At 36.6% G+C, this 134,901-nt stretch overlaps 4 protein-coding genes across 9 annotated transcripts in view; all 4 read left to right on the top strand.

Moving 5' to 3' along the window:
* The first annotated feature begins 13,397 nt into the window (after positions 1-13,397).
* On the top strand, positions 13,398-27,139 carry tfr1b (transferrin receptor 1b). Its single transcript, XM_051881736.1, has 18 exons — positions 13,398-13,514; positions 17,183-17,232; positions 17,328-17,556; positions 18,903-19,098; positions 19,244-19,381; positions 20,757-20,844; positions 20,992-21,120; positions 21,251-21,346; positions 21,760-21,899; positions 21,990-22,150; positions 22,230-22,346; positions 22,432-22,517; positions 22,625-22,688; positions 22,897-23,026; positions 23,145-23,235; positions 24,290-24,526; positions 24,635-24,784; positions 24,885-27,139. Exons 2-18 carry the CDS (start codon positions 17,188-17,190, stop codon positions 25,125-25,127), a joined length of 2,340 nt encoding a protein of 779 aa, XP_051737696.1. The 5' UTR covers positions 13,398-13,514; positions 17,183-17,187; the 3' UTR covers positions 25,128-27,139.
* Positions 27,140-28,857: 1,718 nt separating this feature from the next.
* tnk2a (tyrosine kinase, non-receptor, 2a) lies at positions 28,858-42,704 on the top strand. Of its 5 annotated transcripts, XM_051881734.1 has the most exons (17): positions 28,858-29,022; positions 30,312-30,457; positions 34,293-34,470; positions 34,980-35,050; positions 35,739-35,966; positions 36,052-36,204; positions 36,590-36,867; positions 36,944-37,070; positions 37,147-37,293; positions 37,440-37,534; positions 37,808-38,002; positions 38,627-38,718; positions 38,838-38,882; positions 38,963-40,335; positions 40,423-40,518; positions 40,618-40,745; positions 41,028-42,704. In XM_051881734.1, exons 3-17 carry the CDS (start codon positions 34,308-34,310, stop codon positions 41,032-41,034), a joined length of 3,198 nt encoding a protein of 1,065 aa, XP_051737694.1. In that variant the 5' UTR covers positions 28,858-29,022; positions 30,312-30,457; positions 34,293-34,307; the 3' UTR covers positions 41,035-42,704. The 5 variants fall into 5 exon arrangements, with proteins under 5 accessions (XP_051737694.1, XP_051737695.1, XP_051737692.1 ...); XM_051881732.1 differs by lacking the exons at positions 28,858-29,022; positions 30,312-30,457 and adding an exon at positions 33,489-34,113 and having other exon boundaries at positions 35,760-35,966; XM_051881731.1 differs by lacking the exons at positions 28,858-29,022; positions 30,312-30,457 and adding an exon at positions 33,489-34,113.
* A 22,397-nt stretch (positions 42,705-65,101) lies between these two features.
* On the top strand, positions 65,102-103,756 carry tmtopsb (teleost multiple tissue opsin b). Of its 2 annotated transcripts, XM_051882921.1 has the most exons (5): positions 65,102-65,763; positions 72,768-73,096; positions 90,072-90,305; positions 100,356-100,390; positions 100,489-100,746. In XM_051882921.1, exons 1-5 carry the CDS (start codon positions 65,400-65,402, stop codon positions 100,610-100,612), a joined length of 1,086 nt encoding a protein of 361 aa, XP_051738881.1. In that variant the 5' UTR covers positions 65,102-65,399; the 3' UTR covers positions 100,613-100,746. The 2 variants fall into 2 exon arrangements, with proteins under 2 accessions (XP_051738881.1, XP_051738880.1); XM_051882920.1 differs by lacking the exon at positions 100,356-100,390 and having other exon boundaries at positions 65,104-65,763; positions 100,489-103,756.
* A 30,136-nt stretch (positions 103,757-133,892) lies between these two features.
* The window catches only part of adipoqa (adiponectin, C1Q and collagen domain containing, a), a 2,595-nt gene continuing 1,586 nt past the window's right edge, over positions 133,893-134,901 (top strand). The window contains exons 1-2 of the mRNA XM_051882512.1: positions 133,893-134,328; positions 134,423-134,657. Coding sequence (XP_051738472.1) covers positions 134,432-134,657 — 226 coding nt within the window. The 5' untranslated portion in view covers positions 133,893-134,328; positions 134,423-134,431. The remainder of the gene's footprint in view (positions 134,329-134,422; positions 134,658-134,901) is intronic.

The raw sequence follows: 134,901 nt of genomic DNA, 5'->3' as shown, positions 1-134,901 counted from the left end.
ACAGGCAGACAGGATAATAAACGCTCTGAATTGTAACAACAGTTAACAAGACTTCGCAAAGAGGTGGTGTGTGAGTGAGTCTTAAATAGTCCAGATAATAGGCTACAGGTGTATGTGGCAAATGATGATTGGTGTGGAGTGTGCATGTGACAGGCAGGGAGGATTATGGGAAGTGTAGTCCAGGAACTGACAGGAATCGTGACATAAACAGAGCTGTGTTACCTCATACTTATGACCAGAAAGACATTATATTATTATATTATTTATAGACATTTAAAGGGTTGTTGTGTCAACCTTGATTTATTGCAATATTGAGGTGTTCAGTTTTATTTTGATTTTAGAAAATAAACTTGATTTCTCATCTTGCAAATCAATTTCTTATTTTCACCGGCATATCTCTCAGGTTTTGAGGACCAGTGCATCTCTGAGCCTACATTCAGCATGAGTAAAATACTTAAGTACTGTTAAAATCAGATACTTTAAGACTTTACTCAAGTAGAATTGGAATTGGTTACTTGTAACTTGTAGTGGAGTCATTTAAGGTATCTGTACTTTTACTCAAGTATGGTTTTCAGGTACTCTTTACACCACTGATCACATCTCATGATTTTAAAACATATTTACTTAAAATTAAAAATTAAGTAAATTTAGAAAACAGCAACATTACAAAAACAAATATTGAAAAACATGAAATTCACAGCAATATCACTGCTACATCAAATATTTCATCTATATTTCATATATTATTATTGTTATTTCATAAATATATATATATATATTATATATATATTTCATATATATTCATCTATATTTCCCTCTCACCGCCGGAAAAACTCGAATCACGAACGTATATAAGCAGCAGGTTTACTATGAAAAAATATAAACGTTAAAAAAAAAAATAATAATAAAAATTAGGAGAATCAATGAATTGTGAACAACTTACTGCCATTGTGTAAATAATAGGCTATGTAATCATGTAATCCATAAAAAAAGTAACTGTAGTCTGATTACGAGTATTTTAAAAAGTAGTATACTCTAATTACAAGTACTTGATTTTTGGAATCTGATTACGTAATCAAGATTACATGTAATCAGTTACTACCCAGCTCTGGCTATGACCGCTTCACCCAACGGTTCTGTGTATCACTACACAACACCCTTAGCAACCACTCTTAGCAACGTAAACTGTTTGTTCTGTATTATGTAGAAGAGTATTGTGAGAAAAAGATTGAGTGAGCGAGTTAATTACCTGCATTCAGGTTTGGCATTTTCCTTCAGGTCAGGCCTATGTTCATAATAAAAATAAATGTCTGATTGATTACATATTTTTGGCTTTAATATTTGTATTGTGTGGTAACTGTTTCATAAAAGCAATAAGGTACATAGACAGCATCTAAAACGTAAATCATATACACATGAACTTTACAGGTGTAAAAATGTTCTTTATTTATGAATCTTTGAATCTTAAAATGAATCTTTATTTCTGTGAATATTTAATTTGTTCATGGAATCAGTCGGTTGATTCTATTTATGATCACAGGTATCCATCAAAATTATAAAATATTAGACTTGTTTCAAAGGCTTTGAACAAGCAAAATTTGAACAAAATGTTAAAAAGCTTTTTACATCTTTTACAGAAAAGGTTAAATGAATCAATTTATCGGTAAATTAGCTTTTAAATTAGTCAAATGTGTATTTCCAAGCATAATTTAATGCATGTCCTTCAGGTTGTTCACCAGTCCATCAATCAGAGGAATGTGGTTATAAAAGCAGGAAGTAATATGCTGCGGCCCAGGCAGGTTTTTGAGCCCGTAAGTCACGACTTCAAACCACGACTCACGACTTTGTAGCGTTCCAGGCAATTGATTGGCGTGACGCCAAACTGCCTGAGTGTAAACAAACCAGCATGGCGGACCGTACGGGGCTTATGCTCATTTACAATAATTTCTATAGCCAAAGGTGTTTACTCCTTGCTTATTTGGTATAACAGCTTATTTGGTATAACAGGGAAACGGAGGAGGAAAAACGGCGCATAAGGCAAGAGAAGCTGTTATACCTTTTCTCTTAAGTTATTTTACCGTGCACTTGCATAAACACCGCATGTGACGTCAGAGCGCGGAACTGGGAGTACATCCAAAGCCACTGGAAGGCAAGCCTGCAACCTTTAGCCAAACGGCTAATGCTAACGCTCCGCCTCTGGCGGTAGGAGACCAGAGGCTGTTTTTTGAATGGGTGTCAATGGATGAGAGGCTTCACTATGCTGATTAAACATCTTTTGTGGAAAATAGCTAATCATTTAATTAATCGAGAGCCTGTTTGCTAATCTTCAGCATGTTTTACACTAAACAATACTTTCGTTGGGAACTATATGTAGATTTTAGCTTGATAAAAAATTATTTTTTTAAGAGAAGGCAGACTAGGGAATATTGCGACTGATGTCACTGCCATTACAGATAGGCTGAGAGGTGCCGCACGTGATTAAGTTAGCCGTTACGCTTTCTTCAGTGGTAAGAGATACAGACCCTCTCATCTCCCCTATAATATACAATCTCTGGTACATCGATCTAGTGCGAGGTCACGGGTTTGACTGCCGGTGTTGTGTAATATTCGGTTCCTGTGAAAAACTGTTCCAGTGGTTGGAGTATACGTGAATATTCATGATATTTCCCCTGTTGTGGGCGTGGCCTTGAGACAACGCGCAGACGAAAGGAACCGAAAATATTAGTGCTCAAATCGAACTCGTTTAATGGACTCTTTCGAAACGGTAATGAAGATTCAATGTTAAGCATTAACTGCAACAGTTGACATTTTCAAAACAATGAATATATTGTGTAATATGATAAATCGTATGTGCTGTTTTGCCTGATTGATTACAGACATTCGGATTTCGGTATAAGGACACAGCAGAGCAAACAATGAGCGAATAAACTATTCTCATCTGGGATAGTACAGTTTATTACTTGTGCCCTATTAAAATGTTTATAAGCTAGCCTGTTGTGAGTCATCCTTAATTTCTTGTTTATTTCGCATATAGCCAGTGTTTCTGTTAACTACATAAACTAGCCTACATACCTGAGAATGTTTTATTAATCTTGCAGTCATCATAAACATTGCAATTTGTACTTTATTATATAATACAGTTCATAAACCTTTAAAGCATTGTTCTGATGGCCCAGTCTTTCTTATATAGGCCAGCAGTTACCTCAAGAATATTATTATATTGTTTTTCGGAAGCTTCATTTTGCTTTTGTGATGCATTTCATCATCATGTAAAGTTACTGATTAGATGTGAGTGCTGAAGTCACTGTGTGTGTGATTTGGACATACATGGAGGCTGTTCTCATTGAGTGCCAAGGCCCTGATTTAATCATCTCAGACAGCAGACATTCACTTAATTTTGCTTTGTTGGAGTTGATGAAAAGCACACAACTGTAAAAACAATCCAAATAAAACACTAAAAAAAGATGACATGTTTAATTTGTTTACATGTAGGCCTACGTCAAATTAACCAACATCAGAGAACAGTAAACATGAAAGTGTGTTGTTGAATTGAAATATTATCTTTATTAATCTCAGGGGGACTTCAAGTAAATATTTTAGGTCAACAGGAGTTTGGCTGACAAAAACGTTTGGGAATCCCTGCCCTACAATGTTGAAGATCAGAAATGGTATAATTGTATGTATTGTAAAATGAGAAGAAATACTTTTAAATAATATTTTCAAATCTTAAACACAATTAACACAACATTATGGATTATTATATTTTGGATGATTTCACTTACCATTATAAAACACATGACATGAAAGTAGAGGTTGTTTTTCAGTGCAACATATGGTCAAAGAACAGACACAGTGTATACTTTATATAAATATATATATAAGTGTGTGTGTGTGTGTGTAAGAAATATTTAGTAATATAATATTTATTAGTAGTTATTTCTCTAAACGGTATTTAACTCTTAACTAAATACAACCTGTTTTTGTTAATGAAAACAGGATGTACTCTTTTGTTCATTAAAAATAAAAATTCTGATGCCCTCATCTTATTTCAAAGTTGTATGACAAATTTTTTGTGGGAAATATTGTGAAAAACATATCAGTGTATTTTTCATACAATGGAAGTCAATGGGCACCAAAACTAGTTCTGCTGGTTCCCAATGTTCTTCAGAATATCTTCTTTACAGAAGAAAACATACTGGTTTCGAACAGGTGCGTAAATTATGACAAAATTCATTTTTGGATGGACTATATCTTTAGTCTATTATAATCGATTAGTACTTGGAGAGGGATTCCCAAATAGGTGTGGAATGATTTTGATGTTGCTTTGTTAAAGCTTTAAAAAATAAAATACAAATTTGTGACAGATACAAGTAAATTGCAATCATGTTACTTTAATTACAATTTTACATAATATCCAGTATAATATGAGAAAACAGGAAAAATGTATAGTTTGGTGTTGATAAAGGAAGTTTGAGACTTACTGACATGGCTGTGGAGGCTGGGAAACACTAGCTATAAAATAAATTAAGAATTACACAAATACTCACACCAGGCTAGCTTATATACGTTTTATTAGGGCACAGATGTTTATTTCAGGCATTGGTGTTAACGCTCTGCTGTCACCCAATGGCAAAAAGGTATACAGGCTACAAACCAAAATATTCAAATTAAATCGAAAACCTCACAAATAAAATAAAAAATAAATAAATAAAAGATAAAGACATCGAATAGTAATAATCTGTACTAGACGAGCATGGGTTATTCGCTGATTGTTTGCTGTGTCTGTAATCAATCAGGCAAAACAGCACAGACGATTTATCATATTACACAATACATTTATTGTTTTGAAAATGTCAACTGTTGCAGTTAATTCTTAACACTGAAACTTAATTACCATTTCGAAATAATCCATTAAACGAGTTCGATTTGAGCACTAATATTTTCGGTTCCATTCATCTTCGTGTTCTCAAGGCCACGCCCACAACAGGGGAAATGTCATGAATATTCATGTCTACTCCAACCACTGGAACAGTTTTTCACAGGAACCGAATATTACACAACACCGGTGTTACGGATCAACTGGGGATAGGGACTGTGTCCGAAATCGCCCCCTATACCCTTAAATAGGGCACTATTTGAGGGGACAGCCATTTGTCGTGGTGTCCGAAACCATAGTGGACGATGTTGAGTGCACTCATTCAATTCCACAATGCACCGCAATAACGAGTGTACAACCGATGCACGCTCAACCAGAGATTGTATATTATAGGGGAGATGAGAGGGTCTGTATCTCTTACCATTGGAGAAAGCGCAACGGCTAACTTAATCACGTGCGGCACCTCTCAGCCTATCGTGTAATGGCAGTGACATCAGACGCAACGTTCCCTAGTCTGCCTTCTCTTAAAAAAAATACATTTTTAATCAAGCTAAAATCTACATATAGTTCCCAACGAAAGTATTGTTTAGTGTAAACATACGTGTAAAACATTCCAGTAGCTTTGCGCTCAACGGCTAGAGAATACCCATAATGCACTGTGAAGAGTCGCGCGCTGAATGAATTCCCGCGTCTCGCCAGGAGATGGCGCCCGCAGCTGAATCAATCATCCATTCATTTTCCAAACCGCGCTGGTCCAGCATTATCATACAGGTATAAATTCCTTTTAAATTGATCATTAAATCGTTTAAAAGTTTTGAACATGCTAGTACAACATAAATATTCAATACTACTGGAGCTGCCAGTTTGCTACATTTCAAAAGATTATTAAACAACAGCACTATGCGAAATCGAGAAGAAGTCTGCCGCGGAGCTCGCAAAAGTGCGCATCGAGGGCTCATATCGGCCGCAAAGGGGGCGCTCGCGAGCACCCTTCTGAAGCCTAAAATTGTCAAATGGGAGACCCAACGGTCTCGTGGACTTAACGGACACGCGCACGCGGCAGCCATTGTAAGTCCACAAGACCGAAAGTGCATAGAAGTGTGCTATTTGGGACAGGGCTACTCGTTTCATTCACTCCTTCTAGTGGAACTATATTAGTGGAGTAGGGAATAGTGAATGAGGGTGTAGGGGGCGATTTCGAACACAGCACATGCGCGTGCACGCAGATAGTTTTACCTGACTTTCCAGCAGATGTTGGACAGCGCCAGATTCGTCACAGGGAATTTTCCACGGAGCAGATTTAAAGGCTTTCCACATTATTTGTGAATGTCTGTGTTATTGGACTTTTTTTTGTTTACCCTGTCGCTGTCGAATGTGTCAGACGCCGTTTAAGGGAAATTTTAATGCGTTTTCATGTCGCGTCTCACAGACCACGCCCAGATTATTTTGTTTACATTCGTTTCAATGGAATTCGTTTCTGACGACAATTTTGTAGCTATTTAAGTTTCTTTAAAGCGCTTGTGTAAATGTTTAAAAAAAAAAATTAAAAAAAAAAAAAAAAAGTATTGCTTAATTTGCCTCTTAATTTGAGCAGCAATATTTCTGTGGTTTAAAAAGGACGTCAAGCATTTAAAATAAATAAATATATAAATAATTGTTGAAGCAAAATCACAAAAAGCCCTTTTAACTATAGGCCTAGCTTCAAAGCAGCGTTACATAAAATGCATTACTATAAAGAGAAATCTGTTATGTCACAAATGACTGTAAATGTAATATTCATATGACAAAAAAATGTATGGTTCTTTGATATGGTTCTGTTTAGTTAACAGCATTCAGTTAAGCAGAAACATATTAAGGCAATGATTACATATTGTGGCCATAATGATTATAATATAAGGATAATTTTGCATGTTGATTCAGAGTTGGTGTCATCTGAAGTCCTTGCAGGGGTTGTTGTCATTTCTTCACAGGTGTTGGGGTCATTGAAAAGATTCACAAAGGCTGAATCCAAATGTTAGTGAGGTCGGTACCAGTCAAATAAAGATAACTGGCATAATTCAAAGTTATATTACATATAAAGAGGCCCACACTTATTAAATTTATTAAAACTTAAGTCTGCAAAAAAGTAAACAAAAAGCTTTTCCTATTCTAATTGTTTGGGAGAGAGGCATTGTATTTGTGTGAGGTGCCAAATGATTATGAGGTTAGTGATGTATACTGTCCGTGGAATATCGCATGTGACGAATCTGTCGCCGTCTAACAACTGCTGGAAATCCAGGTAAAACTATCTGCGTGCTCGCGCGCGTCCCCAGTTAACATGATCCCCAGTTGATCCGTAACATCTGTTGAATTTCAAAGGGGAGTAAACAAATTCCAAAGGTGGGGGAAAACCCAAAAACAAGGGCTTTTAAAGAGTGATCTCAGTCAAGTCCAACAAAAGCTCTTCAGAAGTTTCTCTGTGTGTATTACCGCTCTCTTAACAATACTTTAACCCTTTATGAGACACTGGACAATTTCCAAAGTTAAAAGATGGTAATAAAAATATGTATTTTGGCCTTGGTTACACTCCTCCTTTTTCACTGCTTTTAAAGAATATGCAATAGATCTTTTAAAACGTTGTTATGTTGAATGAATGTGTTAATAATCCGCCAGCATGCTGTTATTCGACAGCCTGTAGATGTGTGAATACCTGAATAACTCTTTCCCTTTTGTTTCACAGTGGCCTGCTGCCAAAGTTACACTAAATACCCCAGACGCTGTTCAGTTCTGAAAGGCTATGATATCCAGGGTATAACTGGCGGCTGTGATCTTGCAGCTATTATGTAAGTATTTTTATTCTCTATACATGTTTGATGCATGTTATGTAAGTTAGAAATTTAGAAAGTTATAAAAACGTGGCAAGTACAACTTTCATTTATATATGAATATAACTTCAGGGCGATGGAGACACTTAAAGTGTCTCAACCACCCAGAATTAATGCTATTCAATTCATTTCATACAAAGCTGAATATATATACAATTTTACAAAAAAAAAAAAATTTAATAGTTTTGTCACCAAATGTCAAAAATAGTAGTAATACAGAATAAGTGTGTGTATTCGCTATCTTGTAATGTGTGAATCTATGAATAAAAATAAAAGAAAAACATTTAATGACATCTCTGATTATTTGACTGTACATTCCCAAGCTTTCTAAATATTATTATTGAGTTTTAATATAAAGCATTGTCAGTTGCGTTTATAACTGATTTTTAAAGTTATCAACATTTCTTTCTTTGTATATTTTTGTGGGTTGAATTTGCAATGTCACATGAATAATGTGTTGACCTTGATTTGATAAGGCAACTGATAATATTGTCTCTGATGCTAGAGTTCATGGTATTTTATGTCATTGCAGCTTCCACACCGAAAAAGGAAGATCAGTCTGCGCTGACCCAGCGCAAGCTTGGACACAAAAAAGAGTCGAGTGCCTAAAGTATGAGAAAGTGACTTATCAATCACTAACATGAAAGAATGCAGTCTTACCGCATATTGTGTGCTAAAAAAATAATTAACGGAAAACATTTTTCTGTCCCCTGTAGGATGAAAGCAGCAAGAATTGGCTTTGAGGGTGAAATCTGAAGTAATTACATTTGCTATATATATATATATATATATATATATATATATATATACATATATATATTTTAAAAAGCAAAATACTTTTTGTATTGATAACTACTAAAAGTTCTAATTCAGTTCACTTTTTTTTTTTTTTTTTTTTTAACATTCTAATAGCAATAACATGTTTTCTATAAAGACATTATATATTTAAAGGAATTATATATTTGATACCTGTAAATCATTCATAAATGGTCTCCTGAACCTGTATTTTAATCATTATTTTGTGGAATGGTGCCTTTGGTTACTCAGTGCTGCCCTCTTCTGTTCAAGTCATGCCAGTATAACAAAGTATACATTTTTTTTTTTTTTCGTCTATATAAACTCTATATAAAATTAAAAAAACATTGTATGCAATTGTATATTTCACTTATTTTTTCACTTATATTTTTTACTGTATTTTTTTAATAAAGGGCTTTAATTTCACTCTGCATTTCTGTGATGAACTACAGTAGCACTACAATGAAAATTGTGGAAACTATGGATTTTTTTTTTTGCCCCTCCCCCCTTTTTTGCCAGCAGACTCTGTTCTGGTTTTTTTTTTTTGTTATTCTGTTCTGATTCCCCAGAGTCAAACTTTCTTACTCGTTGTAACAACTAACCTATGCCACTTCCACACCATTAGCCGGAGCAACTTTTCAATATTTACGGATATGACGAGACACGCACGGGCGAGTGACGCATGTACACAATTTCCCAGAAAAACCATCAGGTCTAAAATATAAACGCTTATAACAGGATTACCATAGTGAATCAGGGTAAAACAAAAACATGTTTTGGAAGAAGGATTGATGTATTGAGTCATTTAAATTGTTAATTTCAAACAAACAAAAGTTACATAGTGTATCTTTATATTCAAAGCTGAGGAAACGGTCTTTGAAAATGTTTAGATGTCGTGGGAGTGAAAACACTGAAATGGATAACTAAATAATTTGACTCAATATAATATGGCTTTAACACACCATGTGTAATACAAACCTGTCACAATTACAGAAGAGGATGATACAGTGAAAATGACAAAACCGCCAAGCACGTCATCAAGTTAAAATGAGAGTACAGTCCTGTAAAAGACTGGACAGTCTATATGTGAAAGGATTTTGTCTAATATAATTCTTTACCTGCACATTTTGCAAAAGTTAAAATAGTTGTTTAAAAAAAGCCTTGTTCATGTACATTTGGATGGTTTGGATCTAGACCGGCCCAGCCGGAATGCTAACCTTTTCAAGCCAGTTTACTACAGATGGTGTCGGATTGCTGAAATTCTGCAGGTCTTCTCTTATTTAAGCCACAATGAGCAGCTTTACACTATTGAAACCGCCTGTTAGTCACTTCTCTCACAATTATCAGTTGCTCAATGTAGTTTAGTAATAGCACATCCTTGTTGAGTTGTTGTTACAGTGGGTTGCATGACAGCAAAACTCTTTTGATCTGCTGTTTTCATTAAGACACAAAATCTGTGGTCTTTATTGTGTACTTAAGGATCTAAATACAAGTGCATCTAATGCACTAAATGAGTAAAGAAAACAGACAAAATAAAATGGGTTTTATTCACCACTCCACCGCCAGTTTTAGTAATCAACCATTTTTTCCCCCAGTGGATTTCATAAAAGCTAAACTTCACTCAACTAAATTTCTTAAGACACAAAATCTGTGCTCTTTATTTAGGATATAACACAAGTGCATCTAATGTAATGGTGAAATCATCAATTCTCAGCAAAGTGATTCAAGATTTTTTAACAGTTTGCAAGATCATTCTGAAGAAATCTTAAAGGGTTAGTTCACCCAAAAATGAAAATAATGTCATTAATTACTCACCCTCATGTCGTTCTACACCTGTAAGACCTACGTTCATCTTCAGAACACAAATTAAGATATTGTTGATGAAATCTGATGGCTCAGTGAGGCCTGCATTCAAAGCAATGACATTTCCTCTCTCAAGATCCATAAAGGTACTAAAAACATATTTGAAACAGTTCATGTGAGTTCAGTGGTTCTATCTTAATATTGTAAAGCGACAACAATACTTTTTGTGCGCCCAAAATAACGACTTTTCAGCAATATCTAGTGATGGGCCGATTTCAAAACACTGCTTTATGAAGCTTCTGAGCTTTATGAATCTTTTGTTTCGAATTAGTGATTCGGATCTCGTATCAAACGGCTAAACTGCTGAAATCACGTGACTTTGGCGCTCTGATCCATGATTCGATTCGTAAAGCTCCGAAGCAGTGTTTTGAAATCGGCCCATCACTATATTGTTGAAAAGTCGTTATTTTTTTTTATTTTTTTTTTTGGCGTACAAAAAGTATTCTTGTCGCTTTATAATATTAAAGTAGAACCACATGAACTGTTTTAAATATGTTTTTAGAACCTTTATGGATCTTGAGAGTTTCAATGGCTTTGTTCTCAATAGAGGCCTCACTGAGCCATCGGATTTCATCAACAATATCTTAATTTGTGTTCCGAAGATGAACGAAGGTCTTACGGGTGTAGAACAACATGAAGGTGAGTAATAAATGACATTATTTTCATTTTTGGGTGAACTAACCCTTTAAATTCTTACTGCATAAAGAATATATTTTGCTAATACTCAAACATGCCCATGCAGAACAATTGGAAATGGTTGCACGTGTTTGCACATGACTACGGAAAATTGAAAGAAAAAGAATACAAGGGAATTTTTATTCACCACTTCCTTCTCCTACACCAGTTTTGTCACTCAGCCAAAAGTTTTTCATTTCAGATTGCGCCAAAATGGACAACAAGGTAAGCTTATCACACATATCTGTTTGAAGTATGCTGTGGAATGTATGCTGTGTAGTACAAACTGATTACAAGATTACAAGGGCACAAAAATGTATTATTATTATTATTATTATTATTTAAATTATTTATTTTTTATTATTCAGAATAATTATAAATGTATTCTAACGTAGTATAAAATACATTATTTAACACACTAAACAATATAGACTGAAAAATAAAAAATAAAACCACATGAAAAGAAGAAAAAGACAAAAGAAAAAGTATTCTTTTCTGTTTTCACAAATTCATGATCCGTTATATTTGTGGATGTAGCCTCAGGGCGTTACTGTAAAGTACTTCTCCAAAAAATGTAGAATTTGTTTAATAATAAGCATTAAGGGCTTTTAGTGATTTTTAATAAAATAACTACACTACCAGTCAAAAGTTTGGAAACATTACTATTTTTAATGTTTTTGAACGAAGTCTCTTATGCTCATTAAGGCTGCATTTATTTCATAATAAATACAGAAAAAACAATAATATTGTGACATATTATTACAATTTGAAATTATGGTTTTCTATTTTAATATACTTTAAAATATAATTTATTTCTGTGATCAAGTGTCACATGATCCTTCAGAAATCATTGTAATATGCTGATTTATTATCAATGTTGGAAACAGTTGTGCTGCTTAATATTATTTTATAACCTGCGATACTTTTTCACGATTCTTTGATGAATAACAAGTAAAAAAATATCAGCATTTATTTAAAATAGAAATCTTTTGTAACAATATACGCTACCGTTCAAAAGTTTGGGGTCAGTAATTTTTTTTCTTTCTTTTTTTTTTTTTGAAAGAAATTAATACTTTTATTCAGCATGGATGTGTTAAATTGATAAAAAGTGATAGTAAAGATTTATATTGTTAGAAAAGATTTATATTTTGAATAAATGCTCTTCTTTTTAACTTTTTATTCATCAATGAATCCTGAAAAAGTATCACAGGTTCCAAAAAAAAAATATTAAGCAACACAACTGTTTTCAACATTGATAATAACTGAGTACCAAATCAGCATATTAGAATGATTTCTGACGGATCATGTGACACTGAAGACTGGAGTAATGATGCTGAAAATTCAGCTTTGCATCACAGAAATAAATTATATTTTAAAGTATATTAAAATAGAAAACCTTAATTTTAAATTGTAATAATATTTCACAATATTACTGTTTTTTCTGTATTTATTATGAAATAAATGCAGCCTTAATGAGCATAAGAGACTTTGTTAAAAAACATTAAAAATAGTAATGTTTCCAAACATTTGACTGGTATATATACATTTTGCACATTTTTGTCTGTACGTACCTGTGATAGTTACTTCCATGGGTAAATTTTCTGAAGTTTACATCTTGTATTATTTTTATTGCATAATTATAATTCAGTATAAAAATAGACAATACAGAACAAAGAACAAGAACATGTGGGGGATACAGAAGAGAAAAAAATATTACAATTTACACAAAAAAATTTTTTATAATATCCTGTGTTTTCAAAGATTTTTATTGGAGGAGATTTTTTTGAAATGATGCCTAAATGTAAATCATAAGCAAATACTTTGCAGTTATGTTTGAAATTAAGGCATTTTGCTTTGTGAATATGGTATTTACCCATTATACACATAAAGTTTAAGACATCATCAGAGTGAAAAAGACCTTACTGACAGAAATATTACACAGCTGCTGAAACACAAGAAGTAAGGAAGCTGAAATTCGAAGCCGAAAACGTTTAGTATAACAGAAGTAGAATAGGTGTGAAAGAGATTCTTCCTCTTCTTTGCAAAAAGAGCAGAGTGGGGAAACATTTCGGTTAATTTAGCCTACTTAAATATTCATTGCAAGGGTAGCCTAATAATGATGAATAATTTTTAAATGGACTTCTTTAATTTGTTATTTAAAAAAATGTTTGGCACTGTCCATGTGAAGTGCTGAATTCGGAACCGAATACTAGTATACTACTAGTACTCCCTTTATCATATCTTTCTATGACAGAAATAGTAAGAGCAGTAGGCGGTTCCGAACTCAGCACGCATCTTTTACTGGCTGATGTAAAAGCCTATTAGGAACTAGTAGGAAGTGACGTTGAGATCTGCGTGCGGATGTACGTGCAGTGAGTGGACCGGGTATTGGCGACCTAGCGCGTGGTTCGCATTCAGGACATTCAAAATCGCATTTATAAGTAAGTACTGACATCTAAACAACACGCATTAGAAGAAACACTTATTTACAGGGCCAGTTTTCTGTTTAAGACTTTTGCGCATCAATAAGCCTTCGCTCCATTTTTTTTATAAATTAGCAGAATGGCCTGCAATATGACAGCTCGATGAGAATGCACTGTCAGTGAACTTCATGCCATGCTTTGGGTGAATAAATAAGTTGACTGTTGTTTAATACGGTTTGCGCTATTGTTAAAATGTTGAACATGCACATTACATGTGTGTAGAAAGATCCATAGACGGTCACCTTGGTGATTATTAAGCAGGCGGAAATAGAGACTTTACCTAAAATTTAATTGTAAATGGGTATTATTAATAATATAAAGGTCTAGCTTAGCATATAATGAGCTGAATTTAATATTTATTTGTGCTTAGGTTTGTTTTCTATTAATTATTTCTCTATATAACGTAAAGTAAGGATGAATTTCTGCGCCACGAGCACATGGACAGGAAGTGCTAAACATCTTTGACCTTCAAGTGTTCCGTAAAGATTAATAAACATATTTGCCCTTTATTCTTATATGAACGTATAAAATACTTTACAGACAATGAAAATAAGTAATTATATTGATATTCGTCCTTGCAGCATGTGTTTATATGGAACTTCCTTGTAACCTTGTATTGTAGAGATGAGAATAACATTAAAACAGATATTTTTAATTTTAATTAATGATTAATAATTAATAATTTTAATTATTGATTATTTTTGTTAGTTCTCAGTGCTCTGCAAGAAGTGGTTTATAACCTGAATTACAAAGGAAATCCTTATGAACCAGCCTCCATATCAATGTCTGATGATGGTTGTGACTCTCACATGTCTTGAAGGATAATATCTTCATGCTTCCATGTCTAATTGAGCTTAAACTGCATTTATACTAGCAGGGATCTGCAGTAAGGTGTTTTTTCCCCTACTCATTGTGCTGACATATCACACATCCAGCAAAGTGCTTTCTGGTTTATCTCAGTATCTTCCCTGTTGTTGGACAGAATGGACACCTTTGCAGGAAGAATAAAAGAATCACTTTGAATACAGAGTAGATTGTAATTTCAGGGTTTTTTTATTATTTGATTATCAAACTTTATACTTTTTACAATTGTTTTCCTGTTCAAGGTTGTTGAAACGTGATAAATGCTGTTTTGTGCTCAAGAACCTTGACTTATCATTGCAAATAGTCTCAAGGGCACATTCTAAACGAAGGCAAAGGTTGGGTTTGATTGGGTTGGGCTTAATTTATTTAGGAATGTCCTGACTCGTTTATTGACCCTCTAGCATTTTTGTTTTCAGTGAATCTAAAACTCTGTACAATGAAACTACGTGCGGTTATGGTGTTGTGCAACTAAAAAGTGGCGCCAATTGTTTCTGTGGTTGTTAAATTTGTAGGAAGTTTTCTTAACCTCACGCAACCTCTTCCTCTAATGCAACAACATTTTTTTTTTTTTTTTTGGGTCATTCAAACAATTGTAGATTCAGTTGAATGCAGGAAAAAAGGATATAATGGGCCTAAACCTCACAACAACAGACATGGGGAAGTATGTCCAGGTGTAATTTTTTTCTCTATTTGTAAAGCTACAGTTCTTAACTAGTTTTTACAAAGATTTTTGGGCATTTTGGGTTATAACCTGTGGCTCTACTGAGGTTTTTCTGTCATTGCTTGTTTATCTGGACTGGATTGCTGTTTATTATACAAGTTTAAACCTTAAAGGGTTAGTTTGCCCAAAAATGATATTTCTGTCATTAATCACTCACCCTCATGTCGTTCCACACCCATAAGACCTTCGTTCATCTTCGTAACACAAATTAAGATATTTTTGATGAAATCCGAGAGGTTTTTATTCTCCATAGAAAGCAATGAAATAATCCACATGACTACAGTGGTTCAACCTTAATGTTAAGAAGCGATGAGAATACTTTTTGTGCGCACAAACAAAACAAAAATAACGACTTTATTCAACAAACGCAAATAGTGTACGAGAATGACAGGGAAGAGATGAATTTGTTGAAAAAAGGTTATTTTTCACTCTGACGATGTCTTAAACTTTTTGTATAATGGGTAAATATCAATATCACTAAGCAAAATACCTTAAATTCAAACCTAACTGCAAAGTATTTGCTTATGATTTACATTTACTATTGTCGTCATTTAAAAAAAAATCTCCAATAAAAACCTTTGAAAACACCCCATATTATAAAACAATATTTCATGTAAATTGTAATATATTTTTTTCTCCTCTGTATCCCCCACATGTTCTTCCATGTTGTTCTTTGTTCTGTATTATTTATTTATTTTATACTAAATTATAATTATGCAATAAAAAAAATCTAAACTTCAGAAAATGTACCCATGGAAGTAACTATCACAGGTAATGGACACTGGAGTATGATGTAAGTATGTTGTTTTGCATAACATCATGCAGACAAATCACTAAAAAGCCCTTAATGCTTATTATTAAAAAATAACTGCCACATTTTATGGAGAAGTACTTTACAGTAATGCCCTGAGGCTACATCCCCACATATACTGGCGAGAATACTTTTTGTGCTCAAAAACAAAACAAAAATAACGATTTTATTCAACAAAATCGTCTCTTCCCTGTCATTCTTCTACGCTATTAGCGTTGCAGCGCTTCCAGGTTCTACGTCAGAACGGCGACTCAGTATTGGCCGACGCTGTTCACATGAGCACCACGACACATGCGTGTGATGCTGACGCAGGAGCCGGCCAATAATGAGTCGCGTTCTGACGTAGAACCTGGAAGCGCTGCAGTGTAACTAGTGTAGGAGAATGACAGGGGAGAGATGAATTTGTTGAATAAAGTTATTTTTGTTTTGTTTTTGAGCACAGAAATTCACCTCATAACATTAAGTTTGAACCACTGTAGTCACGTTGACTATTTTAATGATGTTTTTATTACTTTTCTGGACCTTGAATGTGGTAATTTTGTTGCTTTCTATGGAGGATAAAAAACCTCTCGGATTTCATCAAAAATATCTTAATTTTTGTTCTGAAGATGAACGAAGATCTTACGGGTGTGGAACAACATGAGGGTGAGTACTTAATGGCAGAAATTTCATTTTTGGGTGAACTAACCCTTTAAACCAATGCGCGCACACAAAGCACAAGCTGTACAAGAAACCTTGCATTGTATACTATAAATATTGTTGCTTTGTGGCGAATTGTTTATGTTGCTCTATTGTAAGTAGCTTTGGTTAAAAGCATCTGCTAAATGCGTAAATGTAAAAGTACTTTTTTGTATTTTTGCCTTTGTATTTATTTCACTAGCTTCCTTTGGTTAGTGTAAATAGGTTAGTGGACCACTAGGTTTAAACTGAACTACGTCGTATTTCACAATTAGTAAATGTTTGTGGTGCACGTCACATTATCAACATTATATAATCGCCATATCGATTCCTATCACTGCATTAACTAGCTCTGGAGCCACTGTAGAGGGCGGCTCTGTGTTTTGGATGCAGTTCAACGAATCAAAAGACTTGTCCTTTATTCAGTAGATAAAACATTTTTGGACTTTGAACAAGGAGGGCTGTGTTTATGAATTCAGAGACTTTAAAAAGAGCTCCTTGTCTGATATTGTGAGAAACATTGTTGCTAAAGATATATCTCTTCTGTTTCAGATTCCATGGCAGGAACAATTGATCAAGCCAAAATGAAGTTTTCGAAAATAGTAAGTTCTGTTTTGGACAAACTTGTCTTCTTTAAATATTAACTTTATGTATTTCTCTGGAGTTTAGAGCCTAATTATTTCCCCCCTGTTAACAGGTAAACAGCCGCTCATACACCCGGTTCAATCAGTCTCAGAATCCTGATGGAGAGAGCAGCCGTGTGGAGGTGAAGCTCTCTGTGGAAGGTGAGGAGGAGGAGGAAATGGATGGAACAGAACAAGGACACGTTCAGCGTGATGCGTACATGAGATCCAGTAATTCTCGGCCATTGAACAAATGGAGGTCTCTGGTTTGCGTGGGTGTTGTGCTGGCTGTCTTCTGTGTGGGTGAGTGTTTTTGTAGTTTATCCAGTTCTTTAGTATATCCAAATATCATTTTCATTCAGTTATTATCAAAGAATAATAAACTAGGGCCCTATGAAATCCATTAAAATTTTTCCCAAATTCTGGAAATATTCCATTTAAATATTTCTGGTTTCTGATTTGAATGGTTTCATTAAATTATAATAATCAAAAAGGATGTCTAATCAATTGAATTCATAAAACTTAAATGTATTATGTTTAACAATAATTGTGCCCTATAAATGATGATGATTTTTTTTTTTTTTTTTAGAAATTTTGTTGTCCGTTTTATTTTTCTGCGTTCTGTGCTTTGTTTTAATACAAATTTATTATATAAAAAACATTGGTAAATCAAATAAATTCATAAAACTTTGATCAGTCATTTTGTGGTTTAACCCTTTCACATGCAAGTACATGTATTTTGTCATTTGAACACCTTTATAATAATCATGTTAGTTGATCTACAATGGATGATGGATGCCGACATTTTAATTTGCACTCCGATGCTGAGAATCAGAGCTATCACAATTACAACATCTAAATTCATCCACTTCTTAAATAAGTGGTCGGTGAACTGGGAGAAGAATAGAGTAAACTTTGTAGTTACCTAATTTGACCGTCTTTTGCTGCAAAACCAGTCCATGTGTGATGTTTTTGCAAAAAACCTCTAAGTCCAGCTCTTTAGACAACAAGACATAGTAAAACGTCAGTTTCTGTCAGTTTTACAGCAGCAAAACAAACACTGTTGTGTTTACTCGCTACTCACGAAATCCTGTCATTGCCACTGTAACAATGGACAAAACATGATGATAACTTTCAGCTCGGCAATTAAAAGCCGGCTCATACGCCCAGTGTCATTCATCTTGATATCATATGATTTGATTCGCATCTTCTGATTGGTTCTTCTGTGGGAAGTGGCATTTAGCGGTTTCTGCCAGTGAACCGGTATTTCTGAATGGGCTGACGCTGGGATTTAGTGGATTTGAAGCGAAAGTATTTGATGAACGTATACTAGGAGAGATGTATACGGAGAGAATTCGCTCAATATCATTCTCATTTTTGATGGAGATGGCATTTAGCGGTTTTTGCATCTGAACTCTTCAAATATTAATTTGATTACTTTAAGAGATATAAATTAGTTTGCCATGGACAATGGTCAGTTAAGCGTTCAATACAAAAATACTTGACCCCATAATGCTGTGAATGACCTAACAAAATTAAGTGTTTTAGAGAGCCATGTAATAAGTTATTATTAGGAGATGTTCTCAGTTTTTCCCTAGGACTCATATGTGAAACCAAGCTCTTTGTTTTTTTTGTTTTTTTTGTGACAGGTTTACTCATTGGATACTCTGTCCACCGTAAGTCTGAGTCTCCTTCCTGCTCTTCACCAGACAATGATCAGAGCTCTGAAAAAGCTCAAGATGTTCCACCGATTTATGACGTTTCTGGACCCTCTATGGATTGGAGTGATCTTGTTAAACGTCTGAATGATAAACTGTCATCTAAAGCCATCGAAGATAAATTAAGGTATCTGTAAATCATTTGATATTATTGGTCATTGTTAGCATTGTCAGTTTAAACATTAACACAATTGTGAATAAGTAAAAGTACAGCCTTTTTTAAATGTACGTATCTGTTATTGTTACTGATTTTCTGTTGTTCTTCCATCAAGCGTGTATTCCCAGAGGGATCGTAATGCAGGATCATCTGTAGATAACAAGTTAGGTGACAATATCCATGATATTTTCACAAAACTGAATATGGAGCCCTGGGTTGATGAGCACTATGTGAAGCTACAGTATCCTAACAGGTCAGTAGGCACTCCAGAAACGCTGTCCGAAAATAAGTAACCACTCTGCAACCACAAAGAATACCCTGGCAACTGTGTAGCAACACACTAAGTAAACTTTTAAAACTTCAGCAACCACATTACAGCAAACTAAAACCATTCAAAAACCACTCAAATACCCTAGCAACTGCATAACAGCACACTAACAAGCACATAACACTAACAAATCTTTCTGAACAGTAAAAACCACATAACATGCATAAAAATACATGCTAAAAACCTGTTAGAACACAAAAAAAAACACATAAGCATATAACACGAGTTGGACGTATGATGGAGTATTTCTGTGCCAAATACACTACTTCCGGTTACGGAGAGTTTTTTTTTTTTTTTTTGAGTATGGCCCTTTATCACGTAATAAAGGGCGGAATTCCTTGTATGGGCACTTCTCCCTGATAAGCGTGCACACATACATCACCCAGAGCAAGAGCACGCCCATCAACGCGCTTCGTTCGGGTTACGGAAGCCGAGAGATTTTTCAACAGTAGCTGTGTACCAATTCAGGGGCTGCACCCTTCGAAGGCCGCATTTGAAGGCTGCGTACATCAATGTAGTCTCATTTAAGAAAAATAACCGTTAGATTGCAAAGTAAGAAAGAAGTTACAGTATTTTACACCTCACAATAATTATCAGTAAATTTTTATTACGGTTACTTTTCTTAAATAAGGCAATTATGACGTATGCAGCCTTCAAATGCGACCTCTGGAGGACAGAGGTCCTGTCACCAAAGGAGTGTTTTTGGTTGTGAGGGAAAGATTACTTTTTTTAGCTTCCCAAAGAACCCAGCGTTAAGGGAACAGTGGATGAAGTTTGTTTTTCCGGTACAGCAATGGAATTGTGCGTGTATGTTTGTTTGTTCCTGGTATTTTGGTGATGAATGCTTGTAAACAAGTCCCAGTTCGTAGCTGGATTTGCTGATCGCGGGCGGTGAGTAACTGCATCAGATGTCTGTGTTTTGTTGACAATCGGCACGCAAGTGCATAAAATGTAAACAACGCAAACGTTTTTGTTCCCTTTTTATTTATAATGATGTCGCAGCTTGCAGACGATCTCTACTCAAAAGCTGCGCGTGCTCGTGACTCTTTAGCTCTGCCCACAGCAGGTACGCCTCCAGGAGCTCGACACATAGCAATACGTTAACATGCGCACAAACTAAAACCACTTCTTAACACAATAAAAACTATATACGCTGACAAGTGCCCAACATGCTAAACAGTAAAATCCACATAGCAACATGGTAAAAACCACTCAGAACACCTTAGTAACTGCAGTTATAGTTTTTCCATCTTTCTTTGGTTGCACTATTTGTAATCTGGACTGTTTTTAACCCTAAAAGCACCAAACCAAATAAAGTGCGGTTTGGTTCAGAGGAGATCGGAAGTCCGAGGGGGTTCCTGGCTTACAGTGAAACAGGAGAAAAAGAGGTGAGCCTTTCTCTTCCTCTGCCGGAAACACTTTTTTTTTTTTTTTTTTTTTTTTTTTTTGCTTGCTTGGCTTTGTCAGTCAGCTATGTCATTAGTTGTCCCATGATTTGCATTCTCAGTCATTTTCTTAAACAATTATATTCACAGGGCAGAGTGGTGTACGCCAACTATGGTGAGCTTGCTGACCTGCAGACCTTGCAGAATGAAGAATACAAAGTGAATCTAAATGGGTCTGTCGTACTGATGAGAGCTGGAAAAATCAGCATGGCACAGAAGGTGACTCATGAAAAGCAGACCAATAAGTTCATTTTCTTTTTGAACTGTTAGTGTTTTACTAGAAACAGTTTATTAATAGTATCATACTTTTTTGCTAGTGCTGATCAAAATATGTTTGTCACCATATTAGGTTATGAATGTAGCTAAGATGGGTGCAGTAGCAGCTCTGATCTACCCAGACCCAGCTGACTATAGAACGTCTGAGGATATTGAGCTCTATGGTCATGTAAGTTATGCAGAAGAATGAAATTCATGTTTGTGTTGATTTTGTTTTGCTGTTATAACTTCTAATTAAAAAAAAAAAAAAAAGTGGAAATTTTTCAAATGGAAAGACTACAGTTAATTAATTACAATTTATTTAAAAAAAAAAAAAAAAAAAATATATATATATATATATATATATATATATATATATATATATATATATATATATATATATTCATTATTTTTTAGATGATGGCAAAAGCAATCTAAATTGCTTGGTAAATGTTGACTTATACAATACATTACAAATCAGTAACAGTGATGGTTTAAACTGAATTTTAAAAATTAATTGAACAATTAAAATCCTAAATGTATTTTATTGTTTTTATTTGTTGTTGTTATTGTTTATTCATTCCTTCTGGTCATTAATTACAGGTCCACCTAGGATCAGGTGATCCTTACACCCCAGGATTCCCATCCTTTAATCACACTCAGTTTCCTCCTGCCAAGTCCTCTGGTCTTCCAGGAATACTCGCCCAGACCATTACTACTGATATGGCACGCAAAATCTTTGCGTACGTTATAGTTTTGGTTTACCTTGATCATTTTTTAAAATCTTTGTCAAGAAACATCAAGATTAATTGGTATTCTTTAATTTCTCACAGGAAAATGGGAGGAAACATTGCTCCTGATAACTTTAAGGGTGTTTTCTCCAGTTACAAGTTGGGAAGTGAAACTGACAAAGTAGCCGTATCTGTCAGTAATAACCTTGTTGACACAAAGATCCATAACGTGTTTGGAGTCATCAAAGGATATGTGGACCCTGGTGAGTTTCTACATTTTGCTTAAATAAGTCTATAGATCTGAATGTATGTGGTCTCACTGTGGTTGTCTGAATCCGTCAGATCGTTATGTTGTGATTGGAGCGCAGAGGGACTCCTTGAGCTGGGGATATGCCAAGTCTGCAGTTGGAACTACTCTTCTGTTGGAGCTTGCAAGGGTTTTTACAGAGTTGAAGAAAGGTATGCTCTTGTCTACCTGTGTTCAAAAGCAGACTGTCTGTGTATTGTTCTGGCATGTGCTCACTCCTTGTCCTCTTAACCTTAGATGGTTTCAAGCCCAAAAGAAGCATTGTGTTTGCCAGCTGGACTGCAGGGGATTTTGGGAACGTTGGAGTTACTGAATGGCTTGAGGTTTGTGTGCTCCAATATCATCTGTGCTTGGCTGCGATAATTGTATGCAGTTTGTTTTAAAACGCAGTTATGTTTTTTTAACGTGTTGTGTCTTCTTTGTTAAACAGGGATACTGGTCATCACTAGACAGGAAAGCATTTACCTACATTAGTTTGGATGGGGTTGTTACTGGTAAGTTTAATGTGTGCAAGTGATAAGTTTATTATAGGATTTTGTACACTCAATTATAATTGTTGTTTTTTTTTTAAATGACAAACCATTCGTGTATCTACTTGTGTGGTGGACAAGTTCAAGTTCCACTCATGTCATTTGTAAGCCCTTTCCCCATTCTTCTCCCTATCCTTTTAAAAAAAATTAAATGTTTCTCTTTAATCATCAGGTGTGGGTTCCTTTAGAGCTTCGGCCAGTCCTTTGTTGCACACCCTTCTACAGAACACCCTGAAAAAAGTCCAAAGCCCTGTGTCACGCTCAGACCTTCTCCAGAGTTATGGTGGTAGTTTGTCATCTCTGTAAGTAAATCTGCTTTGATTTTTGTTATAATGGGTCAAAACATCAGTATAATCATGATTGTTTCTGTGGTGACATGACGTGTACATGCTCATGAGTCCATTTTCGTTTTGTGCTCAGTTTGACACCCATGCAGATGGATGATGCTGCATATCCTTTCCTGGCCTTTTCTGGAATCCCATCTGTGTCTTTTAGTTTCATCTCTTCTCAGGTAAGCGGTTTTGTTTTGTGTTTTGTTTTGTTGGCCTGTCAATTTAATCAAAAATAAAAAAATGTGATTAAAAAATCTTCAATCAGAAGAATTATGAGTTATAATAATAAGAATTATAATAAGAGTTATATTAAAAAATATCCTTGCTCTTACAGGCTTTATAATGGTAGCAGTGAGTGGCACTTCAGATTTTGAAGTCCGGAAAATTGCATCCATCATAAAAGTAATCCACACGGCTCCAGGGGGTTAATAAAGGCCTTCTTAAGCAAAGCGATGGGTTTTTGTAAGAAAAATATCCATATTTAAAACTTCCTTAACTAAAATAATTACCGCTTGGCAGACGGTCTGTAAATTCTGAAGCGATGTATGACGTAAGATAGAGTAGCGTAATCTTAGACGCCACCTCTTATGTTGAAATCCTCTGATAGTTCACTTTAAAAATTCTCGTTTTAGACTTCTAATTTGTGACCTTTGTTTTGTTTTGCTTTGCTATGTCCTCTGTGCTTCCGCTTTCATTAATGCGTCATCCGTCAGGTCAAAGATTACTCTTTTGGCGTAAGTTGATTTGTGTAGGCCATCTGCCGGAAGCTAGTTATTTTACTTTATGAAGTTTTAAATATGGATATTTTTCTTACAAAAACCCATCACTTTGCTTCAGAAGGCCTTTATTAATCCCCTGGAGCCGTGTGGATATCTTTTATGATGGATGAATGCATTTTTTTTGAACTTCAAAATCAGGAGCGCCATTCACTATCATTATAAAGCTTGGTAGAGCCGGGATATTTTATAATATAACTCAGACTGTGTTTGTCTGAAAGAAGATAGTCATATACACCTAGGATTGCTTGAGGTTGAGTAAATCATGGGATAATTGTCATTTTTGGGTGAACTATCCCTTTAAGTTCCACAAAAAGCCTTTTCCTTACCATTCAAGCTCACCACCCATTGGTTTTAAGAGACTGATGGCCCTAAATGTTGCTCTGTTCGTAAATGTCATATACAAAGAGTCATCCAGATGTTTGCAAACTCATTTTATTAAAAACATTTTCACCAGGCCACTGCTGACTACGAGTTTTTTGGAACCGACAAGGATGATAAAAATAAACTGGATTTCGTCACCGGTGGGAAAGTGGTTGAGCTGTCCTTGCTTGCTGCTCAGGTTGCTGGGCAGATGGCCCTCCGTCTCGTTCATGACCACATCCTCAAACTGGACGTTACCAAGTATAGCAGTGTGATCAATAAGCATGTGAACGCCATCATCACTGGTGTTAACATGCTCAAAGATGACAAGGTAATGCTTTTTGTCGTTAGCATTGTTTTCGCAATGAGATACAAAAAAACTTGAACCAGTTTTTAATCTGCAAAATAACTTGCTTGTTTCTCAAAATACTTTCAACAGGTCGATAAAATTGAGTCTTTGTCCACGGAGTGGCTGAATGCAGCAAAAGGCTCCTTTGGTCGTGCTGCAGCCTCTCTAACTACTGACATCGATAACAGCGACCTGGATGACATAGAGATGTGTCGCATACTCAATAACCGCATAATGAAGGTAAAGGTATTCTCTTGGCTTTTCTAGGCGCATCTTGTATCATTGATTGATGCATATTGGCCAAGTTCTCATGTTAATGTCACTTTCTTCCTCTTTTAAGGTGGAGCATAATTTTCTGTCTCCTTACGTCTCTATGAGAGATGTCCCGTTCCGCCACATTTTCTTTGGAAATGGGTGGCAAGCCACTGAAGACCTGGAAAAGTACCTGAAGGATGTACATGAAAAAAAAGCAAGCTTCGACATAGACCAGGTCCTAAACAAGTTTGCTCTACTCACCTGGAGTATCCAGGGCTGTGCCAATGACCTGGCTGGAGATATCTGGGCCTTAGACAACGAGATATAGTGTTTTTCACCAACCTGACATTGGTTTTGTTTAAAGGTTCTACTCGATACACACATATATAATCCTGCCACTATGAAGTAGATCTGATTTGATTTGGAACCATGACTTTGACCAAGCATATCTTCAAAATTAGTGAGATGGCAGCTTTAAGCTAAATTGTGGAAGTTCTTTAAACATAAGAACTATATTGAGATAATAAATACAGATATCATTCTTATCAGTCTTATTATATCTATACATCTTAGTATATTGCATTTGGAAGATTATAATATGTATTATTGCTAAACTAAGGGTAAATAATACAAAATTAAATGATAAAGACATTGGAGCACAAGCTTAGCTCTTCTGCTAACTGATTTTAAGGTGCATTTCAGGTTCAAGTTGTTATTTTTCTTAAAGATGTTTTTCCATGTCTCATCAAGTTGCATATGGAGTAAACCTTGTTCTCGGCTGCTACTTGGGGATTTTAGTCACTTCGTGTAAAACCCCCAAACTCAGCCTTTTTGACCAACTGAGGACCATACTATATTTATTTCTTATTTATTTATCAGTGACAGTGTTCACTATAAAAGTGTCTTTTTTTTTTTTAATTATCGGAAGCAGTGCCTTCCATAATTGTGACGGTTATACTGTCAGTTCTTAAAAGCAGCATCTGCTAACAGAAATGCATGTTACCAACAGCTGGCATCAGAAATGTCTCTTGTTACAGGTGCTTGAGGAAATAAGTTAAAAAGCACCTGGTTTATTACTTACGGAGCAGTTCCTCTTCTTTAAAAAAAATTATTTTATTTTTTTTTGAAGAAAAGCCCTAATTTGGCAAAACTGAAACCAATAGAACAATTTGGGCTGTTGAGTGAAGATTTTGAAATTTGGTTTTTCAGATCTCCTTGTACTGAAGTATCTTTTTAGTTCTCGTTGGTCTGAAAAAATTTAATGAATTTGCAAGGCAACTTTTCATTTTGACAATGGCTTCGGGGGCTCAAGCATTTTAGTGACAAAAGCATTTCTCTGTAACATTTATATTTCTATTCTAAAACCATTATCGGGAGCAGTGTCTTCCATAATGTGGAGTGTTCAAAGGTAGTTTTTGCCTACCGGCGTGTATATATCGAGGGCAGTGATCCTCATATTTCACTGTAGGGTGGATCAAATTATCGGGAACAGTGTTTCCCATAGTTTATGTAAATATTTGTTTTTCATTATTATCATGTGTTTTTGTGTGGCTTTTTCCTGCTTTGTTACTATTAATAACTATATTTAATTAGGCAACTATTGAAGTAAATTGTGAGTTACATCTAGTCATGACTTGTTTTTCAGAGTCAGTTTCTTTTCAGTGTTTCATTGGGTTCTTGTTTCAGATTTCACTTTTCTGGTCTATTTTTGTTGCGATTTCAAAAAAGTGTAATTGTGTAGTTTATAAAGAAGCTCTTTCAGATTTTTGCGCATTTCTGTACCTGTAACTTTTTTTTTTTTTTTTAGGCAAGAGGATGTTCATATTGCATAATGATTAGAATATGATGTATGACTGATTAGCTTGCTGCTGATTTTACATAATGGTTTCATGTTTGAAGGCACTTCTGACAAAGTTTGGTGGACAAGTTTTGCAAGTGTGTATTGCATACTATTCTGAAACTTCGTCTTGTTCTCTTCTTTGTGGTACTTATCAGAAACAGAACTTGTTTGGTCTTTCATAGCATGTAAAAATGTGCATGAATTAAATCTAAACATCACAGATTGTGTTAAAAACAAAGCAAAGGATCTTTATGCTTCAAGCTGTATGTGGTCAATTTGTGATTAAACAGTTACTTACAAGCAGGGATGATTTACCAAATTCAAATTTATCAAAAATCAATAGCAGGGAAGTTGAAATTGATTGTTTGAATATGTCCAGATGTGTTGGGTGTTGGGGTAACAGCCATTTGTTTACTGTGAAATGTTAACTGACGCGTGTTTTCAAAATCTGTCAGCCTCGATTTACTCTGAAATAAACTCTGGCATTGCAAGTACGTTTACTGCTGTGTAAGACTTACTGTTTTCTTACCTCACAAGACATGAAACAGATCTGTAATGAAAAACATTGAACATTTTTGTTTGTCACCTGATAGTGACTAACTTGTTTGTGTTCATATTTGTTGAACTGGGAGGGCCAACTTTATGGAAAAAAAAAAAAAAAAATACAAAAGATGTTATGATAAGGGTGTATTTGTAACTGGCTTAGTTTTAAAAAATTGTTAGTCATTTGGTCCTCGCAAATAATGAATTGCAAAACTGAATGATAATTTATTGCTGGCTGCTCACTGTTCATGAGGTCTGTAACAAATACTAGAAGGATATCATTTGTCAATGTTATAGTAAATTACGTTAAAATGTGTCTCTAGTAACATTGTAGTCCCCAATGAAAACAGCTTCAATGGACACAGAAATGTTTTATTTAACATGTACAAATTCCACGTTTAGATTTAGCTTAGCCCTTTCAAGCATAGACGTCACTACAGTGGACAGCTATTCAAAAAGCCATCTCTTGCATATCAATGGGTTTTGATTGCACAGTTGCACATCAACCACTACAGTGGACTCTAGTGCATCATCCTATATTCTGCCACCAAGTTTCAAGCCGTTGTATGTTGATTTTTTTTCTTCTCCAAACCAAGATGGCCGACAGCCAGTCAGAAATGCCAAGTTGCTCTGGTTTCGGAATAAGGTAAAAAATAAATAAATAAATAAATAAATGTTGTAACATCAGGTAGCAGGAGTCATATCATTGTTAAATTTTCCAAGTATTGATTTTAGATTGGGAGGAAATTCTGATTAATCATCTGTCCACTACATTCATCACTAGCTATATTTCATCTACAATTCATACCAATATTGTGACTTGTTCTTATTCAGTAACTTTTTGGTTGTAAATAAATGTATTTGTGTTATTAGAATGTAATTTGCAATTATGTCAAAAAGTAATCTGATTACTGGTTACTTGTAATGGTTATTTACTCCTAACATCAAAAAAGTAATCTGATTATGTAATACATGTTACTAGTAATGCTTGTTACATCAAAAAAGGTCATCTGATTACTTGTAATGCGTTACTCTCAACACTGCTCATTTCAGATGAGACTGAAAAACACCCGATCGCTAGTTTTTTTTCACAGTCTGAAAACATCAATAGATCAATGTAAATTTCAGTCTGAGGTTGAGTTCATTTTGAACATCAGAATTATCAGATAATAAGAGTAAATCGACATAGACTGGAGGGAGCATGAGCGAAATTTCTACATAGTCTGAGTTGGGTTTCCACCAGATCTTTGATGGATTCACATCCTCATGTTCTGATATCAAAGACAAACGTTCAACTTGTATGAAGTTTTAATCCGTCTGATGGTCGAACAGGAACAAACTCAACAATAATTAAAGCTGTATTATGGTTTTTTTTTTTTTTTTTTTGTATATTTTATAGTTTTCACATAATTTTATATAATTGTATTCATTGTTTTATTAAATATAAACATTATTACTGTTATTAATGCATTATGTTTAATACAGTATCTCTTAAGTTAAAACCAAAAACGCATCTTGTCCACTCAAGTTGATATCTGAAAATCTCTGAAAAAATGTGTATAAAAAAAAAAAGGTTCAGATCTTGTTTTCCACGCCCTAAGAGCAATAAAAACACATAGGAAAAAATCCTGCCTGAGGTTGTCGTAAATAATGCATGAAAGGGTTATGAAGCACAGTCAATGTAAGGTTCCCATAAAGATACAAACGCCCCCGCGCGCTCGTCTGCGTAAAAAGCGCTGTCGCTTTAAGAAAGAGATGCAATCCTTGTTGTACCGAGGGTGAAGAAGGATTACGGCCGCTGAGCAGCTTATTCTCTTTCTTTAAAACGACTATTTAAGAGGTAAGTAATTCATTTGACAGTCTTGTCTGTTTTGAAATATAATTCACTCAAAACTATATGAACGTGAGCTCAGACCACTGCACTGGATGTTCGGGAATCGAAGCAGGTACCTCTGCGCTACGCTAACCATCCTGATGACTGCAGGACTGCATCAGTACAGAGCATGTGATCAGTATGGATAACACCGGCCTTTAATGCCTATTTCGTTAAACTTAACTGTCTATTTATAGGTTACTTACGCTTGTTGTGCCCGGCTTTATCTGAATATATGGAAGACAGGTGGCTGTGTCTCAAAACCTAGCGCGCTGTCTAGCTAGACCACACTAATGGGCCTGAGATGATGACTCGAAAGTCGCTTACAGCGGTAAAGTTAGTTAAACGTTTGACGTTCGAGGCATACGGTTTCATACCCATTAATCTCTATGCGCATTTCATTTTTTTTCAGCCCAAACCAACCCGGATATAAACAAATGTCCTTTGCATAGCACAAGGCTTAATTTCAAGAAATAAAATATATATTAATTAGCCCTATAAATCAATTAAACAATTTAACTATATGACATTATGATATCAAACTTATAGTAAAATGTTCAGAAAATTATCCCTTTTATAGGCTATACAATACTGAACCCATTTAAATCCATTGGCCTAAAGGCATCAATCAAACTGTAAATTACTCTGAATATTATTCCTTATGTTGCACAAGGCTTATTTTTCAGATTATTAATATGGTATTTTTTAAATACATTACTGAACTCCGATTAATAATCTGAAAAACAAGCCGTGTGCAACATGAGGAATTTAGTTTAATGGATTTATAATATTGCATACATAAAATGAAAACGATAAATATAAATCTCAGTGATACTAAAATAACTTTATATTATATTACTTTTAGTGATTCAAATCTTTTGAATCCATTCTCCAAAGAGATTAATTTATATTTGAATGCTGTTGTTACACAATGTGAGTGTTTTGTGTGTTATGAATGAAATGATTCATTGAATCATTCACTCAACAGATTTGTTAAACATAGAGTTGTTCGCAACCAAAACAAGTGTTATTATACATATTAACTTGCATGTCTATAAAAAGTCAGTCAGCGAGAACGATTTGAACATGTAAACTGGATGATGTTCACCTTACAGGGTCCACGATCATGTGCATCTATTGTGCAAATCTCTGCGTTAGTATCAAATGTTTGCAAAGACATATTGTAACAAGGTTATAAATGTTCACTATGATAACTCAAGATAACTCATCTCTGCATTTGTAAATTTGTTTTGCAGTTTGATGTTGACTAGTCAGAAGCGGCCTTGATTTGGCTCATATGTGCCTGTCATGGCCCTGTCAAACACTGGACCGCCGGAGGACCGTCCCTGACATTAGCTATTTTGGATATTTTCTGAAGACCTCAGGACTGGCCTAAAGCTTGGTAAGACCACTTCTAGATATCACTTAACCATAAATGCCTCGCTGGGTAAATAAGCAAGACTATATTTAGTTCTCTAAAACTTGGTCCTGAATAAAAGACTGAATTGTTTAAATTAGTTATAAAATATTAGAATATTGTTTCTATATGTGCTGTACCAAATTATAAGGCCAGTAGATTGTCTGTCTGTCTGTCTATCTACTTATTTCTATTTAGTTCTCTAAACTTAGAATGTCCTGAATCAAAGAATGAATTGTTTAAATTGGATATAAATATTGTTTCTCTATGTGCTGTTCCTCTATATAGGGCCAGTGTGAGTCTGTTGCATAATTATATTAACTCACAGTATCAGAGTTTCAAAGAGTGTACATTTCCACCCACCCTGCCTCCTACGACAGTGTCCTATATTGGAAATCCTCATATTTGTGCGTATAGCATCTCTAAAAGGGAAAAAGATGCCATGTGGCATTCTGTCTGCTCCTCTTAGTCATGCTCTAGTTGCCAAGGGTTAATGCGTCATTGTCACACTCAGTGGGTGATTTATGATGGTTTACGTGTTTAGTGAAAAAGTGCGAATAAATATGTTTATGGACATCTGTGGACTGTTTTAATTCAGGGTGTTTAGGCAACTCACAATCATTTTCTCTCTACACCCATTACCCCTCTCTCTCTCTGTTTCACACTGGGAGGCTGCATAATTCATCAGTAGTGAATGGGTGAACATGTCCTGATTTACTGCTCTATAAGTGGATGTACATTTCCCCAAAAGAATCAATGAAGTTTTGACACCCTTTTTGTCTCTCTCTATATATATGTTACGCAGCTCTCTGGAATACTTGATTCTGATTGGTCAGTCAGCTAAATCGGTTATGTCTGGGCATATTTATGTACAGGGTTCCCACGTGCCTTGAAAGTACTTGGATTTCAGACACATGAATTCAAGGCCTGGAAAGTTGGTCCTTGAAAGTGCTTGAATTAAATTTGAATAATTTTGTGAACATTATAACACGCCCCTCTTAGTCCTAGTATATTTGTTTTGGAATATTGTTTTACAATCAGTTTCCAAGTGTTTTCCATTGCAGTACTTCCCCTTGCTTGTTATTAGGCGGGGTTTGGACATTTAAGCTGTGACACTTGCTGTGTCCGAAATGAACATTCTTGTAGGGGTGTGCGATTTTGAAGAAATATTGTTGTATCGTGCTATAGGGTCTCAACATACTGTGTAGTAGAAAGCGACATACATTCACATCACATGTTAAAACAGTGGTAGAGTTATACTCATGGAACAGCGCAGTTATTCACAATCACAAAAGTTTATTATTTGCATGAGTTTTAAAGCCTTGCCGGTTAAACATTTTATCTGCGTGCTGGTCTGACACGTGCTTTTCTGAGCGATACACCCGAAGTGCACACACTCTTAAAAGAAAAAAGAATGACAGACTTTCAGATCAAGTGGATGAAGATAAAAATACTAATTTATGAGTTTCTTGTTAAAGCTACTGTGTTAAGGAAATAGAAAAAAAAAAAAAAAAAGGAAATTCTGTCATTATTTTCTCACTCTAAAGTTGTTCCAAACCTGTATTAATTTCTGGCTTGTGCTGAACACAAAAGAACATATTTCCAAATATTTGGTTAGTACCCATTGACATCCATAGTGTTTTCTTTCCTACTTTGGAACTTACTGGGGACCAGCAACTGTTTGTTTACCCACATTCTTCAAAAAAAAACTTGTATGTTTAACAGAAGAAATTTATTCAGGTTTTAAACAACTTCTACGGTGAGAAAATAATGACAGAATTTCCTCTTTTTTTTTTTTTTCTATTTCCTTAATACAGTAGCTTTAACAAGAAACTCATAAATTAGTATTTTTATCTTCATCCACTCGATCTGAAAGTCTGTCATTCTTTTTTCTTTTAAAATTTGTGGGCTTGTAAGGCTACTTTTTTAATATATAGGGAAATTAGTTTGACAGTACTGCTCAGTCACTGGAAAAGTAGTAAAACCAACATGAAAAAGATTTGTGATCAAATCATGAATTGTGATATTTTTGCCATATCACTCACCCCTACTTATTAATAAGAATATTATGCATACTATGTAGAGTTAGTTTTCCCCCACTCTACCCTAAATTCACAATTGTGAGTTAAAAAGTCAGAATTGCGTGATTATAAAGCCACAATTGTGTCTTATAAAGTCAGAATTGTGATATATAAATTGCAATTCTGATTTTTTTTTCTCAGAAGTGCCCATTTATATCTCTCAATTCTGACTTTCTTTTCTCAGAATTGCATGCTTATATCTATAATATATTGTATATATTCTGACTTTATAAGCCATAATTACAATCCATATAATCATTTTTTTTTTTTCACTCAATTGCAAAATGTATTTTTATTATGTTCTCTCTATATTATAATGTTTTTACTCAAGTAATGATTCATAAAAAATGAAAACCAAAACTAGTATGGAATAATTGTTAGCATTAGGGATAAGAAAGCTGCAAATGGTTTTAATATATTTCCAAAATTAATGTACAACTGATTCTGTACCTCTTCCGGGTTAAAATGGATGCAAATGCAATAGGAGGATTAAAATAATAAGTACTGTAAGAGGTCTTTCATGACGCTTCATATGCTGGGATGTGAATTTGATAGGTGCTTGATATAAAATAAACGGTGCTTTAAAAAGTCCTTGAAAGTCCTTGAATCTGGTGTTCATGAAAAAGTGGGAACCCTGTATGTAAAATCACTGGAGAAATACACTATCTATCTATCTATCTATCTATCTATCTAGTTTGTCTGTCTGTCTATACGTCCATCCGTTGTTGTTGTACATGCATGTAGTGTGGTGACACATTTGTGAGTTACCTGTGTTTGAATCCGGCTTGAGATGTTTGCTAATCCTATTTCAGTCATTTCCTGTCACTATAAAAATGGCCACAAATATTTTTACAATGATGTTGGGGGGGGGAGGTGTGGGGGAGGTTAAGCAGTGCAGTGTGGAGCACATTCAGTTTTGTACAGCAGTACTGCTTAAGGTTTGTGTTTTGAGGTCCGCCGCACTCGTACTGCATCTCGCAGTGACTCAGCAAGAGAAAGCAAAATGCTGCTTCTGGAAAAGACACTAATATGGAAATGCCTTACCGTTAACAAGCTGTGACCTTTTTATTCATCTGACTGAGACTCGAGACTTAAGAAGATGAGACAGAGGATGGATGTTGACTTGTTTGGAAGACAGGACAGAGCTGCAATTAACTGGATTTAAGGCACTGTGCGCGGTCTGCGCACTGATTCATTCACCCAAAAGGGTGGGAATAATCTTTCACATTAATTCTCAGGAGGCTGGGCAGAGGTTTTGCAACAGAATACACAGTTTCACATGAGACTGCAACTATTTTTTCAGCGAGGAATCAGATTACACACGTTATTCTTGACTTTAGCTTATAAAAGAGAGCTTTGTGTTGCTGCTGATGGGAGGAAGAAGAATCAAGCAAATATATCTTGCAGATTAGAGGAGACGCTTGACAGTTTACTGTAAAAACAGGACACACCCCGAGGGAGTGCAGTTCACTCATACACACACTTCCTGAAAGCACTGCTTTCCATGTACAAATGGCGGCAGTCTCAGAATACCAGCGGCAGTATAATGTAAAAGACGAGGTAAAAGATGTGGTTTACGCTTTTCTCTACAGAGCTAAAAAACTGTATTTTTGTCTTGTTTTCTGGGAAAAATATTGAAATATCCTTAAAATAACAGGTTTACTTGAGAAGCAGAACTGTGAAGGATAATATTGTTTATGCTTAAAACAATATAAGATGTTCTTATGTTGTGTGTGCAGCCGGACGGTGGAGACATGCAGTCTGACGAAGGCACAGAGTGGCTCATGGAGCTGCTCACCGATGTGCAGCTCCAGCAATATTTTCTGCGTATCCGTGATGACCTCAATGTCACACGTCTCTCACACTTTGACTATGTCAAAAATGAGGACCTTGAAAAGATCGGCATGGGCCGACCAGGTGAGTGGGGTTGCATGTGTTTTAAGTGTGGGAGAGGAGTTTTAAATGTTGGAAGAAATAATTAAATTATTATTTATTTGTTTATTTATTTATTTTAGGGCTGTTAAGCAATTAAAATTTTTATTCTAATTAATTACACAATGTGGTGATTAATTACTCTAATTAATGGCAAATTAATCGCACATCAAATTTGGCTGAGTAATTACCCCCAAAAGATGATTTAAAGTCATTATTGGGTTAAATGTCAAAAGCGTCAGATGGACATTAAAAAATTAGCTTTAGAAAATAAATATTTTATTTGATTCAACATAGAATTTATTACACATAAACGTTTAGACTTTAGCGGCCATGAGGGTGTGTAAATGATGACATAATTTTCATTTTCATCAACTGTATAATATAATATAATATAATATAATATAATATAAAAAAGATGAGGTGAATATTATTTTATATTATATTCATTATATTTAAACCTTCTGACTTTTTTTATCTCTCTGGCTCTGCAGGTCAGAGACGGCTGTGGGAGGCAGTAAAAAGGAGAAGGGCCATGTGCAAACGGAAGTCATGGGTGAGCAAGGTATGGTGAGGATCCTGAAATGGAAAAAATGGCAGACTTCCTGTTAATGTCTGTAATTCTGAAAGTTATCCGGCTTCATGAGAATAATATATGCAGCGAGTTTGTCGACTGAAGTTAAAACTGTTAAATCCCATCACTTTAGCCAAAAGAGGGGGCTACAGAGCTTCCCCTCCATGTCCATTTCTTACTTTTTACCTATGCCTAACGGCCGACAACTCTAATGTGTGTGCTGAATGTCATGAAATTTTAAGTATGAAAACAGCCCAAAAGACTATTAAAGTTTAATGTGTTACCATGGCAACTCTATTTAAGATATCAAGAATCCTTTTGCAATTTTACATCAGCCGTGTCTTGACCTTATTCTGACCAAGTTTGAAGTGATTCGTAAATGTAAAATGCAAGAGAATTGTTTTAAGTGATTAAGTGGGTAATTTTCATTCTGTCACCATTTACTCACCCTTATGTCATTCCAGACCTATATGACTTTCTTTGTTCTGTGAAACATTGAAGGAGATTTTTTTGTAAATACGTCGACTACTTAATAATAAGACTTTTTTTCTCATAGCTGCATTTGAGTTTCACATAGATTATCATTGATGTCTGCCAGGTTTATGAATGACACCTCTCACTGTGTGAAGAGCTATTGCATCTTTTAGTCAGAGGCAGGTGGAATCACCCTCAGCCGTAGTCTCTAATCTTGGGCCAGCAGGTGTTCACCGGGAAGCGGCCTGACTCAGATTCCCAGACCCCAGTGGTGTTCCGCAGCTCATCCCCATCATCAGCTCAACCAGAGGGTCAGCCAGCTGATCTCACCTGCCTCATCAGTGACAGAGACCTCACCCTCTACGAGAAACTGGGAGACGGCTCCTTCGGAGTGGTGAAACGCGGAGAATGGCAAGCCCCCTCTGGAAGAGTGGTTAGGAAGATAAACATCACTAGTAATGATTAGCTTTCCATATGCAAAATTAATATAATGCATAGCTTTTCTTCCTGTGCTGTAGCTGAGTGTGGCTGTGAAGTGCCTGAAGACAGACCTGTTGGACCAGGGTGAAGGTCTAGATGACTTCATAAGGGAAGTTAACGCCATGCACTCCCTGGACCACCACAATCTCATTCGTCTATATGGTGTTGTCCTCACACACCCCATGAAGATGGTAAGGAAGTACTAAAAATGGCATTCTGTGTCTTTAAAAACACAACTATGTTCCTATATGAGTCTAACTTTATGGTGACTCAAGCAAACAAACCTGAACCAAATCAAACTACATTAATACTTTTACTTAGCAAGGACACATTAAGGATACATGCTGTTCTTTTGAATGTTCTATTCATCAAAGAATCCTGAAAAAATCTCCACAAAAACATTAAGCATCATAACACTGATAACAATAAGAAATGTTTCTTGAGCACCAAATCAGCATATTAGAATGATTTCTGAAGGATCATAAAACACTTAAGACTGGAGTAATGATGCTGGTAGTGTAAATGATTTTCATTTTTGTGTGAACTATACTTTTGCCCATCTTGTTTGTGTTTCAGGTGACAGAACTTGCCCCATTGGGTGCTTTATTGGACCGCCTGAGGAAGCGTCAGGGTCATATATTGATATCAGTGCTGTGCCACTACACCGTTCAGATCGCCTGTGGCATGGCATACCTTGAGTCCCGACGATTCATTCACAGAGATCTGGCTGCACGCAACATCCTTTTAGCCTCCAACGACCTCATCAAGATCGGTGACTTTGGCCTAATGAGGGCCTTGCCTAAAAACGATGATCATTATGTGATGCAGGAGCATCACAAAGTCCCTTTTGCCTGGTGAGAAGAGTTATAGACCACCATCTACTTTTTATTCATTCCCTCAGCCCATGTTGACATGCTCTGTGCTTTGCAGGTGTGCTCCAGAGAGCCTGAAGACACGTACCTTCTCCCACGCCAGTGATACCTGGATGTTTGGAGTAACATTGTGGGAAATGTTCACCCACGGGCAGGAACCATGGGTTGGACTCAATGGTAGTCAGGTATACACACATACCTGACCTTAAACACTTCTTTCTGTAAGTAAAGTTGGTGTGACATCTGTGTCCTTTTGCATAGATTCTCCATAAAATCGACAAGGAGGGAGAGAGGCTTATCAAACCAGAGGACTGTCCGCAGGACATTTATAATGTCATGCTGCAGTGCTGGTCGCCCAAACCCGAGGATAGGCCGACATTTGTGTCCCTCAGGGACTTCCTTGTGGAGGTAAGGTCTTTGATAGTAACAGCAGAAGATGACACTGGTTAGAATGTCCTTGTATCAAAGTCTTTTTATTGTATCGCACATACACCAGAATGTCAATATAATTATTGGTTGTTTTAATTAATAAAGTCTTTCCAATTCACTTATAGACAATGCCCACTGACATGAGGGCACTGCAGGACTTTGATGAACCAGACAAACTTAAAATTCATGCCAATGACATCATCACTATCATTGAGGGCAGGTGAGGGCGAGTTTTTTGGGTCAGCCAGGTGTAGGAAACTACTGTATTATGTGGTCACTGTTAACCCACAGCCTTGGAAAGAAAAAATTTTTTTTAATTTGATCAAGACATTTAATAATCATTAAATGATTTACAAGTCTTGACAGTCCTAATTTTTCACCATTTATGCTAAGGACATGAATGTTGAACAGAACAGCCTTGCTTTCTTTAAAAAATGTTTGTGTGTATTTAGTTCTTTTAGTTTGTTTTTACAGCCTATTTTCTGTGCTGCAGAGCAGAGAACTACTGGTGGAGAGGTCAGAACAGACAGACCCTGAAGGTGGGACAGTTCCCTAGGAATGTGGTGACCTCTGTGGCTGGTCTGTCTGCCCACGACATCAGCCGACCTCTCAAGCACAGTTTCATCCATACAGGCCATGGAGACACAGACCCACACCGAAGTTGGGGTGCCCCTGACAAGATCGATGAGTAATATTCCATAACCATGCATGATTGACCTCTTGATAGCAGACAAGAGATAGTTTTCTCTCTTTCAGGGAACAGACTGCTTTACTTGTGTTCACCACTAGGGAACAGCAATATATTATTTTAAACCAGTAATTCTCAACCTTTTTGACTTAAAAGCTCCTGAAATATGCTACTTCTGGGATTTCTGCTGTAATTATAATAAAGCTGCTTGCTTTCAAACTTTTTAAACGGAAACTTTGAGTATGGATATGTTAAATTAGCAATTAGATTTGTTTTGTGATTTCAAATGTTTCAAGAACTGTGTGATTTTCAATAAAAAAAAAAAAAAGTTATTGAGGGGTAAAAAAATAAATATGTATTTATTTATTATTTTTATTATATTATTATATAGGAAATCTCGGTTTGAATTGAAATCAGTCTCATCTTGATTTTGTATTGTATTTTAAGCATTTTAATTTAATTACATTTTAATTACATATACATTTCAATTATTTTAATATATTCATAGTAATTTGTTGATTTAAGTACTGTTTAGTCATCTCTGCCCACTTATTGAAAACCACTGAATGACTGAAAATACACAGAAGTGGATTTACTTATTTACCCCATGTGCTTTGTGTTCAGTCTGTACCTTGGAAATCCCATGGATCCTCCAGATGTTCTTGGGTTGGATTCAAATACGGCCAAGCCCACTAAACTTCCAAACCGGGCTAAAAGTAAGCAATGGATTGATTTGTTGAGCTGTGCTGTTCTGATCTTCTTCAAATTCACAACTTCTCTCTTTCGCTCTGTCTTCTTTTATTTCTGATCTTTTCTTCTTCAACTTTTGTGTCAGAACAACCTCCTCCCAGACCTCCTAAACCAGCAGTTCTTCTTAAGAGTAAGAACCTTTTCTCTTCTAAGAATCACTGAATGACAAAAACAATTTTTTTTACATTTTGCCCGATATCTTGTTCCCAGAACCATTTTACGACTCTGTGCTGGACAATGATGATGATCTGATAGTGACGGGTGTGAAGAAGCTCTCGCTTAAGACTCCCAATTACCTGGGTTTACGCCTCCGGCCTTGGGAAAGCACTAGTCCGAGTGACCGTCTTAGCGAAGTCTCACTCATTGACTTTGGAGACGATAGTTTCAGCTCTACATCACCCTCACCCATTACCGAGACGCCCAACCCCAGCACAGCAAAACCACCTGTATCCTACGCTGCTTCTATCTTGGATATGGCGCCACTGCAGAGCCCCAATCGAGGCCTGCCCAACCCCATGCACCCTACTCCAGTGGTGGATTGGGACATGCGGCCCCTGCCTCCCCTTCCGGCGTACGACGAGGTGGCCGTGGAGTGCGCTGAACAGGAAGACATGGAAGTGAGCTCCATAAATTCATCTGCGGTGCAGGAAGACACTGTATCTGAACAAACACAATCAAAGGATAACATTAAAGTCGATGGTAAATGCAATGTGGAGGACAACCTCTTTCTACCACCCAAGCATGTTGAGGAATCCCACTCATTTTCACAATCAGCAGACATCTTCAAGGAGCTACAAAGGGAGGTGATGGTGAAGCTTCGGGTCCCTCCGACCGGACGTTCACTCCCTTCTTCACCCCTCCCGACTCCTTCAGCTCTCGCCCCACACCGCCAGATCATCCTGCCCTCCTCCTATGAGGACAAGCCTCAAATCCCTCCAAGAATCCCAATCCCACCCATGCGGCCTTCTAAGCGGGCAGGAATATATGGCAGCAGATTGTCGGTTTCCCTTGGAGACCATGAAGACGGGAGCCGCTGTCCACCTCAGATACCCCCAAGGGATCATGCTCTATCTCAGCCCAACTCTCGGGCGCCGAGCCCCATGGCGCCACAAGGTGGCTCCCCTCAACAGAGATCCAGCCTCTGTTGCGTCGGATCATTGGGCTCCTGCCTATCCCCGTCGTCATATTCCTCTGCGCCATCCAGCTCCTCCACCACATCATCTACATCAACAGCCACCACTGCAAGTTCTCAGTACGGATCTACTGAAGTGGGCCAGACTCCGGCTAAGAGTCCCTGCATCCTGCCTATCGTGTATGGTGGCGTGAAGGCCAGCACCACTCATTACTACTTGCTACCTGATAAACCGGCATACCTGGACAAGTATGAGAGGTTCTTGAAGGATTCAGAAGGAAACGATGAGAAAAGAACCCCAAATATGGCCACTGTGAGGCCAATGGTTCAACAGCAAGTCAACAAGCCCAATGCTTCCCCTGGCCACACCAGTAACAGCGGGACTTCCAACAGTCTGGCTTGGCCGAGCAGCACTCAAGCAGGTGCCTACAACCGTATCAAGCTACAACAAGTAAGCAATTTTTTTCCAGATACTCTCACCATTGGGTACTCAATGATGTCATGGTATTCTGAGATGGCTGATTGGTTGTTTCTGTAGGTGCAGGAGGCGGTACATGGAGTGACTGTAGAAGAGTGTCAAACGGCCCTTCAGACACACAGCTGGAATGCTCAGGAGGCCGTGAAATATCTGAAGGTATCTGTGTGCTTCATTCAGACACAAAAGTGAGAGGTGCTCATGGATGATCAAAGATCTTTGAAGCATTTACACATAGATGACTGTTTCCTGATGTAGGTGGAGCAGTTGTTCCGACTGGGTTTGAAGGCTCGGCCTGAATGCGTGGAAGCTCTGGAGAGATGCGGCTGGAATCTGGAGCAGGCCAGCACTCAAATGCTGGACTCCTATGGTCCATCTAGACATAGGTAGTATGACTATATGATTATTAAAGGAATAGTTCACCCAAAAATGAAAATTCTGTCAACATTTACTCACCCTCATGTCATGCTAAACCTGCATGACTTTCGTTCTTCTGTGAAACATGAAAGAGAAAATTTGAAAAATGTTATACATTTATGTCCATACAATGAAAATTCTTGGGGTCCAGTGTTTTGGAAATTCATTGTATGGAAAAAAAACTAATTCTTTGAAAACTAAAGTAAAAAGAATATATCATACATTCAACATACCTCTCTGATTTGTATCAGGTTCTAATGGCAGGAAAAGGAAGAACAGAGCTGATCTTCGTTCCAGTGAAGCCAATGAGAAGCCAATGGACTGTGGACCAGTTATACAATAGATATTTGCTAATAGATTATGCAGGTCATTTGAATATTCATTGCTTAACTGCTTATAATCAATGCAAGAGAAATGCAAAATTCACTTACTTGAAGTACAACAGTGCAATGTGAACAGTTAAAAATGTGTTTGTATATTTTGCTTAAGAAGTTTGCTTTTCACTGCATCAAATGTGATTTTACACTACAGCATTCAGCCTGTGAAATGTTTGTAGTTTATTTATTAAGAATATTTTATGCAGGGGTGTAGGAACAATCTGAAAAGTGGGGACATAATGTAAATCTTATCAGCACAGCTCAATATTGTAATGGTTGCTACGTCCCTTATTTTATGTAAAAACATTGCAGGGTATACTGGCCAGACACTATAAGCTTTTGAATGGATGTATAGACCATTAAGGTACAATCGCATTTACTGTTATTCAGCGAGTTTTTGCAGACAAAGTCTGTCATTTCAATAGGATTCCATGTGATCAGGAATTTCACATGAGGGTGAAAGATTTCCCCACACAGATTCCGCAAAGGGTTCAAGGTCACATGGTGAATGACTAACAGAAAGTAACTTCTGTGTAAGCTGTGCTTCATACATTGCTACATTATTGACAATAGACAATGGACTTTTTCATGTGAAATTTTATGATAATGTGACCGCACCTTTATGCAACATGTATTATGCTCATACTTCGGTTAGCTCTCATTTCATGGTGTTGCATGCAGTACATACTGTAGACCTAATTTCAGCTTATACTAGTTTTTCATTAGTTTTATTCTATTCTGTGGTGTTAAAATTAGTCAGCGCCTGAGACTGCACAGCCACAGATCACCAACATTTGGTCTTTGTTTTTGTTTTTAATTATTTTTTTTATGCCTTTTTAACTATTTTAGAATAAACCCATTTTTCATGTGCCATGATGACTGCAGACAATATACTTACACTGTAAATACACCTACCTACTATATTATTAATTCATCCATTTCTTGGTAATTTTGTTGGTCTTCATTGTCTTTATCAAGGGACCACTAAAGACATGTCTTTCATTTGTTCTCAGTTGCTGATTTAGCTATTATGAGAATATCATCTTTTTCATTTAATTTTAAGTGGAACTCTGCTTTGAACTCCATTACGCATTTTGCGATTTTGCTCAGGTTTAAATATCACAGAAACAGCAGTCTCTGTGTGAAGATTATTAGAAGTTTGTATTAATGAAACTGGAACTGAATAACAGCTTATTTATGTGCATTTTTCTTCTGTCAGAACATGTTAACCGTAATTCAATCACACACAGATGTCTTACTAAGCAAATTGAGGCTTTTGCTCTGTGCATGTGTACTCTGTAATTTTCATCAGCCTCTTGTCCAGATGCTCAGTATTCTAGTTATGTTTTACCTGCACTGGTTTTGTGTTCATGTCTTTGCAATTGTTGTTCAGTTTTTGGAATATAGCCTGTGTCAGTGCTCACCTCATGTAGGTTGCATCCCACTTTTTCTGAAGTGGATGGCAGAATGCTGGGCTTACTGTAAAAGCTTTATAAATGTGTATTGTATAATTATCTATCTGTATTTTTGTAATGAAGTATATATTTAAAACTGTTGTGAATGAGGTTTCATTATTTTATCAGCCTTATTGAGTTTGAAGAATTATGGCAGCTATTCACAGATATATTCACAGATTATACGGAACATAAGATTCTTGGACTCACTGAGCTAAGAGGCAGAGCTGCGCCACGGGGCTCACTGACCCTGGAAGTGGAGCTGCACCATGGGGCCCACTGAGCCCATGGGTAGAGAACATCTACAGAATGTCAAAAAGTGCAGGCCATGGTGGTGTCTAAATATCTAATATAAATATAATGAAATACATAAAATATTACAAATTAATGAACGTTTATTTTGCTGTTATGTTGTTTGTCAGGCATCAAAATATTTGAAATATAGATGCTGATACTTTGACGAGTTCTCCAATCCACCATTAGATGTCAGTGTTGTGCTAAAGAATTACATTGCTTTCAAAGTTACTTGTATCATATTTCATATTCCCCAGACATGAATTTACTGTCCATTACACTAATAGCGCTTCTAGAGCAAACTTGACAAACAGGTTTTATTATGACAATTGTGACATAATTATGACAATTCTGTCAAAAGCTCTTTATGGCAGATTTTGTTACTTTTTATGTCATAATTTCGATTTTTAATTCATAATTTCTATTGTTTATGTCATATGATTTACCAAAGCATGATTTTATAATTTTTTTACTAGCAATCAACCATGTTAAAACAAGTCCAGGGAGCAGTTGCATGAACTTAAGGTGTTAAAACTGTGTCTTGGTACATTTATGTAACTTTTTTTGTTGTTCAGAATTAACAAAATTTAAATAATGAGTCAATACCTCATCAATACTTCCTTGATCCACTAGTAAGCCTATTATAAGTGTTTATATTTTAGACCGGGCGAACGTTTCGCGGTAAATTGCGTTAATAGCTACCCGTGCGTGTCTCGTCATATATGTAAATACAGAAAAGTTGATGGAAGTGGTCAAAATAAGTAAGGAATAATCACCGCTCATCCAGACTACTCTGTATAAACTGACTGCTTTTCCGGGAAACCAATGATCACTCTGCGGTCTCGTGCTCGTTAATTTGCCGCCATATTGTGTCAAACGGACTTTAGGCCTATAAGTGTTTTTATAGATATCTGGAAACTTTCTATTCTAGTTAAAAAATGAAAATAAAAACATCGCTGGGACAAACAATGAACCAGTAAGAGACACAACAAGCTGGGTGGGAGAAAGTTTAAAACCGTTGGTAGGCTAACTTGGATATCTGATTTATAATAACATAAAATAATGCTGTAACATTTTAGAGTTCTAACTCAGTTGTTTTCGGCATTGTCATGGACTTATTCTTAGCAGAAGTGCTGATAAAGTATTTTATATAGGCTACATTTGTTTATTTCTAAATTAGCTTTGTAATTAGTGGGATAATGTGCTGGTCTGTTATTATAACTAAATAAACCACCACAGTGACCCATCTTTCACACCACTAAGGATATTTATGAATGTTTTTAATTTTAGCCAATGTTCAGACATTAGGACAAGTAGTAATGCAACTTAAGCCTTTCTGTACCTTTGTTTGACAGTTAATATCTGGAGAAGGTTGTTTTGTCTGTTTTTAATTTTAACATGCTCAGTGGAAATTTCTCCCTTGGGTTTTAAACTGCTGTGGTTAGGGAAATAAAGTATACAGTAGATCCTTTGACACACAGTAATTTATGACTTACAAATCTCACTTTGTAAGCATTTTTTATTTATTTATGTTTGTTCTATAGATTACGTAAAACTAAATCAAAATGATATTTTCTCCTGGTAAAAGGATAGGCTTACCATATTTTATGTATGCAAGTGAATTTGGGATATAAAGTGTGTTTATTGTAAATTGTACATTTTTGTCTAATTAATTATGTTTATTTATTTATTTATTCCTATCAGATTATATAAGAACAAAACATGGTCTTATAATAGTTAACCTATGATCATGCTTAGTGATGGAATTTATGGATTACATTTCATTCCCTAAATGTGACCCTGGACCACAAAACCAGTCATAAGTGTCATTTTTTTGAAATTGAGATTTATACATCATCTGAAAGCTTAATAAATAAGCTTTCCATTGATGTATGATAGGACAATATTTCGCTGAGATCCAACTATTTAAAAATCTGGAATCTGAGGGTGCAAAAAAATAAAAATATTGAGAAAATTGCCTTTAAAGTTGTCCAAATGAAGTCCTTAGCAATGCATATCCACTCACAAAAATAAATATTTTATATATTTACGGTAGGAAATTTACAAAATATCTTCATGGAACATGATCTTTACTATATCCTAATGATTTTTGGCATAAAGGAAAAATCAATAATTTTGACCCATACAATGTATTGTTGGCTATTGCTACAAATATACCCGTGCGACTTATGACTGGTTTTGTGGTCCAGGGTCACAAATAATAAATTACACTTATTTGTTGGTCTGCTAAATCAATACTCAGTCAATACTGAGATAGTCAAGGTGTGCAGGCTCTCAGCTTAATCAGTAATTGATTAGAGGGGCCTTATATGCAGGCGTTAGCTTTGTCTCTTGGCGTTTTCTTCTGTTTCAGGGGCTGATTGATTAATTGAATCCATAGTATTTAGATTTGTTAGATATTACTCCAAGCACAAAACCAGTTAGACTTAGATTCAGACTGGATTGGTTAGACTAGCCATCTTATTTAGTTCTACAGCTTTTGCAAACCAATGCATGTATTACTTTAAAGTGCCTCTATTATGCTATTTTAAACATTTCTAATTTTGTTATGGAAGTCTCCTACAATACGTTTACATGCATTCAAGGTAAAAAAAACATATACATTATACATTAAATATACATTGCACATCACCTTATTTCTCAGAGAGTCGGTTTGTTTGAAGATTCAGTCTCTCTAAACCCCTCCTTTCCACAAGCCTACTCTGCCCTGATTGGTCTACCACTTACAGTGCACACCAAAAAACAAAATGTCTATTACTATATCTGAAATTCAGCTCCAGAGGCTTCTTCAGCACTTGTATACACACATTGATAAGAAAATTATTTATGCTGTCATTTTTTCTGTATCAATTCCAGTGTGAGTCCTCATCTTTTGGAAGTGCATGCAAAGTGAATTCGCAGTGCTGAAAACAGCATGTTCTCGGCATGTCGACAAAATGAACCGTACTCTTCCAGACCTTAGCTACAATTACAGTGTTTGAGGGCAGGTCAAAGTAGACGTTGTTCACGGGTAGCCAATAAAGACCATAGACTGACATTATGCAAATGTTACATTGTTACCCATGTATGTAACAAGAAGTGAAACTGGAATCGCTGACGACTCGTTTCGGAAGTTCAGAATCGAATCTTTCTTTTAGGAGACAATAACTTTATTAGTCATGCACTTTGATCTTTAAAACTTTGCAGACCTTTTCCCTTCACAAACAGCTATATTACACACTACATGAAAGGTAATATTCAAAAAATCATAAAAGGAGCACTTTAAGATAAATCTTTTTTTTGCTTAAAAGTCTTCGATATGAAGATGCTAATCATGATGTGGCCAGAAAAATTTACCAAGTGTGTTTGAGAATGGGAGTGTGTGACACTGATGTCATGTGTCTCAACTAGCCTTGTGACTTTCACACTCATGCAGGTGCCAGTACAGTTCCAGAGTTTCTTAATTAGAAGGTGCCACTGACTCCTGCTTTACAGTCCTGGAGGTGTTGGTGTGAATGTGTGTGGTTGAGGTGGACAGTTTGCAAAGACATCTGTGCTGCTGAATGTGAATACACTCATGACTTCATAGATCTTATCTTCGTCCCTTTCTCTTTCGCAAAGCAAAATCATGAGAAAAAAATATATATTTTACAAGATGGCGATTTGTTTTTTTGGAAAGGTTTTTTTTTTAGAAATAAAGTAAACAAGAAGGTCCACCTCAAAGCCCTAAACTTAACCATCTGCGGAGAATAAGTAGATTGTACAAAAACGTTACTGCTCGGAGATGCAAAGGTTGAGGATCCAAATGCAGCAATTTATTTAAAGGTAGTCCAAAGACGTAATCCAAAAAGCCAGGCAAAAGGTCAAAACACATGGGTTAACAGTCCAAACATTAACAGTAAACAGGAACACAGGCAAACAGGGTAAATCCAAAAGATAGCAAGCAAGGTCAAAACCAAGGAAGAGGACACAATAGGCTTGTTCGAGATGCATCGGCGCTGCGCAGACCGATCGGCATATGACATCAAAGTACCACGAGAGTGTTTGGAGAGCATGTGACTGAACTTTTGAATCACTCTCGCGGTACTTTGATGTCATACACCGATCGGTCTGCGCAGCGCCGATGCATCTCGAACAAGCCTAAAATGAGTGCTCAGACATGCAGTAATGACGCATACAAGACTTCGCAAAGAACGACTGAGAAAACCAGGCAATGCAGGCAGAGGTAATGAGCTAATGAGCAAAAGCTGAATGCAATGAGTGCGTATAAGTGCGAACAGAGAATTATGGGAAATGTAGTTTGTGAGGGAATGCCAATAGTCTTATGTGGAGTGCCCTCTGGTGGCTATCAAGGGCACTCCAGCTGGTGATCGTGACAGTTGCATTACGTCCCTAATTGAGAACCACTGATTTAGACGAAATACTATAGAATTTTATTAGCGCCCATTTATAAATTATCAGATACAAAATGAAAATAACTATATCGCCAGAATTTTAATATTGTTGCATCCCTAGTTAACTCTGTCCTAGAAGTCTGTCTAAACTCTCCACCATTATAGCCATCAAAGTGGTGATTGTGTAACAAATCCCCTGCCTCAAGATTAGTATTAAAAATAATTATAATAAAAAAAAAAAATCATATTTTTTATATTAATTAAGATTTTAAGGAAATTTTTGTTTACATTTGCATCACAAACCATTTTGGTTTCTTTTTTGGGTCGCCACTTGATGTCCAATGTAGAGCTCTGAAGCAAAACCAATTGAGAAGCACTGATTTAGAATACTAGAAAGCATCAGAGTGAACCGTGCAATAAAATTTACATTCAGTAATTCCTTTGTTTATTAAAACCTTGTGGCGCATAAAGCTCAGACTGAAAATATTGAAATGGCCCTGATGCATATTACTGTAATAATTCAAATTGGAATTGAAAGCCTTAGGAGACCAAATACGTTTCTTTAAACTCTTATTGAAAAGCCACACTGCGTTCATGTAATATCCGATGACTCTTGTTCCTGCTGTGATTGGACATTAGAAGTGATGCTACAGGTCAGATTTGTGTCTGCTGTAATCCGGCTTCTGCAAACCACTATCACAGAAACATCTAAGACAGCTGAGATTCAGATCAATAACACTCCTGTTGTAAACAAAGCTGCTGTGCTTCCCATGGCCCATCAGTTGCCCTGGTATATCAAGGAAGCTGGTTATACTTCAAACCTTTATATATACTGTTTGTTTTTTTCATCATCCTCTAGATCTCAGGAGAAAGATGGCACAGTTGCATAAACTAAAAGGTGTGCATCTGCAAAGAGTGTGTGTTTGTTATTACCAAGAGGTCTGAAAGTGCTGTCTGCAGTGGTTGTTTGTCCATACAGGAAATGGGGACATATTCCCAGTCTTATTGTCTCGAGTTTGCTGGAGCATTAAAAGCTGTGTTGGAGACCTAAATGTTCTGTGACTCATTGCCGAACCTGAGTATATTGATCCCATCACACTCAGATGATGTCTGGCTCTTCCCCGAGCCCCAAAAAGGTTAATTCAAAGGTGTTAAACCCAAGGGCTACAAGATAGATAATGTGCTATTCAAAGGAATATTCCAAGGTAATTGCGTAAGCTGAGCATCGCACTGAAATGAAAGTTATTGGCCGAAACCAAAAACATACACTAGGCCAAAAACTAAAACTAAAAGTATTTTGTACAACCCGAATTCCGGAAATGTAGGGACGTTTTTTTAAATTTGAATAAAATGAAAACTAAAAGACTTTCAAATCACATGAGCCAATATTTTATTCACAATAGAACATAGATAACATAACAAATGTTTAAACTGAGAAATTTTACAATTTTATGCACAAAATGAGCTCATTTCAAATTTGATGCCTGCTACAGGTCTCAAAATAGTTGGGACGGGGGCATGTTTACCATGGTGTAGCATCTCCTCTTCTTTTCAAAACAGTTTGAAGACGTCTGGGCATCAAGGTTATGAGTTTCTGGAGTTTTGGTGTTGGAATTTGGTCCCATTCTTGCCTGATATAGGTTTCCAGCTGCTGAAGAGTTTGTGGTCGTCTTTGATGTATTTTTCTCTATAGGTGAAAGATCTGGACTGCAGGCAGGCCAATTCAGTACCCAGACTCTTCGACGAAGCCATGCTGTTGTAATAGCTGCAGTATGTGGTTTTGCATTGTCCTGCTGAAATACACAAGGCCTTCCCTGAAATAGATGTCATCTGGAAGGGAGCATATGTTGCTCTAAAACCTTTATATACCTTTCAGCATTCATAGTGCCTTCCAAAACATGCAAGCTGCCCATACTGTATGCAATTATGCACGCCCATACCATCAGAGATGCTGGCTTTTGAACTGAACACTGATAGCACGCTGGAAGGTCTCCCTCCTCTTTAGCCCGAAGGACACGGCGTCCGTGATTTCCAACAAGAATGTCAAATTTGGACTTGTCTGACCATAGAACACTTTTCCACTTTGAAACAGTCCATTTTGAATGTGCCTTGGCCCACAGGACATGATGGCGCTTCTGGACCATGTTCACATATGTCTTCCTTTTTGCATGATAGAGCTTTAGTTGGCATCTGCAGATGGCATGGCGGATTGTGTTTACCAACAGTGGTTTCTGGAAGTAACATTTAGTAATGTCATTGACACAATCATGCCGATGAGTGATGCAGTGTCGCCTGAGGGCCCAAAGACTACGGGCATCCAATAAAGGTCTTCGGCCTTGTCCCTTACGCACAGAGATTTCTCCAGTTTCTCTGAAACTTTTGATGATGTTATGCACTGTAGATGATGAGATTTGCAAAGCCTTTGCAATTTGACATTGAGGAACATTGTTTTTAAAGTATTCCACAATCTTTTTAAACACTCTTTCACAGATTGGAGAGCCTCTGCCCATCTTTACTTCTGAGAGACTCTGCCTCTCTAATACATCCCTTTTATTGCTAATCATGTTACAGACCTGATATCAATTAACTTAATTAGTTGTTAGATGTTCTCGCAGCTGAATCTTTTCAAAATTTCTTGCTTTTTCAGCCATTTGTTGCCCCCGTGCCAACTTTTTTGAGACCTGTAGCAGGCATCAAATTTGAAATGAGCTCATTTAGTGGATAAAAGTGTAAAATTTCTCAGTTTAAACATTTGTGATGTTATCTATATTCTATTGTGAATAAAATATTGGCTCATGATATTTGAAAGTCTTTTAGTTTTCATTTTATTCAAATTTAAAAAACGTTCCAACATTTCTGGAATTCGGGTTGTTTATAATATCATAATCAGTCGCTATTTACGTTGCAATTAAACCAGGATCATATCATATGAACGCTGCTTTTTGTCTTTGTCACTGTTTCTGTTATCATATTTTACATAAAAAAACACCTTATCTACTTAGTAAATGTATTAAACTTATTAAAGTTAAGATTTACAGAATATTAAAGTTAAGCTTTATTAATGGCATTTACATTGTGTTGATGACCAGAGAAAATAATTTTGATTTTAAAGAAAATTTTGAGCTAAACAGATAGCCCCACCCCAAACTCACACCATTGGTTGAGCCTGTTGCTATGTTAGGTTGGTCAAAATGTTCAAACAAACAGAGCAAAGTTTTGATAGTTCCACAGAGTGTTTAAACTTTTTGGAATCAACCTGCAAATGGTTTACTTAGCCTACATTTGTCTCTGAAAAAAAATATGGAATAGGGGAAATTATTTAAAAAAAAAAAAAAAAAACACATTTTACTTATTCAGATCAACAAAATGTAAAAGTTGTTGAATCCTAACATCCAGTGTACTAATGAACAGCATGAATCTAACTATTTCATTCATGACGTAATGTTTCTTCTAAAGTAAAAAATATATATATATATATTAAATTAAATATAATTATATTTTTTCTGTCTGTATTGTGAAAAATCTGAGATGTAGACAAAGAGAAAGAAGGCCTTGAGTGACATTTTCTTATGACTTTAATGTCTGATGGGCAGACTTTAGACATTACCGTGACGGGGGAGGGACAAATGTGAGGGTGCAGGTGGCTCGTCTTAAGATAAGACCATGGCTGTAGTTCAAACAGCTTAACACCTATCAATTCCCAAACTGTCATTTTAGTGACAGATAACTGCAGGTCACCAAATAAGCTTCCCACCATCATAACGCTTCCGTACCAAACCCCCCCTCCCACACACACCTTGATGAAAAGCAGACAACAAATTAATTTATGCTTTGATGACTAATAGACACAAATGCTCCCATCAAAGTTCTTGGTTATCTCTGGAATGTGTGATGTAATGCATGTTTATCATTCAGTCTCCCTCTCTCACTTAGTCTTTTTCTTTTCCTGTTTCACCTCTCATTAAGCAGAAGCCTCTGGCCCGAGCAGAGACTTTGGGTTGAACGTGTTTGTTTTCTTCATTCTGTGCTCCGTGGTGTGAAATTTTAAGTACTTTTCTTTTCACCTCTGCTCATCCTCGTCCACTGGGCTTTTTCAAAATTCATATCAGAATAATTATGCTCTGTTCCTCTAAGTGTGATTCTGTGTATCACAAGTGTGAAAAGGTTTTTATGATGTCCTGATGCATGAGCCGAAAAGAGCTCAGTATATGTTCAGTGTTCTTTTCATTGAGATCAATAAAACCATATAAGTTACATCTTTCTTTATATGCACTCAGCTCATGCTCATTCTAATGTTCTTTTTTCTTTCTAACGTCCTGCCAGTTTATCTGCTCATCCATCCACCCATACATTGTTTGTTCCATCTGTACATTGGTTGTTCCATTTGTCAATCGTTTGTCCCACCTGTCCATTGTTTCCCATCCATTGTGTGTTCCACCTGTCAATTGTTTGTTCCATATGTACATTTGTTTGTTTTTTATGAAAAACAAATTGTTTTTTACGTGTCCACTGTTTTCCACCCATTGTGTGTTCCACCTGTCCATTGTTTGTTCCATTGCTGGCTACACTGATCCATTGCTTGTTCCATGTATCCATTGTTTGTTCCATTTGTCCATTTCCCATGTGTCCATTGTTTGTTCCATTCGACAATTGTTTGTTCCCTGTGTCCATTGTTTGTTCCACCTGTCCTTTGTTTTTCCATCTGTCCACTTTGTTTTAATTTTCAGTTCATTTTAATTATAATTATAATTCCTTCCATTTAAATTCAAAATTCTGTCCTGTTTGTTACCTCAATTTAACTTTTAAGAATTTTTAGAACTTTTAAGAATTTTAGAATTGAGTGCATTTTTTATTTTAAATTCTCAGTTCTGAATGGCACTGAGGTTTCTAATCATATGCTGGTATCGATCAAAGATTATTTAATAAGCACAAAAAATAATAGCTTAATGAAAATGTAAAAATTTAGAAAGGTTTCTGTAAGGGTTACCTTAATGTAATTCTATGAAACAATAGAAGTCAATGGAAAGTCTCCTCTATGATAGAAAAAACATTGTGTGTATTGTTCTTTTCCTATGGGGATTCTCCCTCATCCTGGTCTTTAATGGAGACAGATGCCTGTAATGGGCTGTGGAAATGGACACAGATGCATTACTAAACAAAGTTGCACATCAGCGAATGAGATGGTCATGGAAAAGTGCAGAGGGACTTCTTTAAACATGAATAATGACTGCTGAGCACCCCGATCTCTTTTTCACACTGTCTTTCTGACCTCCAATTTCTTTCATACCATTGAGAACAGAGGGAATACAGTAAGTCCACCTTGTTCCCTGTCTCCCTACTTACTCATTATTAGGCATTAGAGTTCTTGAGAAGGTGACTGGGACTTTGCAGTAAGGGTGGGATGTGCATTCGTTGCTGGGGGCTTCCAGGTTTAGAATTATCTGATGATTCATGCTACAACAACTTAAACAGACCTGCCAAGGCAAAACGCCTAGCTGTTGATTTTACCGTATTACCACACTCCCTGCTTAAGTTTCACCATGCTCAGCTGCACATGAGAATGACTGATCAAAAACTCTTAATGTCTCATCAGGGAAGTAACAATGATAGGCACATTATATCTATGGATTTTCAGCCACTTACTGTAAATATGAGCTGTAAAATGAAGCTCAGTGTGTTTTTCTACATTCATTTTATTGCTTTTTTGGAGGCTACCTTCACACATTAACAGTTAGATCAAGAGTATCTCAAGAGATTCTCAAAAGGATAGTACACTCAGAAATCATTTTTTGTTTGTTTTTATAAACCAGTATGAATTTCTTTTGTGTAACACAAAATCATATGTCTTAAAGAAATGTCATTCATTTTTATTTAATAATTAAAAAAATGTAACAAATATTACAATTTGATATAATTATTTGGAGCTTGACAGCCTGTGGTTACTTATGGAAAAGAGCAATGTGAATAAGATTCAACATCTTCAATGAACATCTTTTTATTTTGTGTTCCACTGAAGAAGGAAAGTCATAAAGCTTTAAAACAACATCAGCATGAGTAAATAATCACAGAATGTTCTTTAATTTGTTTGTTTCTTCTTCTTTTTTGGGTAAACTATCCCTTAAGTTCAATTCAGCAGACTGGGAATGATTTCCACCACATTATCAGTTACGAGAAGAATTTGAAGTAGATCAAGCCTAAATGTTTTGTGACTCATACTTTGGTGAGTCTGTGTCCTCACCTTGCCTGCCTCTTTCCCGACCCTACTCATAATGGTGATTTATGTATGCACTTTCTCTTTTCTCCTACAGTAATTGACAATGTGATGAATGGCTTTAGAAAAGAAGGCAAGGCGCTCCAGCAGAACGGTAGTTTGTTCTTCTTGACTAGGAAACAGACTCCTGTGTCCTTTAAAAAGTGAGATTTGCATTCATTTGCAGATGGCTTTGTGGAATGGACAATCACCAGCTGACAGTGAGGCAGATTTCTCTTCAGTCGAGACAAATATGAAAGGCAGGCAACTTTAATCTTGTTGAATGAACCTGTCGGAGTACACAGCCCACAAACGGATGATTTACATCACGAATCTTAATTAAAAGTAAGAAGACTGTTGAGATATACTTAAGTGTTTATTACTGAAAAACTGACACGATAGACTAAAAATGCACAGTGACCCCAACAAGAAATTGAATACTTTTCTCAAAACTAATTTAACTTTTCAGAATCATTTTATTATTTCCATGAGGTTCACGTCCAAAGAAAATTAGTTATTAGTTTAATGGTGTACCCTACCTAATGCTTTTGAAAGTAACTTCTTGGTGTCTGTTGAACCACATGCGAAGTATATCTCAGTGCTATCACTTTTGATCATTATTGAATTTTCTTCAAGGCTGACTCTGGCACATTATTGGAAAATCTTTTCAGTATATTGTGTAACTTTGTATGGAGGGACAGAAAAAAAATGTATCAGTCATTTCAGATAAGTGCTCAAAGATTCAATGTCTGATATATCTGAAACACTCTCAGGGCACATTTCTCTTCACATACATCCACACACACTCCATCTGTCTTTCCAGATATGTAACAGTGTCATTAGACATAACATTTTCACTGTCATATTAGTGTCATGTTCTGTTCATATCACAGAATGGGATGGGTTGCTGTTCGATCCACTGATGTTTCTTATATGTATAATGACACTGATTCTAGCAGATATCTAAATTGCTTTCAAAATAGCAGAAAATGTATATATTTGAAGTCACTGGCATGCTAAAAATTTCTGTGGCAAATTCAATAGCAGTTGTGCTGCTTTGCATGCAGTATTTTAAAGGGTTAGTTCACCCAAAAATTACATTTCTGTCATTAATTACTCACTCTCATGTCGTTCCAAACCCGCAACACCTCGGAACACAAAATACGTTATTTTGGCTCATTATTGGCCGACGCTGTTCATGTGAGCACAATGCATGCGTGTGATGCTGATGCTGGAACTGGCCAATACAGAGTCGACGTTCTGACGTAGAACACGGAAGCTCTGCAAAGCGTTCACTGCATCAACTGCGTAGGAGACTGATAAGGAAGAGGAAAAATTGTTGAATACAGTCGTTATTTTTTGCAAACAAAAAGTATTCTCATTGCTTCATAACATTAAGGTTGAACCACTGTAGTCACGTTGACTATAGGGGCTTTCGCACCGGAGAAACCTTTGCATAGTTCCTAGAATTATTGACTGAAGTACCCGGATTTTGCTGTGTTCGCACCGCAGGAATTAGGAACGATTTTAGTTCTAGAAACACCTTTTGGGGGGACTAAATTAGCTCTTACCTCAGAGTAGGGTATAAACCAGCACTATAGGAACTATCAGTGACGTGAGTATACGTTGATTGGTCAAACTTATGTCAAAATTACATATAACATATTTACATATTTAAACACGAACATGGAAAACAGCAATAACGGCATTTACCTGTTGTCTGCAGGGTTGTGTTCTTTTCTCAGCCTCAACGATATGTAATACTGAAAGTTGTCATAGGAGATTTTGTCTCTTAGCCCCACTTTTTGCTCGTTCAGTCGCATAAATTATGCGTTTACATTCCATCTACGTTATCATGACACCCACGACACACAACAAACACAGCTCCGATCACGGCGTCTTCCATGCACCAGTGTTTGTAAATGCTGCGCTTAAAGATGCCGTTGTCAGCCGCTTCACAGTTCCTATTCCCGATGCGAATGCAACCAGGAAAGCGGCCCAGGGGATAAATTAGTTCTCTGGGAACTATCCTAGTGGCTAGTTCCTAGAACTGAGTTCCTAGAACTATTCGATGTGAAAGCCCCTTATTTTAACAATGTCTTTACTACTACTCTGGATCTTGAAGGTGGTAATTTCGTTGCTTTTTATGGGAGATAAAAAAACCCTCGTATTTCATCAAAAATGTCTTAATTTGTGTTCCAAAGATGAACGAAGGTCTTGCAGGTTTGGAATGACATGAGGCTGAGTACTTAATGACAGAAATTTCATTTTTGAGTGAACTAACCCTTCAATGTCACTAACCACCAGCAATCCAGTTTAACTATGTGTTAAATTAACTGAAATAATGTGTTCAGTTAAGCTCAATGAACAGCATTTTGTGGCATACTGTTGATTATAAAAAAAAATCTAATTAAAGTAAATAATTAAATAATAATGTCCTTAATTCTCTTAAAAACAAAAATCTAGGTTACAGTCAGGGACTTAAAATGGAAGGGAATGGGGCCAATTTTTGAGGGTTTTATTGTTTATGGCAGTTCATTATCATGGCAACAAAGTGGTAAAGTTGAATATAACATTACACAGAAAAGTTAGTAAGCATTTTTTCACACTTAAATCATATTAACTCACATTGTTTAAATCTTGTAAGCTGGTTGTGTGTTGGTAATCAGACAGTTGACTGTAGCCGTTGACTTTCATAGTAGGAAAAAAAATACTATAAAAGTCAATGGATACCATCAACTGTCTGATTAACGACATTCTTCAAAATATCTTCTTTTGTGTTCAAATGATAACAGAATTTTCATTTTTGGGTGAATTACCCTTTAAGCTGTTCTGAACCTGGAATATTCTGTTAAATTGCCATTGTTTTTTAGCACAAATTTTGTTGTAGACATCCTGGTAACCATGAGCTGAACACACTGGGGAGAACAGAGGAGTGTTTATTCATTGTTCTTAGTTAAATTGTCATGGCAGCACATGTTAAAATCCCTGACATTTCTTTCCCATGAATTAAATTGCCAACATTAATGCCAATGTGTCAATTAAAATTCCATATTCTTCACCCTGGAGATGTGTTAACCCAGCACCCATTTTACCATGCATACATACATGTAAGTTTCTTGACAAATGACACATCGAATCTGTAACACTTTGTAAAGAGAGACAGAATGTAAAACTGTGGCTGAAGTGAAGGTGTGAACTGTGGTGCTGTGATTGGTTCCCAATGGCTTCGGAGGAGAGTGGCACCTCCAGCGTAGCTGACATAACTCTGAAGAACATGATTAATTGTGGAAATGGCATCCTCTTGACCTCTCAAGCTCCTCTTTACCATTATTCCCCAAATCAAATCTCTTCCTGCCTCAGCCCATATCCCAGAGGAACCAGGGAAAGTAGGAGCAGACAACTCCTTATACACTGTGCTGTAGGTTTGGGCCTGAAAGTGATTTCCTGTTTCTGGATGGAAGCGATAAGCATGCTTTTATCTACACTCTGGCATTAGATATGTGGCCTAGGGAAAGTGAAGTTTGTCCTCGAACAGAATTCGCCGTCACTACAGAAAAGTGTCAAATCCCAAACACAAAGGTAATTTGTGTGTAGTCGTGCCTGAGAGTTCTGCACTGATTACATCAGGAATGGGAAAGTTTGGCCCTAGCACAAAATTAACTCTTTGTATGGACCAGCATTAAGCACTCAGAAGAGGAGTGACAACCATATTTAGCTCAAGTGTGTACGTGGGCTTTGTGTCACCAATGTAAAGTGGCTAGATTCTTGGCTTTCTGGATGTCACGTATGAACCTCATGGCACTGAATAAGCAAACCATTGTATGTATCCATTCACATGTTTTCAGATATAAGTAATGAGTGTTTGAATGTTTCTTTATTCAGACAGCTTTACTTTCTAGTTCTATCTGTAGATGATTGGATGTCTTTCATTATAGCCACAGACCTGTGAATAGAGCTTTTGCATCCGCTTTAACACTTGACCTTTCCATTTCTTCAATTGTATGAACTTCTAGGAAGTTTATGTTTATGTGTGAGTGTAAATACAAAGTAGAGGCGACCTGTGAAGCTGGCGTAATGCTCACGTGTCGTCTGTGCATGTGTTCGAGGGTAATGAGAGAGGGAGGAAGCTAATCAGGACTATATAAAACAAATCTCTCTCTGATCCTGAGGCCTCTTCACCTCACTCCTGTCCACCCATATGATCTAATCAGACATCGTTATTATGACCTTGGTCGGCACACTCCATGCTGAGGAAACTCAATATACTGCAGGCTTCCAGCTGATAGCACACTGGAGGGATGGATTTTATATCACGTTAGACGGAACAGTCCCGTCGTGATGAGAAAGTGAGAGGTTTTGGTTAAAATCAGACAGCGTGAGGTGGGAACATGCGCCTCTGTTTTTATTTGACATGAACAGTTAGTTTCGCTTCTCTTATACATTTCTCAAGCTTGGGGTCTGTCTCAAATAACCAAGGGGTCCAAGAAAAATTTAGGAACTGAGACCAAAAATCTCACTGCAAAACCATGACAAGCAATATGACAACAGCTTTTGTGGATTTCTTCAGGGATCTGGCTTCCAGAAGTGCCTTTGCTATTCATTTCCAAATATTGATCATTACTTCAGTCTTCAGTGATGCATGATCCTTCAAAAAACATTCTGATATCGGACGAGTGCAATGATTGGACAAACATTTTTTGGTCCAGAGACTTCCACAGAAGATATATGTACATATTTTTATATTAGGGATCACTTCTATAATTGATTGCTATCAGGATGTGAAGAGTGTTTGAACCAGTATAACAAAAAACTTTACTCACCCTCAAGCCATCCTAGGTGTATATAATTGTCTTCTTTCTGATGAACACAATTGAAGAAATATTAATAAATATCCTGATGCATTTATAATGGCAGTGAGCGATACCAATGAGTATGAGCTGAAGAAAGTGACGATGCATTTGTGTAAAAAAATATCCAAATTTAACAAGTTATGAAGTAAAATATCTAGCTTCCGCCAGACCGCCTTCCGTATTCAACGTACGAAGAAAGTGTAAAACTCTTGCAGTTCACGAAGCTTACGCTATGTCCTATGCCTTCCCTATTCAGCTTACGGAAAAAGCTTAACTGATGCGACGCCAGTTTACACTTTCTTCGTAAGTTGAACACGGAAGGCGGTCTGGCGGAAGCTAGATATTTTACTTCATAACTTGTTAAATATGGATATTTTTTATACAAACGCTTCACTTCAGAAGGACTTTATTAACCCCTTGGAGCCATGTGGAGTATGTTTATGATGGATGGATGTGGATGGATGCACTTTCTTCAGCTCATACTTGTTGGTATCGCTCACTACCATTATAAAGCTCGGCTGCGTCAGGATATTTATTAATATATCTCTGATTGTCTTCATTAGAAAGAAGAAAGTCATATACACCTAGGATGGCTTGAGGGTGAGTAAAGCTTGGGGTAATTTTCATTTGAAAGTGATCTAATCATTTAAATCAACTTGAAACACATTCATGACCCATTTTACTTCTGTAATGTCATGTATTTCTGAGTCAAACAATATAATCAACAAACAAAATGTAGGGCCAACTTTATTAATTGGGAATGGAATAGATTGTGAGTATTGGTCTCTATATGGCTTGTGGTTGGAGGGGAGGGGCAAAAAAATAAAAGGGCCTGGTGATGTCAATCCAAAAAAGCAAGTCGTTTTAGTTGATATTTAGTTGTACCAATGAATTTACAATAAGACCAATAATGTACGGTGTATTTAGAATGTAAATCACATCCATTCCATGTGTGTCTACAGAGCCTAGGTCTGAAAATACCATTATAGCTTGTAGAGTAAAGCTTCAGTGTACTGGAACCCCAGAGCTTCTGATCATTTATAGACTGTATTAAAGCCTTGTTCATGTGTTTGTTTGCAGAGCTTCTCTGACTTCACTGAACTTTATTGCTTTTGGCTGTTGTACAATCATAAATAAGTCTTTGGTGTTATCATTGCCAACACTGATGGCTTTGCTGGATTATTTTTTGCTTGATATCTAGTTGAAAGCCTAAAGTAACTAAATCCCATCTACTCCTGTTTGATTCGTTATAGGTAATATCTTCAGCTGATTTCCGTCTTCCTTTTTTTCTCCCTCCTCATGGCCTTGCTGTAGAAGGTGGCTTGCTTTCCTGAACAAAGCAGCTTTTTCTGCCCTGTTATTCTGAGCTGGTGCATGCAAAGGGACGTTTTAGTGTACTTTGTAACCCTGTCACGATTCACTGTGGGACTATTGAAAGAGACCATCTTGAGACATAAGGCAGCGTTGATGGAAATTTGTTGCGACAGTCACTATTCACACATACGATGCACTTAAAAAATGGAGACGTGGCTTGTTGGTTTGTTGCAAATACCCATGGGATGATTGGCATACTGGAACATAGTTTAGAAAGATGGTGTTTAGGCTGTATCATTGACCTTTGGCAGCAAGTCTTCTCAAGGTTGTGGACAAGCTGTACTTTGATAGAATGGAGAAACATTTAAAATGTATTGATATTAAAATTCAGGCTGATACTCATAAGCTTATATTTTCATGTATCCTTCAGAAATCATTCTAATATGCTGATTTGGTGCTCAAGAAACATTTCTTTCATTACATCAATGTTAAAAACAAATGTGCTGGTAATGTTTTTTTAATATTGGACAATAACCAATATGGTACCACTATATTGTGAATCTCTAGCAGTGCTCATCACCTTATATGTCAGTTTCAGCCTGTTTTTTCCCCTCTAAGTTCAGTTTCAAAACATCTCTCTCTGTAGGTGTTTGGATGTTATTTTATTGTTGTCTCATACTTGTATCACTCTCATTATCAGAGTTTCGATTTCTGCAAGAAAGTCTAGGACCCCTATGGTGTGATGGTGAATACAATCAAATTGAATCTATGAAGCTCATGTGGATGTGGTTGTGTTTGAATGAATGTATCTTCATGCGTGTGGTTAATGTGTGACAGAAGAAGCTAAGCAAGACTATAAAACAAATTCTTGAGGCCTCTTCACCTCACTCATGTCCACCCATATGAACTAATCAGACTTCATAATTACAACCTTGAGCGGTGCACTGCACACAGAGCAAATTCAATAAACTGCAGCCTTCCAGCTGATAACACACTGGAGGGGTGGATTTCTTTTGTAATGGTGTTGCCTTGCCATCCCAACATTATGAGAAAAAAATGTTTTGGTTAGGAGATTTGTTGTTTCTTTTCAGAGATGACAGGTATGGACAAAAGATGAAAACGTATCTGTAAAATCAATGCTTTTCACCCCTACCGTGTCATTGGTTCATTCAAACTCGCTTTGTACAGCTGATGAAGCTGATGAGCAGTGGCACTTTAGATCTTTATCAGGCTTAGATGTTTAATAGTAATGCTGATGTGTTTTGAGAGTTATTAAAGGGATAGTTCACCCAGTTCACACAATTGTATATACATAGGCATTACCGTAGTTGGTAAAAAAAACGTTTATGCTTACCAAGGCGGCATTTATTTGATTAAAAATATAGTAAGAACATAATATTGTGAAATATTATTACAGTTTGAAATAAATATGTTCTAACTGAATATATTTTAAAGTGTAATTTATTTTTGTGATGGCAAAGCTGAATTTTTGGCAGCCATTACTCCAGTCATCAGTGTCACATGATCCTTCAGAAGTCATTCTAATGCTGATTTGGTTTTCAAGAATCATTTTTTTATTATTATCAATGTTGAGACAGTTGTAGTGCTTAATATTTTTGTGGAAGTTGTGTGTGTGTGTGTGTGTGTGTATGGTCCTGGTATACCCTACAATATGGGGACCAAATGTTCTCACAAATATAGTAATACCAGTCATTTTTTACTATTTGGGGGACACTTTTTTGGTCCCCATGAGGAAAACCGCTTGTATATCATACTAAACTATGTTTTTTGAAAATGTAAAAATGCAGAAAATGTTCTGTGATGGGTAGGTTTATGGGTAGCCAGGTAGAATATATAGTTTGTACAGTGTAAAAATCATTGCAAAGTCCCCATAAAAAATCCCAAATTCAGTATCTCAGAAAATTAGAATATTACTTAAGACCAATACAAAGAAAGGATTTTTAGAAATCTTGGCCAACTGAAAAGTATGAACATGAAAAGTATGAGCATGTACAGCACTCAATACTTAGTTGGGGCTCCTTTTGCCTGAATTACTGCAGCAATGCAGCGTGGCATGGAGTCGATCAGTCTGTGGCACTGCTCAGGTGATATAAGAGCCCAGGTTGCTCTGATAGTGGCCTTCAGCTCTTCTGCATTGTTGGGTCTGGCATATCGCATCTTTCTCTTCACAATACCCCATAGATTTTCTATGGGGTTAAGGTCAGGCGAGTTTGCTGGCCAATTAAGAACAGGGATACCATGGTCCTTAAACCAGGTACTGGTAGCTTTGGCACTGTGTGCAGGTGCCAAGTCCAGTTGGAAAATGAAATCTGCATCTCCATAAAGTTGGTCAGCAGCAGGAAGCATGAAGTGCTCTAAAACTTCCTGGTATACGGCTGCGTTGACCTTGGACCTCAGAAAACACAGTGGACCAACACCAGCAGATGACATGGCACCCCAAACCATCACTGACTGTGGAAACTTTACACTGGACCTCAAGCAACGTGGATTGTGTGCCTCTCCTCTCTTCCTCCAGACTCTGGGACCCTGATTTCCAAAGGAAATGCAAAATTTACTTTCATCAGAGAACATAACTTTGGACCACTCAGCAGCAGTCCAGTCCTTTTTGTCTTTAGCCCAGGCGAGACGCTTCTGACGCTGTCTGTTGTTCAAGAGTGGCTTGACACAAGGAATGCGACAGCTGAAACCCATGTCTTGCATATGTCTGTGCGTAGTGGTTCTTGAAGCACTGACTCCAGCTGCAGTCCACTCTTTGTGAATCTCCCCCACATTTTTGAATGGGTTTTGTTTCACAATCCTCTCCAGGGTGCGGTTATCCCTATTGCTTGTACACTTTTTTCTACCACATCTTTTCCTTCCCTTCGCCTCTCTATTAATGTGCTTGGACACAGAGCTCTGTGAACAGCCAGCCTCTTTTGCAATGACCTTTTGTGTCTTGCCCTCCTTGTGCAAGGTGTCAATGGTCATCTTTTGGACAACTGTCAAGTCAGCAGTCTTCCCCATGATTGTGTAGCCTACAGAACTAGACTGAGAGACCATTTAAAGGCCTTTGCAGGTGTTTTGAGTTAATAAGCTGATTAGAGTGTGGCACCAGGTGTCTTCAATATTGAACCTTTTCACAATATTCTAATTTTCTGAGATACTGAATTTGGGATTTTCCTTAGTTGTCAGTTATAATCATCAAAATTAAAAGAAATAAACATTTGAAATATATCAGTCTGTGTGTAATGAATGAATATAATATACACGTTTCACTTTTTGAATGGAATTAGTGAAATAAATCAACTTTTTGATGATATTCTAATTATATGACCAGCACCTGTATATACTGTACATCAGATGATGATCTTTAAAAGTAAGATTCCCATAAACTGCGTTCCCCATGGCAACACACAAACTGTGCAATAAGATTCCAGGTTAGGTTAAAAGTTAAATCAACACTTATTTTAATTGATAGTTAATAGGGGGTCATGGGCTCAATGAAAATCATACTTTTGCTGATCAGCATTATGAAATGCCATGTACCACAGTCTATCCTTTCCTCAGAAAACTACAAAAAGGAAAAGCAGTGGAAAAGCCAGCACCCCCTCTGTGCGATGCATGGGCCATTTTTGAGCCCTGAACATTTCTCTTAATCAAACATTCTTTTATCTTCCAGCAGAGGAGCTAGAGATCTGCAATTTTATGATGGCAAGAAACCTGACTTTGCTCAAATCATTTTTTAAGCTTCAATTTAGAGCTTCAAATGGGTTCATGTTGCGTCAAACGGCATTAAAGCGGGATGTACCTCTTTTGTGTAGCACAGTCCACTTAGATGTTCTTTGACTTTTCTTGAAAACATCCCTGATAGATTTGGACCTCATAAGTGGTACAAAATACAATGAAATTCCATCAATAGAATTGATTGCGGAAAAATTCTCTGACACCCCTTTGTGGAAAAAGATGGATAAATAGGGAGAGAAAATTGCTTTCCTGACCCCTAGAGAAGTTTTATTGACCACAAAATCTGTTCTCTGAATGCATCTTATTTTGGTCTCATTTTTAAACGATTGTTCTTTTATAGTAAATTATGAATAACTTAATATATGTTGTAGCTGATTTGCTGCTACTTAAAAAAACAGTGTAATAAGCGAACCTATTCTCATGAGAATGCATATCAATAGTACGCGCGTGTAATCTCGTAGAATAGATACGCCAAAATGAGTTTTTGCGTGCATATGATACGCAGTTTTTCGCGTGCATATGATACGCACTTTATGGCGTACAATAGGCACGAACCCCACACCACTAATCCTACCCAAGACTACCAAGCGTATTATATGCACGCCATAAAGTACGTATTATATGCACGCGAAAAACTGTGTAGCTATCATATGCACGCCAAAACTCATTTTGGCGTATCTATTCTACGAGATTACACTCGCGTACTATTGATACGCATTCTCATGTACAATCTTAATAACAATTTATTTAAGTGTTTACAAGTAGTAAAAGATTTTTTTATATTAAAACAGATAACTTTCACACCAAAAGTGAAATGAATAAGCAAAAAAATGAATTGAAATGAATTGAAAAAAGCAAATTCACGCCTGTAGAGGGCGCAATAAAAACAAAATAAAAATAAAAATAAAAAGTAAATTTGTGTAATTTAACTATTTTAATAAAGTTGTACTTAATAAACTTTCATTACTTGTTTCAAAAAGCAATATTTTATTGTACATTTAAGTGCTTTACTAATTACTTGTAAAGTAATCTGATTACATAACTTGCATTACTTGTAATGCGTTAAACCCAACACTGATTTAGAGAACATCTTTGATTAGCATCATTTCAGATGATTAATTAGTAGATAATATATCATTGCTAAGAAAATTACAAATTATGAGCTTATTCATTTTTCATGTCTAAATTTATTGCAATTTGTGTAGGATTCGTATGTGAAAGCAGCCTAAATTAGTTTCTCTTATGAGTTCAACAAAAACAGTGAAAATGGGTAGAAAAATATAATACAAGAGTAAGTTTTCTGTTTTGGTGTAAACTTACACAACCATTTTAAAATAATAATAATAATAATAATAATAATAAAAACATACAACTGCAGGAATTTGCTCATGAATCTAGTGTATTGTGCTTATCTGGTAATTAGTTCACCTGCTTCTGTCTAGTATTTTATAAAGCGAGTTTCCATGTTGCCTAGCACAGGTTTTAAGGCATAAATATGAACCTGACAAGTATACCTCCTTATTTCCACATTTTTACTTTTTACCGTGTAGATTCCAGTATGCCTATAGACCTATTTGACCCTTAAATATACAATTAGCTTAATTGCATTTTGGTGAAAAAATAAGGAATGGCTTTAAGGGTGAAAAACGAAAGAGGAAAGAATGGTATATTGGCATAAGATCGGTGGCTTGAGACGTAGACGTCAGCTAGGCGGGGGGTAATAAAAACTCCCATTCATCCCAAGGAGGGGCATAATTGGCTTGACCACATCTTGAAACCTCTATCTGTGTGGTAATAATGTACTTCTGCATTTAGCGTTTGGTGAATTCCAGTCCCACTGAAATAATGGGTTAGAAAACCCTCCACCGACTTTACAAAGCACAGACTTTCTTTTCAAAACAAAACTGATTAAATACTTTACATAAGCCATAATTAATGGTGCAATGATTGAGTCCAACATGAGTCGGAGTTGCGCGTGGTGCGCTGGAGGAGGTGACGGGACCAGCGCGCATTTGGATGAGAATCACTCAGAACACAGTCTGAGTCCGACGGGACACTTGGTGGTCGCGGTGTGCCTTGGATTCATCGGAACTTTCGGGTTTCTCAACAACACGCTCGTTCTCATTCTGTTCTGTCGCTACAAAGTGCTGCGCTCGCCCATGAACTGTCTTCTGGTGAGCATCGCAGTCAGTGATCTGCTGGTGTGCGTCCTCGGCACTCCGTTCAGCTTTGCCGCCAGTACGCAGGGACGGTGGCTCATCGGACGCGCGGGATGCGTGTGGTATGGCTTCATCAATTCATGCCTGGGTGAGTCTGTATGTTACAGCGATGTCAATAAACGATTAAAGTAGGATTCGCATGCAGTTGCCATAGTTTGGTACTTTTGAATCACACCTCGCAAGCCCAGCAACATTGTAAAACGCTTTTTAATCGTGAAAGTGTTATGATAACGTCTGTGTATTAGATACTTCATACGACAGATGTTTTAACGTTCTAAATGCGTATTTTCACAACGTTGCAGAAATGTTTTTAGAGCACGTTCCCTTTGGTGAATCGACATATGTATGTCCTGACTACCAGCGCTACAGTCGTATTTTCTTAAAAAAAAAACTCCTTACCTTTAGGTAACCCTTACACTTAAATGTTATCAGAAACGCTATCGTGATATTTGCATTGTTTTACAGAAATTATTGATATTATTTCTTCTGAGGTAAACCGTCGTCTCACTCCAGAAGCCGCCTGTCAGACTCGTGCTCGCGCTCGCGTTGCTGTAGTAGTTTAACGGTTTTTTCGCCGGGGAGATGCCGCTGCACCTACTCAAGAAGTCTTCTCCATTCCAAAAGTTGCAATAATATGAATAATTGCAATTTATTTAAGTGAAATATTTGCAGTTTTGGTAAATTGCCCGTTCTTGAAAGCTTATTGCAGTAGGCAATGTGTAAAAGACCCATAATACAACGTCCCAACGTTTGTTTTTGTAGTAAAAATACGTCAGAATGACATCGACATATTCTTTATGAAAATATTTTTTTTTCAACATTTGACATTTTTTTTGTGATTCTATCCTTTTATTTTTATGTTTTGGTTTGGTATATAGTTTCTAGATTTTTTTTTCTTTACAGCACAGAATCCAAAAATGAATGCACCTGTAATGTAAACATTATAATCCAACATATATATATATATATATATATATATATATATATATATATATGTTTACACATAATAGGAAAGCAGGATGTAACTCCCCTCCGCCCATAGATGGCAATCAGTTTAAAAGGATGATGTCTTGTTGACAGATAAATCTCCTCACTGAACATATGTTGTGCACCTATTGCACTAACACAAAAGTAGTGTACCACGGTAGTACCAAGGGGACATTCTAAAACGCTTAATGTGAAAAACACGTGGCATAATGTAAGATGGTGGTATTAAAAGACTAAACTCAGTAAACGCCATACTAATAATGCATACTATGTTCAGAAAAGCAGGTGAGCCCAGAATATGAACGCAATGCTTTAATCACATGTTAAGCATTTTCCTCCAAAAAGTACAAGAAAAGGCTTAACGTGGCTTAATGCATAAAAACAGTGATATTAAAAGACCAAACTCAGTAAACACCATACTAATAAAGCATATAAGTACAGAAAAGCAGATGAGCCCGAACGCAACAAGTTTAATTACTCGTTAAGTGTGTCACATTGCCACGTTAAGCGTTTTCTTTATAACGGTTTTCTATGGGAGGAAAACGATTAACGTGTAATTAAACACGTTGCATTCATATTCTGGTCTCATCTGCTTTTCTGTGCATAGTATGCTTTATTAGTATGGTGTTTACTGAGTTTGGCCTGGTAATACCACTGTTTTAGTAGTGGTTTTCACATTTAGTGTTTTAGATTGTCCCGTACCAGGTTTCTGGAAATGTACCACATTAATACTATAATATTCTTTGCAATACACTGAAGTGCTATTCCAAAGTACATGAAAGTATTACCATCTGATACCATAACGTGGTGCCGCATAGTACATTTTTGTAGGGATGTAAACAAGGAAAGACTCGAAAAAGAAATGCTCGAAAAAATCCAACCCACTAAAATTGAAAACTTGCCAAGGTCACAACCCACAGTAATAAGTTCATTGCACTTTTTAAACCACTGTTAATTTATTTACTGATGAAGAAAATGAAGTTGGAACTATTAAATGAGTTGAAAACTCATTAAATAAGTGGAAATGACAAATTATTGCAAACAAAGATGATGAAAACATTTTTACAGTGTACTTCTGAAAAGACCCATAAGTCTCCATAATTGGAAAGACATTAATAAACACACCAGGGCAGAGGTGTATTCTTCTCCTGATTGGGGTTTAGCACTTGACCTGAAGGCGTGGAGAGCTGTATTCATGGAAAAGAGATGTGTGCTGTCCTGTGCTTGACCCATAACACAGGCTCTGTGATGGGGCAGAGATGAGTGTAGTGTTTCCAGTCGGTAGAATAGCTGTTTTGTTGTTAATTAACAGGTGTCACTTTTCTGGTGCCAGCAGCCCTTAAGATCGAATTGATCTGTGTTATATGTTATATCTTTCACATCAGTGCTTAAAAACTCTATAAGTACAACCTTTCATTGTAATTGTCAAAGCCTCAATGACCGATCAGGGACCTCGGCTAAACAAAGCAGAATGAATCTGCATTGGTTCGATAAAACTACGCTTATGGAGAAAAGCTCTGTAATCAGTTCCACTCCTTGAAAGCCTGATGACAAATGCCTCTCATTGCTTTGAAAAGGCTCATTACTCGCTTTCCTGATTAGCTTTCATCAGGAACTGCCATGCATATGATATAAGTTGCTTCTTTACTCATTCACAATGTCTAGTGCCATAATGATGTTAATTGTAAGCAGTGGACTATACACTTGTTTTACAGATTATTATCTCCCTTGAATAAATTACACTGATAAAAGTGCTAACAATGCTAATACTTGTATTAAGGTAATGCTAGATTTTAGCCTTTATTCTTTGAATCATCATTATCACATTGTCAGGCTCACGAAGAAGGCTTCATCCAGATGTTACACGGTGAAGGTTTTATACACGCACACATGTCAGGCAGGGGAATATGACTATTAACATTCAAAATGTTCTTGAGATATTCTTTTTCAGGCTTATAGTTTAAATATTCAAGCTTATAATCTCTGAATAATGTTTGAGTGAAGGTCTAAGAAGCTTTTTTATAGTTAAGATGGCAGGATTTTGGGAGATTTCTGCAAGAGACCGGAAACACAAGCGCATGTCTTTCGCTTAAAGTTTGTTGAACTCTGATCTGCAGTCCTCAGTTAAGCATAATGTGACTGCACATTTAAATAATAAATATGGTAGGGTTGCAATTTATAACACATCTAACACTTTGTTATTATTGTCCCATATTTGTTTGCTACAAATTAAAGTAGTTTCTAGAGTTCAGAAATCATGAACTGAATTGAGTCTGTACTCTATACTAATTAGGTACCACTTTATTTTACAATCCTTTTCCCCATGTACATACTATGTACTTATTATAGTAATTACAATATCTGGGTCATAACTAGGTACTAACCCTGAACCTACCTCAAAACCTGACCGTAACCCATGTAGTTACCTTATATTACCCAGTACTTTCTTAGGTAAGTACACTGTAAGTACAAGTGTACATACTGTAAAATAAAGTGCAATCGTGTTTTGTTATTGTTTATTGCAGTTTCAACTTGGTATCAATGTACCAGCACATTTGATACCCTTACTTGGCACTATTTCGCAATATATTTGGCTTGATCATAATAATGCACACTCCCTTGTGCCTTACCAAGAGAACTTGCAGTTAGAAACATCTCAAATGAGTCTGAACACCTACTCTTCACAGTGAAAATGACAGTGACATGATAGCTGCCTTCATTTTCAGGTGAGATATTTTAAGATCCGCTTGAGTTTTTTTGGTTTTGCCAGCACAAATGACAGTACACTGACTGTACAATGAAAACGGAGGAGTGCACCATGAAACACAAGTGCTCCTTGCCAGATGCACCAAAAGCTGTCTGCATGTGTATTGTGTAGTGGACTGATAAGGATGTTTGCCTAGTTCAGTTCTTATAAGACTGTAAATCACCTATGTAAATTAGCTTCCTCTAACAAAAAAACACTAAAGCAGGTTTTCTGAAGAGGAACTCGATAAGATGAATAACACTTTGTATTAGAAAATCTGTTGTTTTTTACCTTTGAGATAAACTGACAACCACCTTAAGGTGGTAAAGAAAAAGCCAATCAAAGTTCATTACAAGTAACTTTTCCATAAGCTGAGGTTAATACTATAATGTATATAGAAGTTACTTTTTCACATTTATTGACTGACAGCTCTCCTGTCCCCATGTTGAGAGAAATAAAGTGCAGAGGCGTCGTGTACACTGTGATGTTATTGTAGTTCTAGACTAAATGTGAACATGCATTTACTCATCTCATTTGCACGAAAACATTCAGTATTCCTCAAAATGAATAAGAACAGTGAAATGAAATCTCAGAATTTTACGCAAACCTGTAATGATTAACTATATTAAATTACACAAATATACTTTATGTATTTAATCTCACTTTATTAACCAGTGTCTTTGCTGCTGACCTTCGATGATCCAATTCAACCATATTAATAAGCAAAAATTTCTTTATATTAGATTTAGAAATAAGAGTTGTTGAACTTCCTTCTCCTGTATCCTATTCTTCTTTAATCCAGAATGGCAGCACAGCTGAAAGGTTTGTTTGAGCTGCGCCCTCTACTGTACAGATGTAAATATGCATTTCCTTCAGCCTGAGGCTTATTCATTTCACTTTTGGTGTGAAAGGGCCTTAACATTTGCCAAAATAGAACTTTTTAAAAAATTTATTTAAATACAAACAAACAAGCAAGCCCAGCCCAGGTGAGAAAAAGTAACGCAAAAAGTAATGTAACACATTACTGTTCATAAAAAGTAACTAACGCAATTAGTTACTTTTTTAGGGAGTAATGCGATATTGTAATTCATTAGGCCTACTTTTAAAAAAGTAACTTTCCCTAACATTGATGGTAACACACAACACTAAAATAATTCAACAAACATTATTTCACAACATAAGATTTAGCATGAAATCCTAATGTTCGTAACTGATAAAAAAAAATAATAATAATAATAAGAAACGTGGTCACTTTTTTCACTTCCAAAAACTGTATATTTAACAGTATTTTACTCTGAAATGTCCCATTAGTTCTATTAAAGTTTTTCACTGTATAGAGTAAGGGAATTTAACATAGCATTTTTACAGTCTTTTACCGTTAAAGTGATGTTATTGAAAAAATCTACAGATGCAAAACAGGTACACTGAAAAAAATTGTTGTATGATTTAAATTTCACAAATATTTACAAAGAAACGCAATTAACACATTTAATTACACGTTAAATTTTAAAGTAAAAAGACTGAAACAGTATTTTCTTGTAAAACATACTCTAGTAATCTGTTTTATTTACAATCATTTTTTACAGTGTAGATGCAAAGTGCATCTAAATTCTCATTTTTTCCTGTTAAGCAATGTAAACCCACAGCACTGAGCCTGATGTACAGGTGCTGGTCATATAATTAGAATATCATCAAAAAGTTGATTTATTTCACTAATTCCATTCAAAAAGTGAAACTTGTATATTATATTCATTCATTACACACAGACCGATATATTTCAAATGTTTATTTCTTTTCATTTTGATGATTATAACTGACAACTAAGGAAAATCCCAAATTCAGTATCTCAGAAAATTAGAATATTGTGAAAAGGTTCAGTATTGAAGACACCTGGTGCCACACTCTAATCAGCTAATTAAATCAAAACACCTGCAAAGGCCTTTAAATGGTCTCTCAGTCTAGTTCTGTAGGCTACACAATCATGGGGAAGACTGCTGACTTCACAGTTGTCCAAAAGACGACCATTGACACCTTGCACAAGGAGGGCAAGACACAAAAGGTCATTGCAAAAGAGGCTGGCTGTTCACAGAGCTCTGTGTCCAAGCACATTATAGAGAGGCGAAGGAAGAAAGATGTGGTAGAAAAAAGTGTACAAGCAATAGGGATAACCGCACCCTGGAGAGGATTGTGAAACAAAACCCATTCAAAAATGTGGGGGAGATTCACAAAGAGTGGACTGCAGCTGGAGTCAGTGCTTCAAGAACCACTACGCACAGACATATGCAAGACATGGGTTTCAGCTGTCGCATTCCTTGTGTCAAGCCACTCTTGAACAACAGACAGCGTCAGAAGCGTCTCGCCTGGGCTAAAGACAAAAAGGACTGGACTGCTGCTGAGTGGTCCAAAGTTATGTTCTCTGATGAAAGTAAATTTTGCATTTCCTTTGGAAATCAGGGTCCCAGAGTCTGGAGGAAGAGAGGAGAGGCACACAATCCACGTTGCTTGAGGTCCAGTGTAAAGTTTCCACAGTCAGTGATGGTTTGGGGTGCCATGTCATCTGCTGGTGTTGGTCCACTGTGTTTTCTGAGGTCCAAGGTCAACGCAGCCGTATACCAGGAAGTTTTAGAGCACTTCATGCTTCCTGCTGCTGACCAACTTTATGGAGATGCAGATTTCATTTTCCAACTGGACTTGGCACCTGCACACAGTGCCAAAGCTACCAGTACCTGGTTTAAGGACCATGGTATCCCTGTTCTTAATTGGCCAGCAAACTCGCCTGACCTTAACCCCATAGAAAATCTATGGGGTATTTTGAAGAGGAAGATGCGATATGCCAGACCCAACAATGCAGAAGAGCTGAAGGCCACTATCAGATCAACCTGGGCTCTTATAACACCTGAGCAGTGCCACAGACTGATCGACTGAGTGCTGTACATGCTCATACTTTTCATGTTCATACTTTTCACTTTTCAAAAATCCTTTCTTTGTATTGGTCTTAAGTAATATTCTAATTTTCTGAGATATTGAATTTGGGATTTTCCTTAGTTGTAAGTTATAATCATCAAAATTAAAAGAAATAAACATTTGAAATATATCAGTCTGTTTGTAATGAATGAATATAATATACAAGTTTCACTTTTTGAATGGAATTAGTGAAATAAATCAACTTTTTGATGATATTCTAATTATATGACCAGCACCTGTATATTTGCAGTTCATGCGATAAATCTGCAGATTTGGCCTTTTACTTGAAGTAAACAAACCCTCAAAGGCAATAAGGACCTGTAAGCAACCCAGGACCACAGTTATTACTCATAACAGAGTGTTGTGTTGTCTGTATCTCTCCTCTGTTTGTACAGGCGTCGTGTCTCTAATCTCCCTGGCGGTGCTCTCTTACGAGCGCTACTGCACCATGATGGGGGCCACGCAGGCCGACTCTACCAATTACAGAAAGGTGGCCATGGGTATTGCCTTCTCCTGGATGTATTCCATGGTTTGGACTCTTCCTCCTCTGTTTGGATGGAGCTGCTACGGTCCCGAGGGTCCCGGCACCACCTGCAGTGTCAACTGGGCCGCCAGGACGGCCAACAACGTGTCTTACATTGTCTGTCTGTTTTTCTTCTGCCTTATTCTCCCTTTTATCGTGATTGTCTACAGCTATGGCAGACTCCTTCAGGCTATCACACAGGTAGGTGTCTAAAATATTACTGTCCTCTACAGCTGACAAGTTATTGATTTTAAAGAAGCTTTATGCCTGATGTTACAGATCGCTATACCTGATTTGTATAGAGACTTGGCTTGGATGTGTTTCTTGAGTTGCACAATACATTTTCCCAGGCTCAGTCACGTTAACTGATTAGTTAACGAATTAAGTGCTTTTCTCATAAGAAATGAAAGTAAGAAATAAGAAATGTTTCTTGAGCAGCAAATCAGCATATTAGGATGATTTCTGAAGGATCATGCACAGAAGACTGGAGTAATGATGCTGAAAATTCAGCTTTGCCGTCACAGTAATAAATTGTGCCAGATCAAGGTAGTCTGCTGCATCCTACAGAACTCAGCACTCAGATCCAGGCTGCAAGATAGGGAATTGCACCATACAAATTGCATTCAGCACAAATTTTGAGGGCGTTTTTGCATGATTTAAATAATTCCCTTAGTGAATCAGCTGCTTAATGCAAACAACATGTGCAAATAAACAATTCAGCTGTTCGTGGCTTTCCGCCATCTATAAGCAACAAAAGTGTAGATCAAGGCATCTGCTTGTTCTCCATGCTCTTGTGTGGAAAAAGGCACTCTTAAAAAAGAAAAAATGGTGGTTTTCCCAGTGATGCCCACTGTAAAAAATTATTTTCAAGATTTATCATTTTTTCTTTTGTCAAATCAACTTAGATAATTAATGTGGTTCAGATAAAAAAAAAAAACAATAGCGTTTATTGTATTAACTCAAATTTTCAATTTCAATGAACTTTTAAGGCAACCAGGTAACTTACTTTTTTAAGTTAAACCAACAATTCTTTTTTACAGTGTAGAACCACCATTTTTGGCCCCCCAAAGAACTTTTCAGTGAATAGTCAATAAAAGAACCATTTTTTCTTAGAGTGAAGAACATTTTAATAATCTAAAGAATCTTTTTTCCACTGTAAAGAACGCTTTGTGCAATGGAAAGGTTCCATGTTCTTCATGGAACCACTGAGGCCAATAAAGAACCTTTGTTTTTAAGAGTGTTGACTCCTTTACATTACAGCTCAATATTGTAACAGAAAATGCAGCAAATGATGTGTGCAACCTTAGACTAGAGAAACAGTTACCTAGACTTCATCTTCAATTAGCGTAATATTCATAAATAATTTTCACAATGACCTTTTTGCACCATTAATTAACAAAACCACTCAGCACTGCTCTCAACGTGTGGTTTAAATTAAAAACAGTTTGAATATTTCAGCTTGCGGCAATTTCCTATCTGTGTTCCTCTATCAGTTCCAATTTACCAGAGGTAGCAAGATTAATTCTCTTTCAAATGCTCGACAGGATATGTCCTGTGTTGTCCGATGATAAACACTGGCAGTCGGCAACAATTGACAATTATTCTCAATGTTTCGCGTGAAACGTCTTGAATGCAAATTAAGCACTATATTACATCAGGCACAGAGCAAATCGTGTCAGAATTTGCATGGAGATGGAAAGAAAATAACATTTCAATTGAGAAGTAGTTTTTATGCGATTCCCCAGAGTGGCCCAATTTTCTGAAGTAAACACAAAACAAACGCTCTCAAAGCTCCCACAATTCCTTTCCTTCCTCCCGCCCCTCGCCGAGTGGGTGAGCTAACAGAGGCCACCAACCGCCTACATCAAATGCACTGACACAACAAAGTGCTTTGATTTGCAACTGAATTACTTTCATAAGCAACAATGAATGAAAAATCTCCATCTCTGCGTCTTAATAGAGTACAATGTATGGAATAGATGCTTCAGCACTTTTAATATACTGTGATGTTCAGAGAGAGTTCGGAAATTAAAACATTCATGTTTATGTAAATTAGCCATGTCTAAAATGGGCCATTGATGCAGAACTGTAAGAGTCACCTTTTCGTTTCACTTCATTCAGCAGCAACTCAAATCGCCCAGCCTGTGTCACTGCATTAACATAAGGACTTTCTCCATAAAGGTTCTTTTGCTGTGCAAAAACCCTGCTGAATCTCATTTTGGTCTGAATGTCTTCTGTAGATTCATGCACAATGTCATCCACAGTAGACTGTACTGTATGTGAAGCCGCGGTTATACTGTATGTGTTGCATGACAGTAGTGTATATAGGTCAAGACTTATCGCTAGACATCAGTGGTGTGATCTTACCTCAGAGGTGAAAATACTTTGCTTTTCTGACAGATACATGCTTGTGCAAGCAGATAACTTTGAGCCTGGGTTTGTGTTGATATAAGCAGGAACAAAGGGAGCTCTCTCCTTAAGCCTGAGCAGAAATCATTTCCAATTAACGAGTTACTATCTCAAAAGGGCAGAGAGGAATACGAACCTTTAGAATGGGCACCTCACGGGGCTTATGACCTTGCAGTCTCCTTTTATTTTGCTTTTCTGAGAATACACACACACACACACACACACACATACACACACACATATATATATATATATATATATGACTACATAATTTTTAATTATTTAATTATTTATAGTTACATATTTATTCATTTGCTACAAGTAAAACTGTAAATGGAATAAATTAAGCTTTTCATTTACACTACCATTCAAACGTTTGGAGTCAGTAAGATAAGTAAGAAATATATTTTAAAAGAAATTAATACTTTTATTTGGCAAGGACACATTAAATTGATCAAAAGTGACATTAAAGACATTTATAATGTTACAAAAGATTTCTATTTCTAATAAATGCTGTTAGTTTGAACCTTATTCATCAAAGAATCATGAAAAAAAACTGTTTCTTCAAAAATATTAAAGAGCTTAACTCTGTTTTCAACATTGATAATAATCATAAATGTTTCTTGAGCAACAGATCAGTATATTAGAACGATTTCCGAAGGATCATGTGACACTAAAGACTGGAGTAATGATGCTGAAAATTCAGCTTTGCATCACAGGAATAAATTACATTTTAATATACAATAAAATAGAAAACATATTTTTATTGTAATAATATTTCACAATAGTACTGTTTTTACTGTATTTTTAATCAATAAATGCAGCTTTGGCGAGTATAAGAGAAATCATTCAAAAACATTTAAAATATCTTACTGACCCCAAACTTAGTAGTTTTGATCCACTTCCTGTTTAGGCCACTCCCACATCTGGTTCTGCCTTAATACCAATATTTTTGTCATTGCAGGTACAGATATTTCCTTTGCTCTGCATCCTAACACTAAGTTTTGTCACCTATAAAAAAAAGCTGTATATAACATTTTGTGGCACACTTCCTCACTACCCAGGGATCCAATTGCATTAGTCCCTTTGCAGCAACCCAGGTTTAAGTGCTTAAGTGCTCAAGATTTGCATTTTTGGAGTCACCTCTGCATGATATTAAAAGTTTTTGAGGGTTATTTAGATCTATAAATAGACCGTTAGTAACGTCATTACCTACATAATGCTTCATATATAATTCACATAGATACTTAAAGAGCATGAATTATGACACCTCACACAAAATCATTTCCCTGATTTTGTCCTGAAGATGATAAAATCATTGAATTTGATCAAAGGCATTTTTCCTAATCCACTGCCTTCAATTTATTTGGATGTCATTTAATGCAAACCAATTATAGGCCAATTGTAGCATGAGATCAGATAACTAGAGTGTCGTCTCCACTGTATAAGAGTGATTATAGCTCCTCACCGATTGTATTGAACCACAGGCACAGAGACAGAATGCTGATAAGCTCTGAGTCTTTTAAACAATTAGCACCCTGTGTGTTTATTCGAGATGCGACTCCCACCTCTCGATGCAGTGGAGTCCTAGGGGGACAGGTGTCAGATATATTCCCCCTCCACTCTGATAAATCTCAAAGGGGGTGATAAAAATGCCACATGTTATATTACACATAGTAACTGGCTCTTTGAATAAGCTGAAGGCTCTTTTTAATTGCATGCATCACAAGCAATCAATTGCATAATGATTCATGTACATTTACAATCAATAAGACCGCAAACTGCCTTTCAGGCTCTCATTGCAACATGCTACACTCTTAAAGGGATAGTTCAACCAAAAATGAAAATTATCCCATGATTTACTCACCCTCAAGCCATCCTAGGTGTATATGACTGTCTTATTTTAGACGAACACAATCAGAGTTATATTAAAAATATCCTGGCTCTTCCAAGCTTTATAATGATAGTAAAGGGGGCGTGAGATTTTGAAGCTAAAAAAAGTGCATCCACCCAACATAAAAGTAAATCCATACGGCTCCAGGGAGTTAATAAAGGCCTTCTGAAGCGAAGCGATGTTTTTTGTAAGAAAAACATCTATATTTAAAACTTTATAAAATATAATAACTAGCTTCTGGCAAACGGCCGTACGTGAGTCTAGTTCCGGTGGACGAGTGACCTCTGACTTGACGCATGATATATTGACGAACGCAGAAGCACAGAGGATAGAGCAAAACAAAACATCAGTCATGAATTAGAAGTCTAAAACAAGAAATTTTAAAGAGAAATGTCTGAGGATTTCGATACAAGAGTAGAGGAGCCTGAGTTTGTTGTCCAGCCCTATTTGTTTGAACCGCGAGAGGCGTCATGCATCCTGCGTCATTCGTCGCGTCAGAGGTCACTCTTCCACCAGAACTAGACTCGCGTACGGCCGCTTGCCAGAAGCTAGTTATTAAAGTTTTAAATATGGATATTTTTATTACAAAAATCCATCACTTAGCTTCAGAAGGCCTTTATTAACCCCCTGGAGCCGTATGGATTATTTTTATGATGGATGGATGGATGCACTTTTTTGGGGCTTCAAAATCTCTCTTAAATCTTTAAATTCAGGTTACTTCGTAATCTTTCATCAAAATAACTTCATCTTCCTCTTGCAACAACATCTCTTCTCTTCTCTTTTGACATATTTACTGGCACGAGGGCGGAACAACCTGTCACTCACATGAGATCACAGTAATAGCAAACCACAACCATCCAATCAATTGCAGATGAACAAAATCAAGTCCTGCCCTAATTGTTAGTTACTTGTTAGAGAAGTTGTTTCACTTGGATATACGTCACAACAAGGAAAAAAAGGCTATTGCAACTTCTGTGTTATGACAACTTCAAAATCTTTATTGGCATCTATGGTTCAATGAAGAAACTTTAACATTCATGGAATCTTACAAAACATTCTTTTATAGTAGAAAGGGGTTCTTTAGATTTTTTAAATGTTCTTCAAACTAAGAAAAAATGGTTCTTTTAAGTACTGTTCACTAACAGGTTCTTTGGGTAACCTAAAATGATTTTTCTATGGCATTGCTGCGAAAACCCCTTTTTGAAAACTTTATTGGGTGGATACTGTCACCTACAGTAAGTAGACCTACAGGCTTTGTCCCTTCGTCCCCCAGAAAGTGTCACATTGTTATATAAGTTTGAATGAAGATGTGACAGTTGCGTATTCACAGTGCATAGAGCACATATACCCTCCCAGCTCCTGTCGCTCCACTCAGCCGTTGACTAACCCATCCAAAATGTCACCCGGTAGGGGGCCGACCGCCTTCCCAAAGAACAGCCTCATTTGCTCGGACACGGCCTGTCTCTTTCTGTAAACTCACACTGCGGGTGAAAAGGAGCACGCTGGGGAAACGTAGGGAGAAAAACCCAGCGGATTTGCCACGCTCGTTTTCGCCATCATTCGAGACAGAACTGTCCATTCGTGCAGAGACCGGTTGGGTAGACAGAACGAGAGGCACAGAGAGAGAGAAACGAAGTTCACATCTGCTGCAGGTCACGTTGCCAGCCCTGAAAAGTGTTGACCTCAAGTGAGGTTTCAAGGAAGAAATTTTGCAGATGCATTATTTTGATTTAATTTGATTGGTTTGGTTTTGAAGGCTGGGGTTGGATGGGTTTTGTCAGGGTTTACTGCTTGCTGTCAGTTCTTTCTAACTTCTCAAATTGCATTTCTTTTAAGGGATAGTTCACATAAAAATAAAAATTCTGTCATTTACTCTGGCTTTCTTTCTTCGGCAGAACAACATTTCAGCTGTTTTTGCCCATAGAATGAACATCAAAGGGGAACAATGTTTGGACCCCAATGATTGTCATTGTATAGACAAGAAAACATAGAGATTTTTTTTAAATGTTATTTGTGTTCCACAGAAGAAATAAAGTCATACACATTTGGAATGACATGAGGGTGAGTAAATGATGACATAATTTTCCTTTTTGGGTGAACTTGAATTTATGATAGAGTATCTGTACAGTATATGGGTATCATGTTAACTATACTGTTTTCGTTTTATTTGTTTTGAAGTTGAGCCTGACGACTTACAGCTTAATTAGTCTGCATTTTACAGTGCAGTCCCTCTTAATTAGGTAATCTAAAATTATACTGTCATTGTAAAGTTATATTAGCCAGGCATGCAGAACTTAGCTCCATTCTTAATTAAACACACCTGAAAAGGGTTACTATATAAAATATTTTTTTTTAAGTATTTAATTTCAAGTAACCAATTTTTTTCTGATTCAAGTTTTAGGTAACTATAGTTAACCAATGAGGTTTAATCTGTTAACATTAGTCAAAGGTGCAGTAAGTGATTTCTGAGAAACGGTGTTGAAAGTGGATTGGGCCGAGCACCAAAACACACTTGTAGCCAATCAGCAGTAAGGGGCGTATAAACTCATTAGGGGGAGGTGCCTATGTTGCATAGCATGTTTGTGAATTTGGGGGCGGAGCTATCAAGATATGGGTGCGATCCTTGTGGGTAGGGCTGTGTTTGTTTTCATGATTTCAAATATCAACAGTGTTTCTCAGAAATTGCTTACTGCACCTTTAACTAATTGAAAAATACTTCTAAAACATTTATTACTCTTAGTTAATGTTAATTTCGATATTTACTAGTACATTATTAAAACCAAAAGTTGTATTTTTTAATATTATTTAATGAACCTGAATTAATATGAACTAACAATGAACTGTTGTATTTTAAACTAACGCTAACAAAAATGAATAAATACTGTAACAAATGTACTGCTCATCGTTTAATGTTAGTTAACAAATAGACCTTATTGTAAAGTGTTGCCAAAAAAAACTAATAAAAATAACAAAGGAATACTGGAAACTTCAATGCAAGTTTGTTGAGGTGGGTTGAAGCTAAACTCTGCAGGACAAATTTCCCCCCTCAGGGGCAGGATTGGACACCCCTGCTCTTAGCTTGCCATCTCTCTCCCAGTCTTTCCTCCTCTCCTATTTCGTTTCAGACAGAACAAACAGCCCTCAGGATGTCAGAAAATTCACCAAAACTCTGTTGTCACATGTCCTTATTATATCCACTGCTGAAATGCTACTCTGCACTCCTGAAAGAGAAAGTTATGAGGCAATTCTGAAAATGTGCTGCATTGTCATATTCTGTCTTGTATTATTTAGAGCAGTGTTTGTTTTTGTTGTGGCTGGGGGAATGTCGCAGCAGTTCTAATGTGGACAGGTGGAATGAGTCCTTCAGGAATAGGTCTGGTAGAGGGGAGTGGCTTTTGCTAACTTAAAACAAAATGAGTCCCAGTGGGTTATTCCAGAAATCAGGTTATGTGAGCTTACTCAGAGTCAGCGGATAACCTCAACTTTTCGTTCCAAAACTTGAGATAACTTTCAAGGTATGTAAGTAGCAATAGTAATACATAGGCACATGCATGCCCTATTGACAGATATCGCACAATATACACTACCCGGCCAAAAATAAAAGTCGCTGTTTGGATTTCAATAGGCAAATGCTTAAGAGTCTATGACTGGATGATTACTGCAGTGATTATGTTTCAAGCATATTATATGATTGGCAACAGTTCTTCCAACCCTAATTGATGGAGCGTGTAGCTTTTCATTTCTTAAACAACCATGAAGGAAGACACATCCTGGCCATATTCCAGGATGACAATGTCAAGACTCATCAGGCTCAAATTGTGAGGGAATGGTTGGGAGGGAGCATGAAGAATCATTTTCACACAGAATTGGCACTTCTGAGTCCAGACCTTAAAATCATTGAAAGTCTTTGGGATGTGCTGGAGGAGACTTTACAGAGTGCTTGACTCTTGCATTGATCTTGACCAAAAAATGATATTGTGATGTTATTTCCATCAAGAGGTGCATAATTTTTTGGTCAAGATCTTGTATTGGCAATGCGAGAGTCAAGCACTCTGTAAAGTCTACTCCAGCACTTCTCAAAGACTTTGAATTAATTTAAGGTCTGGACTCTGGACTCAGAGGTGCCAATTCATGTGTGAAAATGATTCTTCATGCTCCATCCATGTCAAGAGTTGTATGTCTGAATTCACAGAAAGAATAGGCAAAAAGTACTCAGATTACTTAGTACATCCGACGAGGTTCTGAAGTGTGCATATTATGGATATTTTGCTATCCCATGAGGCCACGGAAAAGCATTTCTCAATGACAGTGAAGCAACATAACTGATGCTGATAGGTCACATGATAATGACAACATGGCGAATGTAGTACGTCCAGAATACAATCAAACAACACGCATTTACACTATACATACTTTTTTAGGAGTCACAAAGTAAGTACTTATTCAAAATAAGTACCTACTCAAAAGAGTATGCGATTTCGGATGCAGCCCCAGTGTGATCACCGTTAACTGAAGCCCTGTCCACACGAACCTGGGTATTTTCAAAACCGCAGATTTTTCTATGCGGTTTGGCCATTTGTCCACATGCAAACACAGTATCCGGTCACTGAAACTGAACTTTTTTGAAAACTCCTGCTAGGGTGAGGATTTTCAGAAACTCTGGTTGTATGGAAATGGTGAAACCGGAGATTTTGGCTTGCTAAAATCTCTCTTGTGACGTCAAAACTGGTAATAACCTTTGTTTTTTCAGGCTTCTGATTGGCCAACAAGGCTTTACGGTTAGGGTTATATTGCCACATATTGGTTTGGCATGCTCTTGACAGTGCTTCATAGTGTGTTTTTGTGTTTTCATGTGGATGCGATTTTTCTTAAAAATGAAGGCCTAGTCCACACATGTATGTGTGGACTAGACCTGAGTTTCATACTCCAGGTTGACTGAACTTACTCCAGACCATGGTTTTGGAACCGGCATACCTCAAGTAAGCAAGGTTTGGGTTAATCAACTGTGAATTGCAGGATATATGTGACATTAAGTTAATCTTGCTTTCTAAACAAGCCAATTGACTAAAATATCAAAATGATTTGACTTTTTCCAGAGCTACATAAAGGTTGATACAAGTTAAAATGTGTTGTTCTTTCTGCTCAAACATGCAAGTATACTATGACATTTTGTAGGTGGTCCTGGATGCATCCACCCAATGATTGAAAATTAATTTCCCAGACTGATCGCACACAAGTCGCTGTCCAATTGAAACAGCTTGTACAGTTTACATAGAAAGGATAAAATGTGACTCATTTATTTATAATGCATTCATGCTTTTCTTATCAACTTATCTCTCTCCATAAAACTCCTGCACAGACTTTTTTTTAACTTGTGTAATGTACCACCATTTGATTGGGTTTTATAACAGTCTATAATTAGTGGACACTGAATTTCATTAAAATATTATGACAAGGGATATAATTACACTCAGAAAATGAGATTAGTGGTGGAAGGAGGGTTTGTATTACTGAACACACCCTCGACCTCGTCACCAGTTTACATGAGGACAGAGAATAGAGTGCAGACGTGAATGTGATGAACTCATTTTGTGATGAACTCACTGTTTACTTAAAGGCATTGATTTATGTATGCTGTACAAGCAACTAGCTGCTTAAAAAATAGAGGGAAACCAAGAATGATAAAGAAAGAGGCACAGAGCAACACACTCTCCTGGGAGCTTTTTAAGCAGCTGTACTCACAAGTGTTCTGCCCACCTGTCAGACAGAAGATTTAATGATCTAGCCCACTGTATTTGTTTAGTGCGGGTGACGACGGATCAGGTTATGCCCCAAATCAATCAGGAGAGGATCGTCAGGCCCTATTTTACTGAAATGGGTTGGTCTAGAATGTTTTATCCTTCCTTCTGCCTTATCACTCTACTCCTACTCCTCATCCATATACTGTATTGTCCCCTTTTTCCGCTCTCTGGCTGCCACTTTTTTTAAGTCTGTTTTTGACTTTGCTCTGTACTTCTCGCTCACTGTTCCATCTGTCACTCCAGCCATCCATCTTTAAACTATCAATTCTTTCTCTACTTATTTTCTCTCACTTACTGTGTGTGTGCGTGTGTGTGTGTGTGTGTGAGAGAGAGAGAGAGAGAGAGAGAGAGAGAGAAAGAGAGTTTTTTTAGTTCCTTTTTTGTGTTGGTGTTTTTTAAATAATGTCCATTACTCAAGAATATTTATCTTAATTAGAACTAGTGCTTATATAGAGGGACTCTGTCTATCTATCTATCTATCTATCTATCTATCTATCTATCTATCTATCTATCTCCATCCATCCATCCATCCAATACTGTAAAAATATATTGCTCACTATTAGTTTATGTAAGTTAATGCATTAACTAATGTTAACAAATGAGACCTTGTTGTGCTAACAGTGTTTCCTAAATGAACAATGTTAAATCTAAGTCATTTTTGGCATCTCTCTCTTTTTAAAAAAACAAACAAACAAACAAAACTTTGGTAATTGCACATCTCTATTCTTTTTAATGTTATAAAATGTAGAACTGGGGATGCGCAGGAAAATATTTGTAATAGAGTTATGTCATAAATATCAGAGTTTTATTGACAAATAAAATTTCCCATTACAGGCTTTAATGATTAAGAGGCAAAGAGGGAATCTGGGGATTAATTTAATTGTGAGGAAATCTGCAGAATGGATTTAATGGTAAAATGTGTTAATCGGAGTTGAGAGTATTGGCAGCTGAAAACATAATCAAATTAGCCCAAATATTTAATAATCGAGCATGAAAGGGTTGGGGGAGCTTGGTGAATGAAGGGTGTTCCAGTTCTGTGGAAATCTTCTGTGGATGCAGACTGTGTGTGGGTCCGCTGATTACAACTGTTCTATCGCCAAATGATTGTTCTTTTTATTTAATGATTACATACATTTGTGTCATCAAACAGATGTTTGTTTTCATAATTGATATTAGGAGACAGTTACTGTAATTTCCTAACATTAGCATGCTCAGATAAATGATTTAATGATAAGAAACTGTCCTCTGTAACTGTTTTCATGAACTTCATTGAAGCATTCAGACTTATATCAGCTTTCAACTGTTGTTTCTAAAACTGCAGCAAGTGAAATTAATATTTTGTGTGTGAACAGATCATTTGTACTGTACATGATCATTTGTACTGTGTATACAGATTTACAGATACATATTTCTTGATTTGATTTGATTTTGATTTAGAAGCGATCAATTTGATTGTGATTTGATTCCGATTTATTTGTATATTTCAGTTATAAATTCAATTTTTATGACATATGAAAGCAAAATGCTGTGAATTAGACTCAAATTGGTAAAATCTGGAATACAGTTCTTTTGTACAGATTTTTGCCTTGATTTACAGTCTGGATGAGTCGACACTAGTTGCCAGTCCGCAGATTTTGACTTCACAGAAAATCACATAATGTATGATGGAGCAACGCTATCTCACGACCAATTTGTACGTATTTTACGAGGTGGCTAATTCGTACGACCTCACTCATACGAATTCACACGATTTGTCTAAACCCCAGTGATGGGCGTTTAATATTTTTGAAATGTAAACGAAAAGAGGCAGGGTTGTTTAATATTTGTTTTTGTTATAAATACTGTATGCAGACATTGAAGATAATCAATGAATGCGTTGCCTGAACCACTTTTGTGAGGCTAATAAAACGAAAAGAGGCAGAGTGGTGTTTTAGCACATTTAATTTTATTATTGCCTAAAATACACATGCAGAGATAACCGGAGTAGCCAGAGCAAGCTGAGTGACGTTATCAAGTACGCTGCTGTGACATTTGCAGAATCACCGGGCTTGCTGAGTCTAACTTAACTTCCAAGGACGCAAGTCCGAACTTTGCGAACTTGGTATTGAGAAACGCCTAAGGTTTATAACGTTAGCAACACATTATTAGCAGCTGTTTGATAATGTAGTCAAGCAAAAGGCTACTCATATTAATAATCATGTGTCCGATGTTGTAAAAAGCGATTCTATTGTGCAGCAATTACCTCAGTAAGTTAACCGAGTAGATCTCTGAGCTTGTGCGAGTGAGTGGAGGCGGGGTTTATTTGCATATTCATAGATCTGCGTATACTAAATGAGAGTTACATTCAAGCTATTTTAAGGCAAGAAGAATTTTTTTTTTCACAGGAAAAAAAATGTTTATATATGTCACTTTGGTGATCAAAGATGGGTTTTAAGGGATAAAATGATTGACTACAGGGGGACTTTAACTTTTTTTTTTAAACTATTTATTGAAAAAAACAACTCATTAGAATCCTCTATGATTTTGATTCACTAAAAAGAACCAGCTCATAAGAGTTGTTTGTTCATGAATCATACTACCCTGGTTGTTAGCGTTAACGATTCTGAACTGCCGAAATGAGTAATCAGTAATTCCAGTCTTACTTCCATAACTTACATATGTAACAATGTAACATATTTGCATAATCCCAACTTATGGTCTTCACTGGCCACCCATGAACAATGTCTACTTTGACCCGCCCTCAAACACCGTAGCTGGTTCATGTTGTGTACATGTCGAGAAGACGCTGTTTTCAGCTCTGCAAAAGCAAATTCTCTTTGTAAACACTTCCAAAGAATGAGGACGGGAAGATTCAGTGGTTCTGTGCAGCTAGCAAGAACAAATTTCTTGCCATTTTTATCTTTTTATTGCATTACATTCAATACAGACCACAAGCAAACTCGCATTCACAACACTTTTACGGATATGCCAAACATTCAGGAGCATAGAAAAAAAAAAATTTAAGGAGTATCACCATCTTGCTAAAGCCTTTAGAATTTAACCCACCCGATCAGCAAAATATCAGGTTCACTGGAGAGCTGAAAGATATACTCGTGTTCCCCAGACTGCTGACAGACATTTCATTTTCTAAGGGAGACTGTTGTTTTATCAGGATCAGAGAAGACCACAGTGAGATCTCCAAAAACAACGTTTATTTTGCAGATCTCAGCTGTGATCACAGCTATAAGAATCTTCTCAGCAACATAATGTTTGACGTCCACCTACCCACATACCTGAGGGATCCTCCCTGACCAAACGCGCTCTGACAGTCACAGGATATGCCACGCGCATTAGCATCTCCTTCACAGCGCTCCATCCTGCTGGGTTTGCCACCTTCTGACTGCAGGGCTCACACGCACCCCGAGGGGAGAGCCTCATTACCACAACACTACCACAACATCGGGGTTAGGTGTGTAACGCACTTCTAGATTTACATGTACTCGCTCGCTCTAATGATGCAACTTTGCGGATGGTTGCAGTTTGTCTCTCCAGGCGCATTTTAGAAGTTTGACAGCTCTGGATGTCATCAGATTTTGGTGTTTTTTAGATTTTAATCTATTCAATCTCAATGTCTTGTTTTCGAGAGCTGAAAAAAAAATATTTATGTATGCTAATAAGGGTTTGAGCGTTGATTGAGCCTTTGCTTTCACACTCCATGTGATTATTGTAATGTTCCCAAAGCATATTTTCTGTCCTACTTAGACTAATTTTCCCTATTTCACAGTTTATTTGTTTAATCCATTTAGCATTTCGCCACTTTTAAATAACCGCTTATAATTGCTATTCCCCAGCAATAATGTTTCATCAGGAGTTGTGCTGTAATTACTGGAATTCATCTGAGGATTACGGAAAGCGGACACACACCTACACAGACAACACAACAAACTCACTGTGATTCACATCTGAGGTTGTCCGTCTTTAGTCTGCTCTGCTTGGCATCCTGTGTTTAATGTGACCACCTGCCAATCAAACTTCAGTTGGGTTGAAGTTGTGGATGACTTGCGGGGTACAAACTGCCCTTTTTTTGTCCACCCACCTCAGCGCTGCATCTCAAACAGCCATCACGTCTTCTCTAGTTCTTAATTGGTTGAGCGGCCGCAGATGTGCCGCTGGCTGTGGCCTCCGGTGATGTTCTCCACCATGACTTCACACCCCCATAAGCCTTCACACCTCACAGTCTGTGTTATTCACAGTCTGCACCCCTGTGTGGTGCCCTTCTGTGAATATAGGACTTTTTAATGTAACCAGAAAAGCCAAAAAACTGTGGCGCAACTCAATGGGGAGCCTATTAGCAACTTGACATTGATCTGACATTCTGCTAAGTAATAATTTGTTAAGTTGCGGCTTCTGCTCAAGGTGGATGGTGGAATCAAGGGTGCCTAGTGATGACTGCCTGTGAAGAAAGGGCTGCACTGGTTCCACTGCATTGCTCTTAATTAGCTCTTAGTCAAAGCCCAATTATGTTACTCAGGGCTCTGGCCATTACATTACATTCCAGAGGTACAGGCCCATCGGGAAGACATGTGTTCACGTTGTAATTTAAAGTATAGCATATAATTCAAAGTGCTGTATGACTCTGGTCATTAAGATGTGTGAGGAAATGTGGCATTAGAGGTGAATTCTTCACATTTTAACAGGGCTACTTCCCAGTACATACTTTCTCTCTTTTTCCTACCAGTTTTACTTGTTAGTTTTTGAGTATTTGTTCATTATTTTCCAGTAAAAGAACATTCTTGTAAACATCAATTTACTTGTTTAAAGCACAGCTGTGAAAGAAATTAATACTTTTTTTCATATCTTGAATTAAAGTTTTTTTTCTGTTCCCCATTTTTTTCCTGTTTAAAGCATAAATCTAACAAAATATAGGCTAGTTAAATTTAACCTTAAAACAAGAAAACAACATAGGTCATTTTACATTGGACCAAACTGTATGTAAAACATTTATATCATGTATAGAGAAAAAAAAACATTTAAAATAATTTACATTGATTTAAATATGTAATAAATTTGTATTTAGGAGGAGAAACTTCAGAATTGGGTTGCATGATGTTTGTCATTAACCAGTTCATGGTGCACTCTAAAAAATGCAGGGTTGTTTCAATACAAATTTGGGTCAAATATGAACAAACCCAACCATTGGGTTAAAAACGTAGCATTTTTTTAGAGTGGCGTTTGTAGTTTGAAGATCCCATGTCAAAAGTTGATCACATAAATTACTGCTAAACATGTTTATAATTTACATACACTGCTGTTAAGAAATTTGGGGTTGGTAAGATTTTTTATGTTTTTTGTAAGAAGAAAGTGCATGTATTTCATAAAAAATGCAGTAAAAACAGCTGTATTGTGAAATATTACTACAATCTAATAACTGTTTTATATTATAATATATTTTAAAATTTAATTTATACATCTGATGGCAAAGTTGAATTTCTTTAAGATTGAAAGTCTTCAATCACATGATCCTTCAGAAATCATTCCAATATGCATGAAAACAGTTGTGCTGCTTAAAGGGTTAGTTCACCCAAAAATGTTATTTCTGTCATTAATTACTCACCCTCATGGCGTTCTAAACCCGTAAGACCTTAGTTCATCTTCGGAACGCAAATTAAGATATTTTTGATGAAATCCGAGAGGTTTTTTTTTAATCTTCAATAGAAAGAAACGAAATTACCACATTCAAGGTTCAGAAAAGTAGTAAAAACATTGTTAAAATAGTCAGTGTGAATACAGTGGTTCAACCTTAATGTTATAAAGTGATGAGAATACTTTTGTGCGCAAAAAACAAAACAAAAATAACGACTTTATTCAACAAATTTATCTCTCCCGTCAGTCTCGTATGCAGTTGACGCAGTTCAGCGCTTCCATTTACGTCCAAACGCCGACTCCGAGTATTGGCCGGCTCCTGTGTCAGCATCGCATGCATGTGTCCTGCTGCTCACGTGAACAACGTCTGCCAAACCTGAGCTGGCGTTCTGACGTAGAACCTGGAAGCACTGCTTCATAAATAGCATAGGAGAATGACAGGGGAGAGACGAATTTGTTGAATAAAGTCGTAATTTTAGTTTTGTTTTTGCGCACAGAAAGTATTCTCATCACTTCATGACATTAAGGTTGAACCTCTGTAGTCACACTGACTATTTTAACAATGTTTTTACTACTTTTCTGGACCTTGAATGTGGTAATTTTGTTGCTTTCCAAAAAAAATAAATAAAAAAACTCTTGGATTTCATCAAAAATATCTTAATTTGTGTTCCAAAGATGAACGAAGGTCTTACGGGCATGGAACAACATGATGGTGAGTAATTAATGACAGAAATTTCATTTTTGTATGAACTAACACTTTAATATTTTTGTGGATTCTTTTTTCAGGATTCTTTGATGAATAGAAAGTTATTTCAAAATAACTTTTTTTTTTTAATAGAAATCTTTTGTAACATTGTAATTGTCTTTATTTTCACTTTAGATCAATTTAATGCTTCCTTGCTGAATAAAAGTATTAATGTAAGTAAATGTATCTGTATTTAAATATTTTACTGGAAGTAAAGACAAAAGTACTGATAAAGAAAATGACTTTATTCCACATCCACATTGCGGTCTGCGAGTGAATGGCAGTGCAGAGCACCACTGCACCAAACTTAAGGGACTAAAGTTCAACCAAAGTAGCAAGTCTCAGCTCTTGGGCACCTACACCAAAACAGCACTTAGCAGCTGTCAGACAAAGTGCTACGACACTGAGAAAATGGTGCATCATGCTCCGTAGGCAATTCTACAATGTGTAATGGGCCTTCTGTTCCCATTGTTGTGTTTAAGGGTCTATTACAGACCAGAGTAATCGATTCATGGATCCATTTCTGCCAAGCTGGCCTGAAGCTACATACTAAACGTTCATCTAATCTGTGAATGTCTGCATATACAGTTTTATCACTTTGCCTTAAAAGCAATGACACATCTGCCCAGTGTAATGTCATGTTCCTCACATCTCTTTTATTTTTCTTTGTCTCCTTTCCCCTCTTCCCTTATCACAATAACAAAGGTGAGCCGGATCAATACGGTGGTCAGTCGTAAACGGGAGCAGCGTGTGCTCTTCATGGTGGTCACCATGGTGGTGTGTTACCTGCTGTGTTGGCTGCCCTACGGGATTATGGCCCTGCTAGCCACATTTGGGCGGCCCGGCCTGGTCACACCAGCAGCCAGCATTGTTCCTTCCCTGTTAGCCAAGACCAGCACCGTCATAAACCCCATCATCTACATCTTCATGAACAAACAGGTGGGTAACAGAAAAGCTACTGATCAGTCCATGTGCATGGCTATTTTTGTTAGATCTTCATTGGACGGCTATGATATGAACATGACTATTACAAGTTCAGCACGTACTATACGTATTTGAATGCTTACTCACTTAAAAATGGATGAATGTCATTGCAAAGAAAGAAAACACACTTTAATGCTAAACATTTCACAATGACTAAAGACCCGTTCACACCAAGAACGATAACTATGAAGATAACCATATTTAATAACTATATAAGCGTCCACACCAATGAACGATAACGCTCTGTTCATTCTAAGTGCGCTAGGCACTTAGATGCTCAAGCTCTTTAAAGCGGAATGGATTCTGATTGGCTGTCAATGATTTTATCGTTCATCAGCTGGAAAAAATCATTTTGAAAGTGATTCCAACAATATTGTTTTTCAGTGGCGTTATCTTTATAGTTGTGGTCTGGACTCTGCTATTCTTATGTTTAGAATGATTTTTAGATCTCTTTATTATTATCATTATAGTTATTGTCCTTGGTGTGAAGGACCATAAATAATGTGAAAAGTTTTAGCATAATTTCTTTGCTGAGTTGATATTTTGTAAGCCAATGCATTGAAATTAATGCGAGGCATGGCTTAACTCTCTATATGCTTTTGTCACTACTGTGTTTTTGTAATGAGCACATGCTGTTCTTTGCTATATTTAGTCTTTAACAAAGTTTTTCATTAAAATAACACACTGACAGCAGGATCACTTGAGTTCTCTCATATTTAATAAAGTTTTCAGTTAGGGTGTCATTCCCAAAAGTGCATGATCAACACCTCAATTTAGTAGTATTTAACAGCACAGATCACACACACTAATTAGTTAAAAGCTTTTTTGGACAAGTAAGTCCAAACTGCCTTCAAATGTGAAATATAGGAACTTTGCTTGGGAACTTATTTTTGATCAAAACATGTGGGCTGAAAAAATGAGAAAGCAGAATTGTATGAATGTCTGGGTTGCTTAAAGGATTAGTTCAGTTCAGAAGTAAAATTTCCTGATAATTTACTCACCCTGCATGTCATCCAAGATGTTTGTCTTTCTTTCTTCAGTCGAAAAGAAATTAAGGTTTTGGAGTAAAACATTCCAAGATTTTTCTCCATATAGTGGACTTCAATGGTATACAACAGGTTGAAGTTCCAAATTGTAGTTTCAGTGCAGCTTCAAAGGGTTCAACATGATCCCAGTTGAGGAATAAGGGTCTTGTCTAGTGAAACGATCAGCCATTTACTAAAAAAAAATAAAAATTGATATACTTTTTAGCCACAAATGCTCGTCTTGCACTGCTCTGCGATGCGCCACGCATTACGTTATCACGTTGGAAAGGTCACGCTTGACGTAGGTGGAACGTATCCGTATCCGAAGCTCCATAAAAATAAAAATCCACTCAGTTCCTCTAGTCAAGTCATTATAGATTAAATTATAACCTTTTATGGGCTGTCAAATTACAAGGCTGTCATACAAAGACCACATGATTTAAACTGTACCATTTGAAAATTTCATTAAGCTGTAATATTAAAATTCAGGTTCTCAGGGTCAGTTTTTCATTGGGGAGAAAAAGAGGACAAGGAGACTGAACAAGTATTCAGCTTTTTTCTTTTACTGGTTTTGAATTGTATTCTGCTAATAACCTCTAATCTCTCTTTCTGCTCATCTTTTTCCTCTCTTACTCTGCATTGTAAAAGATTGATCTGAGGGCAAAAGCTGAAGGAAACAGTTTGAGTTTTTTATTAGTTGAAGTTATCTACTTATTTTATGAAAATGTACTGAATGAACTTAAAATGTCATGTTTCCACAAATTTGAAATTATATAGTGAGATTTCTTAAAAAGATAGTTCACCCAAAAATGAGATGATTCTGTCATTTACTCACCCCAATGTCATTCCACAATGCCAACATTACCAACCTTCTTCAAAATAAAAGAAAGTCAGGTTTGGAACGGCATGAGGGTGAGTAAATGTTGACAGAATTTATATTTTTGGGTGAATCAACTTGAAAAGAGTTCTATGTTGACTTTTCCCTTTATTTACATGGTTTTGAATTGTTTAGTGTTATGTTCTTATGTACTGTACATTTCTTTAAGTAATGTACATATTGTGGAGAGCAAAGTGCTTGGCTTAAATTATTGAAAAACCATGTGGATGCTCATGACATGCATGAAACTTACTAGATGAACATTTTAAGTTACTACACATGATAAAGCCAACAACAATCATGTGAATTAAACTGGCAATGGGCCAAACAATGCAACAATATTGATTATTCCAGCTCCAGTGCATGCTAGAAAGAGGGAAAATGGGACTGAATCACAAAACCATTTTTTCAGTTTTATCATTGTATTTGAAGTAAAAATGCATTAACCTGCTAAGTTTGTCAGAAAATCAAAATATGTTGAAATAGAAAAGCTGCTTTAAGATGAATTACTTGTTTTCCTGAAACCAAAAATCTACAATATTCAAGTAAACCATTGGTTGTTGTTGGGGGTTTTTTCCCCAGTGATATTTACTTTATCTTTAGATCATATTTTACAGTATGCATTCTCCTGTAAAGCTGTTCAAATCCATTCAATGCAGCTTTGATGGCTGGTTTGTATTCCATTTGTATTTTCATTCTGGTTTATGGCTGGACAACACAATGAAACGGCAAATAGGTTTGCTGTAGTCTTTGGAAGAATGCACAAACCATTTGAGTGAATATAATCTTTCACTGCTTTAGTTTGTGTTTGATCAAGGATTATATCTGAGTATGTTCAGCGAAAGCAGTGGAAAGTTTTCAAAGAAACTTTTCATTCAAAAAAGCACTTCTTGTATATGATCAACTGATACAAGATGCACATTTTATTGTTATTACTGAACTTGTGTATATATGAACAGGTTTTGTAAAATCTCTTCTGTATGGGTTTAAGCTTCTGCTCCAAACAATTGCTTGTGATAAGACTGGAGATGAAGACTTGGAGAAACTAACTTTGACTGTCATCGGAGACACCAGTCACCTGTATGTCATTTTCAGTCTTCAATTCCTCCCAGCCCGTAACCATGGAAACTGTGAGTTGAGGCGAGTTGAAGACTTAAAGTGCTGTACAGATTCAAGTATCTACTCGGCATGTGTCGATATGACCAGCGGAGATTGAAAGACAGCAGAAAATGGAAGAGTATGGAAAAAAAGAGCGCGTTTTGGAGTGCGAGAGAGCTGCGAAGTCCCTGAGCCAGTGAGTAAATAACTGTACTGTTATTCAGCCCAGGTTCAGGAGCTGTCATGCTGTGTGGTAATTGCATTTACTGTTTCCTCTTTCCTGGGACAGAAAGAATTTTCTGGCACATTTCACATTTTCTCCCTTATTAAGAGCACAATGTGTGCTTAGGGGAAGCATCAGTATGCTGAAAACCTCCCTTGTTCATTAATTGGCAATAAGAGTCACAAGCATATGAAAAATGCACTGCAAAAAAAGTCATTTTTTTAGTATTTATGTCTTGATTTCCAGTGAAAACTTCCTTAAAGCATCCTTAAAACAATATATTTTCTTGAGAAGCAAAACCTTATAATAAGTGGAAGTATCTTGAATTAAGTTTATTTTTTCTTGCCACATTTGCAGATTTTTGCACCTATTTTTGTAGTGTGCAGATCACATTGCAGAGATTTTGTTTTATTTCAATCATGACAATAGTTAGTTAAATACACAGTAAAATCCCCAGAGTTAAATCAACTCTGCTCAGAGTACATATGGTCCCTCTCTAAATAGTGTTAAAGTAACACTGAAGCAGAGTTAAAGTTAATGAGATAATTAAGCTTAATAAGGCTGTGACTGAAGTAAGTAAGTTCTTGTGTTTCTCTTTTCTTCAGAGATTCTTGTTAACAGCAGGTGTTCATCACTAATGTGCAATCATTAATTAATTGCTTAATTATCTCATTAACTTTAACTCTGTTTCAGTGTTATTTTAACACTATTTAGAGAGAGACCAAATGTACTCTGAGTAGAGTTTATTTAACTCTGGAGATTTTTCTGTGTAGTTTTAGCATGTAATTAAATATAGCAATATTAATGTATTTGGTCTTGGTGTACTAGATCTGCTACACTACTGCTGTTGCTGCTGCAAAGCAAGTATGGACTTGTTACTGCTAATAGGGATAATTACACTGTAAAAAAAAAATCATGATTTATCACATTTTTTCTTTTGTCAAATCAACTTAATAAATGATAATTAATGTGGTTCAGATAGCATAATATTTTGAGTTTCTGTTGATTAAACCAATAGCCTTCATTGTATTAACTCTTTTTAAAGGATTAGTTCAGTTCAGAATTAAAATTTCCTGATAATTTACTCACCCACATGTCATCCAAGATGTTCATGTCTTTCTTTCTTCAGTCGAAAAGAAATTAAGGTTTTTGAGGAAACCATTCCAGGATTTTTCTCCATATAGTGGACTTCAGTGGGGTTCACTCGGTTAAAGGTCCAAATTGTAGTTTCAATGCAGCTTCAAAGCGCTCTACATGATCCCAGAAGAGGAATAAGGGTCTTGTCTAGTGAAACGATCAGTCATTTACTAAAAAAAGGTCTTATCTAGCAAAATGATAGGCCATTTTTTAAATAAAAATGTATATACTTTTTAACCACAAATGCTTGTCTTGCACTGCTCTGCGATGCACCACGCATTATGTTGAAAGGTCACGCGTGACATAGGCAGAAGTACCGTGGCAGGGCGAAAAACTTCATATAATTTTCTCCTCCAACTTCAAAATCGTCCAATATCGTTGTTTTACCTTTTTTTGTAAAGGCCATTTAGCTTAATCTTTGCACGGTGGCTTTGTAGACACTGGATCGGTACTTCCGCGTACGTCACACGTGACCTTTGTAACGTGATTACGTCATGCGTACGGATCACAGAGCTAGTGCGAGCATGTGTGGTTAAAAAATATATATATTTTATTTTTTTTAGAAAATGACCGATTGTTTTGCTAGATAAGACCCTTATTCCTCGTCTGGGATCGTGTAGAGCCCTTTGAAGCTGCATTGAAACTGCAGTTTGGACCTTCAACCCATTGTACCCCACTGAATGCTTGAATGTTTTCCTCAAAAACCTTATTTTTTTTTTTCGATTGAAGAAAGAAAGACATAAACATCTTGGATGACATGGGGGTGAGTAAATTATCAGGAAATTTTCATTCAGAAGTGAACTAATCCTTTAATTTCAATAAACTTAAAATTTTAAGGCAACCAGGTAACTTACTTTTTTAAGTTAAACCAACCATTCTTTTTTACTGTGTAGATGTTTTACTGCAAAACAAGACAAAAATATAAGTAAATTATTTTTATATTATTCATTTTTTGCTGTAAAAGTGAAAAGTGACTGCAAATAGACTTATTTTTGCACACTATGTGAGAGACAATCGGACAAACAAAATTGCCCACTTCTGAAGTAAGAGCTTTCCAGAGAGACAGGCAGTTCATCCAAGCACTGGGATCAGTTATTCCGGACCACCTGTGAACAGGTGTAGCATAATTGGCGAGGAAGTTCTGTCCTTCTCTCCCAAGCTCCTCAGCACCCCGCTGAGAGCTAATCATCTCCTTTCCAGACCATCATCTGCTCAAAAGTCTGCTACCCAGCACTCCTCTTTGATCCAGATTGTACCCGGCTACCCCAGCCAAAAGAACATGCACTTTTCCAGTATATGCTGAAATTATTGTTCATTATCCGCTAGAGGTGAGAAAGGTTCCCTAAACCCCAACTGCTTAAGTCAAGTTCAGACTTTGTGAAATTTGCAAAGATATTTTTTCCCTCCCTCTTCAGTATAATAACACTTGTCAGATTTGTACTGGTCAGATGAAGTCTGAGCATTGAGACATTCAGACGAAGTCTGAACTCTCAGGCTGATAGAAGACTGATATCTTCTGGCAGGGATTTGATGTCCAGGTCGGATCTAATATATTTGATATTTCTGACGTGAAGATCCATCCAATCTAACAGCCCCATGAACTTCCATTGTAGATGCCTTGATATAACTATGGGATGAGTTTGGTAATAAACATTTTGCCACAAATACTGGCAATAGAGTTTAATTTGTTTTAAACCAGGAACATTGCTTTACTTACGAACAAAATTACACAGACTAATCAACAAAACTAATGTCATAATCCTTGTAAATTCAGTTAACGGCCATGTAAAATCAATGTGCCATATGCACTAAATCTGATTCCGGTTGAAAGACCCAGCCAGATAATCATGATAACTGTCTTACAGCATGTCCAGATGCAAAGCCACTTTCTGTGCCACCTTCGTCATCTCTGCGGGGTTCACCAGATCTCCTGCCAGCCCCTGTAATGAGTGTGCGGATCTGAATCCATTTATAGACTCGTTCCTCCCACCTTAGACTCATCACACACATTCCTCACCTGCTCGCTTTCCCCAAAAAAACCTTACAGAGCTGCACACCTGCGACGGCTGACAGCAACATGATCAATTCTCAGATTCATTACATTATAGGTCATCCATGTCTGTAGAAACATTAAGGACATGTATGTCTGGACTAGCTGTGGATTTATTGTGGAGGGATAGACAGCGTTTTAGGAGGACTATCAGTGAGTGCCGTGGTCATGCATGATTGCTTCCCATCAGCGCTAACAGAACACTGAATGGCCATTAACAGGCTCAGTGAAGTTAGATGTCTTGGGAAAAGAGTGTATCTGCAGTCTGCCATTAACCGTGACCCCTTGACCCTAATCTAAACCCCTGCAGTGGTCTGTCTTTGACTATCTCTTTTGTTGTCGATCTATTTCAAAGGCACTGATAACTAAATATCAAAAAAGCATTTATGTTTCAATACAGCAATCTTTCAGGCATATAATACTATACTAAGCGACTAAACTGACAACACATGATGGTTCTGCAGTGTTTGGCATCTTCTGAGGAAATGTAGTAGACTATAAGTATACAGTGAACATGGAAGTATACTAAGTACACTACGTTTTCTCAAGGGGTGAAATCTCGCTCTGTGTTTTGTCGATTATGATACTTTAAACTGCTGAAAAATCATTGGAACAGTTTTTTTTAAATGTTACACTAATATTTACTTAAAATGCTTCTATCTTTAATGCATGCTACAAAAAAATTCGGTAACACTTTAGTATGGGGTCCAATTCTCAATATTACCTAGTTGCTTATTAGCACTCATATTACTAAGATATTGGCTGTTTATTAGTACTAATAAAGCAGATATTAATGCCTTATTCTGCATGACCATATTCTGCATCCTAACCCTACCCAATACCTAAACTTAACAACTACCTTACTAACTATTAAAGGATTAGTTCACTTTCAAATGAAAATTAGCCCAAACTTTACTCACCCTCAAGCCATCCTAGGTGTATATGACTTTCTTCTTTCTGATGAAAACAATCGGAGAAATATGAATAAATATCCATTCCTGACGCATCCGAGCTTTATAATGGCAGTGAATGGGGGTCACTAGTATGAGCTGAAGAAAGTGCTTCCATCCACATCCATCCATCATAAAAATGTGCTCCACACACCTCCGGGGGGTTAATAAAGGCCTTCTGAAGTGAAACGAAGCATTTGTGTAAAAAAAGATCCATATTTAGTTATGAAGTTATGAAATCAAATATCAAGCTTCCGCCAGACTACCTTCAGTATTCAAGTTACGAAGAAAGTGTAAACTGGCGTCGCGTCAGTTACACTTTTTCCGTAAGTTTATTAGGGAAGGCAGATGACGTAGCATAATCTTTGTGAACTGCAAGAGTTTTACACTTTCTTCGTACGTTGAATGCGTTGACTTCGTAACTTGTTTAAATATGGATGTTTTTTTACACAAACGCATCGTTTCACTTCAGAAGGCCTTTATTAACACCCCCGGAGCTGTGTGGAGTAAGTTTACGATGGATGGATGTGGACGGAAGCACTTTCTTCAGCTCATACTGGTGACCCCCATTCACTCCCATTATAAAGCTCGGATGCGTCAGGATATGTATTAATATTTCTCTGATTGTGTTCATCAGAAAGAAGAAAGTCATATATACCTAGGATGGCTTGAGGGTGAGTAAAGCCTTGGCTAATTTTCATTTGAAAGTGAACTCCTTTAACAAGCAGTAATTAGGAGTTTATTGAGGAAAAATCCATAATTAATAGTTAGTTAATAATGAGAATTGGACCCTAATCTAAAGTGTGACCAAACTAATGTGAAGGTTTAATTTACCAGAAAGATTTACTTAAGTATTTATTATATATATGCTTCACAATTAAATCTTTCTTGTTCATTTTGTGTCATGTTTCTGTGTTTATCAAATGCCTTAAACTTTGTTTATTTCCAGTTTGAAATTCGGTTTTTGAATCCCAGTTTTTTAATGTTTTTCAAAAGCCACTGTTCCAGAAACAAGGAGGATTTTAAAGGGCAGATTAGTTACACTCTCCTTCTGAGGGAACAATTCATGACTAGCCATTCATCTACTCAACACTTGCATGAAATCTTTTTGCAATCTGAAGGTGGTATAGAGCCATGGCCACACAAACATTTCCTGATTTTTCCTGCAAAATGGGTTTACTTGGAGCAAAATATATTGCTTTGTCATTGTTTAAGGTTAAAATAAGTGTTTCTGTTACAGAAATGGAATTGCTGAACCTTTGTGACCAATGCTTACACCTCTATTTTAGTATTCATAAAACTCTCTTCAAAGTTTTGGCTGAATTTGTCAGTTTATTGGTGAAGGTTGTTTTGTGAGGATGTGGTAAATCTCTCACACATATCGACAAAACACCTCCTCTTGGAAAAAGTGTTTTTCTCCTCTGAGACCTTTGCAGACAGTTATGATTAATTACAATAAACCTTTATCTATAATGAAAAGTGCAGCGTAAGAACACAGCGCTAGCTTTGGACCATAATACATTCCTTTGAGTTTTTCTGAGTATCCACTGCGCTGTGAGTTAATGTGTTTTTTCTCAGCTTAAATCAGCCCACTTTGCTTCCATCTGTGGCGACCTGATGGTCAAAGCCTGCAAGCTGTTTCCTCTGAGTGTGTGATCCGCATGCGGGGAATGTAGAGGTATATACACAGACGCTCAGCGAGGGATTGGCACCTTCAAACAGGCATCTTCATCACTCTCAGACAATCTCTGCCTACACTCCTGCTGAGAGGTCCTGCCTCCGTTAATGAATTTTGTGCACAGAGAGCTTTCAATTTGCAAACAAGCCTGTCTACATTAGAGGAGACAAGAGCTTTAGCTATTGTTCCAGGGCTGATGATTCCCACGTTTGGCTGGTATTTTATTATTCCTGCTGTCTGTACAGTTGCAAATCCAGCAGCGAAAGGGAGAAATGAGCTGAGCTGTGCAATCAAGTGAACATTCAGGCGTTGTCTTGTTTGTCTTTTGACTGATAATGTGCATCTCCTTCTCTTAAAGAGGAAACTCAAGTTGTTCCAAACCTGTTTGACATTCTTTGTTCTGTGGACCTACAAAAAAGATAATTTGAAGAAAACTTTAGTGTTTTTTTCCCCATACAATGAAAGTCATTGGTGTCCAAAACAACATTGGACTCCATTGACTTTCACTGTATGGACAACAACTATAATGAGAACTATAATAAGTTTTAAGATCACAAAAGAAGATATTTTGAAGAAAATTTCAGTGGTTTTTGCCCATACAATGAAAGTCATTGGGGTCCAAAACAACACTGGACTCGATTGACTTTCACTGTATGGACAAAAAAAACTAAAGGCCTGTTCAATAACTAATGAAAACTATAATTAGTTTTAATAATAATTCTAATTATATGAGAATAGGGAAGTCCACACCAGTACTATAACAATACTGACAGAATAACAATATCACTGGAATCAGAATTTCAGAATCCACTCGACTTTAAAGAGCTCAAGGATTTAAAATGGCAGATGAAAATGCAGAGCATGCTTATAACAGAATGTTATTTTCCTTTGGTGTGGATGTAAATATAGTTATCATTGAACAGGCCTTAAGACATTTTCCAAAATATCTTCTTTTGTGTTTCCACAGAAGAAAGAAAATCCTAGGTTGGGAACGAAACGAGGGTGAGTAAAAAATGACAAAATGTTCTTTTTTGTGTGTGAGCTATCCCTTTAAGGATTATAAAAGTAATCCCTGCTCTCAATCTGTCTTTGTTCGTCAGTTTTGCAGATGTTTCCATGCGCTCGTCATGTGCACCACCCCAGAGAGAGGCTCCAGCTTTAAAAACTCCTCCAAAGTCACCAAAACTCTCAGGACAGTGCGACGCGCCAATGGCCAGAATGTGACCTTCGCGGTGGCCTCGGCTGGCCATCCTACTATCTGTGCCCCAAACAGCGGAGGGCAGAAAAGTTCCTCAGAGTGTGAGAAACCCTCTCCTGCTGTGGGCCAGGGCACCAGCAGACCTGTTGTCTCTCTTGTGGCGTATTACAATGGTTGAGCTCAAACAGTCAGGCCAAACCAGCACTAATACAATGAAATCAGAGGTGACGGAGGTCACGGAGTGTCTTGGAATATGGAACTAGGACACGCCCCTCACTGACAATCATGTCATGTTGCATGCATGACCTTTCTGGGGGGAAAAAAACTAAGAATGGATATTGAAAGTGAACAGCTGGAGAAAGGGATGACACTACTCTAGAACAAGTAGGAAACACGCACATGGATCTAATTTGATAATTTATTTGATGTTTCTTCAGTCCTGGATGTAAATGTGCTCTCAGATTTTGGTGAGGTGAAACTGATGAGCTTGTTTGTTTCTGATATTTTACTTTAACAAGGACTCTTTCACTACCAGTTCCTTCCTGTGGTTGGACAACAAGTTTAGCACAGATGTGATACTTTTCTTACTCTTCTTGTAAGTCTGCTCATCATGTGGACATGTATAAGTACAGTAAGCACATGAAGCCCTGAAGCCTATATGTTGCTGAAATTTAAAGGGGTCATATCGTTTTCCTTGATCTTTTGAAATACAGTAATAGAGTTTCATAACTTCCTCCTCAATCCAAAAACAGCATCTGTTAAATATTGAACATTCTGAAGTAGGGGTGTAACGGTACACGAACATGACGGTTACGTACCTCGGTATTGAAGTCACGGTTCGGTACGGATTTGGTACCTCAGGGGGAGATAACTAAACATAAAATTGCTTCTTTTTTCTTCCTTTTTATTTAACAGTGGTTTATTGAATAAGTTGATTCTCACTCTTTAAATAAATTCAATATTAATTAACATTTTCTTAAGGATAAAAAAATCTTATCTCAGCTAATGCTGTATTCTAGAAAAACGTACCTGTACCTTACACAGTTACTGTTATAACTTGTTTTCATGACAAATTTATTTAAACATATTAAATAATTAAGACATTACTAACAGGTAAAGTAAATATAATGAATATACAAGCTAATATAGTGCATATATTTAGTGAAATGTTTCCCTTTAGAGTTCATTTCTCCAGTGAACTAACTTGCTGTGGACACTAAATGACTTGCCTGAGGTAAATGTTATGCTACATGAGATATTATTCTCAAGCTGTTTTATTGATGTCTTTCCCTGGTTGAAACACTGGTTGAGAGATTACAAGTAAACTTGTCTATGGATATCCATAGATCATCTGTTCTTATTCTTCTGCGCTTTTTCCTGTTGTGGCGGTTAGCAAACAGCGTTGCATTACCACATGCGCACCCTTCTGTATTGGAGTGTGAATCGCTTGTGACTGACTGTATTCGTCTTTTGACTGCATGCACCGTGTACCATGGCGTCCGTACCATGATGGTTTGGGATGAATACATGTACCATTACACCCCTATTCTGAAGTAATTATGCTATCAAAATTCCAAATACATGTCCACATTTACACATCAACAATTAATTTTTATTGTTGCGCGTTTAAAGTCACCATGGAACGGAAGTTGCAATAGTCTTTTCTTTTCTATTTTGACATATATCCTATTGAATCTACTTCCTGAACAAGAAAAAATGTAGGGCGGGACGTTGGATAGTTGTGGTTTGCTATTGGACGATCTCATGTGAGTGACAGGTTGTCCCGCCCTCGTGCCAGTAAACACATCATCAGAGAAGAGAAGAGATGTTGCAGAAGTTATTTTAATTAAGGATTACAAGGGCATGTATATTTAAAAAATAATAATAATGATGTGCACAAAAATAAATGATGTCTTATTTTTATTCCACAGAAATAAGAATTGTCAGTTGTCTTTAGACTTTAAGTGTAATTAAACTTTATTTCTATAAAGTAACCCTGATCGCATCAGTCAGTTCACGCAGCTCATTTCAGCTGGATTTGTTTAATGATAATCCTCAAAATGTTAGAAGACACTGAGGTGTAAGAAACCTTGACTACCATTATTAATGGACCTCAGGGAAAAGTGTTAAAATTGTATCATATGACCCCTTTAAAATTAAAATGCAATAGTCTACATGAAATCTATTTTAACATATGTTGTGTAACATGTAAAACTGCTTAACAATTGAAAACAGTCCGAGAATAGTCCTCTGTAGCCTTGCCATCATATTTCCAGGTTTAAATAAGCAAATCATTCATTTTAAGTACGCAATTTCCTTGGCATGTTATGTGAAATTGGTTGCAACCACCCATCACATGAAATCTCTTCATCGTACTGTTTACCAATACACAGAGAATAATAATAATTAAATGCCAAAAAGCTTTCATAAACCATAATGTATTGTAAAGCAATGATGCCTTGAAGCCAAAACATGACAATGGTATTCAGTTCAACTTATTTACAGTTATTTATAGCACTTATATGTTTTCGGTTTCATTTATTTTGATTCTGGTAGTTAGGTTTTGTAATCAATATTTAAATTAGTTTGGCATCAAAGGGACAGGAAATGAGCAGGCTGTTGACTCCTCAAGACTTGAATAATGAGGGGTCCCAAGTGGGGCTGTGACTGTTCTAATCAGCTGATCCGTGTTTACTAATGCAGCAACATTCACATCAGACAAGGAAAAGGATGATTTATTTCTATTATAAGAGAAATAAATCACATGTAGCTAAGATTTTGAACTCTGAAGCAGATTTGAATGATGTAGATATTTTTTATGACTTCTTAAAAGCATTTCTGACTGCAAGTGTTTTGTGTTTTAGTATCAAGTTTTTACTGATCAGTTTCATTTGCCATGTTTTGTATATATTCAGTACTTTCTTGCTAAGGTCACACTAGAAATTCAATGTAAAATGATACACTACTATTCAAAAGTTTGAGGGCAGTAGGTTTTTAATACTTTAATTTCACAAGGATGCATTAGTAAAAAGTTTAATAGTGACAGTAAAGACTTTTAGATTCTTACAAAAGGTAGTAACACTTTACATTTAGGTCTCATTTGTTAAAGGATTAGTTCACTTCAAAATGAAAATTACCCCAAGCTTTACTCACCCTCAAGCCATCCTAGGTGTATACAACTTTCTTCTTTCTGATGAACACAATCTGAGTTATATTAATAAATATCTTGACGCATCCAAGCTTTATAATGGCAGTGAACAGGGACCAACGAGTATGAGCTCAAGAAAGTGCATCAATCCATTATAAATGCACTCCACACTGTTCTGGGGGGTTAATAAAGGCCTTCTGAAGTGAAGCGATGCGTTTGTGTAAGAAAAATATTGTCGCGTCAGTTGCGCTTTTTTCGTAAGTTGAATACGGAAGGCGTAGGATGTAGCGTAACACCATGTCCTAACCAGAAGCGATGCGATAAGATTCCAGCGACAAACAATTTGACTGTCCACACTAGACGCAATGCGACAATGAGAAGCGATAAAATCAATCAAAAACCACAGCCAATCAGAAGAGAGTTTGGGCGGGCTCTCTCGGCAAGAGCACAGCAGACACAATGAAATGGGTTAGTACATAGTAAAAATCATAAGTATTACACCATTTAAACTTTATTTAAAGTACATACGGAGTGACTGAACCAATCTTTGTCTTAGAATACACTTGTTTGTTCGCATTGAGTTGACAGTTTTAACGTTCTTGTGCCCATTTATTTATTTATTATATATATATGAGGTGAATTAGCCAGTGTTGTTTTCATTACAGCTAAAAAGCTGGGAACACAGAATGATATTCAAACTCACATTAGACACTTTTAACATTACATAAAGCACATAAACAGTACCTGATATTATCATTGGCATAATTTGTGTTGCTTTTCCAGCCGCGACGTCGCGGAGAAATAGAAACCGTTTCTAAAATAGAATATTCGTGTGTCACCATCGTGGCTGGTTAGGACACGATGTAAGTGTTTTGAACTGCGAGAGGCGTTACACTTTCTTCCTAAGTTGAATACGGAAGGCGGTCGGGCAGAAGCTAGATATTTTACTTTATAATGTGTTAAATATGGATATTTTTCTGACACAAACGCATCATTTTGCTTCAGAAGGACTTTATTAACCCCCCGGAGCCGTGTGGAGTACATTTATGATGGATGGATGCACTTTCTCGAGCTTCATACTCGTTGGTCCTATTCACTCCCATTATAAAGCTCGGATGCGTCAGGATATTTATTAATATAACTCTGATTGTGTTCATCAGAAAGAAGAAAGTCATATACACTTATGATGGCTTGAGAGTGAGTAAAGCTTGGGCTGATTTTCATTTTAAAGTGAACTAATCCTTTAACATTAGGTAATGCATTAGATAACATTTTTTACAGCATTCAAGAACCTTTGTTAATGTTTATTCATGTTAGCGCATAGTGCATTAAATGATGTTAACATCACCTTTTGATTTTAATAAAAAACCCAATCTTTTGAACGGTAGTGTACATATATTTGGAGCCATGTTTTTTTATTTATTTTTTTTTTATTTAATTTTTTTAATAAAATTATCACAGATCAAGATAATGGAGGATTACCCAGAAACAGTCATATAATCTATAAGTGCATAAACACAAGCATTCAGATGAGAGCCACAACAAGTCTGTTTCACAGGATTATTTTTATAAGAGCTGGATTTGTGAAACAAACTAACAATTATATGAAAGTTTGATTACAATGTTTATTATGAGGGTTATTTGTATAATAGGGTTTTAGGTGGGTTATTTGTGTGAAATAAACATTAGTGATTATTTTTTGAGGACCATTTCTAGATGGTGTATGTGACCCATTTTTATGAGTTGCCATTCTGGTACACAGTAGTGCAACGCTGACGATGTGCAAAACATTCTGTGAATTCTGTACATTAAGCGAGAATGCTGTAAGCAGTCAGAATACATATGGAAATGTAAGATAACGGCACTTTGAAATGCAAAAAAATGCAAGTGAACAGCACGGTGAATGCAATTTTTAGACAGAAATGAAAAACTACATTTGTTACAGTCTAGTACTACTAATATTAATGCTGTTTTGACAATTTTTTTCTAGCTCGCTTGGTACAATTAAAATAGGGTTTTTGTTGTTGTTGTTGTTGTTGTTGGCTTCCTTCGATCTGTTCCTTCTTTTTTATTTTTTTTGACATGATTCAAAATGAAGCTCATACATCAAAGTGATCACCAAATCGAGATTTTGTTTTGTTGTTGTGCTGTGATTGCACGTTGAAACTGTTTGACAGACGTGTGCGCGTGTGCTAACATCTTTCTGCATTATGTGTTACCAAAGCAGATTTTTTGTTTTCCCTCTAAATGTTACAGATGTTAATGCTAATAATAAAAATATCTGTCTGCTCTGGATATACAATATGTATGTGGCTTTTATAGAAATTACGTTAAAGTTATAACATGCCTTATATACAATTTGTACAGAGAGAGGGAAGTATATTTCAGAGTTTGTGCTCTATTGATATTTCCAGATTGCTTTGCCATTGTGTATAAGAAATCTACGGTGATCTGAGCTGTCAAATATTTTCTCGGATATCCTCTAAATGAATAATGTTTCCTAATCTTTCCTACCAAAATGCAAAGGGTAAAGCATCTGCGTCATCTGTCTTTGTGACAGATGTCTTCTTTCTTAGTTTCTGTCATAACAGTGTGATGTACTGGGATCTGATTTGTGATTTGAAAATGGGAAAGTCACACCATAGTATGATAAATCCCTCTCTGAGCGAGATGAATCAATAGTCAGGGTGGTGGAAAGCTGGTGAGAGAGAGAGAAATGCTGAAAGACAGAAAGAGTTCTCATGCCTTGGAAAAAGAATATGGGCCATCAAATGCAGCAGGTGCATTAGAAAGAAGAAATATGCAGAATTAATTAAAAAAAAAAAATGGAGAGTACTATCATTTCCAGGTGCATATATTCTGCATATATTTTCAGATAAGTATGCCAAACAGCAAGAGCTTTCACTCATAAATATATAGTATATGCAGGGAGTGTTTAGAAAATGTGTATATGTGTGGTTTTAATGGGTCCATGTCAGTAAGAGTCTGTAAAACGTAGTTGGGTCTCCAGGCTTCACACTGTAAGACTGAGCTGTTGACAGTTCTATCACTTATTTTTAACTTCACACTTGCATCAATATGAACCTCAAAGCGGTCACACAATGCTCACTAATGTTCACCTTGGTCACTGTGTGTGGAAGGAAGTATGTGCACATATGAGTGTTTAGATGATTTATAAATAACATGGACAGGAAGTGTTTTTTTTAACAATGTTTTTATTTTTAATAATAATTGCGTATTTCTGAATTCACCCGAGAATGAGAAAAATGACTCACTACCATCATTTACTCACTCATGCTTTTCCAATCCCATATGACTTTCTTCCAGGAACACAGGGCTGCTTTTAACCAAGATGCATTACACCAGGTTTGACGTCATTTACATCAGAAAGGCTAATATTGGTCCTGAAAATGACGGTGAGTACATTGTGTGTGAACTACCCCTTTAATATGAGGTCATAAAACTGCGTACACAAATAAAATGCAGTTTAAAAATGTTTAAGACAAAGTTTGCAGAGCACATGTTGTGTGAACTGCCCTTGTGTTTGTGTTCATTTGCATTTAAATACAGTTGAACAGAGGAGCAGATGGTATTAGATATACACAGAACAAAACAGAACAACACGTATCTGCTAAATCAAATAAAAACTTCTCACCTTGTAAGCCATCGTAATCAATCTCCCACCGCGAGGGATGAATGTTTAGCAGTACACACTTATCCTTCTGTGCAGAAAAGACTCACTTACTGTGAACTATCGCCAAAGCCCTCAGGCCTGACCGTAATCGTTTCATTGTCATTTTGGCAGAGCATCAATGTCAATGACTTCTATGATGGAACTGCTTGGTTATCATTGGGAAAAGCATGTCATTTATTCATATTTTAAATAGATATAAGGAACAATTTTATACAGAGAATTCCTCTAATGCAGGGGAGTGTCTCCTATCATTTGATTGACCACTCCAGGCGCCACCCTAAAATAAATAAGCCCCGTGAAGCCGTGGTTTACAGTGAATTTATAATAACAAAGGGGCGTTGTTAGGCACGACATGGAGCGTGTTATAAATTCACTGTAAACCACGGCTTCACGGGGCTTATTGTTTTTATAAAATGGTTACCACACAATACAAATGTTAAAACCAAAAATAAGTATCGATGCAACTTTCATAAAGTAAAATCATTAAAATCCTTCCTTCCGCTGGAAAAAATAGTCCCTGACCGTGAACAGCAACAGAAGTTACATATATTATCCTGCATTCACACGAGGCGTCAGCGTCAACGCTTGACGGAGGGCGTGTCTGAAGCTTGTGCTGACGCGACCGTTATAGTGATATCAGCCAATCACATTACTTTCCGGTGTTGCATGAACGCAATTGGCTAGCGACTGCTCTAGAGTGTTTGCATAAGGTGATCTGCATTGGCGCTTGAAAAGTTGAGAAATCTTCAACTTCTGCCGCAAGCCGAGTGAAGCGACGATTCAGTTTGGCAACGCATGACGTCACGCATTCAAAGTAAACGAGAAGCGCTAACGCTGACGCCCCGTGTGAATGCAGCGTTACGCCATTAGATGGCGGCAGAGACAAATGACAAATGCTATAACTAGCACTGTCAGTGTCAGCATTGCATGGCAAACCGCATTAAATGTTAAAAGGACAAGATTGCAGCGGATATTAAAACAGATTTTTTTTATTATGAACATAGGACTGACCTGAAGGAAAATAAATCTGAATGCAAGATAATACACTCGGTCACTCGATATCTCTCACATACTCTTCTACATAATGTAGTAAGCTTCAATGAACAAATCAATTGGGAACAAACATATGTTTACGTTGCTAAGAGTGGTTGCTAAGACAGACGCAGCAACATACACACACAGTGGCGCAGCGATGTAATGCGGTCAACTGTATGTTTTCGGGAATTTTACAACGGCTTCGAACGCGGTTCAACCAATCAGAATCAAGGGCCGGAACTATCTGTTTTATAATTCTAAATTGTGATCACCCAAGTTAGTTAAACCTGTATTTTTTTTTTTAAATAAATAGATAGTATTAAACAAATTAAATTGATTAAAACATAAATGCTTCAAATATAGTGCACTGAAAGTATATTTATTTAAAATATAACTTTAAACAAAATGTAATGCACATTATTTGGTGTCTTCCACGTGTGGTGGTATTAATGATTAATTGATAATTAAATTAAGTGACGATCAGCTGTAGAAATTCATGATTGTTTGCGGTATACACAGATATCATCGCCATATTTTGTCATTTTTGTATTTGTGGCAAAAATGTACGCCCATCCAATCTCTCTTTCCCTCCCCGTTTTTGCCTCTCCTCTCTCTGTTACTGCCAGTTCATAGAGAGAGCCATCTGCTGATGTGCTTCTCTGCGGCAGGAGCCAGATGCCCTCAGTGACAGATTAGACGCCAGTGACCTGCAGTGACTGGCTCCAGTTAGGCGTACAGGAGGGAGCAGCACTGGCATGCTGGGCCCTCCGCTGTGGCGCACTGGCATCCTACCACCCCGCAGCTCAGTAGGTCCATCACAGCCCAACGCTTATCTCAACTGAGCCACGGCGTACAAAGACACACGCGCACCCAATAGAACGTTTAACCAAGTACAAATGCCACATGAAAGCAGACACTATAGGGAAACATTTCATCCTGCTTCTGTGTGCACTATTAATGAAATCCATTGGAGGCTGTACAGTACACGCTGCTGTGTTTATCCAAAAGAAAGATGTTTTTCAAAACAATTTCATAAAAATGCAGTTCCCTTGTACAGTCCAGAGCTATATAAATTCAACATGAAGTCAAAGTTTTACTTTCTTAAAACATGTTCCTTCTCTTATCATGAATGATTAATCAGTACACTTTATTTGGAGAAAAAAAAAAATCTTCATAATCAAAAAGCAAAAAAAAAAGCTCGCATTTTTCAACCCGTCCCCTCCAATATTGCACTATAATGGTACTAATATCAGCATATATATATATTCTGTATATGCCAATATATACAGGTACCAATATACTATATCTGATATATATATATATATATATATATATATGCAGATATTGGTACCAATATACTGTACTGTAATTATACATTATTTATTTTAGTTTTAATTTATTTTTATTGATATTTGATATCAAAATTGTACATTTAACAGTGTGTATTGCATAATTATACATTGTCAAATAGTCTAAAAAATTAATAAACATTTTCATACTGTACATTATAACGTTGTGATGTCTAAATTCACTTGTAGCATTTAAGATTTTTAATTTAGGGTGCATCCTTGCATTCCACCATATAGAATCAATTCTCTATGGATCAGTCTATCATATATATTATAAAATGGTTTCATGTTGACTTTCAGCTGTACATGTTTAAATATTTATCCACAGTTAATAAAAAAAAATAGCTCTCTGCTAGGATTTGAACATTCACGCTTGTCTTCAATGCCCTTTGGTGCCCTTTTCCAGGCCATTTGCAAAGCAGTCTCCCAGAGCGCAGTGCTCTCGTAAAAGATTTCTGTCATCGAATGCCTTTCCTGTGCATCAGAGCACAACCTCTTTAGAGATTTCCCAATGAACAGTCAAAACTGCTCCTAAATGGCTCTATTATGTCTGACCTCAGTTCATCAGTTGAAAAGGTCTGAATCGTTGCGAGTCAAACTGGGTCAGCACACCATTTCTACTGCTGTTCTATTACAGTGAGTAAATGTCATGTTTGTGAATGTGTGGCTCTGGGATATGAAAAAGTTCAATTACATTAATCACACAAACGATGATTAAAATACATCTGTGAATTCGGGGGGTGGAAATAGAAAAATGATTAAAATATTGTGATGCTAATTTGTTCCTCAGAGGGAATTTTCTGCTTAATCTTGTTTGTGAAATATTAGCTCAATTGAAATCATGATAGTTCAGTCACTGCGCTGCTTTTTTATTTTTATAAATAGCCATGTTAGTTTGAATATTAACATCTTTTATTTAAAGGGGTCATATAATGCCACTTTTACAAGATGTAAAATAAGTCTCTGATGTCCCCAGAGTGTGTATGTGAAGTTTTAGCTCAAAATACCCCACAGATCATTTTTTATAGCATGTTAAATTTGTCACTTTTTGAGGGTGAGCAAAACCGCTCCATTTTTGTGTATGTCCCTTTAAATGCAAATGAGCTGCTGCTCTCAAGAGGGGGCGGAGTTTCAAGAGCTCCTGTTAGCAGTGCTATTTACCTCACGCAGACTTACTGAAAATGTCAGAAACTGTTCAGCATTTTATGTTCAAAACGGAGTCGGACAATGATGGAGAGACTCAGAAGTGATAACATGTAGAATGCAACAGGACATATCTGAACGGTTAGTTGATTAATTTATGTAGCTGATGTGGAGTTAACTATCTTAAAGTTATTGATTAGCATATTCTGTCATGATAATCTATAAATCGCTCGTGTAGGAACTGTTGTAAAATGCCTACAGAGCCAGAGAATATATGCTGCATGAAGATAGAACAGGTATAGTTTAGTTTAATTACGGTTATCATGTTGTCATCTTGCTTTTATGACATGATATTGCATTTGTGTTGAGGCAAAATCTGTAAAAGTCATGTCATTTTAAGCCTTTTTAATCTTGAAACTGCACTTTCAGGATTCAGAGTAAAGATTTTGGTGGTAAATTATATATTGGTGGTTACTCTATGAATTTGTACAATCTCATGTTCATGTACGATCTGCTTACGTCCCACTAGTAGTTGGGTTTATGGGTTGTGGTGGGCCTTCATGCTTACGTTTTTTCAAAAAAATCCGTACAAATCACATCATACTAAATTCCTACGAAATCGCCACCTCATAAAATAATTACGTTTTCTCACAAGATTGTGTTGGTGACATCAGGCTGTTTGTGAACACACAGCAACCAAGACAAATCTAAAAGTTAAAATATACACGGCAAATAAAAGTTGTTTAGTCAAGCGTGAGCAGAAATGACCATGAAATGCTCTGCCGTGTGATTAAAGAACAGAGACTCTGTCTGATGAATGTTCAGGCAGGAGAAGAAATTGAAGCGGCGGAGATGAAGGTGCACATCAAACCCTGTGCAACAGACTGATAATCTGTGAATGCGTACTCCAGTCCAAACCCATGATTTATTCATACAGACAGCAAGCAGGGAGCAGGAAATGGCAATGGTGGGAGCTGACTGTTGAGCGGCTCTCAAGGACGCTGTTGTCTAGCGCAGATCCAGAGACGAGCGCTCTCTTACAGGGCCTCTCTGTATGCGCGATCTCGCTGTCGGCCCCTCATTAATTCACACGCAGCTCTCCCTTCACGTGCCGCGTTCACACTACAAATGGCCGTCTGGCCCTCAGGGACCCTGGTGGAAACACTGTGGCTTTTGAAGAGTTCTTTTGGCTCACTTTGTGTCCTCAAAGGTGGGGTAGATTAAACAGACTTCTGAATACAGAAAAGCAGGGGGAAGAATCTCTCCAAGGTCTTCTGTCGTTCTCATACACAGACTCAATCTGTGTGACTTACTAGCTGTCAAATGGGTTTGATTTGTCAGGAAAATGGATCCGTGCCACACTCACAGCGCAGCTTAACTGTCACCCGCATACTGGCGTATGTTCTGGTGTAGAGAGAGGTGGGAAAACAATGAAGCGATGGCAATTCTCCTGTGACTGTGGCCGATAATCAAAAGGATTTCTCCCTTGAAGACAAATGCAGAGTCCAAAATCACATACAGTCTGACTAGGTACTACATTTGAATCTAAATTTACTTCGCGATGATAGTATGAATATGGGTATAGTATGAATATGGGTGAATGAAACTACATCTGCCATGTTGTTACTGTCACGTGACTTACCAGTGCCAGTTGCATCGCTTTACTTCCATTCGTAAATCACCTCCCGTGGCCTCATGGGATAGTAAAGTGTCCATCGAATGCACACTTCAGAATCACGGTGGAAGTAGTAAGTCACCCGGGGACTTTTCGCCTACTGTTTTTCAGGTAGCACTTTATTTTACAGTCCTGTTTCGCATGTGCATACTACATACATATTGTAGTTAAATAGGTAATAACAAGGTACTAGTCCTGAACCTATCCCTAAACCTTATCTTAACCCATGTAGTTACCTAATATTACTCAGTACTTTCTTGGCAAGTACACTGTAAGTACATTAAAAGTGCATGTACGTACTGTAAAATAAAGTGCAACCGTTTTTTGAATACCGTATATTTGGAAATACTACTCTTTTGCTGTAATGTTTTTCGCATACTATACAGTAGGGAATTATACAGTATTAGATCTCAGACACAGCTAAAGTCTTCCCTATGTGGTTGTAAAGATCATAGATATATGGCTTTGCTCATGGGAAATACCCTTTACAGAGCACTGTTGTGTAAAACGCTTTTGATAATTTGCCAGATATTGTGATGACAGAACTGTGCTCCTCTAGCAAAAGTGAAGTGTACCTTTGAGACAAGAAAAGAAATTAGGGAGACTGCATATCATTAGTGGGCAAACCACCAGTGTGCTCAGCACATATAGGTATCTTTTGTCTTTTGTCTCACAATCCTGTTTTAACCCGGCTATTGTCAGAAAACCATGACTTACTTCTAATATAATGAAACCCTCACCCTCATGTCGTTCCACACCCATAAGACCTTCGTTCATCTTCGTAACACAAATGAAGATATTTTGATGAAATCCGAGAGGTATCTGACTCTCCCATAGACAACAATTTAACCACCATTTTCAAGGTCCAGAAAGGTACTGAAGACAAAGTTAAAACAGTCGACGTGACTACAGCGGTTCAACCTTAATTTTATGAAGCGACAAAAATACTTTTTGTGCGCAAAAACAAAACAAAAATAACGACTTTATTCAACAATATCCTCTTTTCTGTGTCATTCTCTTATGTTGTTTGCGTTCAAAGCAGGTTCTATGTCAAAACGCTGGCTGTATTGGCCGAAGCTGATGCTGACTCAGGAGCCGGCCAATAATGAGTAAACAGCACTAAATAAACTGAACAATTTTATTCAATGACTGCTAATCTGAATATTCACACATTTCCACCATACATGGTGGAACCCAATGACTATGGCGGTTAAGTCACTGTTATTTTGTGGAAGAATATGATTTTTTTAAAGTTCATAAGTTCATTCTTTTCCAAAGGGAAAAAAAACCCTTAAATTTTCAGTCACATACGGCACTGTTTCCTGAGAACTCTCCAATGTGCTCACATCTATGATTATAAAACTGTGTAACTGTAGACACTGTTTGACATTTAACACTGACATTTTTAATTAAGTCAAGAGGGGTAACCACGCGTTAGTTTGCATGCTCACCCACCTAAACACAGTGCACAACAACTAAAATACTCTTATTCATGTTTTCTCAGCCTCTGACTTCATAAAACTGTTTCATTCCTTCATGCTAATTAAATGTGCAGCCACAGCTGAGAGTGAAGCTGGCCAAGTGATATGAATCACTGAACAGACTACATTTGAGGATGCTGTAGGGTCTATTCTGGTTTTAAACAGCTGAGTTGGGGTGGTTGTATAAGGGTGGATGAGTTTCAAGTCCTCCCTCTCATTTCTGCTACTTGTGATGACACTAGTAAATGGCCATGACACTGTTTGTTTCTGAATTAGACAAGAAACCTATTTAAATCATATTCTACTTTTTTATCACCATTAAAAAAATGAGTAATGGTACAACAGTATGCTTCTTCCTTTTTTTTTTCTTCTTCTTCTTGCTCCATCCACATGCTCAAAATAAAGAGTGAATGGTCTAATGTCCCTGTCAAATCATTCAAAGCAAAAAGGAAAGAATCGATTCAAAAGAATGAGTCTTTCGCGAATCGGACAAGCGTTCATGTCTTGGAACGGGTCACTTGAAAATAACAAAAAACTTTTTCTGGAAATGTGATGGTCTGGTGGAGTAAAAAAAATTAGATACTATTGTTTAGAGCAGCTAGGCAACATCGGTTCTTGAGTGCCGCAGTGTTTCCAATTGCTTTCAGTTGAAAGTAGCTAAAATTGTACGCTAAATGTCGCTAGATGACGTCATACTGGAGAGTCCACTGATCTATATTAATATAAACATAGACCAGTGGGCGAGTCACGGAATCTAGATAAGGTTTTCCCAAGAAGTTGCTAGATTTGTCACTAGGCTTTTGAAAAAAGTCTCAAAAGGGGCGGGAAATTTGCTAAATTTAGCGACAAAATCGCTAAATTGGCAGCACTGCTGCATAGTTTAGCTCCAACCTTAATCAAACACACCTGAACAAGCTAATCATTGTCTTTAGGTGAGGCATTTTTTCAGGGTTGGAGCTAAACTCTGCAGGACAGTGGCACTCCAGGACCCATGTTGCCTATCCCTGGTTTAGAGAGTGTGAAACACTTTGTTAACGTCCACCAATGAGAAATAGCTTACGTTTAACATCATGCATGCTCACATGAGTGTAAGTAGCCTACTTTACAACCCAACATACACAGTGCAATGTAAACATAACGTGAGTATACCTAATGTCAACAACAAGCATATTTTGGTGGAGGGTTTTGAGTAATACTAACCCATATTGCTGTAGGAGGATACAGATACGCTCAGTGTTTAGTTCACTCCATGTGTGAAATTGAATTCTCCCTTATACGAACTTATAGTTTTACCTTGACACAACAGGTTTGTCTTTGTAAGTGTTTTTACCTTTCCCAAATTTAATGACGTATCATGTCACATTTGATGTTTTACCGTAGCCTGATGTGAACTGCAGGTGTCGGTGGTGGTGATGTGAGATTTTTGTGGGCGGAAGGTGCACTGCTGCTTTCCTATTAAACTGAGCGTCCATCTTTCCCTGTGTGGATGTTCGTTGTGCTGACAGAAGAGAAGGGCATGGTGGAACATGATTAATAATTCTGCTTTGATAAATCTACCTAATTTTATATACATCCAGCCTGTCATTCACTGTCTCTGTTTTTATATATATATATATATATATATAAGTGTAATGTGTATTGAATTGTGTGGCCAAATGGTTCTGTGGTCATTGGATTTATTGAGTGAGAAGACAGTTGCTAGAGGGGAGATGTTGATTACTGTAAAGGTGAGTTTGTTCAATAAAAAGATTTTAGATGAGGATCCCTTTTGAGCACCGGAGGGCAAAAGCAAACATATTGATCACCTTCCTGTTACCTTGGAGCAAGTTGTCTGGAAGGTTGTAGCTGTGAGGCTGCACAATATATATTCACAGCAGAACCATCTTTGCTTTTTAACAGGAATGAAAGCGAGGCTGTGAGGGATAGACATACATACTGTTATTTAAGGTGTTTTTGGATTGTTCTGCTGACGAAACACTGCAAAAATATCTTTCAGAGAAATTTCAGTAATCAAAAAACCCCAGACAATATGAGCCGTGGACAATTATAAGTGATCCAGGAGCTTTATACAGCATTTACAGAGGATGCCATTGAAAATACATTACGTCTATCCCTCACTTTCATACCTGCCATGGAGCTGCTCTAAGGTCTTATAGAGTAATTTTATCGCTGAAGTTGCCAGGTTTCTGTACTTTTGGATGTTCCCTCTGCAAATCGTTGTCAGTGTGAACAGCATTTTAATGTGAAACACTCTCTGATTTAGCTTTTCTATTAGTTTGAGATTGGCTTTTGCAAATGGAGTCAAACTGTTTTATCTGATACCATAGCAATTGAAGGACAAACACAAAATTAAAGAAAGATTCTAATCTAAGGTAAGTGGTATCCTCTTTTGTTTTAATTTACTTTTAGCAGAGCCCTCACCATTACTTAGTATTTACACGCATACATAAAAGTTTGTGAGGATATTGGAATAGTAATCATTTGACACAAATATTCTAAATTTTATATTTTCTGAAGAAAAACGTTGCCCATGATGGTAATGGTATTCTCTAGAACTCTCAATTTTTCACATCCATGTATGCTTTCTCATTATGTCTTTGTGTGGGACAAATAGTTGTTTGTGCACAGGCGTTAATACTGTTTGAATATCTGTAGCACAGGATTTAATGCTCTACTATTGCAACAGGACCAAAGCTTTGCTGCTTCCTTCCTCTTCAGCGAGAGCTGAAGTCCAGTAATAATGAGCCCAGTTGAAGCTGGTCCAGCCTGCATGGTCAGCTGGGACCAGACCTGCTTCTCCCTAAGACACTACATCTTATAACCTGATATGACCCGACTGGATTTCTTAGAGTAAACTCAGCACAGTTTCTGCAGACCCAGCAGACTTTACACTCCTTTATTGTTTCTGTGTTAATTGATCCAGCAAAGTCAATAAAGAAAGAGGGAACGTGGGGGAGTTTGACAAATAGAGGCAAACAGTGAGGTATGTTTTAGCATCATTTCAGTTAAAGAAGCAAATTGCAGCACATTATACAATTGCTGTCAGATTTTAATAAAGGGGACATATGAAAATATCTGTTTTAAGTTTTTTTTAGGTGTTTAAGTGCTATAATTGGGTCCCCAGTGCATCTACCAACCCAGAAAACGTGAAAAAGGACAACCAGTAACTTTGTTTGGGTTTACTTCACAAACAAAGGTTAATTTAATGCTGGATTTGCACAAAAGATTAACATGACAGCACATGCTAGTTGATGAGTTTAATCAACTCCACATTAACTACATAAATTTATCCACTAACCATTCAGAAACTTCCAGATACATTCTAAAAGTTGTAACGAGTGTCTCCATCAGTGTCCGACTCCGGTTTGAACAACGTAAGGCTGTTACTGACAATTGTCATTTTGGCTGCGTGAGATTTTTCAGCTTTGTTGTTGTTGAGCAACTGAAGCGTGAGCTGTTAAAGCACCGCCCTCTTTTGGAAACGGGGGCCGGGAGCAGCAGCTCATTTGCATTTAAAGGGACACACACAAAAACGGCGTGTTTTTGCTCACAACCAAATAGGGGAAATTTGATGAACTAATAAATGATCTGTGGGGTATTTTGAGCTGAAACTTCACAGACACATTCTGGGGACACCAGAGACTTATATTACATCTTGTGAAAAGGGACATAATAGGTCCCATTTAAGATTTATTTGAAATATGTTACTGAAACATAATCTTGACAAACAGTTTTGGACATTTCAGTCTTTCTCCATTTAAATGGATGGAGATGTACCTGAATGCCAAATGCCTACATGGATAATAGCCACCCAAAGGTGTTATTCAAGATTGCCACCAAGAAGAAATGTTTTTATTTATATAGCCTATTTCATCACACATTGGATAATTGAAAGTGTTAACTGTTGCCAGACTGTTGTCTTTTCCTCTATAGGTTAGCAGTTTTTGTTCTGAAAAAGATGCAATGTGAACCATTTTTTTAAAAAAAATAAAAAAGACTGAGGGTGCAATATGGAGATGAGGTGTGAAGTGGAGACATTCAATCAGACTTATGGATATAGAAACTTTCCTTCATTCCTATTCTTTCTTTCTTCTTTCTTGTCTTTCCTATATTCCTCCATCATATGACCTTCGGATCGCGTTGAACATGAGTGTAATGTGCAGTGGATCATCTGGAGAATCCGCCCCTGGGTTCATCATTAAAAAGTTTCTCAGGCAGAGAATTCAGCAGCTGCGTCTCAGAGGTCCAACATCTGGGGTCTGTTGAGGAAGGAGGGGGGCAATGATGGGTTGTGAGGAGAGGAAAGATAATTAATTAGAGTCATTAAGTAATTAGCACAACAGTATACAAGGAGAGAAGGGGTAAAAGTGATTTTCAGAGGTACAAATGAGGCATGGAGGCTATTTCTGGATGTCGATACCTGCCATGCTCAGTGTTGACATCCAGTTAATGAACTCTTGGTGGTTGGTGGTGTGTTAGTAGTCTGCTGAGATGAATATAGAAAAGGGAGATTGGGAGAAGCAATGTCAATGGAAAATTGAAAAAATGTATTTCTGAGAGAGAAAAAATGTTTTGAAGTGACAAAGTTTGGGCTCTCGGGAAACCGTGGTGTCTGATTGCATCATCTAAAATTCACAATATTCAAATATGTTCATCAAAAAGAGAGGTCATTTTCATAATAACTTCATTTTCATCCATAACCGGCATGCAATACAATCTATGCGTTGCATCTCTGAAGGCCTTATTATCCTGACGTGTGTGAAGGGTCGTCATCATATTCATGTTCTCAGCCTTTGTACGATATGCGAATATAAACTAACTTACTGTTAGCAAACGATACCCATGACTCTCCTGTCTTCTTCTGAATCAGTTTCTTTTGCTGAACTCTTATGGTACAGTCAGTTGTTTCTTATTAATGAACCTGCACTCATTGCCATGCCTTATTATTATTATTATTATTATTATTATTATTTATGATTGTTTTTCTATGATATTCATTCGCATCTTTGCATAATTCAGAGAATCCACAAGATGCTTTTATGGAAATATGCTTTTATGCAAATGTGACCTAGCCATAGGGTCTTAGATTTGCATTTCAACCTTAAAATAAAAAATGGAAAAAGTCACCCGACTGCAAGACTTTGAAATCGATATGGCCTGACTGCAGTTCCTTGCTCTCGGTCTTTTCTGCACTAAATATTTATGCAGAAAGTCCACAGAGTGATGTGGTGGCCAGGGAGTTTGTCAGTCAACCCCTCACTGTGCATGTCCTGTCTATATATAGGCCTGTCGATTCTAGATCCTCATGCAGTTGCGGTGGAGTACTAAAATGCAAAATTATTTAAAAAGTGCTAAAAAAAAAAGAAAAACAGATATACCTATGCAAACTGTTCTACAGCTCAATATTTCACTACATTCCTTCGATAACAACTTCAGTTGTCATAAGGTCCATGGCTCTAGGGAAATGGACCCTGTATAAGTGAAATGGTGTCTACTTTCCTAAAACAGCCCCGGGGCAGAGAGAGAGAGAAATATGGAGAGCGAGGGAAAGGTTAGAACGCATACCAATAGACAAGCTAAAACCTCATTATTCCAGCTGTCACTAACTGAAGAGATGACATAACCAGGTCTCTATTCTGTTCGTTGGCAATTTACAAAATGCCTTTTTCTCATTTTTTCACCAATCTTCAATGTCTTGGTTGCGTGCCTTGGCCTTTATGGAGTATTTTAAGCAGTTTATGAAGTCATCTATATTTTATAACAGTGTGACAGTACATCTACGCTGACAATCATGGGCTGTCTGCTGGTTGTTTGAGCGAGTGCTTGGTCAGCTTCCGCGCAGCACCGAGCAATTAGCAGACGTAGCGCCTCTCAAGGTTGCTGTATTTCAATGGAAAAACTCACTATTCAAGTTAGCCAGGTGCTAAAAACATTAAAAGTAATGCTTTGCCTTAAGTATTTAAATGAAAAATTTGTCATCATTTACTCACCCTCATGTTGTTCCAAACCAGTATGAGTTTCTTTCTTCTGTTGAACTCAAAAAAAAAAAAACTCATACAGGTTTGGAACAAGATGAGGGTGTGTAAATGATGACAAATTTTTCATTTAAATACTTAAGACAAAATTTTAATTTTGGTGTGAACTATCCTTTTAAATCATTAGTTGTGTCCCAGATGACATACCGTACTGTGCATTTATACTGTGCACTATGCACTTTACCATCTAGTGCAGTGGTTCCCAACCTTTTTTCCAGGAGACCCCTATTTTAACATTCAAAATCCTTAACGAATAACAAAGTGATTATTTAATCAGCTCAATTAATAATTCTAGATAACTGAATTAGAATCAGAATTGTTTTAGAATGCACATTAGCTTATTTTCCATTAACTTTACTTAACTTCCTGCTGTATCTGCATGAGTGCTTACTTTGCTTAATAGTGGACAGTATTTACGATGAGTTTTTCAATTCCCCCAACGTTATTCTAACATTATTCTAACGTTATTTTAAAGTTCCTCTAACGTTATTCTAACATTATTCTAACGTTATTTTAACTTTCCCCTAACGTTATTCTAGTGTTTCCCTAACGTTATTCTAACATTATTCTAACATTATTTTAACGTTCCCCTAATGTTATTTTAACCTTCACTTAACGTTATTCTAACATTCCCCTAACATTATTATAACATTGTTCTAATGTTCCCCTAACGTTATTCTAACATTATTCTAACGTTATTTTAACGTTCCCCTAACATTATTCTAACCTTATTCTAACCTTATTCTAATATTATTCTAACTTTATTTTAACATTCCCCTAATGTTATTTTAACATTCCCCTAACGTTATTCTAACATTATTCTAACATTATTTTAATGTTTCCCTAACATTATTCTAACGTTATTTTAACGTTCCCCTAACGTTATTCTATCATTATTCTAATGTTATTTTAACGTTCCCCTAACGTTATTCTAACATTATTCTAACGGTATTTTAACGTTCCCCTAATGTTATTTTAACGTTTCCCTAACATTATTCTAACGTTATTTTAACGTTCCCCTAATGTTATTCTATCATTATTCTAACGTTATTTTAACATTCCCCTAACATTATTCTAATGTTCCCATAATGTTATTCTAACATTATTCTAACGTTATTTTAACGTCCCCCTAATGTTATTTTAACGTTCCCCTAACATTATTCTAACGTTCCTATAACATAATTCTAATGTTCTCCTAATGTTATTCTAATGTTCCCCTAACGTAATTCTAATATTATTCTAACATTATTTTAACGTTCTCCTAATGTTATTTTAACCTTCCTTTAACGTTATTCTAACATTCCCCTAACGTTATTATTATAACATTATTATAAGGTTCCCCTAACATTATTCTAACGTTATACTAACATTCCCCTAACGATATTCTAATGTTCCAAGAACTCTCCTGTATGTCAGTAATGCTGGACGTCAGTAATCATCCAGCACACATGCAGCCCGGTATAGCAGTGTATAGATTTTATAGGATTAATTTGTCATCAACCATTGGAGTTTTAAAGCTGCAGTCTGTAACTTTTTTTGGTTAAAAATTACCCAAAATCAATTTTTGAGCAAGTACATAACCAGCCAGTGTTCAAAACTATCTCCTTACCTTAGTCCGATTCACAACGGTAAGCTTGTAATAATGTTTTCTAATAAAATCTGTACTGGTGGGTTTCCGCGGGAAATTCGAGCATGCAGCCGTTCGACTTTGATTTGCAACTTTTTAAAAGAATTTAATACTGTTTTCAACATAGATAATAATAAAAAATGTTTCCTGAACAACAAATCAGTATATTAGAATGATTTCTGAAGGATCATGTGACACTGAAGACTGGAGTAATGATGCTGAAAATTCAGCTTTGCACCAGGATTAAATTACATTTTAAAGTGTATTAAAATGAAAAAATTTAAATTGTAACAATATTATTACTGTTTTTACTGTATATTTGATCAGATAAATGCAGCCTTGGTGAGCATAAGAACATTTTTAAAAATCCGACTGACCCCAAACTTTTGAACGGTAGTGTATAATGAACTGGTTTCATATGGATAGCATCAGTTTGGTTCCCTGACCTACATTAAGGTCTAGATGGTGTGTCTCCATATTTAGCTGTGTGAAATCTCAAATTATTATATCTGGTGAAGACCAACTCTCTGACATACTTTTATGTCAGGGTTATTTCTACCTAGTTTCTTGAAGTGTCACAATGCTGTTGGGGAAAAAATGCTTCAGTTTTTGGTAGCATGATTCCCAGACGTATAGCTTTGTAATGTTGGAAATAGATTTCATTAGTTGAGAAAAAAACTCCCATGCAGAAACCAATCAGACTGAAAATTGCTGAATAGCTCTATTGATCACCATATTTCTGGTCTATTACACATATGTGCATGTATGAGGTTAAGCATGGGAACTCTTTTTCTGCAAGGGAGCCACAAATCCCATTAAAGGAATGAAATGAGAGAGAGATGATGGTGGTGGGAATGCTCATAAAAACGGAGAGGTCTGCTGGGACGCATGGCCTCCCTGTGTTCATTAGCACGGCCCATGGAGTTAGGATGAATTACCTGTCCTGCATGATTCATTACATTTGCCCTTTACTTATCTCTCATCTTATTTTATTTTCCTCAGGCCCCAAACCCCGTCCCTTGGCTATCACCTGTTTAATGGTGTAAATTGTACTGTTCCCAAAACATATTAGGGCCTGATTACAACTAAACCGTGGTTGCAATGTGCACCTGCTGCTGTGAGCTCTGGGCCCTGATATATAGTTTATCTGTAATCAGAATCTGTCTCTAGAAGAGTCCACTCTGGTGATTTTGCTGTGGTTGGCCACTGGAGTAGGACTTCTATTTTTGGTCACGCTTTTAAAGGGATAGTTGACCTAAAAACGAAAATTCTCATGATGTTCCAAAACATCTCATGATGTATTTTGTAATATTTTTTATATAACTATAATTCATAGTGGCTTAGCTTCCAAAAACTACTGTAAAAGTGGTCAATGCAAGAGTTATGCAGCAAAATATGCAAGCAAAGCATTCCAACAGCGCATATTTACATAGAAAAATAACTGAAAAGCAGTTCGATGCAGAAACATTCTATGTGAACTTGCTGTTCCCTTGCTGTTCAAACTATTTTGTCATACTACTTTTATACAACAGTTCAATAAACAAGTTAATATCGAGTAACTTACATTTTAAGGTACATTTACATTTATTAAAAACTGAAAAAAATGTTTTTCTTTTGCTTTTTTGCACGTTCACATGACAACGATCCCTGTTCTCACAGATCCGTGAAAATGACTAAAAATGATAAAGGTATCATTTTTAAAAACTTGCATTTGAAACCCTTTTTCTAGGACTGGGATGATACATTGATTTTCGATCGATACAATGAATCTGGATTGATCCTGATATTTTCTCTCTTGAATCGATTCTGAGGTTAATTTTAACAGTAGATGGCACTCTAGGCTAGTTTTTAACCGCACACATCACTTAGAAAAATTGTCGTTCATTAAAAAGTCCGCATTTTTGAATGAATCAATTGAATGGTTCAAACGGCTCAGTCATAAAGCCGGTCGCTTGTTGCCACCTACTGGCGTAATGATGCAACTTGCAGAATGTGTCGCTAAAAAGTCCCAACCACTAATGCAAAGACTGACAGCCTATCTGGACAGCAAACCCAAACAAGCGGAGTGATACAAACCTTGAAAGATCCTGGCTCTGTTGGACAGTTTCACATTCTTTAAATTCCACAGACGAAATAGAACAACATGAGGTTGAGTAAATAAATAATGACGAAATGTTCATTTTCAAATGAACTATCCCTTTAAATAAAATTTTAAAAAACTCTGAGTTGTTCGACTTGCAATCTCAGGCTTTTAGTCTTGTGTCCAGTGCTAATTGGCAGCTGGGTAAAATCTGTTTATTCTGGGCTTCTACTTTATTTATATTTCATCAGTGACACATCAGCACTGACAGTGTCTGCCACATATGCAGTCAGACATGGCAGACGGCGCCCGAAGGGAGAACACACGCTTTGACCGAGGCAGCTGTGAGCCTGTCCACCTGGACACCCTGTTTCCAGAATAAATAATGGATTATATTGTCATTAATCCACATTGTATCTGTAAATCCCCAGATGTGTTTGCAGAGGTTTTGTTTCAAAAACTTAATTGAGCTGTCATCTTTGTTTTAGTACAGAGTCTGTCAGACAAAGTGGGTTGAGATTTTATTATGCTACTAGAAAACGTAACATTGTTCACCCCAGCAATGACTGTCATTCCTCTTTACAGGACAAAGTAACAATTGATAAAAAGTTTTTTTAGCATTCGCGAAAGAAGATTTGCTCAACTTTAATACCCTAGACGCAATCCACTGTCCCCTAGATTACATAGATAGATCACAGCATCTGCTAAGAGCTTGACAGACTCGTTTTTTGTCATCACTTCTTTATCCATTCATCACAATCAGCCGCTGCCCTTGCTGTAGGGATGGTCATGAAAATGGAGATAAGGGAGGATCGCGCTCATCCATTCTGAGCAGCTCCACCCTCTCTTTCTTATATATTTTTAATGGTAAATGTCGGCGGTGCTTTTTGACCACTAGTCAGAGGATCACCAACGCAGCAATCTGTGGCTCCAGGGAGGAACTGTCAGGTCCCGCAATGCTAGCAACTTTACCTGATAAATAGCCAGAAGCAGGACCGCACAAATGATCGAAAAAATAATCAATATTGCGATTACAGCGGCTGTTGATTAACTAATTGTTGCCGATTACAGCATTCTTTGTCACTGCAGTGTCACTGTAACTAATCCAGCGTTGTGCGTTATTTAGAACTGAATTTAGAATGCCTTTAAAGGGGTGGTTGATTATGATTTTACTTTTTTAGCTTTAGTGTGTAATGTTGCTGTTTGAACATAAACAACATCTGCAAAGTTACCACGCTCAAAGTTCAATGCAAAGGGAGATATTTTCTTTTAAAGAAATTGCCTTTTAAGGACTTCAACAAATGGCTGGTAGGGACTACAACAAGCTTCTTCCTGGTTTAGTGACATCACTAACCCTAAAATTTACATAAACCCTGCCCTCGAGAACACGCAACAAAGGGGTGAGGCCATGTTATTGCAATGCAGTACAAAAATCGCGATGACAAAAGTTATAATCGTAATTAAACTAAACTATACCTGTTCTATCTTCATGCAGCATATATTCTGACTCTAGGCATCTTACAACAGTTCCCACACGAGCGATTTATAGATTATCATGACACAATATGCTAATCAATGACTTTAAGATAGTTAACTCCACATCAGCTACATAAATTTATCCACTAACCATTCAGAAACGTCCTGTTGCATTCTACATGTTGTCACTTCTTCTTGAGTCTCTCCATCATTGTCTGACTCCAGTTTGAACATAAAAGGCTGAACAGCCTTTTACATCTTGTAAAAGTGGCATTATATGACTCCTTTAATCAATGAATTTGAACTGAGGTAGAAAACAAAATACAGAAGTGCAATTTGAATGTAAGGAAGTAGAATAGAAATGAACTGAAATTCATATAACTAATTTTTCAGCAAAGTTTATCATGACAGACTTTAAATGTCTGCTTGCTAATACATTGTTTGGAAAATTACAAAAAAAATCCTTTAAGTTTGAAGCTTTATAGACCGGATGGATGGATGGATAGATAGTTAAATATTTTGAACAAACTTTTATATTTTAATAAGTTTTAATTTTACTTTTAGTAATTTTGTTCTGTGTATTTCTCATTTCTATTAGTTTATTTTTTGAAAATATTTCTATTTAGCTTTTTTTATTTCAGTTTTAGTTTAAGTAATTTTAGTACAACTTAAACTTATTTTATTTCAAAGGCCAAGGCAACATTTCTAATTTTCCTTTTACATTTTTTTTAAGTTTGTTTTGTCATCTAATATTTATATTTTATTTTATTTCAGCTTTATTTCAAATAATGACAATTATTTTGCAGAAGTTTTAGTTAGTAACATCAACAACATTGATTATAATTGTGTGTATTTGGGATACATAAAATGCTATTGAAATGTTAAAATGTAAATTCCAATGTCATTTCATTTTTGTTTTATTTTTTTATTTTTTAGTGCTGAAAATAAGATGTTTAGTTCTACTGCAGAACTTCACAGAAGATTCAGAGTGACGTTCTGCTCTATGACATGACATAATACCTGCAGACACATATTTACCTGCAATTTATTTCCACTAGGAGATCCACTAGAAATCAGATGATGAATCAGTATCGTGCACAGATGTTCACGTTATCAAGGGAGCTTGTCCGATGAAAGATGCTTTGCATTTGTTATGTCACGCTCTCAGACACTTCACATTGAGCCTGCGATTCCTTAGCGGCTTCTGGCATCAAACCCATCTGCTGCCTGTTGCCAAAAGATTTAATTTGAAAGTTTTCTTTTTAACTGAGCCAAAATTGATTTTATTTGAGGGACTAGTTGTTCCATGCTCTGTACAGCAAAATCAAATCAGCAATAAGAACTGTTTAAGCACTTCCTTCCCCTGGCATTCACTACTAAAGAAAATAATTAAAATGGCGGTTCTCCTGGGATATTCGTGAAACTACCGCCTGAAGGCAGCACTTGAGTTTCAGCTGTAGGGAAGAACTGTTTGGCAGCCGTTTACCTCAGGCAGAGATCATCACAGTGCACTGATGCATTACAGGGCCTTGGAGACAGTCAGCAATCTTCTTGCTTTCTCCAGAAAAAAAATATAAGGGAAAATGCACTCTTATGGGTGTTCAAAGGAAAAATGGAGGTAGAATGGACTGTGTGTGTGTCAAAGGTCAGGAAAGTCTGATGGCATCAAGCGAAGAGTGTGTGCAGTGCCCTAGGAGAGGATGCAGGGACTTGATTCATCTGTCAAAGAGGAAGTAGTCTCCTGAGACGCTGCTTTCCTCTCTCTTTCTCACATACACTCAGACCTCAGGCGTCTCGACTGCCTATGAAGATTACAGCTGCTCACTACTTAATATAACTTCTGACAAACTCGAATGATCACAGACTCAATCCCCAGATGTAAATTCCCACTAAATCAATGCGATCTGTGTTGTCTTTATGGATTAGTTGGTTTACAACCATTTAAAAACATGCTTAATAATAAACAAAACAAGACTATCTTTCAGTCATCTTTTTGTTCCATAAAACTGAGTTTTAAAAAAATAATGTATTTGGTGTATTTGAGACAGCTGCAAGAGAAGAGCTTGAGACGTGAGGTGTGAAGAAATATAAATATCAGAATATTTTATTCTGGGTCATTTCCAGTAAAGATACTATTTAGTTTACAATGCATAAAATGAAATTTTAAATTAAATCATTTTTAGTAACACAATTTACTCAAATCAAAATATTTTTAAAAATGACATTTCCACCACAATATAATAAATAAAAAATCTGCTTTGTTGCCTGTGGGCATTAGTAGGGGACAAATTAAATAAATAAATAAAAATAGTACTAATTTTATAGATTTGAATAAAAATTAATTTAACTATTCAAAGGTAATTACAAATGATTGTGGTAAAATCTCCTCTGTCTCGACTGAATAAGATTAATGACAGTGTATTGGGAGAAGCTAATAAGATAAAACACCAAAATAGTTCAAGGCTGACAGCAAAATAAAAGCCATCCATCAAGCGAAGGCTGCTTGGACGACCTGCTGTGGCATCAGAGGAGTGCCATGGACTGTCAGTACCTGTCCCATCTGTACACAGCCCAATGTTACATGCTAAATAACATCTACAAACACTACCTTGGTGCTTAAGTTAAGTTACTTGTGTAACTATGGAAACTATACATGCTTATTATTTATAGGCATGCATTGTTGTAATATATATTTAACAGTTATTTCTGGTTCTCGAATCTGATTGGCTGAGATCATGCGATATTCTAGTGATAACAGCACTCCTACCTTTTCACCGTTTGTATCACTCTGCTTGAAGTGACTGTCATGCCGACGTAGCAAATCCGCCGTAATTTTTACAAATACTTCACTTGTACCACGAACTGTAGTTTTAAGAGTTTTTTTAGGCAATAATGTAGTTGTTTAGACCTGAAATATGTGACTCATATTTAATCATAGCATCTACTTTACAGTTTGTTTAGACATTTTCGGAGATGCGAGCTCCAGGCCGTCAGCGGCCGTTCAGTGCTCGTGTACCCGCCAAGAACAGCTTCATCTTGGCCAGTGCTTCGGGGATTTGCCGCTGGCTCTTATAGTAGTCAAACATGAGATATAATTCATAAAATGGGCAATCTTTGGTCTTATTAATCTATTACTTGTTCCTGAGCAAATCGAATTGAGCTATGTTAAATTTAATAATTTAATATTAAGGCTATATTTAACTTGCATCCTGTAGAGCACTGCTTTTTGTACGATTGTGTTTATTTCCTGTTGTCATTTATAAAGGCTATTGTTGTTATTTTAAATATTGTTGTTCAATAAAAATTATTTTTTATAAATAATATGTTGTATTTGGTATTGAGAAAGGGTCCATTAGTGCGTAATATGGATTGAGTGAAAGTTATATTAATACGCCATTAGATGGCGGCAAACCTATACTTGAGTGAATGAGTCAGTCGCAAGAGACTCTTTAAATTTAAAGGGACTTGTAAACAAAGGACGCTGTTTTAGCGCTGTTATGAAAAAATTCCCTTAACTGTAAAAAGGACAAATACAAACATTCAAACGGATTTTTATAAAGGATATAATACTATGGACATGAAGAATTAATGTTATATCAGACACAGCACAGGTAACGCTCGCTCAGGCGATCTCTCTCTCGCTCTCTCTCTCTCTCTCTCTCTCTCATATTGTACAAAATACAATGAGTTTCAATGGAGGGACTCAACATTCCTTCGTTAGTAGTTCTAAAGTGACGTTTTAGAACTAATAACGGAGGCTTGGTCAAATTCGAGATTTGAATCCGTGGCGGAAGGAAGTAGTTCTGCACAAAAGAGGGTTTTAAAGACACTCTGTTGTTATTTCTTATTTATTTACACACTCGTGCCGTCGAACTGTTGTATAAATGCAATATCTCACGAGTAGCCGTGCGAAATGGCTTTATATCAGCACGCTGTGATTACTTGCGGCCTACTCGTGTATTTTTGTGAAATGTTCATGCAGCATCATAAATCTAATAATATAATTTTCCAGCTTGTCAGTCAGACCTTCCCCAGTTACTCTCCTTTATGATGATTCATGTGCTTTAAGGCCAAAAGAAGATCTGCCCATGGCCTCTCATATCCCAGCAATCAAATCTTTGCAGTGCTTCCAGTAACCCATGGGTGCTTTTAAAGCAGCATCCACATCTATCAGAGCAAGTTTATCTGCTGTGTTTGTAAGTCCTGCACTCTCACCTAATGAACTGTAGTAAATACTGTACCTAAATACTAAAGAACAACCCAGAGAATTATAGTGGATTGTTTTCTTCTGCTCTCCAGTGTTTGAATGATGTTTCTTCCAAATGATTTTCATAAAAACTTAATATCTGGACTTTGAGAAATGATCTGCCATGCTGCCATAAATCTTCATTAAAAACCAGCACAGGTGCCTTCCTCATAGTCATATGTTATGGTGACCAGACATCTTTGTTTTCCGGGGACAGTTTCCATTTTTGGTTGCGCATCCACAGGTGGAGATGTCCTTTCCTCGAACATGTCCCCATTTTTACTCTCAGTGAAATAATAAAGTGTAATAATCCCTAAATACTGAAGTGAAATAATACCTATTAAAATAACATTTGTAATGTGCAATATCTAGCACATTACAAATGTTATTTTAATCATTTAATTAAAAAACATATCATGGCATACAGTGTAATTTAATTTTGTTTTTGTTCTATATTATTTATGTAATCATTTTTAAAAATGTAAATGAATTTAAAAAGAGTTATCTGAGTCTAATAGCTGTGTTAGCACATAATAAAAAAAGAACATATATGTGAATGTGGAAAAAAGGGGCTATAGTTATAACCAAATTCCTCAGTTTATTTCATTCGAAATTTCAATTATATATTAAGCTGAACTAGTATTGTAAAGCCTGATTTTCATTTCAGAAATGTGGTCAGCTTGTCATATGGCTAAGCCTCTCAGATGTAAAGAGTTCAGAGGTGACTGTTTACAGAGACTTTCATTAAGCTAATCATTAGAGGTATGGAAGATGAACTTACTGAACACGCTATTTGATCAAACGCTAATATCACTGGCACACAATGAAATGTCCCTAATTTTCATTATTTCATCCCCATTTGTGATTAAAGGGATCAGTGGGTCATTCGGCTAATGTTTATCCAATAGCGAGCTCTGTTTGAGCTAACTAGCAGCTTGCCTGAGCTGTCTTCAAAGAGAGAGAGATATAGACTTTGACAGGCTTTGAGAACTTTTCCTCAAACTTAAGCCTGGCAACTTTCTACCTCCAACGATATTCATTTAAAGTTACACTTTCAAACGGTTTATTTTAAACATGGGATGCCATGAAAACCCATTTTTAACTATAACTGCATATTTTCCCTCCCGAATGAAGCTGTCATAATCATAATAAACCCCTCACAGTATTATTCCTCTATTACCTGTATAATCCAATTCCAGAGGTATCCTTTTAGAGCTGCAAACAAGCAGCCACGAAATGACTCTAACTGGGCATAATGGAAACCTCTGCAGTAGTAAGATAAGCCTATTTGGTTTGCCTCATACCATTCATGCTGTTCACAGGGCTTTTCCTCTTCATACGAACCCCTGGGTTGAAACTCATTTTCCTCATTTGTATCCATGGTAATCGATGCACTCTTGTTTACATTTTGATTAGTGCAGTGTGAGTGTGCCCTGAATGATCTCAATGATGACTTTCCCTGCAGATGCATGTTACTTGTGTTTGCAAAAGCTAACTGGTTCAATAGAATGAATCACCTTAAGGTCTCTTAACTAAATATAGTGCTTTCATGTAAAAATCGGGTTAATTATTTGGCATGTTACTTAATACTTACATTTATGCTCCAGTTTTCTTTTCTTTTTTTGAGAGTATAAACGGCTCTAAAATGCTCCTCTAAATCTACATAGCTAATAGCTAAATGGCTTTACAAAGTCATTATGTTTCAAAGGTCATGTCAAATTGGCATATTTTGTAATTATTTGGTTTTCTCTTTCTTTTGTGCAATATAGTCAACACCAGAATGTGACGAGTACAACAAGCATCCCTCAACCCTGTAAAAATGAAATAATAGTCTGTATATTATCTATCTATCTATCTATCTATCTATCTATCTATCTATCCATCATTGATTCTGATTGGTCAATAGCGGTGTTTTATTCATGATAAAACACGGCTATGGCCACTTCATCCAACGGTTCTGTCTGTGTATCACTACACAACACCCTTAGCAACGTAAACTGTATGTTCTCAATTGATATTGTTCATTGAAGCTTACTGTATTATGTAGACGAGTGTTGTGAGGAAAAAGATCAAGTGAGCGAGTTTATTACCTGCATTCAGATTTAGCAGTTTCCTTCAGGTCAGTCCTATGTTCATAATAAAAAATCGGTTTAAATGTCCGATGCATTATCTTGTCCTTTTAACATTTAAGGGGTTTTCCCGTGACTGACAGTGCTAGTCAAAGCATTTGTCAGTTGCGTCTTGTTTCGTTTTCAAAACAATCCAGTCTTTTCAATATAAAAGTCTTCGCTACTGAGTGACACACTCATAAAGACAGTCTTTGCCGCCATCTAATGGCGTGAAAATGTAACTTCTGTTGCTGTTCACAGTCAGGGATTATTTTGTCCGGCAGAAGGAAGGCTTTTAGAAAAAGTTTAGGCTACTTCATGAAAGTTGCATTGATACATATTTATGGCTTTAATATTTGTATTGTGTGGTAACCGTTTTATAAAAGCAATAAGGTACTCAATAATGCCGCTTCACGTCGTGCCTAACAACGCCTTTCAGCCGTGACTTATTCACGATACAGCACAGCCTCTCGTACCTTATTGCTTATATATATAAAGAGAGAGAGAGAGAGAGAGAGAGACTAATAATATATATATTAAATTTAACAGTTTATTGAATATATAATATATGACAATATATTCTGTGTATACAATGTATATGTATATTAAATTTAACATTTTATTTAGACAAAATATGGGAAAAAAAGTCTTTAAAAGATTGCATATGGGTTTGTGTGAATGTGTTATTAATTATCATATTTGATACATCAGTCTTTCATGGCTCATATGGTATGATATAGGAAAATATGAAGCTCGTACTTTGGAACCTCACTTTCAAGGTCCAAACTGAGCAAAGATATGCAATTTTGCTGATATTTATATTGCCAAAATGTCAGATGATTTCATGTAAATCAATGAGATCTTTATAACAGTATAGCAGACTACTTATATAAATATCAGTTGTCAATTATACGTCTTTGTAAGATGATATTTAAATGCTTAGTTTGCAAAACATATAATGCAATGCAATACAATGCTGATTGTGAGGTTTACATATAAACATTTTTAGAATTATACTGAAAGGCATTTTAATTGCAAAAAAATATAAACTATCAATCAGACAACAAAATGTAGATTGTGACAAATTTTTCAGCAAAGCTTTGATCATGTTGATAGTTTAGAAGCCTTAATTTAGGTATCAAATATGGTACAATAGGCTTTATAGGGTTAATAATGACCCTGTATATGTATGACTGACCCATTATGAGCAATTATTGATAAAATTTAAATTAACAAGGTCTTTTCTTGCTTTCACCACAACTAATGTGTTCATTGTGCTTGCAACTGATATCAGCTTAAACAAACACAGTAGTAGATCGATGGTGCTGATTCAAAGGTGAAATAGGAGGACGATTATTCATAGTCATGACATTTTCAGCAAAACATTGTTTAACCAAAATATGTTGGCATTTTATAATCAGTACAAGCTATACAATTAGTTCAGTGAAGTGTCAGGTAGCGCATAGGGAGCTTTGTGAGATGAACACTGACCTTTTACAGCAAAATGGGAAGAGCAGAGAATGGAGAACTCCCTTTATATCTAATGGATTCATGTTTTAATGAAGCGTATAATTAACTCTGTTAGTCCTTAAGACTTGGAGACTCATGCAGGTATAGCTACATTATGCATTATGATACAATTAGCCTACCATGTCCATCGAGCTATGTTATGCTAACCTTATCAAAAGATGAGGTAGCATTTTGATTATAGACCAGCCTGCTTTGACAGTGCTTCAAACAACAGAATTACATTTAAATATAGTTATGATAAATAATCTAGCGATTAATAATATATACTTTGTTTTTGTTATAGAGAACCGGTTCATGTGTGCATATAGCTTACACGTGACGTTCCGATTCCAAAGTTTGATTTCTGTATGATTTAAAAAAAATAAATAAATAAATTAAAAAAAACATTTAAATGTTTTTTTCTTATGCTAAACACAGTAAAAACAGTAAAATTGTGAAACAATGTAACATTTTCTTTATTTTAACATATATTAAATTAATTCCTGTGATGGCAAAGCAAATTTTCAGCAGTCTTCAGTGTCACGTGATCCTTCAGAAGTCATTATAACATGCTTATAATAATTCAAGCATTTGGTTAATTGTGTCTCGTGTAGGCTACACATTTTTTCTATAAATAACGATACTTATATTATCCACAAGGTGGCGCCCTATGATTAGATTACAGAAGTTCTCCCTGTTTCATGTTAGCTGTATTGGTGAATCGTATGGCTAGATTCCAAACTAAATAGGTCTTACTAGGTAAACAGACAATAATCTCTTCCATCCCGAAATAAGCAGACCCCTCACAATATTTAGAAAGCTTTTAAAGCAATCAGATAACATATTAGCTACATACTATTAGCTATTCACGCTAAGTGTACATTAAACTGACTAGCAGGCAGCAGAAATGAATCAGTTAACAACAATAAATATAGAAAACTCACACGGTCTTATCTGAATGTGATAGTGTGACCGCTTGTTTAATACCAACAGCTGCTTTGCTTGTCCAGTCAGATATTTTTAGGGGTGACAAGCACACAGGAAACTTGCACACAAGATCTCAAAAGGCAAAAGGACAACAGCTCAAACTACAACTCCACACAAAAGACTGTAAATGACACACTTTTGATGGCCAGGTAGGACAAAACATGCTTGTCTATTCCAGAAATTCACAATAAAACGAACGATGTCTATACATTTCTGAATGATTTTTTATTGTATACACAACAGATTGATCAGATGGCTTTTATGATGAAGTATGCATGGATAGCTGTGCTTTGTGTGGTAATGGCAGCCACACTGGGCGTCTCTCAGGAGGAGAACACAGAGCTGGCTGAGCAGGACAGCAGGGAACCTTGTGCCCGCTGGATGAGGGGTGTTTCTGGAACCCCAGGTTTCAATGGAATCCCCGGGCGGGATGGACGTGATGGGCGTGAGGGGGAGAAGGGTGATATCGGAGATCCAGGTAATTCTTTACTAGACTCCTAATAGCATTAAATGCCCATGAATAGTACACTTAAACAACACTTTAATGTCTAATATCAAAATAGACCCTAACTGGTTTCAATACAATTCACAGAAAATCACTCTATGAAAAACAAACAAAATAAATCAGGTAAAAACAATAAACATATAAAAGCATCTGCCAAATGCATACAGTAAATATACCTCAGCGTGTAGTTGAGAAACTGACATTACAAAATGCTTTA

Source organism: Ctenopharyngodon idella, chromosome 23 (assembly GCF_019924925.1).
Source record: "Ctenopharyngodon idella isolate HZGC_01 chromosome 23, HZGC01, whole genome shotgun sequence".
Classification (NCBI taxonomy): Eukaryota; Metazoa; Chordata; class Actinopteri; order Cypriniformes; family Xenocyprididae; genus Ctenopharyngodon; species Ctenopharyngodon idella.
The sequence above is the reverse complement of the archived record's forward strand: the minus strand, read 5'-3'. Positions and strand labels throughout refer to the sequence as shown.

Coding starts and splice junctions, on each gene's coding strand:
- tmtopsb (XM_051882920.1), top strand. CDS start 65,400: ATGATTGAGTCCAACATGAGTCGGAGTTGCGCGTGGTGCGCTGGAGGA. Junction 65,764..72,767: donor CTTCATCAATTCATGCCTGG/GTGAGTCTGTAT, acceptor CTGTTTGTACAG/GCGTCGTGTCTCTAATCTCC. Junction 73,097..90,071: donor TCCTTCAGGCTATCACACAG/GTAGGTGTCTAA, acceptor ACAATAACAAAG/GTGAGCCGGATCAATACGGT.
- tfr1b (XM_051881736.1), top strand. CDS start 17,188: ATGGCAGGAACAATTGATCAAGCCAAAATGAAGTTTTCGAAAATA. Junction 22,518..22,624: donor GAGTTACTGAATGGCTTGAG/GTTTGTGTGCTC, acceptor TTTGTTAAACAG/GGATACTGGTCATCACTAGA. Junction 24,527..24,634: donor ACATGCTCAAAGATGACAAG/GTAATGCTTTTT, acceptor TACTTTCAACAG/GTCGATAAAATTGAGTCTTT.
- tnk2a (XM_051881731.1), top strand. CDS start 34,066: ATGGCGGCAGTCTCAGAATACCAGCGGCAGTATAATGTAAAAGACGAG. Junction 35,051..35,738: donor GGAAGTCATGGGTGAGCAAG/GTATGGTGAGGA, acceptor CCTCAGCCGTAG/TCTCTAATCTTGGGCCAGCA. Junction 35,967..36,051: donor AAGCCCCCTCTGGAAGAGTG/GTTAGGAAGATA, acceptor CCTGTGCTGTAG/CTGAGTGTGGCTGTGAAGTG.